Source organism: Thalassophryne amazonica, chromosome 20 (genome assembly GCF_902500255.1).
Source record: "Thalassophryne amazonica chromosome 20, fThaAma1.1, whole genome shotgun sequence".
In the NCBI taxonomy this organism is placed as follows: domain Eukaryota; kingdom Metazoa; phylum Chordata; class Actinopteri; order Batrachoidiformes; family Batrachoididae; genus Thalassophryne; species Thalassophryne amazonica.
Window position 1 is genome coordinate 46,589,988 of NC_047122.1, and position 117,231 is coordinate 46,707,218.

General features: G+C 41.1%; 5 protein-coding genes across 8 annotated transcripts in view; 2 read left to right on the forward strand and 3 right to left on the reverse strand.

Moving 5' to 3' along the window:
* Positions 1 to 6,256, forward strand: part of rab5aa (RAB5A, member RAS oncogene family, a) — a 15,459-nt gene extending 9,203 nt beyond the window's left edge. For all 3 annotated transcript variants that reach the window (XM_034161026.1, XM_034161025.1, XM_034161024.1), the window contains exon 6: positions 6,028 to 6,256. In XM_034161026.1, the coding sequence (XP_034016917.1) occupies positions 6,028 to 6,143 (116 nt within the window). In that variant the 3' untranslated portion in view covers positions 6,144 to 6,256. The remainder of the gene's footprint in view (positions 1 to 6,027) is intronic.
* A 10,365-nt stretch (positions 6,257 to 16,621) lies between these two features.
* Positions 16,622 to 33,267, forward strand: kat2b (K(lysine) acetyltransferase 2B). The gene is given in 19 exon segments (XM_034161021.1): positions 16,622 to 16,954; positions 18,975 to 19,101; positions 19,221 to 19,366; positions 21,030 to 21,116; positions 21,213 to 21,394; positions 26,647 to 26,838; positions 27,005 to 27,108; positions 27,191 to 27,255; positions 27,258 to 27,318; positions 28,432 to 28,565; positions 28,803 to 29,011; positions 29,084 to 29,210; positions 29,301 to 29,411; positions 29,547 to 29,690; positions 29,763 to 29,877; positions 29,972 to 30,002; positions 32,500 to 32,563; positions 32,636 to 32,720; positions 32,913 to 33,267. Coding segments are annotated over 19 exon segments (2,382 nt in total). The 5' UTR covers positions 16,622 to 16,750; the 3' UTR covers positions 33,107 to 33,267.
* Positions 33,268 to 34,229: 962 nt separating this feature from the next.
* Positions 34,230 to 41,590, reverse strand: sgo1 (shugoshin 1). Its single transcript, XM_034161022.1, has 9 exons — positions 41,054 to 41,590; positions 38,145 to 38,353; positions 37,805 to 37,854; positions 37,658 to 37,722; positions 36,561 to 37,457; positions 36,345 to 36,467; positions 35,259 to 35,414; positions 34,866 to 35,055; positions 34,230 to 34,747 (listed from the first exon to the last, which is right to left on the reverse strand). The coding sequence occupies exons 1-9, from the start codon at positions 41,196 to 41,198 to the stop codon at positions 34,588 to 34,590; spliced, it is 1,995 nt and encodes a 664-aa protein (XP_034016913.1). The 5' UTR covers positions 41,199 to 41,590; the 3' UTR covers positions 34,230 to 34,587.
* A 9,383-nt stretch (positions 41,591 to 50,973) lies between these two features.
* Positions 50,974 to 97,705, reverse strand: LOC117502235 (zinc finger protein 385D-like). The gene is made up of 8 exons (XM_034161280.1): positions 97,517 to 97,705; positions 93,559 to 93,674; positions 69,433 to 69,540; positions 66,177 to 66,345; positions 61,077 to 61,328; positions 57,850 to 58,031; positions 56,959 to 57,060; positions 50,974 to 51,221 (listed from the first exon to the last, which is right to left on the reverse strand). The coding sequence occupies exons 1-8, from the start codon at positions 97,524 to 97,526 to the stop codon at positions 50,979 to 50,981; spliced, it is 1,182 nt and encodes a 393-aa protein (XP_034017171.1). The 5' UTR covers positions 97,527 to 97,705; the 3' UTR covers positions 50,974 to 50,978.
* Positions 97,706 to 112,294: 14,589 nt separating this feature from the next.
* Positions 112,295 to 115,937, reverse strand: LOC117501545 (ras-related protein Rab-25-like). Of its 2 annotated transcripts, none has more exons than XM_034160436.1 (5): positions 115,602 to 115,937; positions 114,606 to 114,801; positions 113,149 to 113,342; positions 112,925 to 112,981; positions 112,295 to 112,834 (listed from the first exon to the last, which is right to left on the reverse strand). In XM_034160436.1, exons 1-5 carry the CDS (start codon positions 115,636 to 115,638, stop codon positions 112,707 to 112,709), a joined length of 612 nt encoding a protein of 203 aa, XP_034016327.1. In that variant the 5' UTR covers positions 115,639 to 115,937; the 3' UTR covers positions 112,295 to 112,706. The 2 variants fall into 2 exon arrangements, with proteins under 2 accessions (XP_034016327.1, XP_034016326.1); XM_034160435.1 differs by having other exon boundaries at positions 112,925 to 113,005; positions 115,602 to 115,931.
* Between the last annotated feature and the right edge of the window lie 1,294 nt (positions 115,938 to 117,231).

Genomic DNA, 117,231 nt, shown 5'->3' on the forward strand with positions numbered 1-117,231 from the left:
TAATCTTAAAAGTAGAGAGGGTGTCTGTCTCCCTGATCCGAATTGGGAGCTGGTTCCAGAGGAGAGGAGCCTGAAAGCTGAAGGCTCTGCCTCCCATTCTACTCTTACAAACCCTAGGAACTACAAGTAAGCCTGCAGTCTGAGAGCGAAGCACTCTATTGGGGTGATATGGTACTATGAGGTCCATAAGATAAGATGGGACCTGATTATTCAAAACCTTATAAGTAAGAAGAAGAATTTTAAATTCTATTCTAGAATTAACAGGAAGCCACTGAAGAGAGGCCAATATGGGTGAGATATGCTCTCTCCTTCTAGTCCCTGTCAGTACTCTAGCTGCAGCATTTTGAATTAACTGAAGGCTTTTCAGGGAACTTTTAGGACAACCTGATAATAATGAATTACAATAGTCCAGCCTAGAGGAAATAAATGCATGAATTAGTTTTTCAGCATCACTCTGAGACAAGACCTTTCTAATTTTAGAGATATTGCGCAAATGCAAAAAAGCAGTCCTACATATTTGTTTAATATGCGCATTGAATGACATATCCTGATCAAAAATTACTCCAAGATTTCTCACAGTATTACTAGAGGTCAGGGTAATGCCATCCAGAGTAAGGATCTGGTTAGACACCATGTTTCTAAGATTTGTGGGGCCAAGTACAATAACTTCAGTTTTATCTGAGTTTAAAAGCAGGAAATTAGAGGTCATCCATGTCTTTATGTCTGTAAGACAATCCTGCAGTTTAGCTAATTGGTGTGTGTCCTCTGGCTTCATGGATAGATAAAGCTGGGTATCATCTGCGTAACAATGAAAATTTAAGCAATGCTGTCTAATAATACTGCCTAAGGGAAACATGTATAAAGTGAATAAAATTGGTCCTAGCACAGAACCTTGTGGAACTCCATAATTAACCTTAGTCTGTGAAGAAGATTCCCCATTTACATGAACAAATTGTAATCTATTAGATAAATATGATTCAAACCACCGCCATGCAGTGCCTTTAATACCTATGGCATGCTCTAATCTCTGTAATAAAATTTTATGGTCAACAGTATCAAAAGCAGCACTGAGCTCTAACAGAACAAGCACAGAGATGAGTCCACTGTCTGAGACCATAAGAAGATCATTTGTAAACTTCACTAATGCTGTTTCTATACCAAGATGAATTCTAAAACCTGACTGAAACTCTTCAAATAGACCATTCCTCTGCAGATGATCAGTTAGCTGTTTTACAACTACCCTTTCAAGAATTTTTGAGAGAAAAGGAAGGTTGGAGATTGGCCTATAATTAGCTAAGATAGCTGGGTCAAGTGATGGCTTTTTAAGTAATGGTTTAATTACTGCCACCTTAAAAGCCTGTGGTACATAGCCAACTAATAAAGATAGATTGATCATATTTAAGATCGAAGCATTAATTAATGGTAGGGCTTCCTTGAGCAGCCTGGTAGGAATGGGGTCTAATAGACATGTTGATGGTTTGGAGGAAGTAACTAATGAAAATAACTCAGAACAATCAGAGAGAAAGAGTCTAACCAAATACCGGCATCACTGAAAGCAGCCAAAGATAACGATATGTCTTTGGGATGGTTATGAGTAATTTTTTCTCTAATAGTTAAAATTTTATTAGCAAAGAAAGTCATGAAGTCATTACTAGTTAAAGTTAAAGGAATACTCGGCTCAATAGAGCTCTGACTCTTTGTCAGCCTGGCTACAGTGCTGAAAAGAAACCTGGGGTTGTTCTTATTTTCTTCAATTAGTGATGAGTAGTAAGATGTCCTAGCTTTACGGAGGGCTTTTTTTTATAGAGCAACAGACTCTTTTTTCCAGGCTAAGTGAAGATCTTCTAAATTAGTGAGACGCCATTTCCTCTCCAACGTACGGGTTATCTGCTTTAAGCTGCGAGTTTGTGAGTTATACCACGGAGTCAGGCACTTCTGATTTAAGGCTCTCTTTTTCAGAGGAGCTACAGCATCCAAAGTTGTCTTCAGTGAGGATGTAAAACTATTGACGAGATACTCTATCTCACTCACAGAGTTTAGGTAGCTACTCTGCACTGTGTTGGTATATATGGCATTGGAGAATATAAAGAAGGAATCATATCCTTAAACCTAGTTACAGCGCTTTCTGAAAGACTTCTAGTGTAATGAAACTTATTCCCCACTGCTGGGTAGTCCATCAGAGTAAATGTAAATGTTATTAAGAAATGATCAGACAGAAGGGAGTTTTCAGGGAATACTGTTAAGTCTTCAATTTCCATACCATAAGTCAGAACAAGATCTAAGATATGATTAAAGTGGTGGGTGGACTCATTTACATTTTGAGTGAAGCCAATTGAGTCTAATAATAGATTAAATGCAGTGTTGAGGCTGTCATTCTCAGCATCTGTGTGGATGTTAAAATCACCCACTATAATTATCTTATCTGAGCTAAGCACTAAGTCAGACAAAAGGTCTGAAAATTCACAGAGAAACTCACAGTAACGACCAGGTGGACGATAGATAATAACAAATAAAACTGGTTTTTGGGACTTCCAATTTGGATGGAGAAGACTAAGAGTCAAGCTTTCAAATGAATTAAAGCTCTGTCTGGGTTTTGTATTAATTAATAAGCTGGAATGGAAGATTGCTGCTAATCCTCCACCTCGGCCCGTGCTACGAGCGTTCTGGCACTTAGTGTGACTCGGGGGTGTTGACTCATTTAAACTAACATAATTATCCTGCTGTAACCAGGTTTCTGTAAGGCAGAATAAATCAATATGTTGATCAATTATTATATCATTTACTAACAGGGACTTAGAAGAGAGAGACCTAATGTTTAATAGACCACATTTAACTGTTTTAGTCTGTGGTGCAGTTGAAGGTGCTATATTATTTTTTCCTTTTGAATTTTTATGCTTAAATAGATTTTTGCTGGTTATTGGTGGTCTGGGAGCAGGCACCGTCTCTACGGGGATGGGGTAATGAGGGGATGGCAGGGGGAGAGAAGCTGCAGAGAGGTGTGTAAGACTACAACTCTGCTTCCTGGTTCCAACCCTGGATAGTCACGGTTTGGAGGATTTAAGAAAATTGGCCAGATTTCTAGAAATGAGAGCTGCTCCATCCAAAGTGGGATGGATGCAGTCTCTCCTAACAAGACCAGGTTTTCCCCAGAAGCTTTGCCAATTATCTATTAAGCCCACCTCATTTTTTGGACACCACTCAGACAGCCAGCAATTCAAGGAGAACATGCGGCTAAACATGTCACTCCCGGTCCGATTGGGGAGGGGCCCAGAGAAAACTACAGAGTCCGACATTGTTTTTGCAAAGTTACACACCGATTCAATGTTAATTTTAGTGACCTCCGATTGGCGTAACCGGGTGTCATTGCTGCCGACGTGAATTACAATCTTACCAAATTTACGCTTAGCCTTAGCCAGCAGTTTCAAATTTCCTTCAATGTCGCCTGCTCTGGCCCCTGGAAGACAATTGACTATGGTTGCTGGTGTTGCTAACTTCACATTTCTCAAAACAGAGTCGCCAATAACCAGAGTTTGATCATCGCCGGGTGTGTCGCCGAGTGGGGAAAAATGGTTAGAAATGTGAACGGGGCTTTCCCGGCTGCTCGGGATCTGCTGGAAGGTAACTAACGGCGGCTAAGCTACCTTGGTCCGCACCGACTACAGGGGCCTGGCTAGCTGTAGAATTTTCCACGGTGCGGAGCCGAGTCTCCAATTCGCCCAGTCTGGCCTCCAAAGCTACGAATAAGCTACACTTATTACAAGTACCATTACTGCTAAAGGAGGCCGAGGAATAACTAAACATTTCACACCCAGAGCAGAAAAGTGTGGGAGAGACAGGAGAAGCCGCCATGCTAAACCGGCTAAGAGCTAGTAGCTGCGCTAAGCTAGCGGATTCCTAAAAACACACAAAGTGAATAATGTGTAAATAATTTAGAGGTGATTCAGCAGAGGGAGTGCTTTAGTTAAGGCACGTGAAGATTACACTGTGAAACAAATCGTTATCTAGTTATCTAGATCAATCTAACTGCGCAGATTAAACAGCTATCAGATAACAGCAAAACACTGCTGTGCTCCGGAACAGGAAGTGATACAATACCGCAGTGAGAGCCAACCACCAGTAGAGGCAAGCGAAATGCCTCTAAAGTTGGCTGGTAAGAAGGGCACATCACATGCACCAAATATGAGAAACAGATTTGGATCATATTTGAAGCAAAACAGAGCAAAGTATGTTTTTAAAATCCCGCTGCAATACTGACTACGAGAATAAATAACAGGCACTGGTTGATACAGTATTCCTGCTTCTGCACAGAGCTTATGAAACAGAGTGAGACTGGCATGTGCTGTTGATGATCTCTGCACATAAAATAGACTTGTTGCGTATTCAAAGCGAAGGAGAGTGCTGTAATAGTAATTTGGAAACCTGGCACCGCTTTTAAAACATGCACTGCAACTGTGTTGAAGCAATAGCATTGGCTGGTTGCTCGCTTTGAGTTTATCAAACGAGATGGGAGGAAATCCATATTCATATCGCTGGAGGAAATCTCTCCACATGATCTATCTAAATTGGTCAAGGCCACAAAACGCATTACTTGTCCTCTTGATCCTTTGCCTTGCTGGGTTATCAAGGAGTTTTGGCACATTCTGGGACCTTGTATTGTAACCATTTTTAAACTTATCACTCGGCACTGGAGTGTTCCCAGCCAGTTTTAAAATGGCTTTAGTCAAACTTTATCTTAAGAAACCTGGTTTAGATGCAGATACTGTGACAAACTGCAGGCCTGTCTCCAGTTTGACATTTTTTGTCACACTCCTGGAGAAAGTCAAATCAGTTCCTGGGACATTTGTCTTGGAATTATCTGTTTGAGTCATTGCAGTCAGCATTCAGACATCAGTTGACTGAAACAGCACTTACAAAAGCAGTAGATCATCTATTAATGAGTATTTATTTGGGTGTGGTGTCTGTTATTGCTGTCAGACTTCAGTGTTGCATTTGACACAGCTGATCACAGGATTCTGGTGAATAAACTCGAGAGCATCTTCTGTGTTTCTGGTAAGGTGCTTTCATGTCAGAGCTCCTGTTTATTGGGGCAGTCGCAATATGTTGTTTTTAATGTATCATGATACTCTGCTGTTAAGCATGGGGTTCCTCACAAGTCTGTTCTGGGCCTGCTTCTGTTTTCCTTGTGATTTAGTAGCCCTGGGAAAGTAATTTGTATTTTCTAGTTGAATTTGGTAGTGATTGCTGGTGGTGAGGTTATTAAATGTAGTGATGGACTAAGGAATCTTGGGATGACTTTTGATCAGTCTTTGTCTTTTGATACACACATTAGAGAAGTGACAAATAGGTTTTTTGTTTTTTCATCTTTACAAATATTGGGAAGATCAGGCCATTTGTGTCTTTGGTGAAGTTCTGGTTCATGCTTCTGTACCAGCTAGAATTGAGTACTCTGTTCAGTTTTCAAATGTTTGAGGTTTGCAGATGATTCAAAATGTTGCCACTCGAGCTCCGACTCAAACTCAAATGTTTGACCATATCACCTCAGTGTCGGCTTCTCTGCACTAGTTGCTTGTTTGGATGAAAGTGGATTTTAAAGTTCTCCTGATGAGGTGTAACATTATATGGCTGTGTTGGTTGAACCATATGTGCTGGCACGTACACTTCGATCACTGGGGGCTCGACTGCTTTCTGTCCCCACATTTTGCAAGAAAACAAGTTGTTAGAGGTTGTTTCCTGTGGAATGGCCTATGGTTGAGATTCGTCAAGTTTGATTGGGGTGTTTTAGAACAGACTCCAGACTCTTGTTCTCGACTGCCTACATTCACTAAGGGTGTGTCTGCTTGTGTCTTAATAATATTTCTTACTTCTATATACTGTTTTATTGTTTGTGTATTTTTAAGCACTTTGTAGTTGCATTGCGCTATACAAAAATTATTGTTAGTTTATGAATGTTTTGCCGACTTTTTTACCCTGCAAATAACAAGATGCAGCTTGGGTTATTCTTTTTTGTTTGTTTGTTTTGCTTTTCAGCAAAGCGATTGCCGAAGAGTGAGCCCCAGGCTCCTGGAACCAACAGCGGCCGCAGCCGAGGCGTGGACCTGACAGAACCCGCCCAGCCAGCCAAGGCGCCATGCTGCAGTAACTAACGTGAAGAACGCCTTCCTCTCGCCCAACCTGTATAGCAGTAATTAATGTGGCCGATGCCACTCCGGTTACTAAAACAATATGCTGTCTCCAAATCGCTGATCTACAAAACCAGAGAAGATGCCATGTGGCCTTTTTTGTTTGTTTGTTTAATAATGTCTGTGGCTCTGCCTCCTCTCTTCCATCATGTTTCTGCTGCACTCTGCTGAAGCATTTTCTATCTAATCTGTTCATCCATCTTTTTAACCCCCCCCCTTTTTTTTTTTGAAAAAAAAAAAAAAAAAGAGATCAGTGATATTGGAGATATTAATACCCCACATTTCCCATCATGTTCCTTCCAACTTTGTGGACATGAGTTGCACATATAGGCTTAGAGGAAGTGGTCACTTCTCTTTTCTTGGATAAACTTAAGACTTTACTACTGCATTTCTAATAACAGTCTTTGTTTTTCTTCATTTGTATTACTTATTGTTTGCTGTAATTTTGTCAAAGTTGTGTCTGCACCTACTTGTATACTTTTATGGCCTGAAATTGAGGGGAAGGGGTGAAAATGAGTTTACTTTTGTCTTTCGTAGCACAGAAACAATGTTAGAGGAGTTATCCTTGTAATACTGGCAAAGAAGGAAGGCTAAAGAGAGAGAAACCTTGAGGTCCACACGTCTTGTATTAGTGGGACCTTTTAGTCTTGTTGATTCCCTCTTTTATCCCACCAGTCTCCATGTCTGTTCCCCCGACTGAACCCAAAGTAGTGTGAGTGTAAATTTCATTTTGCCACAGTAAAGCCTCGTCCCTGGGCCACGCCTGCTTCTAACTGTCTCTAGTGGCACTGTGCAGTGTTTTGCACTGTTTTCTGTGTGACTTAGAACCAGTGCAGCCCAGCCTAAAAGCCCCCGCCCCCTCCCTGCTACCTGTTTTCCCCTCTGCAGGATGCAGGGGGCTTCTTGAGTTACACCTACGAGTGTTGCTGTCTCATGATGTGGCATTGCTTCATAAATCCCACGTACACTGTGACTTTGTGAATACACTCTTGCCGTTCAGCAGGTGGGCGTTTGGGTTAGCTGATGTTCATTTTCGGCCTGCTTACACAGACCCCCCCTTTCACTTTGCGTGTGTGTTGCCAGACAGCTTCTCAATTCCGCGTGGTGGGATACAATATGTAAAGTTTCTTTGTACTCACCTTTGATTGACAGTTGTGATACAGTCTTGATCAGGAAGTGCTTTAGACACAGTCATGGCATCAGTGTGTACAAACTGGGGCCCCGGCTGGCTGGATGATGACAGGTGACATCCAGAATACGCGTACGTGACCTTTCCTGTGTGTAGACGTTTGAACACACATTTGCACATAAACACACGCTTCCTCCAAACCTTGTCAGATGTTAAAAATTACAGTCTGTTACACCATGTGCGCAAACACACATTTATTTTCTGCCCTGCACCCTCAGTAAACATTGTTTTTAACACACACACCTGATCAATAACTGTTGACAGTTCTGTCTTAATCATGCCTTGCACTAATGATGCTAGTGAATATATCTTGTCATAATTACAGCCAGTGTGATATAAATACATATAAATATATAAATAATATACTGTAAATAGGGTGTTGCAGTGTAGTCTACCTTTTTCGATTTGCAAGTGGCAGGACTAATGCTTGCTAGGGAGGTGTCTAGATAATCATTAATTAAAAAAAAACTGTACACTTAGCATTTTAAAAAAGAAAAGCTACAATCTGGGTTTGGAGTTTTGTTGCTGTTCCTTTTTTTTCCCCCCACAAAAATGGTTAAATTATAATTAGTGGTGGTCTTTATACTTGTATGTAGTGTTATTAACCGAAAAAACAAAACCCCTTGCATTTATTTAGTGGTCTGTCTTGTACTTTTTCTCAAAAACATCCAAACACCCTGGTTTCTAATTTTTTAAAACATTTTCCTGCATTTCATGAATTGTTCTAAGTGATAATGATGCCCGTGCTACCTGTTAGTATGCCTGAACTTCCAGAGGAGAAAAGCAGATCTCCCCAGCCGTCTGCGCCTCTGTAACGTCTCAGTAATGTTGTGACAATATTGTTAACTATCAGCTGGCACATGATTCAAGAATAAACAAATTAACAAAATAGGGTGTAAATGATATGGTTTTGCCGTGAACACTTTTAATTGCAGCCGGAAACATTTAAATGCAACCATTTTACAGTACTGTTATGTAATGACCAAATAAATACTGAAATAAATTTGATCATTTATTATTGTAATCAGTGCGTGTGTGTGTGTGTGAGAGCGAACTGGATCATTTTTACTCGGCGGGGTTTGTTAATTATGTTGTGCATTTCTGGTTAAATGTGCTGTTGAGCAATCTTACGGCAATTTTTGTTTCAATATTTAAAAAAATATAGACTGGAAGCGTGCATCTGCTCCTGTTTCAAATTATTATATTCCACTAAATTGATAGCGTGCACGCTGGAGAAGCTAGATATTGTGATCAGTCCAAATAAATAAGGATGGATTTTCACCAAACTTGGTGGGAACATTACGTGGTCAGTTATGTTGGGATGATTGACCTTTGGGGAGGCTCAGACTGACTGTAAACATGGTGTTAAAAATAAAATCTACATTTTCTGTTGTACCTGCAATCAGTAGGACTAGAGAGATGATCTGAATGTTATATTGATCAGCAAAGCAATTGTGTTTGATTAGTGAAATGAACTATTGTGCATGAGTATATCCTAGTGTGCAGTGTTTGATGTGTTCAAGCCTGGCGGGCTGGAAACCCTATTGTTTTATTCTTTATTATTTTGTACCCCCGCTCAATGCAATACTGCAGCCTAGACCATACAAACTGGAGAGGGACCATTTTCATAACTGGTACAAACCACTGCATGTAATTAAAATACAAGAAATTGAAACAGATCCACCTATATGGGGTGCTATAGCAGCAGGTTTGCGGTTTGGGCATTAACTGGCTCGAGCTGAATCTCCTAGGTTAGGCCACGCCCATTTGTACCTGTATAGATTTTTCAGAAATTAGCAAAATATGCAAAACTGACTTTTTGAGCTGCAACTCAGGCCGTTGCTCTGATCAACACCAAACTTTGCACACAGAGTTCACTGGTCCTCACAAGCTTAAAGTATTAAAATGAGCTTGATGGGTGTTGGCGTACATGAGAAATTAAAGATGAACATGCTGTTAAAAACACATGACACAGGAAGTTGGACTCATCGTCCTATAATGGTAACTCTGATCTGGACAAAACTCACCTCTCATGCACAATGGTGCAGAGGGTGCCTGATTAAAATACTTTTGAGTGGACACTAGGGGGCACCATCAATCTCAAAAGTTTATACCTCAAAATTGGATAGAAATTGTACAAAATATCTAGGGGGAACTCTTACAGAGGTGGTGGCCAAGTGGTTAATGCACTTGGTTTCAGTTCAGAAGGCTCCGGGTTCAAATCCCACCCCTGCCATATTTCTCCATGTAATGTGGAGTTGCGTCAGGAAGGGCATCCGGCGTAAAACCTGTGCCAATTCAACATGCAGATCCACCTTGGATTTGCTGTGGCGACCCCAAGTGCAAACAAGGGAGCAGCCGAAGGGAATTACTTTACTATCTAGGGGAATTCTTACTTGAAATACGTAAGTTCATCATGATTGTTGAAAGGGGGGCTGGCCTGTTGGCTTTTAAAGTAGAAAAGTGGGTGTGTCTAACACCATTCAACTTATGAAGCTGACATTTTGAGGAATGATGTAGACCACTTCACATTAGTGGCATATTAAGTTTTACTTTTTTGTCTCCACGTGGTCCTATAATAAAGGAAAATGCATTTTTGACCAAAACTCCCAAGACCATGCATTGTACAATGAATAGTCATACATCCCCGGTTTCTTTGGAGTGTGGCAAATCTTGTGATATAGGCAGGGGTTTTGGCCCCATGAAGAGAAATCTTACTGGGCCACCCCACCCCCCATATTATTTTGTCAGTATTATAACTGTATTAGGGCTCTCTCTGGGCCCCCATCAATCATGGGCCCCTTAGAAGCCTTCTCCTTATTCTCCACTTTTTGGCATCCCTGGATATAGGCCACACCCATTTTGTTATTACGCAGTATTCCAATGTATAAAACCTTTAAAATCTATCTCACCTCAGGCCATCACTTTGATCAACACCAATTTTTGCAAGTCCAGTCAGTGGACTGTTTAGAGCTTAAGTTATTAAACGGAGCATAATAGCTCAAACGATGCCCACTTTATAAAGGAGAAGAGACCACAGGGAGCAGTCAAAACAGAAAGTGTTATATATATCTTTGCAGCAGTACCTCCTATGAACATGAAACTTACGACAAGAATACAGAGGAACAAGCAAAGGCTGTGTACCAAATATGGTAAATGTATGCCACTAAGGGGCACCACAAGTACAAAAGGAATAATTTGAAAAACATGCATGAAATTCACCTGGTATTCACCATTCACCATATTAAAATTAATATCTTTCCATATATTACTTCATTTCTTCAAGAAAGAGAATATTTCTGTCAAATTTAGTAGTATTTGATGTGTTTAATTTCTTTTTGCATTTGGTCCGTCTTTACCATTTCTTTTAATTTTCAAAGTAAGACATAGTATGAAAGGGGGCATGACCCACACTGTACAACTTTTCAAGCTAAAATGATTTTTTCTACAGGTCAGACCCACATTTTACAGCTGCAGTATTATGAGTCACATGGGCCTCACAGGGGCCCGCAAAGGGGGTTTGAACCCTGTGTATACCTGCTGGCAGGTCTAGTTATTGTTACATTTTCTCTGTCATAATGAAAGAGAAGTCAGACTTGATAAACTTGATTTAACATAATAGAGATGTTTAAACGCTACTTGGGAGACCAAATGTAGTGTGTTTTACTCAGCAAAGTTTTTTGTGAATATTTTGGAGCTGTTGCTGTTTTGTACAGAAGCGTATCGCATTCACTTGATAAATTTGTTTTTTGGTTTGTTTTTCGGAGTAATTATTTGTGTTTTTCTGAGTAATTTATGTTTGGTTTGTTTTTCGGAATAATTATTTTTGTTTTTCTGTTTTTCAGAGTAATTTATTTTTATGGTTGGTTTTTCAGAATAATTTTTTTCCTGATTTTCTGAATTTTTTTTTCTTCTGTTTTTCAGACAATTTTTTTCTGAGTTTAGAGCGCATTTGAAGATGCATTCATTCATTGAGAGCTTGATTTGGTAACAAACATGACATTGTTCAGTTTAATCAAGTTTTACTTTGATCTGGGTTTTAGACACTGGGAGATTGTCCTGTCTTTAAGTCATATAGATGATATTATTAGTTTGTCAACTCTACGCAGGCACCTGAGGACTTTCCGTCTGTTCAGAAGGAAAGCCCATTCAGATCTGATAGCCATAGCAGTTTTTCTCTAGGATCAGTTGGACAGATACGGTATGCTCCATGGATACAGGATGATGCATTTGAAGTGCATTCAGGCTAGCTACGTGGTGACTCAAGAAATAGTCAAAAAAACAAACAAGCAAACCTAAAAATATACTCAGAAAACAAACCAAAAAAATTACTCAAAAAAATAGAAATAATTTTTCTGAAAAACAGACAAAAAATAAATTAATCAGAAAAACAGAAATAATTATTCCAAAAAACAAACCAAAAAATAAATTACTCAGAAAAACAGAAATAATTATTCTGAAAAACAGACAAAAAATTAATTACTCAGAAAATAGAAATAATTATTCTGAAAAACAGACAAAAAATAAATTAATCAGAAAAACAGAAATAATTATTCCGAAAAACAAACCAAAAAATAAGTTACTCAGAAAAACAGAAATAATTATTCCGAAAAACAGACAAAAAATTAATTACTCAGAAAATAGAAATAATTATTCCGAAAAACAGCAAAAAATAAATCTGAAAAACACAAATAATTATTCCGAAAAAACAAACCAAAAAATAAATTACTCAGAAAAATAGAAATAATTATTCTGAAAAACAGACAAAAAAGAAATTACTCAGAAAAACACAAATAATTACTCCAAAAAACAAACCAAAAAATAAATTTATCAAGTGAATGCAATATGCTTCCGTAGTTTTGGCCTTAATGCTTCTGTTATTCACTGAGTTCAAATGTGGCTCCGTGTAGCACTCCTGAATTATTACCTCCGCCAAGGAGGTTATGTTCTCGGTCGCATTTGTTTGTTTGTCTGTCTGTCAGCAGGATAACTCAAAAGGTTTTGAATGGATTTTGATGACATTTTGTGGAGTGGTTGGAAATGACAAGAGGAACAAGTGATTAAATTTTAGTGGTGATCCGGCTCACGATCCGGATCCAGGAATTTTTTAAAGGATTCTTCACCATTGCGGGATAGGGGGAATTTTGACATTCTAGTTTCTAACTCGACAAAAACAAGACAGAAAGGCTTGAAAAAAAGTAGGGTGTAACATAGTCAAATGTTCTATCAAACAACAAAGTTTGGTGATGATCGGATCCGGATTCTGGATGTGGTGATCCAGAATATGCAAAAATATAGGGAAAATAGAAAATGTGTCAGTGTGAGGTGACAAATGAAGCTAGAGATGCACAACTAACACCAAATTGTAGCTGAATCTGTACTGATTCAGTAAGGTGTCATCAGATTTGATGTAGCTTCAAATGTTATGGAGCTAGATCCAGAAGAAAACCGCCATTACTGAAAAATTTTTTTTATACAGTAACTTTTGAACTAATAAAGACATAAAAGTGATTCCAAGTTCTAGTGGTATGTTTTCATGGTCAAGGATGTCAAATATAAAGGAAAGAAAAGTATATGTATCATAGTTTTGGTTGTAACTGATTTGTTGAATAGATCACTGTACCAAGGAGGGAATCTCTTTAGGGTCAGTGACCCTATGGCCTTGTTTAGAGAAGTGTTTCATAAATGTTAAAAAATTCATATATTTGCAGTTTAGTTGAATAATAAATACAATTTTGTCTATTTGTTTTTGTCTATAAGCACATAGATAAGATAAAAAAGGTCCTGCACACCGTCTTACTTGCTGTAGAAAAAAATGTATTCAGGACTATATCACCAACGTTTCGGCACTGTGGCCTTCATTAGGCAAATGAAGACTGAGCTCCAAGTAGCCATCATTTAAAGGGTGGGGCTAACACCCATGGATATAGTGATCAAACCACATATGTATACAGGATGCAGATAAATATAAAACTGAAATTTTGTCTCAATTGTCAGACACTCGATTCTACAAAAAACTGAATAATGACCCCACCGTGGACTTTCAAAAGAAGCTGTTGTCTTACCTTGAAGATGCAAAAATCAATAAATGGATATCTGATTCTGATTTTGACTTTCTTTATTCTAAACACCTGATGTGTCCTGTATTTTACACTCTTCCAAAAATTCATAAATCATTATCAAATCCCCCAGGTCGCCCTATTGTGGCTCAAACAAATTCTTTATGGTCACCTTTGTCATCCTTTGTGGACTTTTATATTAAGTCCTTTGTTCAGACTCTCCCAGCCTATATTAAAGACTCAACAGATTTTATTGAAAAGTGTTCTAATATTACAAACTTGATGGGGAACACACATTTACTCACTTTGGACATAACTAGTCTGTATACTAATATACCTCATGAGGGAGGTTTGGAGGCCTTAGGGTTCTATCTGCAGAACCGGAGTGATACCTCCTACCATCCTAATCAACTGGTGTTGGACTTTGCTGAATTTGTTATGAAATTTAACTACTTTGCATTTGACAATGACTTTTACCTTCAAGTTTCTGGGACTAGCATGGGCACTATTTGTGCACACAACTATGCCAATCTGTATGTGGGGTTTTTTGAAAATAAGTTTGTATTTAACCCTATCCATAATAAGTATCTGCCTAATATAATCAAATGGTTTAGGTACATTGATGATATTTTTTGTATTTTTCAGGGCAGTGTGGAGGAGCTGGACAGTTTTATTAAGTTGTTAAATAGTTTCAGCTCCAACCTCAAGTTTACAGCACAATACAGCCCTGACCAAGTACGTTTCTTGGATATGTGGGTTAAAAAAGATAAAGGTACAATTATCACCTCACTATATCACAAAGAAACATAAAAATACATTACTGCTTGCAACCAGTTTTCACCCCACTCCACTTAAGAAAGGCTTACCTATAAGTCAATTCTACCATCTCAGAAGAATCTGTCACTCCACTGATGTTTTTATTGAACAAGCCACTGACATGAGGGAGAGATTTCTGCAACGTGGATATCCAGTGTCTTGGGTTGATGATGCATATGAGCGGGCTCTACATAAGTCCCGTGTAGATTTATTAAAGAAAAGTACGAAGAAACATAAGAACTTTTCTGTAAACTGCATCACACAATATTCTACCCATGCACACACTATTAAATCAATTTTTTTAAAGCATTGGCACATTTTAAAATCTGACCCAGAAATCTCATTAGTCTTTAAGGACCCTCCACTCTTTGTTTATAAACGTGGAAAAAATCTTAAAGACTATTTGGTACGAGCCAATTATACAACCAAATCTAAAATGTCCTCTCAAACTTTGCTTCAGCCTCTTCCAAATGGAAATTACCGTTGTGGGAACTATGCTCAGTGTAACAATACTACCAAAATTGATCACTTTTTACATCCTCACACTGGAAAAAAGTTTCCAATTAAAAGTATAATTACATGTGCATCTACTCATGTTATTTATTTGTTTAGATGCCCTTGTGGCCTAGCTTATGTAGGCAAGACCACAAGAAAATTAAAACAAAGAATCAGTGAGCACAAGAGTTCCATCAGGTGGAATGACAGAAACTACCCTGTAGCGGTACACTTCAATGACCATAGGCATGATATAAGTGCCCTACGGTTCTGTGGCATTGAGCAGGTGCCCCCTCCACCTAGAGGAGGGGATCATGACCGACTGCTCAAACAGAGGGAGGCATTTTGGATTCACACCCTCCAAACCTTGACTCTGAAAGGCCTAAATGATGATTTCAATTTGAGTATTTTTCTGTAAATAATGTAATATATTAACTTTGACTTGATGTGATGTGCTGTTATTGAATGTTGTTTATATGGAGATATGTATATTTGTACACCATTTTCACTCTATAGCCTGGTAACTTATATACAGTATCATTATGTATCCAAACACTCTTCTTTTTATTTTTATAATTATGTCTGTACTTGTTCTGTATTTTGACTTTTTTTTATGGATATTTGTATTTAGGTGCACTGTGCATTTAACTGGCACCCTTGGGTGCTAGCCCCACCCTTTAAATGATGGCTACTTGGAGCTCAGTCTTCATTTGCCTGATGAAGGCCACAGTGCCGAAACGTTGGTGATACAGTCCTGAATAAGGTGATTCTTAGACTACGGGCACTTAATATGTCCTTTGATCATATTGTATGAAAAACAGAAAAAAGGGGAAATTTCACACTTTTATAGTTATCTTTACAATGAAAGGGTGTTAAGAAATTTGTTCTAGTAGTCTATGATGACTTTTTCACCTTTTTTCAGCATCATTATATGCAAATATTGCCGTTTTGTGCTTGTCCCACACCCAGACTTTTGATCTTCAATGATAAAAATGAATGGTAAAGAAACGTTATTTTCTAATGTTTTAAAATATCTCTGAATAAAATATCAGTAAAATAATCAAAACATAATTGGGGTATTCAATGTCATACAACTGTTGTGATTTTTTTAAACAAAATTTAGTTGTCCCACACTATTGCCGTAATTTCCACCACAACACTGTAATGTCCCTTTAAACAGTTTGTATGAAAGATTGTTTGGGTAGTTTCTATGGAGATAAACAGTGACATCAGAGCACATGTATATAGCGCCAAATCACAACAAACAGTTGCCCCAAGGCGCTTTATATTGTAAGGCAATGGTGTGGTGGAAATTACATTTACAAGGCCAATAGTGCCCGTAGTTAAAGAATCACCCATAAATTTTTTCTACAGCAAGTAAGACGGTGTGCGGGACATTTTTTATCTTATTTACGTTTAGCTGGGCTTGTCCCTTATCTCCTACGCACCCGTTTGAAGAGTCTGATGTGCGAAGTTTTCTTTTATGTTGTCTATAAGCACATGCAATATCAATATCAGTGCTCAGATGACAGTAGCTTCTGGGAAAGGTGCAAGTTGCAATAAACTGTGATGCCAAGCGCTAAGGATACATGCTATCCAGTCACAGCAGATGAAACTTTTTTTACTACTGCGAGCAAACATCATTGTTAGACTTTTTTAGGTTCAATGATTCCACGGTATGTAGATGTTATGGCGTCAGTGACCCCATGGCCTTGGCGGAGGTTTGCACTCTCCGAGTGCTTCTAGTTTTATTTAGCTTTTATTTATTTTTTTAAATGTTATGACTTTTGTGGTCTATTTGACCTTGAATTTTTGCTGCTTAAAATAAATAAATAAATAGATTTTTTTTAAAGGTAGTAGAATTGTGTCCCCTAGCGGAAGAAAATGGAGCTGCAGTGAGAAACCAAAAACGGGGATGAGCGCCATGTCTGATCCTCCGCTTGTGGAATAGAGCGGACACCAGGAGTGAGGACTTTCCGGCCCTCCTCTCCCGTCGTGCTTCGGTACGAAGCATGGCCGACAGCGCTGGGATTCAACAAGGTTCGCCGGCCGTCGGGGCCTCGGGCTCGGCCCCCGCCGCGCCCGGAGCCGGCGGCACGGAGAGCTCCGGCGCCGCTGGAGGATCATCGGCGCGGATCGCCGTCAAGAAGGCGCAACTGCGCTCCTCGCCTCGCCCCAAGAAACTGGAAAAACTCGGGGTGTACTCATCCTGCAAAGTACGAAGTGTTTTCTGATTGCGCACTCTTTGCACGCAGTGGTTTGCACTATATATAGATTTTAAGCGGTGTTTTCCAAGATTGGCTGTGGCGGTAGTTCACAAAATACAAGCGAAGCAAAGGCAGCCATTGCTGCATCTTTTTTCCCCTCTCTCTCCATTTTGCACATGAGAACCAATAAGTTGAGGGGGAAAAAAAAATAATAATAATGTAGTTAATTAGACGGTGTGACGGTGTGGGGGCGGCTGGCCCCTGTTGGCGGCCGCAGGGGGGTTGATGAACGTAAACACGGGCTTTGGCGCTGCTTTTTTTGCGCCGTGTGCAGCGGGACTGACGCCCACAGCACTGCGCCCACGCTGCCCACCGGCCTTTTCTCGCTCTTTCTTTGCCGTGTGTTTACGCACTGTGATAAACCGTGTGGACTTCGCCACGCTCGCCCCGCAGCGTGTCTCTGCAGACGGGGACAGGGTCTTTGTTTTGACAGGGTGACAGCTGCCGGAAGGGGCGGAGTTTGTTGTTGTTTGAACGCGCATGTGCAGTACGCTGGCCTTGTAGCAGAGGAACATTAATTTGAAATAAATGCGTGATTTATTTTTTTTTTAAGACGAGGGCTCAGTTGTAACACAATAAAAGTATGACTGTAATGTTAGCACTTTGTAGACACTGACGTCAGAAGTCCACAGAGAGCCCTGATTTGTGTCCTTGGACAAGACACTTTATCACATGGCTCCAGCCCACCCAGCTGTAAATGGGTGCAGACTTTGGCCACCCAGGGAAATAACCTGCGATAGACAAGCATCCAATCGCTTATCTGCTTCACATGACAGTTTCCGTGGAAAAGCACCACAGGGTCCAAAGGGCCTCAGGGCCTGTTTAGGAAATACTTCATACTTGGAGAACACATACCTCTGGCAAAGCACAACAGCCATGTTTCATTTATGCCCCAAACCAAATTATAACCCTGTCCACTCCAGTGGTCCACCCCTGTTATTTATTTTGTCCATCAGATATTAATCATCATTTTGATCTGGATCATAGTACATCTACGGACAGACAGTCATGAGATCTAAATATGCATCTTTGATCCGGACTGCTGAACTTTGATCTTGATTACTGTACTTTGAACCAGGCTGCTGACCTTTGATCTTGATTACTGTGATTTGATCCTGGTTGTTTTGAATCCTTGGTGAGTTTTTTCTGGCTTTTATCTTGTAACCAGAAAAAAAAAAGGAAACTGAATCAAGGGGGAGTTGCTGGAAATTTACCTTGATCACAAAATTAACCAAAAATTGTGATTACAAGATCAAAGGAACCGGCTCTGAAAGATCACAGAGAACATCAGAGGCAAAACCCACCCCTTTATCCACATCAGTCCCAAAAATTAAATGACTCCCTGAATAAAGTCCTACCTCTTCTCCAACATTCATTGATATTGGTCCATGTACTTCTGAGATATAAAACAAACAACAATGAAAATAATTGGGGGTGGGGGGGGGTGGTATTTAGGTGGAATTCATTATTTCCATCGGCACCCCTTCAGTATACACAGTGTATGATGTAATCAAAAAGGGCAGGGGTAGTGGCCAAGCAGTTAAATGCACTGATTTTCAGTGCATAAGGTTCCTGGTTGAAAACACACCCCTCCCAATAAAATCCTTAAATGTAATATGGAGTGGCGTCAGGATAGGACGAGTGCCAAATCGCCATGCAGATCCACCTCGGATCTGCTGTGAAAACAAGGGGACAGCTGAAGGGAGTTATACAATGAAGCCCAGTGAAATTTTGTGCACTTCTGCATGAGGATCCATATTACTTGCAGTTAAAAAGGCAGACAGGACTGGTGTTCCATAATTTGTCACAAAATGGCAACAAGCATTAATTTCCAAATCCCAACGCACAGATTGAGTATTACTCGTTCTTGATGGAGGTATGTTCTTGCTCAGGTCCCTTTGTGTCTCCTTTACATTGCATTGATTTCTCTTCAGCCTGCTTGTACACATCTTTACCATAATTCTTGTAGGCTGAGGGAGCCTGTAAGTGCAACGGTTGGAAGAGCCAGAACCCTCCTCCTACACCACCACGAACTGACCAGCAGTCCAACACTGTCAACCTGGAGGAGCCTTGCCGGAGCTGCTCTCACACTCTGGGTACGTCAGGGTGTCAGCAAAAGAAATGACATAATATGCAAGGTTGAGCTATTTGAAGTTCTACCGCTAGGTGGAAAAACCCTAGAATGTATAGGTGACTTGTCCTGCCTTTGTTATAGGTGATCACGTGACCCATCTAGAAAATGTTTCAGAGGAGGAAATGAACCGTCTTCTTGGTATTGTGCTGGATGTGGAGTATCTCTACACGTGTGTTCACAAAGAGGAGGATGCTGACACTAAACAGGTCTACTTTTCCCTTTTCAAGGTAAGAATTCGGCAAACAGATCCAGGATTTGGATCCACACCAAAGTGCAATGGGTTCTTTCTTGGCCCATGCCCCACACATCCACCAAATATCGCAACAGCCTTTAAAAATCAAGTCGGCCTCCAGATACAGTAGTGTTCAGAATAATAGTAGTGCTATGTGAGTAAAAAGATTAATCCAGGTTTTGAGTATATTTCTTATTGTTACATGGGAAACAAGGTACCAGTAGATTCAGTAGATTCTCACAAATCCAACAAGACCAAGCATTCACGATATGCACACTCTTAAGGCTATGAAATTGGGCTATTAGTAAAAAAAAAAGTAGAAAAGGGGGTGTTCACAATAATAGTGTGGCATTCAGTCAGTGAGTTTGTCAATTTTGTGGAACAAACAGGTGTGAATCAGGTGTCCCCTATGTAAGGATGAAGCCAGCACCTGTTGAACATGCTGTTCTCTTTGAAAGCCTGAGGAAAATGGGACGTTCAAGACATTGTTCAGAAGAACAGCGTAGTTTGATTAAAAAGTTGATTGGAGAGGGGAAAACTTATACGCAGGTGCAAAAAATTATAGGCTGTTCATCTACAATGATCTCCAGTGCTTTAAAATGGACAAAAAACCAGACGCGTGGAAGAAAACGGACAACAACCATCAAAATGGATAGAAGAATAACCAGAATGGCAAAGGCTCACCCATTGATCAGCTCCAGGATGATCAAAGACAGTCTGGAGTTACCTGTAAGTGCTGTGACAGTTAGAAGACGCCTGTGTGAAGCTAATTTATTTGCAAGAATCACCCGCAAAGTCCCTCTGTTAAATATAAGACGTGCAGAAGAGGTTACAATTTGCCAAAGAACATATCAACTGGCCTAAAGAGAAATGGAGGAATATTTTGTGAACTGATGAGAGTAAAATTGTTCTTTTTGGGTCCAAGGGCCGCAAACAGTTTGTGAGCCAACCCCCAAACTCTGAATTCAAGCCACAGTTCACAGTGAAGACAGTGAAGCATGGTGGTGCAAGCATCATGATATGGGCATGTTTCTCCTACTATGGTGTTGGGCCTATATATCACATACCAGGTTTCATGGATCAGTTTGGATATGTCAAAATACTTGAAGAGGTCATGTTGCCTTATGCTGAAGAGGACATGCCCTTGAAATAGGTGTTTCAACAAGACAATTACCCCAAGCACTAGTAACCAAGCAAAATCATGGTTCCAAACCAACAAAATGCCTCGCAGATGTGAAGAAATCATGAAAAACTGTGGTTATACAACTAAATACTAGTTTAGTGATTCACAGGATTGCTAAAAAAGCAGTTTGAACATAATAGTTTTGAGTTTGTAGCGTCAACAGCAGATGCTACTATTATTGTGAACACTCCCTTTTCTACTTTTTTTTTTTTTTACTAATAGCCCAATTTCATAGCCTTAAGAGTGTGCATATCATGAATGCTTGTTCTTGTTGGATTTGTGAGAATCTACTGGTACCTTGTTTCCCATGTAACAATAAGAAATATACTCAAAACCTGGATTAATTTTTTTAGTCACATAGCACTACTATTATTCTGAACACTACTGTAGATAAACATTGGTGAAAATAACGTAGCTGGATTTATTTGTGACTTGTAAGTTGTGTAGTGAAGAAAAACATACCTGTTTGTTTCAGCTGCTGAGGAAATCCATTCTACAAATGGGCAAACCAATGTTAGAAGCACAGGAGAGTCCTCCGTTTGAAAAACCCAGCATCGAGCAGGTAATCAAATGTATTACATGTGCATTAAAAGCAGGTCATATTAGTGCCTCGGTATATTTTCCATTATCTTCTTGCTGCTCTGTGTTTGCCAAATAGGGGGTGAACAATTTTGTCCAGTACAAATTCAGCCACCTGCCATCCAAGGAACGCCAAACCATCATGGAACTGGCCAAAATGTTTCTTAACCAGATCAACTACTGGCAGCTGGAGACACCCTCCCAAAGACGCCAAAGAATACCCAACGATGACGTGGCGGGATACAAGGCCAACTACACCAGGTAGCAGCACTGCCAGTGGAGTTGCCAGATCAACCTATAGCAACTCTATGCTTTTTTTGTGTGTGTGTATGTGAAGTTTCTTATAAAATTTGAGGGGTTTAGTGTGTGTGTGTGTGTGTGTGTGTGTTGGGTTCCCAAAATATAGTCACTTATGTTAACAAATCCTGGACTAGTTGAAAAATAATCACCACTCTTGCACAGTGGCTTAGTGGTTACCACGGGTGCCACACAATGAGAAGGTCCCAGGTTTGCGTCCAACCTGGTCCTTTCTGTGTTTGTATGATTTCTCTTCAGTCTATCTTTACCATAAGCTATGTTCATGTAGCTTCCTCCCACTTCCAAAGACATGAAGTGGTGACTCTAAATTGATCGTAGGCGTGACTGAGGTGGTCTTTGTGTGTTGGACATCCGATAGACTGGTGCCCTGTTTGGGGTGTACCCTGCCTCCTGCCCTGGGATGGGCTGCAGCCCCCGTGACTCTTAAATAAGTGGGTTTAGGAAATGAATTATGCACTGTATTAACACCACTGTTGATGGAAATACATTTTATTTAGCTGTCAGGACACTCCAGCTCATTGTACACATACACAACAAATTCTAAAAGGAACAGTGGCAGAATGTGTTTATATTTTAGTAATATAAATTTAGTTAATATAACTTTCATTCATTAATTTTTAAAAATGATACATTTAAGAGCCTTTGTTTCCAGGACAGAAGGTTCCTGGTTTAAGGCCACCCCTGTCCATTCTCCATGTAATGTGGAGTTGCATCAAGAAGAGCATTCGTCAAAAAACGTGTGCCAAATGTCAGTGCAGATCTGACTGTATCCGCTGTGGTGACCCTATTTAAAAAAAAGGGTATCAGCCAAATGGACAGCACAAAATTTATGGTATTTGAATTATAACGAAAGTGGTCACTTCAAATTCATCACTTTCTACACAAGATGAACATTCCTTTGGGAACTGTACAGTACAGATGCCTGCTACCGTTATTATTGTGTTTTGTTTGTTTAGTTATCAACCTCATTTCCAGTTTCCTGATGTGCAAAGCCACTTGTTTTTCCAGAAAAACCTGGCATCACAAATTGCCACACTTTCTGTTACTTGCATTAAATGAATGCAGTGACCACACGGTCAGCTGAGAACAGTCTGTGCATGTTTAACCCCTGCGTTGGTTGCCCCCTCTGGGTGCGAACTCACGATCCCCTGGATAGGAGGCAGGCACTCTAAGCACGGGCCTAAAACCCACGGGCTCTAGCGTCTGTCACTAAAGCGTCTTTTGGTGTTGGGGAGTGAGATCTAGCTGCCACCTTATCGTGGTGGGGGAGTTTGCGTACCCGGATGATCCTAGGGGCTATGTTGTCGGGGGCTTTGTGCCCCTTGTAGGGTCTCCCAAGGCAAACAGGTCCTAGGTGATGGGTCAGACTAAGGGCAGTTCAGAACTTCCATGACCAGTAAAAAAATCAAGGACCGAGACATCGCCCGGTATGGCGGAGCCGGGGCCCCACCCTGGAGCCAGGCCCGGGGTTGGGGCTCGCACGCGAGCGCCTGGTGGTCGGGCCTTAGCCCATGGGGCCCGGCCGGGCTCAGCCCAAAAGAGCGATGTGGGCTCGCCCTCCTGTGGGTTCACCACCTACAGAGAGGGCCATGGGGGTCAGGTGCAGAGAGAATTGGGTGGCGGTCAAGGGCGGGTGGCCCGGTTCATGCTCACAGCCCCTGGCTGTTGGGACGTGGAATGTCACCTCGCTGGGGGGGAAGGAGCCTGAGCTTGTGCAGGAGGTTGAGAGATACCGACTAGAGATAGTCGGGCTCACCTACACTCACAGCTTGGGCTCTGGTACCCAACTCCTGGAGAGGGGCTGGACGCTTCATTTTTCTGGCGTTGCCCACGGGGAGAGGCAGAGAGCTGGGGTCGCATTGCTTATTGCTCCCAAGCTCAGTCGCCATGTGTTGGAGTTCACTCCAGTGAACGAGAGGGTCGCGTCCCTACGCCTTCGGGTCGGGGACAGGTCTCTCACCGTTGTCTTGGCCTACGGGCCGAGCGGCAGTGCAGAGTACCCGACCTTCTTGGAGTCCCTGGGAGGGGTACTAGATAGCGCCCCGACTGGGGACTCCATTGTTCTCCTGGGGGATTTCAGTGCCTACGTGGGCGGCAACAGTGAGACCTGGAGGGGGGTGATTGGGAAGCACGGCCTCCCCGATCTGAACCCTAGTGGTGTTCAGTTGTTGGACTTTTGTGTTAGTCACAGTTTGTCCATCACGAACACCATGTTCGAGCACAAGGGTGTCCATAAGTGCACGTGGCACCAGGACACCCTGAGCCGGAGGTCGATGATCGACTTTGTAATCGTATCATCTGACCTTCGGCCACGTGTCTCGGACACTCGAGTGAAGAGAGGGGCAGAGCTGTCGACCGATCACCACCTGGTGGTGAGTTCGATCAGCTGGGAGGGGAGGAAGCCGGTCAGACCTGGCAGGCCCAAACGTATCGTGAGGGTCTGCTGGGAACGACTGGCGGAACCCTCTGTCAGCGCGGTCTTCAACTCCCACCTCCGGGAGAGCTTCTCCCAGATCCCGGGAGAGGTTGGAGACATGGAGTCCGAGTGGACCATGTTCTCCACCTCCATTGTCGATGTGGCTGCTCGTAGCTGTGGTCGCAAGGTCTCTGGTGCCTGTCGCGGCAGCAATCCCCGAACCCGGTGGTGGACACCGGAAGTAAGGGATGCTGTCAAGCTGAAGAAGGAGTCCTACTTATCTTTGTTGGTAGGTGGGACCCCGGAGGCAGCTGACAGGTACCGGCAGGCCAAGCATGCCACAGCCCGTGCGGTCACAGTGGCAAAACCTCGGGTCTGGGAGGAGTTCGGGGAGGCCATGGAGGAGGACTATCGGTCGGCCTCAAAGAGATTCTGGCAAACCGTCCGACACCTCGGGAGGCGGGAGCAGCTCTCCACCAGCACTGTTTAAGGTGCAGGTGGGGAGCTGTTGACCCTGACTGGGGATGTTGTCAGGCGGTGGAAGGAATGCTTCGAGGATCTCCTCAATCCCATCGTCACGTCTTCCGAAGAGGAAGCAGAGACTGGGGACTCAGAGGCGGACTCATCCATTACCCAGGCCGAAGTCACCGAGGTGGTTAGAAAGCTCCTCGGTGGCAAGGCTCCTGGGGTGGATGAAATCCGTCCCGTGTACCTTAAGTCTGGATGTTGTGGGACTGTCTTGGCTGACACGCTTCTGCAACATTGCGTGGTGATCGGGGACAGTGCCTCTGGATTGGCAGACCGGGGTGGTGGTCCCTCTGTTTAAGAAGGGGGACCGGAGGGTGTGTTCCAACTATAGGGGGATCACACTCCCCGGTAAGGTCTATTCCAGTGTACTGGAGAGGAGAATCTGACCGATGGTCGAACCTCGGGTTCAGGAGGAGCAGTGTGGTTTTCATCCTGGTCGTGGCACACTGGACCAGCTCTACACGCTCCATCGGGTGCTCGAGGGTTCATGGGAGTTCACCTAACCAGTCCACATGTATTTTGTGGATCTGGAGAAGGTGTTCGACCGTGTCCCTCGGGGCACCCTGTGGGGGGTGCTCCGGGAGTACGGGGTCCGGGGTCCTTTGCTAAGGGCTATCCGGTCTCTGTACGACCGCAGCAGGAGCTTCGTTCGCATTGCCAGTAGTAAGTCAAACCTGTTTCCAGTGCACGTTGGCCGATGCCAGGGCTGCCCTTTTTCACCGGTTCTGTTCATTATTTTTATGGACAGAATTTCTCGGCGCAGCCAGGGTGTAGAGGGGTCTGGTTTGGGAACCACAGAATCTCGTCTCTGCTGTTTGCGGACGATGTGGTTCTGTTGGCTTCGTCAAATCAGTACCTTCAGCGTGCACTGGGGCAGTTTGCAGCCGAGTATGAAGCGTCCGGGATGAAAATCAGCACCTCCAAATCCGAGGCCATGGTTCTCGACCGGAAAAAGGTGCTTTGCCCTCTTCAGGTTGGTGGAGTGTCCTTGCCTCAAGTGGAGGAGTTTAAGTATCTCGGGGTCTTGTTCACGAGTGAGGGACGGATGGAGAATGAGATCGATAGACGGATCGGTGCCGCATCTGCAGTGATGCGGTCGCCGTATCGGACCATCGTGGTGAAGAGAGAGCTGAGTAGGGGGGCAAAGCTCTCGATTTACCGATCGATGTACGTTCCGATCCTCACCTATGGTCATGAGATTTGGCTCATGACCGAAATAACGAGATCGCGAGTACAAGCGGCCGAGATGAGTTTCCTCCGCAGGGTGGGTGGGCGCTCCCTTAGAGATAGGGTGAGGAGCTCGGTCACTTGGGAGGAGCTCGGAGTCGAGCCGCTGCTCTTCCAAGTCGAAAGGAGTCAGTCAAGGTGGCTCGGGCATCTTTTCCGGACGCCCCCTGGATGCCTCGCTGGAGAGGTGTTCTGGGCACGTCCCATTGGGAGGAGGCCCCGGGGAAGACCCAGGCCCCCGCGACCTGACTCCGGATAAAGCGGAAGAAAATGGATGGATGGATGGATGGAGTGAGGTTTTCTGAATACATATGCACAGCACTCTGGTGTGACAGACTGAACGATCCGCCCCTAAAAATTGGTCCACCCTGCCTCCACTGCGCATGTGTCATTTCGGAGCTCAGCAGCTCATCTGAGATGGACTCTCTGCACCCAAAGCGATGAAATGATTAAATGGGATTATTAACCATCAAATGATAAAGGTAAAACCTCTTAAATCATTCTAAAGTCAGTTTTAAGCAGAAACGAAGCCATTTTAAGAAGAAATAAGGTGATGATCGGTGATGCTTTGAAATGACAGCGGCACCGTGATTGAAGCAGCTAGCAGCTCGTGCAGCTGCGGCGCTCTGGTCGCTTCTTCACTCTTTTCTGATGAAATAATGCTGAATTTATGTGGAAATGATTGTTGTACAAAAGCTTCATATATCTGTCGCTGAGATAGATGATGACTGGAGTGCAGTTTTAAGTAGAAACAACGTGATAATCAGTGATCCGCGGCTGATTACACATGCTCAGTGAAGGCAGGGCGGACTGATTTTTAAGCGGGACCGTTCGGTTGGTGACACCGGCTTGCCTCCATCACACATGTACATCTTTGGTTCCATTCAAAACATTTGACACATGGCTAGTTACTACAGCAACCATCTGTTCATTTCCATTTTACTAAAATCTAATCAAAGGTCATGAGCAGTTTTATTTCCATGCAGGTATTTGCAGTCATGTTTTTTTGTTGTACTCATTGCAGATGGCTCTGTTACTGTAACGTGCCTCAGTTCTGCGACAGCTTGCCCCGGTACGAGACCACGCAGATCTTTGGAAGGACACTTTTGCGCTCGGTGTTCACAGTGATGAGGAAACAGCTGCTGGAGCAGGCCAGACAGGAAAAGGACAAGCTGCCTCCTGAGAAATGCACGCTCATTCTCACTAATTTCCCCAAGTAAGAGCGACAAAAATAAAGTGTCAAGATGACAGATAGTCATGTACAAGTGGGTACACGGCTTCTTGTACTCAGTCTGTGCACTACATGTAGAACACATGCATACCTGATTTGCCTTGTTTACTGAAGTTTAGATGGTGTTATTTTGTTTTGTTTTTTGACTCAGGATTCTGTCCATGCTGGAGGAGGAGGTGTACAGCCACAGTTCTCCGATCTGGAGCCAAGATTTTTTGGCAGGAGCCTCAGGCGGGCAGATACCCGTCCACACAGGTGCAGCACACCCTCACAGACACAACAAGGTGCACCTTTACCTCTGGCGGCTCAGTGTATGACGACATTTCATTTTCTGCAGTTATTAGTGCGCCCCCTGTGGCCAGACCTTTGTACTACAGCACCAGCCCCCGTGCCGGTGGACCCCGTCGAGCTGCGGCAGCGCCAGTCCTGCCAAAAAAACAGCTTCTGTACTGGAGCCAAGCCCAGGTATTACAGACAGATCTTATTACTCATAACTTCACAGTGACACAGTTACGTGTAAGAAACCTGGGTGTGGTCCTTTCAAAACAATTGATCTAAAATATCCGAGTTCCTCACGCCAGTGGATGCTCTGTCACTCATGGTGTGCTGGGTTAGGCTCCACAACACCTGCAGGCCTCAACCAGCAAAGTGGGTGTACAAATGTTATCCCAGTCACTCCAAACTTTTTAACTGGAGGGGCACTCTGCAGAATGCATTCCTCTGCCAAGGTGCAACAGGCCTTTCAAACCACATCAACTCCCACAGCTCCACCTCTTAAAAGACAGTAAAACAGGTTCAGAAGTCAGTCAGTCACTTTGTTGAACCAAACACTAACATGTCAAACAGTGAGCACTTTTGCTGGTTCTGACATTGTTTAAAATATGCAGAATCTGTGCCAAAACGTAATGGTACCATTTTGACCCATACACTCCATCCTTCAAAGACCTTTTGTGAAAATGTGTTGAAAGTCTTCTGAAAAATCCTCCTGTCAGTCTAAACCAACAAGTAAAGAGGTGAAAATATACAGTTGGAGACATGTAAACATGCCTCCAAAAAAAAAAAATCATAAGCAATATGCATGTGAACTCAATTACAATGTCTACTTTATTTCCACATTATTTAAAAAGAGTGATACAAGCGACAGAAATGAGGTTGCTCTGTAGGGTATCAGGGTTTACATTCAGGCAGAGTGATGAGTTTGAATATTTCTGAGGGATAAACTCATTTTTTTTAAAACTTTATATTAGACAGCACTTTTTGGATCAAATGCAGTATGTGCGGTTGGAGAAAACTGAGTGTGACGTTTTTAACCAAGGTTTATGTAAACGTCTCTCCACAACAGTAACTTGAGCCTCTACTGGCTCATTTGGATTACATGCACCACTCAACCATCGGTTCTCTTCAACTTGTAAAAAGGAAATTAGTTGTTACAACAAACAAAAAGGGGGTATTTTTGTAAAAAGAGATGGAAACAATGACTCATAATGGTAAACTACTCCATTGCACCAGTATGCCCCAGTGTGGTGCTAACATTATCTTAGCATCGTGGATGTTGTCTGTGTACATGGTATATTACAGTTGGTGGTGAGAAGCGGAAACCCTCAGAAGCCCTCCCACATGAAGACAAGAAGCCCAGGGTGGTGGGTGACATCCCCATGGACCTCATCAGTGAAGTGATGGCAACAATTACTGACCCCGCTGCTATCCCTGAGGTAACTTGTTACAGGGCTAAAACAATCTAAGAAGTAACCTATACCTTAAACACTTAGCTTGGGGGATGAATTAACCATGATCAGCATATTGATTTTTTTTTTTCTGCTTTGATGTGTTAGGGAAATTTACTCTACAATTGGCAGTTTGAGGTTTTGCGTCCTGCTCAGTGGGAATTGAACCTACCAACTATTCAGTTACTGAACGTCTCACTCCATATTGCCTCTCTTCCTGTACAGACGAGTCTACTATCAGCCCACTCAGCCCGCGATGAAGCTGCCCGACTGGAGGAACGCAGGGGGGTGATTGAGTTCCACGTCATTGGTAACTCCCTAAATCAGAAACCCAACAAGAGGATCTTGATGTGGCTCGTTGGTCTTCAGAATGTGTTCTCCCACCAACTGCCACGCATGCCAAAGGAGTATATCACACGCCTTGTCTTTGATCCGTGAGTCTTTATCCACTGTATCTTCATATACGAGTATCAGGATATAGTGGTGAGTCATCTGCTTTTTGACAGGAAGCACAAGACTCTGTCTCTTATCAAGGATGGCCGTGTGATTGGAGGGATCTGCTTCAGGATGTTTCCATCGCAGGGCTTCACAGAGATTGTTTTTTGTGCCGTCACCTCCAATGAACAGGTCAAGGTGAGGACTCCCTGGCCCACAGGTTCTTAGTTTTCAAGAGTTCAAAATCAGTTGGTCAGGTTTGACATTTGCCTGTTTCGGTGTGTGTAGGGTTATGGTACCCATTTGATGAACCATCTCAAAGAATACCACATTAAGCACGAAATCCTCAACTTCCTCACATATGCTGATGAGTACGCCATTGGGTACTTCAAGAAACAGGTCAGTTCAAGTGGTTGAGACAAGTGAAGCTTGAACAAAGAAGAGAGTAGATAAATGCTAATAATTAATTGCTTTCTAGTGGTGGGTTTTTACTGTAGTTACATCAATGACAAGTGGGTATCTTCTGCTGACCAGGGTTTCTCAAAGGACATCAAGGTTCCCAAAGCCAAATATGTTGGCTACATCAAAGATTATGAGGGAGCCACTCTCATGGGTTGTGAACTTAACCCCAGCATTCCCTACACAGAGTTCTCAGTTATCATCAAGAAACAGAAGGAGGTATGTATAAGTTCAGAAGTTCCATTTCAAACAACTCTGTTGCGTGTTTTCATTCAGTCACATCTGTCTCAGATCATCAAGAAGCTGATTGAAAGGAAACAAGCTCAGATCAGAAAAGTCTACCCAGGACTTTCCTGTTTTAAGGAAGGTGTCCGGCAGATTCCCATTGAGAGCATTCCTGGCATACGTGCGTTAAACCACTTTTTTGTACAGTAAATGTAAAACAGAATCCCATCTATGGTTTTACAATACCATGTGAGACTAATGTCAGTTTCTTTCAGGTGAAACTGGCTGGAAGCCAATGGGAAAAGGGTAAGTTTTACCCCACACAGATTTGAAGTTTCCTTAGTGCCTTTGCATTGCTTCTTTCACTGAAGCAACATCTCTGGTCGCAGGGGCCTTTTCAGGTGTCTGCAATAATATTCATGGACTGATTCATAGGATGGATTGTTTCTGATATAAACTCTAAGTACAAAGTGTGCCTCAGAAGGATGAGGAAAGTCAGTCATGTCAGTCTCTTCAGATAATCTTTTTAATTCAGTAGTGGCTGTGAGATGTTGGGTGTTTGTTATCCTACTTGTAACTGGTACTCTGACTTCAGTTTTATCACCTTCTCTAAAAGTTATGCTGGTGTTCCATCTTTTGTATCCAGTATGTTATTTTAAGAATCCTAATCCTTACCTTGTTTCCTTATCTCACTTTAATGTTTCTGGTTAGTTGTCAGCATGTTGTAGGATCCAGTTATGTTCTACGGCCATTGGTCGTAGATCTCAGTAGGATTTCCTGTTACTCATCAGTTATTGCAGCTCATGAAATTCCTGGTCTGATTTACAGCACAGTGGTCAGTTGAGTGCATCTTCTTTGGTGGAACCAGAGTTACATATATGAAAGCTAGAATGAAGACTCACATCTGGCCGTGTGCCGGCAAGGAGTATGCTGTGCCATTGCCAAAGAGGGCAAACAGCTGTATCTGTTTTTTTTGTTGTTGTTGTTTTTATTTGTATTTCTGTTTTCTTTCCGGTTTTCTGGCCTCCACATTCATTCAACACACACACTGTATTGCACATCCGGGTACTTCGTGTCCTCTTTGGTAATGGCGGGCGTGCCCCCATGAAGGCACGGCCGTGTTACACTAACTGTATAGGAAGTCTTCACTGTAGCTTTCATATACAGTAGTGTTCAGAATAATAGTAGTGCTATGTGATTAAAAAGTTTAATCAAGGTTTTGAGTATATTTCTTATTGTTACATGGGAAACAAGGTACCAGTAGATTCTCACAAATCCAACAAGACCAAGCATTCATGATATGCACTCTTAAGGCTGTGAAATTGGGCTATTAGTAAAAAAAAGTAGAAAAGGGGGTGTTCACAATAATAGTAGTGTGGCATTCAGTCAGTGAGTTCGTCAATTTTGTGGAACAAACAGGTGTGAATCAGGTGTCCCCTATTTAAGGATGAAGCCAGCACCTGTTGAACATGCTTTTCTCTTTGAAAGCCTGAGGAAAATGGGACGTTCAAGACATTGTTCAGAAGAACAGCGTAGTTTGATTAAAAAGTTGATTGGAGAGGGGAAAACGTATATGCAGGTGCAAAAAATTATAGGTTGTTCATCTACAATGATCTCCAATAAAAAAATAAAAAAAAAAGAGACGCGTGGAAGAAAACGGAAAACAACCATCAAAATGGATAGAAGAATAACCAGAATGGAAAAGGCTCACCCATTGATCAGTTCCAGGATGATCAAAGACAATCTGGAGTTACTTGTAAGCGCTGTGACAGTTAGAAGATGCCTGTGTGAAGCTAATTTATTTGCAAGAATCACCCGCAAAGTCCCTCTGTTAAATAAAATAAATACAATTTGCCAAAGAACACATCAACTGGCCTAAAGAGAAATGGAGGAATATTTTGTGGACTGATGAGAGCAAAATTGTTCTTTTTGGGTCCAAGGGCCGCAGACAGTTTGTGAGACGACAGACTGTTTAGTCACATAGTACTACTATTATTCTGAACACTACTGTATGTTACTCTATGGGTGGAACACATCTTCAGTTGGATGATGGCCAAAGTTCATGCCAGTCTGCCACCCACTGTGGGGCAAGAGGATGTTTTGAATTTTAGGATGGAGCCCCATGTTCAGGACAAGCTAGCAGTAGTGCTAGTCATCACTGGTGCAGGCGGCAGTAAGGCCCCAAATAGAAAAGTAGAGACAACAGTCCACTCCTTGGGAGGTGGAAGTTATACAGACTACTTTGGAGCAGTTGTTTAAAAAAAAACAAACTGGGATTATTCTCATACCTGAAATTCAAGATCAAGGTTCTAATCACACCCTTACCACTGTAGGCAACAGTATGTGCAGCTCTGGATAAGAGCAGGGTTGGACAGTCTGCTCAGCAACAACCTGTTCTACCAGTGAGGTCCTGGAGACACTGCACTTGAAGTCCTGTCTTCACTTGACATTTTTGGCAAGCTGTAGTACTATTAGACAAACCCATAATTTATTGCACACTAGGATCCTGCTGTGGTTTGTGGCTTCAACAGGTCCAAAGGTCTGACTACTTGCTGGCTGTGGTTCGGTATACTACTTCTGGTTGTCTCATAGTCTTAAAAGGTATAGCCTACTTTTTGGTCCTAACACAAGGTGATAGGTAGCTTTCTTTTAAGGGCTTATGATACAGCAACTGGTCAAGAAACTTGTAGCAATTCTGACAGTCCCAAAGCAGTTTCTGGCTTTTAGCAAAACATGACGTCATTTTCAACCTGACAGTATCATCATCATCATCATATTGTTCTCTTACTTTCTGCTACTCTAGGAAGGAACTGAAGGATCCAGATCAGTTGTACAGCACACTGAAGACCATCCTCCAACATGTGAAGGTGAGACACAAATACATCGAGTCCAGCTGACTCAGACACTTCATGCTTATCAACCCGGTATTTGTGTCTCAGAGTCACCAGAATGCCTGGCCTTTCATGGAGCCTGTGAAGAAAACCGAGGCACCTGGTTACTACCAAGTCATTCGATTCCCCATGGGTATGTATGAGCATAACTGAAGGACAGTTGAGGATTTTAAAGTAGAAGAAATTCCTCACAATATTGTAAAATAAAACCCTTCGAGTTATTACTGAAGTTTCATGTATATTATAGTCAGAGGTTTGCATAGTGTAGTATTTTCAATGCATCATGATTGAAATTATTTACTGTAATTCTTTCCTCCCCTTGCAGATCTTAAGACGATGAGTGAGCGTCTAAAATGCAGGTACTACACAACACGCAAGCTGTTTATGGCCGACATGCAGCGCATCTTCACTAACTGCCGTGAATACAACCCCCCTGAGAGCGAGTACTACAAGTGTGCCAACTTACTGGAGAAATTCTTCTACACCAAGATTAAAGAAGCAGGACTCATTGAAAAGTAGAAAAGATGTCACCCTAGACAGATGCGATTGTCCTTGGACCACAAATGTTACAAAACAGGACAACTGAAGTTGTCCTGAAGTTACAAGAAACAATTCCGAAGTTGAAAGCAGGTCAGAAAAGAGCCTAGTTAGTGGAGTTTGATGCATGTTATTCCAGAGTCTAAACCAGTAGATTCTACCTGAAATAAAGCCCATAAGGGGGGGGTGCTTGAGGCTGGTGTTGACATGAAGTGTAGTCATTATATCCCAATGTCTCATGCAGAGAAAAGCACAGTGGAAAGTGTAACTGTAGAGCACCTAACCAGGCCACACTAGAAACACAAAACGTGATACGAGATTCACCATAAGCCTACTTTTGTCTTTCTCCATTTCAACCTTTGGCTCTCGTGTTGTCAGGTAGAGATGCCATAATCACAAAAAGAGTTTGTCAAGTATTATCTGTGAGGAATGTGACAGATCAGGTTTTTCTGTAACTGTCCTGTAAGCATGTCAGTCAATGAGGTTAAGTTTGCCCATGATGAGTTCATCCTGCCAAAAGAAAAAAAAAAAATACTTTAAATTTGTACAGATTTTCAATGACTTCAAAGCACTTATATTCAATGTATATATGACATATTTTGTTTTTGAACAAAAGAAAAACACTTTTCCCCTCCCAATATGCAGCAAAGGGCAGTTTGACTATCAAAATGCACTTTTATTTTTCCAAGTATTAGTTACACAAAAAATAAGAAAATCTTTTTACATATAAATTACTGCTGTTAACTGAGGACTAATTTATCTAGAGGTTATTCTTATTTATGTGCTGTAATTTAAAAAGGATTATGCTCAAGACAAGGTCTTAATTTATTTTTTATTTTAGTCCTGCAGCTGGAGATTGATAAATTTCTACTTTGGAGATAAATGAAAAAAATTGTGCAATACTGTGTAGTTTTAATGTTTTGTAAACTAAGGTGTTTGTATTTTTCACACTTTAGAAAAAAAAGCTTACATTTTGTAATGTGTCTGAAAATGATTTCAAGCTCTTTGTACTATTTGTTTTAATGACATAGTATTTGCTTATTTTATAGACTGAATAAAGCAGAAATGAACCAAATTTGATGTGATGTTGGTACAGCTCCCACTGACCCAGAGACACAATTCATTCTCTCACAAATAAGTATGAATTAACAGAGGAAATTAAATTTATTGTCAATCGTTTGTCGTAGAGGATTGCTAAAAGATGCAGCTGGAGAAACATTAAGCGACTACATGCAATTAAAATATGAAAGTCACAGTTTTCCAAGTAGAATACGTGACAGAATTAAAAAAAATAAAAAATTCTCGGCACATATTCAGTGATGATGAGGAATGACTAAAGCTACGTTTGTGGGGAAGTCTGAAAAGATTTAAGACAAAGAATTACAAAAATCCCTTCTCAAACTCATATTAATGTACATAATATCAGCCAATACTGAAGAGTTCAGAGGACAAAGCTTCTGCTTTCAGCAGCATCCAACAAATGACTCATTGAATTTCTCAAATGACTGCTGGCTTTTCATCGACTCTCTTGATTTCTGCGCTGACCTCCTGCCAGACTTTTGCTTGAAAATAGGAGAGCGGAGGAACTGCAAGTCTGTAAACTTGTCTCCTCGCCGAAGTTTCCTGTCATGATGGAAAAAAAACATTTTTTTTTTTTTAGCAAACTGAATATTGAACTGGTGCTGAAACTGTTCACGCAGCATGTACCAGGTACGGTAATGGCATCATCGTGGAAACTTACGCATTTAAAGAGGGCTCTTTGTAGTCCACCATCGTGGTGCAGCGCCGCTTGCGTGCAGGGATCGGGGTGGAACATCGGGCATCAGAGGGGCGTGACCCGGTGGAAGGAAACCGACGGTATGCTGCAGGGGACAGATTGGTCACATCACATAGACTCAAGCCCCGCCCTGCTGTCCTTACACCAAGCCCACCTGCAGAAACGTGAAGGAATATGTGATTCAAAAGAAGGAGGAGAGGGGAAAATCAAAAAAACTCAATTTAAACCCCCATCAGTGAACAGCTAAAACTGAAGACAGACCATTCAGGGACAGAACAGAAAAACTCACTCAAGAATGTGCTCTGGCCAAGTCTGGCAAGCAAACAGAGTTTTTGGAAGAGACAAATTAAGTCTTACGCTTGTTGCCCGTCTTGACCATGCAGGCTGTTTGTCTGGGCAAATGAGGTGGAGCGTTACTGGAGGAATTTTCAAAATTAGACAGGACGTTGTCTATTCGCATCATCTCAGCTTCAACTAGAGGACTGACGGGGAGCAAACCATCCATCGCCATTTCTTCAAACAGAAACAAACACACATAACCACATTCTGCTGATAGACAAGATTGAATAATAGGGTATGAAAAAAAAAAAGAAAAAAAAAAAAAGACTGACATGTGCCAAAGAAGTCCAAATCAGGACGCCTGCATTTGTTGTGTCTGACAACGAATGCAACTAAATGGACTGTATTTATTTAACGTTTTTCCATCTGCATCAGACACTAAAAGCGCTTTACAATAATGTCTCACATTCACCCCAATGTGAGGGTGCTGTCATACAAGGTACTCACTACACACTGGGAGCAACTAGGGGATTAAGGACCTTGCCCAAGGGCCCTTAGTGATTTTCTTGTCAGGCTGGTATTTGAACCAAGGATCCTCTGGGCTCAAGCCCAACGCTTAACCACGAGACCATCACCTCCCCCATTCATCTGCATCAATATCAACTTTATTATGCATACTGCTCAACACTCAGACACAACAGATACTCTGTCCTTCCCTTTCTGATATGAAAGGTTCAGATGGAAAACCCAGTTAAGGCCAAAAGCAACATGCACTTATTAAAGAATTTGAAGATATCATTTTCCTTTCATTTAGGAAAATCTGTGCATTTTCCTAAAAATTCCCATTTTAAAACTACATTTTTCTCCATTTCAAAAAAGGCATTTTAAAAATGTGATACCTGCAGTGTTACAGCTTGCAATTCTGGATTATGTTTCAGTTAAGAGACATTTATTTACTATTTATTACTACATAATGCCAGTCTTAATCTCTTCCACAAAAAAAAGGTACACTAGTTTCATAAGATGTTTGTTTAAAATCAACACAGTCTTTAAAAATGTTTTATATTGTCTCAGATAATTTCTATGAAGAAACAAATAATTTGACTCCCAAATATAATTGCTATTGCTAGAGGGGCCGACCCTTTAACTAGGCATCAAACTTACCATTATGATTTTCCTGTCCCAACCTGACTGGGTCAGGACTTTCAGCAACACAGTTAGTGGACTTCAGGACACGCACTTCTTTCTCAGGTTCTACACTCTTAGGGCTTGCCTCATCCCTAAAGACTACACACACAAACAGAAAGCATTCAATATCATTTTATTTCTTTAAATTATGCCTGTTAAACAGAATAGGATATGACAAACCTAAATGCTCACCAGTGATCTCCTGTTTTGAAGGGACATTTTCTTTCCTCCTGGTTACTGTAGACAGCCGGCTTCTACGAGTCGTGATCACTTTGGCTTTTTCAGGGGAACTTTGTCTTCTTCGAGCCCTCTGGGGAACATAAATGCTGCCCTCTGACTCAGAACTTGGTGAACACAGGCTGGAGTCATCCTCTTTGGAAAGGACAAGCTGAGGCTCTGTTGGGGTCGGGGATCTCTGTGGAGCCACTTCACAGACTGACTCGGCCGCCTGAGTTTCCTCAGCCTTGGCCCTGAAGGGTGTGAGGTGAACACTCTCTTCACAGTCGAAATCAAACGTGTCATTACATCCTACGGAAGTGTTGAGCTTATTACCCTGCAGCAGAGGGGCTGTTTTAGTCTGTGTGGCTGACTTGTTCCGTCTTTTAGAGCGGGCCCTGGGTTTGGGATTCTCCCAAGGTTTTTTTAGTGGTGCACGGTCTGGTTTGCGACCTCTCTCAGATTTCTGAACAGTCACTTCTGGTTTGGTATGAGGCTGCAGCTGAGTTTGTTTCCTGGAAGGCTGCTGTTTGACAGCTTTAGGTGGGACATGCTCTGGGGTAGAGTGCTGAAACTCGCCCGACCCGGTGGGATCTGTCAATTCTGATCCCCCTTCCTGCTGTGTTTGTTTGTGCTTTCTACTGTCACTGTAAATAGGACTTGCTGTTAAAGTTTCCAAGCCTGCAGGAACATCTGCAACAGCTTCCAAAGGTAAAACGGGCTCCACTTCACTCAACGACCTCCGTTCTCGGACATGCTCGGACCTCCTCCTGCTTTGTCTATCAGCATGCTGTCGCCTCACCCCCACGGTAGGAGGCAAGATAAACTGTTGTTCAAAGTCATGTTGTTCATATTTATTAGGGACCTGAGGATCTGTTAAGAAAAAAACCAAAGTCAACATTTCCCCTGTATTATTACAAAAGCTCAATATCTGCTTAAAACAACATCAAATAAGATCTGTACATCAATATGTAATGCCTGATATGCAACCAAGAAATAATGTGGCAAAGAAAATTGCAGTTAACTGTATGTTAACTGCAACTTTTGATCCTGAAGAATAGTATTGCGTATACCTTTATAGGCGGTTGACGTGTCATACGTCACAGCCTGTTCAAGTGCCTGGCTGATCCGTTTTTTCCTGCAAAATGTGAAGCAACACATTACATGACTGTCAAGATTAGGGGTGTGATAAATATTATGTTGTGAATTTTAAGGATTACCTTGGTGAATCTTGAAGGTTTTCTTGCACAAGGATGTTTGTAGGATTAGACTAGATCCAAAGACAAAAACAATACACTTATGTTTTATCCTTCAGCTGCAAAGAGTAAGTACATCCAAATAATTTCAGCTAGCTGTTATGTTAGGCTGAATTAGGACACCATAGATAGCAATAGATAAAAACAATGTCTTGGCAAATTCCCTGAAAAAACCTCCAGCAGTAGCATGCTTTTAGCTGCACATCACTGTGCATGCCCATGAGTAATGACACAGCAGCCCCAGTCTCACTTTCAAGAAATACTTCCAGATAAAATAATTAAAACACTTTTTGGAGATTCTTACATCTAAAGCATTTGCTTCCAGAGCTTCCTGTTCTTTGAGCTTCCTCTTGAGCAGCAGTAGATGAAGGAAAATGGCCTGTTGTTCCCTCTTCAGCTGCAGGATCACTGCATTAGCCTGTCGTACTTTCTCCTTCTCTGCTTGTAGGGCAATGGCCAAAGCCTTGTTGTTTGCCTGGACTCCTTTTAAGATGGTATATCTGTTGTTATCCCCTGGACGAAAGCAAGAGGCGGCTGTTATTTGCTTGTCTGAGATACATGTCCATTTTCAAACTGTATTTACCTTAAGTTTTTTTTTTAAGTAAAAAAGTTAGTCCCTTCGGCTGCTCCCTTGTTTTGCACTCGGGGTCACCACAGCAAATCCAAGGTGGATCTGCATGTTGAATTGGCACAACTTTTAAGCCGGATGCCCTTCCTGACACAACTCCACATTACATGGAGAAATGTGGCAGGGGTGGGGTTTGAACAGGGAACCTTCTGCACAGAAACAAAGCGCACTAACCACTTGGCCACCACCCCTGCCTAAGTTTTTTGAAAGTGCTTCTTCTATAAAATGTGTGTTGGTATCCAAACTAGATATAAATAGTATGTGGGACACAAAATGGCTAATTTTATTTAGCCATTGGTTAGCCACCTAGCAAAGTACACAAGGCGAGAACTTTGCTAGGTGAAGAATGCTGAAATCATATATTACGGAATGGAATTACAGTCCTCATTTCGTCATTTACCTGCTATAAGATAGTCATGGTGGGGGGGGGCATTGGTTGATCCAAATATCAATAGTACTGATACCAACATTTGTATCAATATTGATTGATACCGGTGTAATGAGACTGATACTTTAGTATCAGTTTTTCTCCTGTATGTACTGCTGCATTCAGAAAAGACAAAACGGGAGAATGTTTTTTTGTATTTTATTCCCTGAAAACACATTCTCCTTGAAATTCTATTTCTTTTATAACATTTGCTGTAGAGTGATAATTTTGTGCACTTTGTTTACTTAAGAAAAAAAATACAGAACAGAAGTGCAATCAAGGGAGAAATTTTATTTAATTTTAGTCTTTTAGTTTCTGAACAATTTAATTTGTATTTAAAGGATAATTTTGCACACTTACAAAAAATGGCAAAAATTGTTTACTTTTCTATTGTTTTTGAACAAAAACTTTTATTATGATAATAAAGTATCTATTTACCTATAAACTTTGCTCAAATTCTGTCCTGTGTTTTAACTAATTAATAATCCAAATGAAATAAAAACAAACACTTAAAGATCATGAAAATTCATTCAGAAAACTTGCAGGACAGGGGCTCTCCAGGAACAGAGTTGGTGACCCTTGTGCTAGAAGAATACAAAATACATATTTAAAGTACAGCACCAACCCTTTCCTGGAGAGCCCCTGTCCTGCAAGTTTTCCACGTCTACCTACTCAAGTCACACCTAATTTTTTAAAAGTGGCATTGGCATCTTCCAACTCTCGATGGACTGAGCACACCTAATAGAGTGGAACAGGGAAAGTTGGAAAACATGCAGGGCAGGGGCCCTCCAGGACCATAATTGAGCACAGCTGGTCTCGATAGAAAACACAGAATGAAGCAATCAGATAAGCCTTTTTGGGTGTGCTGCAGGAACAGAGGCACAGACAGACATTTTACACTCCCGTCCAGATGGTGGAGGTAATGCAGTTGTCTGGCTGGCAAGTGCCATAAAACTTCATAGAAGAAGCATTGTGGCTACTTAGCTTGCTAATACTTTGTCTGAGATGAGAGTACCTAATTCGATCTAGGGGCACGTGAAAACTAACCACCCTATATTACTCCAGCATCTACACAGACGACACAGGAAAAAAAATAAAAAATAAAAAATCACAGAGATCAGATGAGCCATTTTGACATGATGCAGGCTCAGATGGACAGACATTTGGTGAATTATAGAATAGATGTTGAAGAAGGTTCTCAATCTGGCTGTTGAATCTGCTGCGCAGTCTAAGTTGTGAATTGGATGTGCATCTGTCAGTGTTAGTTCAATTCAGATCCAGGCACTTGGCCCGAGATGCAAGTAAAATAAATAAATAAAAATCATTCAAAGCCATTTCATTGTGGTTTAATCTACCAAGTATCAACAATGTGGACTTTCAGTAATTAAATTTAAAATAATGAGAAACTGTCCTTCATGTCAAATCAGACTGAATTTGGGTTATTGCGGCCCTTCAGATCCCCCCACACACACACACCTTAAAAACAAGTTCCGTAAAAATACTGTCTGGATTTTATTCAGCATTAGTGTGTATTTTACGAGTATCCAATTTCGATCTTCTGCTGTATTTAACATCAAGCATCAATGCAGATATTTTCAAATCTATGGTAATTATGTTCAAAGTTAGCAAATTAGCACATTCTTGAAGTATGCTGTGTTACTTCCCATGTTGTAAGCATGTATGTGGGCATTAAAGTAATGTCCAAAGCTTATCAAAACAAGGCACTTCTACCATGTTACAAACACTGGGAAGCCAAATTCATGAAATTTGGTGTTGGTAACTGAAAACTTGGATTCTGTTGGTCACCTTTGAATGATTTAGTTCTACTGGGTAAAACGTTATCACCACCCCATTTTATCCTTGAATTTTTGCTTGTTGTTTGCCATATGTTATTTACATGTTTATTACCAGGCGTTTGTTTTAAGCTGAATGTGATTATTTCTTGTTTTTCCTCCCTTGTCTTAAATTTACAATACAAATATAAATACTGAACCTGCATTCACCAAACTTTTTTTTTTTAAAACAACTTTTGTAAAATTATTATTCCAAGTAACATTTTAGAACAAAATTTTAGAAAGTAACACCTCATACTGTGATTTTTTTAAAAAAATGTATTTTCCGAGATTTCATGGCGTAAATGGCCTGTCTGTTCTCTTACCAGTGGTTCTGCTGATCATTCTGGATCGTCCTCTGCTGGGGATTGAGACACTGGCCAGCCGTTTGGTCCTCTTTTCCTTCATCCTCTCTTTAATGTCCTCCAGGCTTTGCTGGAAGGACTTCTTTAGGACTCGTTCTCTCGCCATGGGCTTCTGAAGTTATCCCCCCGACTCAAAACAAACGGCTAAGCTAAAGATGAGCTTGCTAGTTAATTTAGCTCGCTAGTTAGCACCCATCGGGCTAACTTGAGTGTCTGTAGTCTGGCGGTATACTTAAAAGCAAACCACAGTTTGACCTACCGACATACTTTAATCTTCGCGAAGAGCTTTTTTTGTTTGTTTGCTCTGAAATTACCGTTTTAATTAAGCTCACTTCTTCCTCAATTGACGGTTTGAATTGTGAGCCGCGACAAGTGATTGGTGGAAAACCTCTTCTTCCCACGTTAAAGAGGTTTGACGTCTGACATTGAGATGTATTACCGCCACCTGTCGGAATAGAGTATTGCAAATTATATCACATTCGGCAAATTATCAACCAATAGATGGCGCTATAATCATGTATATTTCTTTAAGGATGAAAACTGATTTATATTCGCCTTCCGCGTGCATGTCTCTGTGACACACAGAACACCAAATATCTAATCATAACTCTAAACTTTTAGATCAGCTTATTGCATTTTACTTTCTGCTTCTTTACAAAACCAAAGAAAGTAACAATATGCACAAATTAACACACATTTTGAAATACAAACAAGAAAAACGCCACATGCATCATGGAAGACTCAAGAATCTGTGTCCAGCATACATTTTATATCTACAGTTTTGTAATGCAAACTATGAAAGCATTTTGTTTGTTGGTGTTTTCCAATAACTTTGGATGCTTTTAATGTGATTATGCACAGCTGATTAATTTACATATGTATAGGTGGTCAAACTATCATTAGACCAATTTAACAATGGGACACAATGCAACAATGGGTCCATTTCTCTCAAAGTCAGAAGAATTTGTTGACCAAATGTTGCGTAAATGTTGGGTTGAAATTAACATCTTGATATGATCATACAGTTGTATTCAAGAAGTTAGGGCACCCCTGATAATTTTCATGATTTTCTTTTTATAAATCATAGGTTTTCTGTTTCAGAAATTTCAGTTAAATATGTTATATAGCAGACGAACACACTGATATTTGAGAAGTGAAATGAAGTTTCTAGTATTTACAGAAAGTGTGCAATAATTATTTAAACAAAATTGCATAAATTGCATACATTTGTCATTTTATTGATTTGAATATATTTAGCACTAATTATTGGAACACAAAATTGCTTTGGTAAGCTCACTGACCCTTGACCTCCTTACACAGGTGAATCCAATCATGAGAAAGGGTATTTAAGGTGGCCATTTACAAATGTTTCCCCTCTTTGCATCTCTTCTAACGAGTGGCAACAGGGGAGCCTCTAAATAACTCTCAAATGACCTGAAAACAAAGACTGTTCAACATCATGGTTTAGGAGAAGGATACAAAAAGCTATTTCAGGGATTTCAGCTGTCAGTTTTCACTGTGAGGAACATAGTGAGGAAATGGAAGACCGCAGGCACAGTGCTAGTTAAGGCCCGAAGTGGCAGGCCAAGAAATATCTCAGATAAGCTGAAGCGAAGGCCTACAACATGATCTTGCTGCAGATAGTGTCTTTGTGCATCGTTCAGCTATACAGCACACTTTGCACAAAGAGATGCTGTATGATGCTGTCATGCAGAGGAAGCCTTTTCTGCATACACGCCACAGAGTCGCATGAGGTATGCTAAAGCACATTTGGAAAAGTCAGCTTCATTTTGGAATAAGGTGCTGTGGACTGATGAAACTAAAATTGAGTTATTTGGACATAACAAGGGGTGGTATGCATGACAGAAAAAGAACACAGCATTCCAAGAAAAACACTTGCTACCTACAGTAAAATTTGGAGGTGGTTCCATCATGCTGTGGAGCTGTGTGGCCAGTGCAGGTACTGGGAATCTTGTTAAAGTTGAGGGTCACATGGATTCCAGTCAATATCAGCAGAATCTTGAGAACAATGTTCCTGAATCAGTGACAAAGTTGAAGTTGCGCCGGGGCTGGATCTTTCAGCAAGACAACGACCCTAAACACTGCTCAAAATCTACTGAGGCATTCATGCAGAGGAACAAGTAGAACATTCTGGGATGGCCATCTCAGTCCCCAGACCTGAATATTATTGAAAATCTGTGGTGTAATTTTAAGCGGGCTGTCCATGCTCGGAAACCAACAAAACTGAGATGTTTTGTAAAGAAGAATGGTCCAAAATACCTTCAACCAGAATTCAGACTCTCATTGGAAGCTATAGAAAGCATTTAGAGGCTGTTATTTCTGCAAAAAGTGGATCCACTAAATATTGATGTATTTTTTTCTGTGTTGCCCAAATTTGTGCACCTGCCTAATTTTGTTTAAATAATTATTGCACACTTTCTGTAAATCCCAGAAACATCATTTCACTTCTCAAATTTCACTGTGTTTGTCTGCTATATGATATATTTATCTGAAATTGCTGACCCAAACAACAATTTATAAAGGAAAATCATGGAAATCATCGGGGTGCCCAAACTTTTACATACAACGGTACTTTACTTTCACATTATAATCCTGGTCAGAATCATTGGCAACCTGACATACAGAAAAGACCAAAAAGAGTTGAAATTTTAATATGTTGAAGCATAAACAAGGAGGTTCCAAACCAGCAAGCCATGATCAGGTGATGATGACCATTAAGTACAATGAACAAATTAAATTAAACAGTGGTTTACATTTACATTTACATTCAACATGCACTTTATTCACAGTATAGAATGTATTAATTGAATAATAAATGTTATGAAATAAAAATACACATGTATAATAACTTTATCTAATTGAAGCAGCAGGACCTTCGTGGCCAGGACGACAGTGGGGATCGAACCCACGCGGCTCGCACAAAAGACCGTTCCTCTACCAGGTCAGCCAAAGGGGAACTCCCCGTTAGTCAAGCTAGCGGGAACGTCTTTTCAACTGGGACCCGGGACTTTCATCCCGCTACACATCTCCCCACCATTTTTGTCTTTGTCCCGAAGTCACAGGTGCATGTTAGCATACTCTGTGATCCACATCCTGTTCGTGACGCCAGATTAAAGCAGCAGGACCTTCGTGGCTGGGACGACGGTGGGGATCGAACCCACGCGGCTCGCACAAAAGACCGTTCCTCTACCAGGTCAGCCAAAGGGGAACTCCCCGTTAGCCAAGCTAGCGGGAACGTCTTTTCAATTGGGACCCGGGACTTTCATCCCGCTACATAATTAATGCATTACCTTTTGCTTGACATGCTAGTCCTAGAGGTGATGCTTGATGCCATTGCATGATGTGTTCCAACAGGAACAAAAGTATGCTTTTAGGGTTTACAACCATTTCTGGCCATTAAACTTGATTTAAAAATGTTAACTAACTTAAAGTTAACATAACTAAATTTAGTGGAAGCTAATTCCACTAAGGTTTTTAAAAATTAGCTAAAACGCTAATCCGCTAAAGACAAATGCTGCTTTCAGAACTCTTGGAAGTTCGTAGATTCTGACCTCTAGTTTGGGAAAAAATTATTTGATCACTCTGTCGGGCCATAATTTCTGCTCAGAAAGTCGTTCGGAAATTGAGCAACCTGAGGTACCACAGTCAACGTTACAGCGACTGCTGAGAGAACGTTATGTTGAAAGTGCACCATTAAATTAATTTTTAACAAGAAATTACTGCTATATGTATTATGTATATTCACCTTCTATGTAACATTGGTTAAGGTACCAGCACCACACATCAGCAAAAATGTCTGCCAATTTTATTTGTTCCCAAAAGATAATGCTAGCCTAGCTCTACTGTAGTATGGGCTAAGTAGCTGATGGCTCAAATTACTGAGCTAATATCACAAATACACTTTTTTCAGAAGTAGGGTTTTATTTATGTCAGGTCTTTCTGAACTTCTGAGGCTTCTGAAGGCTGCAACAGACAGTTTAGTGAATTAGCTGTTAGCTGATTAGCTGAACTGTGCCCTCCACTGATTAAAACAGTATTTCTCTGTGACTTAGGGGACAAAGTAAGAGCAGGGTTGCTGAATGAGCAATAAAATACCCTCAGGAGTCTTGTTTTAATAATAAGAATGCCTCTAATTTTTCTAGAGGTGTGTTATTATTGTAATTGCTAAAATTTTGGAGCTGTTACCAGAGAGACAGATAAAAGGGACTCTACAGGTTTTCATTCTCGTTGCTTTAATAGGTGAACGAATCATCATGTCATTTTATGCTGCCCATCACTCTGCACCCTTCACATGCCCTCAGAGAAACGTATTATTACGGCTAAAGAAAAGAAGGACCTGAATCAAATAATAACAGAGGCAGAATTACAACAGCCAGAGAAATTAGAGCACATAAAAACAGCCCTCAGCGCAGGTGAAATGCCATTGCATTTTTAGTGCAGCAGTAGCTCGTATTGACGCAGACATCATTATTAAGGGATTGTAAAATTCAGTCAGATCTGGAACTCATGCGTCCCAGATAGCCTCACACAACCAAGTCTAGTTCATTAGCTGTACCAGATGAAAAGTATTAGCTATAATCTGTGGGCCAAAAATACACAACCCCCACTTTTTTAATATGGGAAAAGTGTGTGTGAAGTCATGCGCTCACAATTTATAATAATGAAATCATAACATGGACTGTGCAGTCAGCTACAAAGCAAATGTTGAGAGAAATGGCTGAGAAAATCAGATAAAGGCAATAAAAAGCTATGCAAGACAACACTTGTAGATTAAATATTTGTTTTGCTTTTTATGTCAAAATTGATCAACAAAAATTAACTGAAATTGATCAAATTATCAACAAACAAGAGCAATCCGAGATTTCTGACGTCCGCCAATCTGGATCTGGATCACCTCCAAAATTCAGTCGAGTCTTCCATACCCTAATATCTGTGGTGCAAATTTGGTGAGAATCTGGAAGGAGGTTTGATGTAATCCTTCAAAGCCTATAAAGTGAAATCTTGATCAAGAATCCAGATCTGGATCACCTCCAAAATTTAATGGAGTCTTCCATGGCCTAATGTCTATCTGTGGTGAAAATATCTACCAAATTCATCCAGTAGTTTTGACATAATCCTGCTAACAGACAGACAGGCAAATAAATAAAAGCAGATGATTTTATTACATTCTTGGCGGACGAAATAAGTATTCACAGCCTTTGCCATGAAGCTCAAAAATGAGCTCAGGCGCCCCGAGGGAAACACTGTGTTAAATAGATCCACATACAGAAAAAAGTATGACCTATGGTGCATCCGGAAAGTATTCACAGTGCTTCACTTTTTCCAAATTTTGTTATGTTACAGCCTTAATCCAAAATGGATGAAATTCAAAAGTTTTCTCAAAATTCTACACACAATACCCCATAATGACAATGTGAAAAAGCTTCTTTTTTTTTAGATTTTGGGAATTTATTTTTTTGAAAAAAACAACTAACAAATCAGATTTACATAAGTATTCACAACTTTTGCCATGAAGCTCAAAATTGAGCTCAGGTGCCTCCTGTTTCCACTGACCATCCTTGAGATGTTTCATAAGCCTGCTTTATGATACCACAAAGCCATACAGTGCATCAGGAAAGTATTCACAGCATTCCAAATGCACTGTACAGTTGATGGATGTAATGATGCTCAGTCAGTTTTAGCCTGGCAGAAGTATGTGCTCTCCAACTCCATCTTCTACTTCAGGAGGACAGAAGCTGACTAACACTATGCTTTTCTGCTGCAGATGGCAGCGACTGCAATGCTGACAATCCAAAGTCCACGAGTCTTCCTTTTCCCAACCATCTATTGAACATAAGTGACACATAATCGACTCTCTGCAGGATGCAGCTTGGTAATTATGCCTTGCAGCCTGCTCTTGAATGTCCCACTGAGCTGTTTGTTTCACAAGCAGCACTGCCTCTGTAAGGCCGGAAACCCTCCCAGGGACCCACCAAATCCTTTCTTTGCTGCAGAGCAATAGCAGCTGCACACTGGAGTACTGGAATTGGCGATTATTCCTGAACTCGTAACCTTTGCTTCCTGGACACCTGTTGAAACGCATAGACCCAAACAGATGCCACTTGTGCCATATCGTTCTTCTATGACTCCCTTGTCTCTTGCATCCATGTGGTAACCATAAGTTTGTTTCTTTTTTAATCCACTACTGCTGAATAAATTCAGCCCCCCGCAACCTCCTTGTGCCAAGCTTCCAACTGTTTATGACACGAGGTGTCATAAGAGGTCAAAACACCAGCAACTGTTTCCATTAAACAATATTACGTGAAATGAAAACCACACAAATGTACAATGTGCAGCTGCATTTGTATCCAAGGTTGAAACAATTAGGGTTGAGCTTGAACTTGTTGGTTCAAGTCATGCTCAAGGACGCTTTTGCACTTAGCAGTAATCAGGGATTAAACCCATCAACCCTTCAGTTACAGTGCATCCAGAAAGTATTGACAGCACTTCATTTTTTTTTCCACATTTTATGTTACAGCCTGATACCAAAATGGATAAAATTAATTTTATTTTATGACAATTCTACACACAATACCCCATAATGACAATGTGAAAAAGTTTTTTTTTTTTTTAGATTTTTGCAGATTTATTAAAAATTTAAACATCTAAAAAAAATCACATGTACATAAGTATTCACAGCCTTTGCTATGAACGTTAAAACTGAGCTCAGTTGCATCCTGTTTACACTGATCATCCTTGAGATGCTTCTACAGCTTAATTGGAGTCCACCTGGGGTAAATTCAGTTGGTTCGACATGATTTGGAAAGACACACACCTGACTACACATAAGGTCCCACAGTTGACAGTGCATGTCAGAGCACAAACCAAGCATGAAGTTAAGAGAATTGTCTGTAGACCTCTGAGACAGGATTGTTTTGGAGCACAAATCTGGAGAAGGGTATAGAAACATTTCAATTTACTCCATTTTGGAATAAGGCTGTAACATTAAAAAAAGTGGAAAAAGTGAAGCTCTGTGAATACTTTCTAGATACACTGTAGCAGAAGACCTGTTCTGCTGACTGATGTATAATCAACCACTTACAGTGAAGATAATTGCACCCTTGTAATAGTGTTGTTACAAGTTCTCATTTCTCCACTTGCCTTTTAATTTACTTGATAAGGTTTTTAATTATGTTTAGTTGTTACTTAGGAGATTATTTTGTGGTCCATGTTTCTTTGGAACTTGGTTGGTTGGTTGGTTGGGGCACAGGCCAAGAATAAGCTCACAAAATTTTGATATAGATCCACTGGTAGATGCCACATATGATAATGCATGGATCTCAGGGGGGGGGGGGGGACTAGAATTCGTGCTGATCTGGATAAGGTTCCACATCCGGTGGTTAAATTCAGGCAGCTATAGGTTTAGAGGCCAAAGGGTTGAGACCTAATACCACATCCAGACATCACCTGGGGTCACTGGTTTAGCTTCCAAGTCTCACAAGCAAATAGCAAGACAGGAAGCACCAAGACCCTAAAGATTTGGGCCTTCATTCTTCTCCATTGCCAAACACCCCTGTCCAAGAACCTCATGACTCTGTAAGCTCTACCCAAGAATCTTTCAACCTCAAAGGCAGAGGGCCCAGAAACATGAATGCCACTGCCAAAATAAGTGACTCTCTCTCTCTCTATGTTCAACACTTTCACCAGACACAGATACACTTCTGATGTTGGAATATGAAGAAGTAGAAGTCCTATATCGACCCCGAGGCCCGTTGGTGCTGGTGCTCATCTCCCTGGATTCCGTAGCATGAAATGGATGAGAGTCTCCAACTCCCCCTGGACAAGATGCCAGTTCAATGCAGCTTACTTCTCCAGCCAAAGACTGATACCCATTTATAGCTGGGTGGACTGAGTCAATGCAGATCTTGCCCAACGACACAGGCAGGTCGCATGAGCAGGAGTAGAACCCAGGCTTACAGATAGCAGGCCAGGTCCTTATCCACTGAGCTACCTGCTTTGCAAACATATTGGAATATAAATTGGGAGGGTGGTGGTGGGGAAGGGGAAGTGGGGGTGGCTTTAATGTTTGAAGGACCTATTGTTGGGGTATGAGGCCTACTGACTGCTTCTTTAGTATTTGAATACAGAACTTCATGCAGTTTTTGTCTAAAATAAATTATGGTTATAGAATTGACTGAAAGATATATAGATCACCCCTTGAATTAAGTTGTGTGCATAAGTCAAACTGGTGTATCTGCTTGTTTTTCTATGGGAACCAGTAAAGTTGCCCTCACATGGTGCGCATGGCTCTGCTTTGTGCATGTGTACTCTTTCTAGGTAGCAGATGATGAAACATTCCCCAGATATCAACTTGAATTTGTGCTCCAGGCATATTTGTATGCATGCGTGTGCGAGCGTGCATGTGCGCACGTTGAGTGTGCCTGTCATGACTTTGATAGAGTAGGAGACAGGAAATCGGTGGAGACAAAAATCCAAGAACATATTGTGAGATAACACAAGAAAGACGACAAAAAGAAAAGAAAAATTAGCAAAAGTTGGCTCCAGAATGAGTCCTGAATTCCAACAGTCTGTAGAGAATCGAGTATTACGCTGAGGGTCCACACACAGATGTTCACCACCCCCCATAAGTCATGTTTTCTATTTGTCTGCTGTGATAACTGGGGAATTCTGCCGTCTCCAGGTTTGGACAGTAGAATTATTTATTTTGGATTGGCTTGAGAAACATTCATATGTCTAAAAAATATATTTTTTGTTAATCCAGTTGATGTGAATTGGCTGAAGAAAGTGGCAGGGTAAAAGGTCATAGAAAGTTGAAAAGCAGTAAAAGGTCAAACTGATCATGATTTAGAATATATAAGAATATTAAGTTATTTTAACCTACATAGTCCAAGATACTGTACAAGTTCATGGGAAAAAAAAAATCCAAAAACCTGCTTGAGGTGTGTCTAATCTGCATGACTGTGCTCAGATCTGTACCAGGACTGCAGCATTGCACGCACGCATTTCTGAGTTTACTCTCAATTTTTATCAGCTTCTATAGTTAATATCCATCAAATAAACGCCTTTAAATAATGTGCACATCGCTAGAGGCTGCAGCACGGTCGAGCTCGTCAGGCATTAAAGTCACAGAGAACATTCCTCCTACAATTTATCTCCAAGAAAGAAGCTGGAGGGCTTTGCAGAGGTCAAATGTCTATCTGTACTCTAAGTAATAAATTGTACAAAAAGCCTTTCAAGTCTTCTGAAGCAAAACAAAGGACATGCATCCTTTTTTTGCTTTGATTTTTCAGAAAATACCAGAATGAAGGCCAGGGAGGCATTATTTTTGAGTGCTTCTTAGAAGCCAGGAAGGATGAGCCGATTTGGGAGGAGGTGACGCCTGACTGCTTCTGCCGGTGTCTGCATCCAAGTGAACACGTATGCAAGGAGCTGAAGAGAGTTTCCCAGCATATGTATTTTATGGAATGAAGCTGTTGGACTAAAGGTGTAGTAAAGAATAATGTGATTATTTATTGACTAAAATGCACACGTGAATAAGCATGTTCTGGTTTACATTCATGCCACCAAGAGGCAGAATACAGTCATCACAGACAATCTCCTAGCTTGCATTTTTCTTAGTGTCAATTGTGATGTCAATGTACACTTTAAGTGGCGTGTTACAGAATGTTAGGATTTATGTCATTTGTTAATGGAAGATCGTTCTTTTACAATAGCTCCATCCTTTTGCACCACCATCTGCCACCATATTAAATCCACCGCTCTTCGGTTCTTGAGGTCCGTACTATCTGTTGGTATGTGGAGTCCAGCGAAAACCGTCTTGTCATCACTTCTTGCTCAGGTCTGAGCTGATTGAGATGTCAGCTGGTCAATATGGAGAAAAGAGAACCGGGGTGTGTGTTGAACACATGGGACCAGGAGCTGGACGCAGCAGGGCCGGTGGGAGGGGCTGACTCTGGAACAAGGCGGGGCTTGAATTTGATGGTGCTCGAAGAGGGAAGGTGGGCAAAGTCGCAATGGTGGCACTGGCGGCCACGGAAAGTTGATGCTGGAGGAGACACGTGGCCAGAGGTTTGGGCAGGTCTTGCTTGTTCCTCAGAGCCACTCGAATCTGAGAACAAACAAACTCCAATCAATTTTTTTTTTTTGGTCTTCTTTCAAAGAATGCAAGGAACATGAAACACTAGCCAAAACATCGTATTCTCCAACGTGTATGTCACAAGGGTTATGTGACTTACATACCAAAAAATAGCACATTTGTTAATAATAATAATAACTTTATATTAGGGAGGGGTGTTATTTCAAAAATTTTTGAAATCTATAATTTTTTACATGGAATATGGAAATATACACGGAATAAACCATAACAGTATAATTTTTGGGTCATTTGGTTCCAAAAACCCATATGGACGGAGCGTTTGAAAATGTCAACGCATAGGCTTAAAACTTTCCTTTTTGCTAAAGCTTATAGTTAGGGCTGGATCAGGTGACCCTGAACCATCCCTTAGTTATGCTGCTATAGACGTAGACTGCTGGGGGGTTCCCATGATGCACTGTTTCTTTCTCTTTTTGCTCTGTATGCACCACTCTGCATTTAATCATTAGTGATCGATCTCTGCTCCCCTCCACAGCATGTCTTTTTCCTGGTTCTCTCCCTCAGCCCCAACCAGTCCCAGCAGAAGACTGCCCCTCCCTGAGCCTGGTTCTGCTGGAGGTTTCTTCCTGTTAAGAGGGAGTTTTTCCTTCCCACTGTAGCCAAGTGCTTGCTCACAGGGGGTCGTTTTGACCGTTGGGGTTTTACATCATTATTGTATGGCCTTGCCTTACAATATAAAGCGCCTTGGGGCAACTGTTTGTTGTGATTTGGCGCTATATAAAGAAGAAATTGATTGATTGAATTGATGTGTCATATATGTGCTGTTGACGTAGAAAACCACTCTGTTGCTTATAATTAGTTCATTGTGGCCATGTCATTCTTTACATGTGATGATTATATTAAACTGATGTTCCTATAATAAAAACTACATAGATTATGTTTGTTACAATTGATCTTAACATATGTATTGAAATTAGGTTTTTTGTCAATTACTCTTAAAAAACACCAGACAGGCTTATTGTTACTATAGACGTTGAATATAAACTTGGGGTCAAGTAACATTTGGAGCCAAATTTCAAGTCTCTAGGTGCAGCGGTTCTCAAGATATGTCCTTTTCGGCAATATTTTTGGCGATTTTTGAACCCGATATCTTCACTGGCTCCGTCCATATGGGGTTTTGGAACCAAATTACCCAAAATTTATCCTGCTATGGTTTATTCCATGTATATTTCCATATTCCATGCAAACATTTATAGATTTCCAAACTTTTTGAAATAACACCCCTCCCTATTGATATAGGGCTTTCCCAAAAATCAATGCAACAAACAAAAGAAACTCCAGTAATAAAAGTATACAGCAACAATGAACAAAAATCCCATATTAAAGCTCTGATCCAAAAAAAAAAAAAAAAAAAAAAAGTCAAATGGACCTAAATTTTATTGTAGTGTTTCTAACATTGCGGGTCAGCAGACTGTGTTCGCCTGCATCAGATAACATCCAATATGTTGTCCATTGCACGTTTATGCGTCAATCTGGTTTGTTTTTAGAATTTAAAAGTCCTTATATTAACTAACAGCACACACTGTAGTCTGCACATGTGCTACACTGTGCTCTTGTCTGTTGTTAAATTCACCCCCCAGGGAAACATTGTGTTAAATAGTTCCACATCCAGAAAAAGTATGCCCTACTGTGCATTCGGAAAGTATTCATAGCATTTCACTTTTTCCACATTTTGTTATGTTACAGCCTTCTTGCAAAATGGATGAAATTCATTTTTTCCCTCAAAATTCTACACACAATACCCCATTGCACCCTAATTGCACTCCTCCCACTGCACTGTTTTTTCTGTTTCTCTGTTTTTCTGTTGCACACAGCCTTTCATATTTCATATTTCTTTTTTTATCTTATATTTTATCTTATTTTGACACATATGTTATACACTCAACAAAAATATAAACGCAACACTTTTGGTTTTGCTCCCATTTTGTATGAGATGAACTCAAAGATCTAAAACTTTTTCCACATACACAATATCACCATTTCCCTCAAATATTGTTCACAAACCAGTCTAAATCTGTGATAGTGAGCACTTCTCCTTTGCTGAGATAATCCATCCCACCTCACAGGTGTGCCATACCAAGATGCTGATTAGACACCATGATTAGTGCACAGGTGTGCCTTAGACTGCCCACAATAAAAGGCCACTCTGAAAGTTGCAGTTTTATCACACAGCACAATGCCACAGATGTTGCAAGATTTGAGGGAGCGTGCAATTGGCATGCTGACAGCAGGAATGTCAACCAGAGCTGTTGCTCGTGTATTGAATGTTCATTTCTCTACCATAAGCCATCTCCAAAGGTGTTTCAGAGAATTTGGCAGTACATCCAACCAGCCTCACAACTGCAGACCACGTGTAACCACACCAGCCCAGGACCTCCACATCCAGCATGTTCACCTCCAAGATCGTCTGAGACCAGCCACTCGGACAGCTGCTGAAACAATCGGTTTGCATAACCAAAGAATTTCTGCACAAACTGTCAGAAACCGTCTCAGGGAAGCTCATCTGCATGCTCGTCGTCCTCATCGGGGTCTTGACCTGACTCCAGTTCATCGTCGTAACCGACTTGAGTGGGCAAATGCTCACATTCGCTGGCATTTGACACGTTGGAGAGGTGTTCTCTTCACGGATGATGCGAAGGAGATGTGTTGCACTGCATGAGGCAAATGGTGGTCACACCAGATACTAACTGGTATCCCCCCCCCAATAAAACAAAACTGCACCTTTCAGAGTGGCCTTTTATTGTGGGCAGTCTAAGGCACACCTGTGCACTAATCATGGTGTCTAATCAGCATCTTGATATGGCACATCTGTGAGGTGGGTTGGATTATCTCAGCAAAGGAGAAGTGCTCACTATCACAGATTTAGACTGATTTGTGAACAATATTTGAGGGAAATGGTGATATTGTGTATGTGGAAAAAGTTTTAGATCTTTGAGTTCATCTCATACAAAATGGGAGCAAAACCAAAAGTGTTGCGTTTATATTTTTGTTGAGTATATTTTATCTTAGCATTTTATCTCTTCTTAATGTTGCACCATTGTCTTCTTCTTTGTCTTTCGGCTGTTCCCGTTAGGGGTCGCCACAGCAGATCAATCGTTTCCATCTCACCCTGTCCTCTGTATCTTCCTCTGTCACACCAACCACCTGCATGTCCTCTCTCAGCACATCCATGAACCTCCTCTTTGGCCTCCCTCTTCTCCTCCTGCCTGGTGGCTCCATCCTCAGCATCCTTCTCTCTATATACCCTGGGTCCCTCCTCTGCACATGTCCAAACCATCTCAATCTCGCCTCTCTGACTTTGTCTCCAAACCGTCCCACCTGAGCTGTCCCTCTGATATGTTCATTCCTAATCTTGTCCATTCTTGTCACTCCCAAAGAGAATCTCAACATCTTCAGCTCTGCCACCTCCAGCTCTGCCTCCTGTCTTTTTGTTAGTGCCACTGTCTCTAAACCATACAACATAGCTGGTCTCACTACTGTTTTGTAAACTTTCCCCTTCACTCTTGCTGATATTCTTCGGTCACAAATCACTCCTGCCACCTTTCTCCACCCACTCCACCCTGCCTGCACTCTCTTCTTCACCTCTCTACCACACTCTCCATTATGTTGAACAGTTGACCCCAAATATTTAAACTCTACACTATTCCACTGGGCTCCCTCTCATTCACACACATGTACTCAGTCTTGCTTCTACTGACTTTCATTCCCCTTCTCTCCAAAGCATATCTCCACTTCTCCAGACTAGACTCAACTTGCTCTCTACTCTCACTACATTGTACCGAAGCAAATTCCTAGTCTGTGAATCCTGTTCACTGGCAATGGCAATAAACTTCTTCTGATTCTGATTCTGATAATGACAATCTTAAAAAAGTTTTTTCTTTTTGCTTTTACAAATTTATATATATATAAAAAAGAAAGAAATCACATGTACAGAAATATTCATAGCCTTTGCCGTGACACTCAAAATTGAGCTCAGCTGCATCCTGTTTCCACTAATTATCCTTGAGATGTTTCTACAGCTCAATCGGAGTCCACCTGGGGTAAATTTAGTTGATTGGACATGATTTGGAAAGGTACACACCTGTCAACATATAAGGTCCACAGTTGACAGTGCATGTCAGAGCACAAACGAAGCATGAAGTCAAAGGAATTGTCTGTAGATCGCCGAGACAGGATTTTCTTTAGGCACAAATCTGGGGAAGGGTACAGAAACATTTCTGCTGCTTTGAAGGTCCCAATGAGCACAGTCAGCTCCTTCATCCATAATAAAAGAAGTTTGGATCCACCAGGACTCTTTCTAGAGCTGCTCACCCATCTAAACTGAGTGATCAGGGGAGAAGGGCCTTAGTCAGGGAGATGACCAAGAACCTGTTGGTCACTATGTCAGAGTTCCAGCGTTCCTCTGTGGAGAGAGGAGAACCTTCCAGAAGGACAACCTTCTCTGCAGCAATCCACCAATCAGGTCTGTACAGTAAAGTGGCCAGATGGAAGCCACTCCTTAGTAAAAGGCACATGGCAGCAAACCTGGAATTTGCCAAAAGGCACCTGAAGGACTCTCAGACCATGAGAAACAAAATTATCTGGTCTGATGAGAAAAAGACTGAACTCTTTGGTGTGAATGTCAGACGTCATGTTTGGAGGAAACCAGGCACCATCCCTACAGTGAAGCATAATGGTGGCAGCATCATGCTGTGGGGTTGTTTTTCAGCGGCCGAAACTGGGAGACTAGTCAGGATTGAGGGATGTGCAGAGACATCCTGGATGAAAACCTGCTCCAGAGCACACTTGACCTCAGACTGGGGCGACAGTTCATCTTTCAGCAGGACAATGACCCTAAACACACAGCCAAGAAATCAAAGGAGTGGCTTCAGGACAACTCTGTGAATGTCCTTGAGTGGCCCAGCCAGAGCCCAGACCTGAATCTGATTAAACATCTCTGGAGAGATCTGAAAATGGCTGTGCACCGACGCTCCCCATCCAACCTGATGGAGCTTGAGAGGTGCTGCAAAGAGGAATGGACAAAACTGCCCAAAGATAGGTGCACCGAGCTTGTGGCATCATATTCAAGAAGACTTGAGGCTGTAATTGCTGCCAAAGGTGCATCAACAAAGTATTGAGCAAAAGGTTTGAATACTTATGTACAGGTGATTTCTTTGTTTTTTTCCATTTTTAATAAATTTGCTCTAATGTCCAAAAAGAACCTTTTTTTCATGTTGTCATTATGGGGTGTTGTGTGTAGAATTGTGAGGGGGGAAAAGGAATTTACTCCATTTTGTAATAAGGCTGTAACATAAAAAAATGTGGAAAAAGTGAAGCCGTGTGAATACTTTCCGGATGCATTGTTTGCTCCGGTATTAATTATATGTTTGTATTTTTCTCTCTTCAAGAGACATAATGATTTGGGTTTTTTTGTTTGTGTGTTCGATTTTTAGAGATGCGACTCATATTCCAGTGTGACTGTGACTTATACAGTTAGTACACACTGTTCTAGCTGTTGGCAAAGATTCTTAACAACCATTTCTCCGCACATCATTTTAACAGATATCTGTCCTCCTTCCCCACATGTAATCTTAGTTTGTGTCCAGCCTGTGGTGATGATTTGTCACATTGAAAGTGAAGAGAAAAGCTGCCTGGAAGAAACTCTTGACAAACACTCTTTGATGCAGTTCGAAAGTAAATCAAGGGTACTCACTGCCTGGAAACTTTGGTGGCGCTGCGCGGGAGCGTAGGGGGTGAATTTCGGCTTGGCTGGTTTACCTGCTGCTCTGTCCTTGTGTCTCCTGCTGCTTATATGCTGCAGAGGTGCAACGATGGGAAAGAAAGACACACTTTTGAGCTCAAATGTGAATCACGAGTGAAGTGGAAATTAAAGTTCTCATTTTTGAGAATTCAGGTGAGATGCTGATATTTTGCTGCTGCTTTGCTTTTGAGATATTCATGAGGGGCGGGTTTGAAAATCCTTTTGATTTTGACGGACAAACAGATGGCTGTGGCTGCAGCGGCACACAATCACCAGTAAACTGATAAATATTCATGAGCACCTGGCCAGAGTTCACTTTTAAACAGTGGATTATGAAAACAGGCACTATATGTATTCGCCTCACAAACTCAGACACAGTCACCCAACTTGGATGCTTGATGCAAAAGGCAAATCCTCCTACCACTGTCCTCACTGCACTGAGAGATCTGCGATTTCAGCTCACCCGGACTGTCAGGTGTGACATGATCACATTCCGAGAGGGTATAAACTATGCATCGTGCTAAATTTGTCTGTCTGCAACACATGAACGATAAAGTGATGATGTTTCTGTTGATGTTTTCCAGCTGCTCAGCTCACAAGAGGCAAATCTGTGTGACAGCTGACCTTTTTATACAGTAGATACACATGCAAAGGAGGAATTACTGGGCGGGGCAGAGTGACAAAGGTGTTGTGGTGTTAACCTTCAAAGGCACCCAGGCGTGCTCACATTGTGTGGTGGGTTTGTGTGTTGTTACAGTTTGTCATACAGACATAAATGAACACCGACAAAGTAAATATGACTCTTATCCGGTTTTTGTAACTGGATATTTTTCAGCCACTGACCTGTTTGAGCTGGGTGTCAGAGTTGATGTGCACGTCGCAGATCTCACAGTGAAACGTTTTGTTCTGGAGGCCAGTTGATGATTCAGATGGTGCAGTGAACTTGGTCTTGACTCCTGCTCTGGGGAAGGACTTGATGGCCCCTTCTCCACTTCGGGCCTCCAGCATTGTTTTGTGCTTTGTACCTGAACAGATACAAGGTCAAATGGACTGTCTTTTCTTTTTTGGCAGGGGAGGGGGGGGGCACTCCCAAACAGTGTGTTGGGTATGAAATAAATCATGAAGTTTTATCAAGGTGGCATGAACTTGAGAAAAATATTTTTTAAAATTAATAATTAAATAAAATACATGGCTACATCCAAATTAGTGTCATAAAATTGTGGAAATTATTGAAGTTGGAAACTTTCCATAGAAATTAACAGGAATTTTGCAAAATTGCACGTTGACCTGTAAGAATAAGATCAACTTTATTTATCCCAAAGGAAATTATTTTGCCAGAATACCGAAACAGTGACAGTAAACAGTGAATAATGCTTTGTTTTTTAAGACATTTGCACAAGATGTTCGATAATACTGCACATAATTCTGAGTAACTGACTGTTATGTATTCATCCTGCAGGGGGGTGGAGGGGGGTTATACAGTCTAATTGCCACAGGTAGGAAAGACCGTCTGCGGCGTTGTGTGGTGCACCTCGCTGGTCTCCGTCTGTGTCTGAAGGTGCTCTGACAGGTCGTCAGTGTGGCGTGCAGTGGGTGGGAGATGCTGTCCAGGATGCTGAGCAGTTTCCTCAACATCCTCCTCTCTGGCACCTCCACCACACTATAATAGGGAACTTAACTATAGTTGCGGAAAAAAATACATAACAGCATAATCTTGGTTAAAAAGATCAGCGTTAATTCAAATTCAGTTGAATTCCTCAACCACATGCACAGAGCACATTGCTTAGTGTGGGGTAAATGAGGCCACACCCCATGCATGCACTGTGCATTATACTGTGCACAGATAATTTCTAGAATCCTGCACACTATGGCAAGACTATTGAAACCATGCAGTTGGATTTGAGTCCAAAGACTACATTATGTCAAGTAGGTTTTGGTGATATTATTGGGGTAAATATGTTTGGTCTGTAGTATTAAAGTTTAACTAGCAAATACGAAATCAAAATATATTTATTGAGTAGCTAGCTATCCGGTGAATCAGATAAAGAATCAATTAAAGTTCTACTAACAAATCAGTCAAAATATAATTTTTCAAAGATCTGTATTAAAAATGTTGGCAGGTATGTCTGTGTAGCAGCTTGTACTCTCTCTCTTGTCTGCGTTGTGTTTTTGACTCCTCCCACTCGCTCCCTCGCAACACTTTTGGTTTTGCTCCCATTTTGTATGAGATGAACTCAAAGATCTAAAACTTTTTCCACATACACAATATCACCATTTCCCTCAAATATTGTTCACAAACCAGTCTAAATCTGTGATAGTGAGCACTTCTCCTTTGCTGAAATAATCCATCCCACCTCACAGGTGTGCCATATCAAGATGCTGATTAGACACCATGATTAGTGCACAGGTGTGCCTTAGACTGCCCACAATAAAAGGCCACTCTGAAAGGTGCAGTTTTATCACACAGCACAATGCCACAGATGTCGCAAGATTTGAGGGAGCGTGCAGTTGGCATGCTGACAGCAGGAATGTCAACCAGAGCTGTTGCTCGTGTATTGAATGTTCATTTCTCTACCATAAGCCGTCTCCAAAGGCGTTTCAGAGAATTTGGCAGTACATCCAACCAGCCTCACAACCGCAGACCACTGTGTAACCACACCAGCCCAGGACCTCCACATCCAGCATGTTCACCTCCAAGATCGTCTGAGACCAGCCACTCGGACAGCTGCTGAAACAACTGGTTTGCATAACCAAAGAATTTCTGCACAAACTGTCAGAAACCGTCTCAGGGAAGCTCGTCTGCATGCTCGTCGTCCTCATCGGGGTCTCGACCTGACTCCAGTTCGTCGTCGTAACCGACTTGAGTGGGCAAATGCTCACATTCGCTGGCGTTTGGCACGCTGGAGAGGTGTTCTCTTCACGGATGAATCCCGGTTCACACTGTTCAGGGCAGATGGCAGACAGCGTGTGTGACGCCGTGTGGGTGAGCAGTTTTCTGATGTCAATGTTGTGGATCGAGTGGCCCATGGTGGAGGTGGAGTTATGGTATGGGCAGGCGTCTGTTATGGATGAAGAACACAGGTGCATTTTATTGATGGCATTTTGAATGCACAGAGATACCGTGACGAGATCCTGAGGCCCATTGTTGTGCCATACATCCAAGAACATCACCTCATGTTGCAGCAGGATAATGCACAGCCCCATGTTGCAAGGATCTGTACACAATTCTTGGAAGCTGAAAATGTCCCAGTTCTTGCATGGCCGGCATACTCACAAGACATGTCACCCATTGAGCATGTTTGGGATGCTCTGGACCGGCGTATACGACAGCGTGTACCAGTTCCTGCCAATATCCAGCAACTTCGCACAGCCATTGAAGAGGAGTGGACCAACATTCCACAGGCCACAATTGACAACCTGATCAACTCTATGCGAAGGAGATGTGTTGCACTGCATGAGGCAAATGGTGGTCACACCAGATACTGACTGGTATCCCCCCCCAGTAAAACAAAACTACACCTTTCAGAGTGGCCTTTTATTGTGGGCAGTCTAAGGCACACCTGTGCACTAATCATGGTGTCTAATCAGCATCTTGATATGGCACACCTGTGAGGTGGGATGGATTATCTCAGCAAAGGAGAAGTGCTCACTATCACAGATTTAGACTGGTTTGTGAACAATATTTGAGGGAAATGGTGATATTGTGTATGTGGAAAAAGTTTTAGATCTTTGAGTTCATCTCATACAAAATGGGAGCAAAACCAAAAGTGTTGCATTTATATTTTTGTTGAGTGTACTTTGAAAAGTAGAAATTTTCACAGCATATGTGGCTAAACGTGTATGTGTCATCTGTAATCTGGGTTGAAGGACAAGTAATATGGTAGCGTAGTATGTCCAAATTGTGTCCCTACTACTTGCTTGCATACTTCTAGTACACGCTGCAGTAATGGTTGGGTAGGATATACGAAAGTATTCGAATGCAAAGCATGTTTCCAGTGTACAGTATAAAATAACCACATGAGGACCTCCCATCATCATGATCATCATGATTTTAGCATGAAGAGTCTCACCACTGTTGTGGGCCTGGAGCTGTGATGCAGAATTGACGGCCACCTTGCAGAGGGCGCAGTAGAGGAGGCGTCTAGCTTTCTCTTCTTCTGTCTCCTCCTCTGGTCGCATCTCCACCTCACTGTCCCTTTGTGAAACTTTCTCTGATGTCCTGAGGCAAGGCGAGAGGGAGGTCTCTGCTGGCGTTTTCAGAGTTTCAGTGGGGCTGCTGCTCGGCTTCACCACCTCTGAGGTAGGCTTCGGGGCTGAGGGTTCTGAAAGGAAGCAGGAAGATGAGAAGAATCTGTGTGCACTGCACAAAGACATTGACAGAGAAAAACAGGTGGCTTCAAGAGAGCAACTTAAAAAGTCACCAGGCTACACATGATTAGGAGCTACATCAACTAGAGTCTTAGTAATAGTCAATAATTTTCCCAAGGACCTGACTTCAAGCACTTAAATGAGTTAGAGATTATCACTGTGTTTTATCTTTTCTAAAACTGGCTTGTGGAAGTTGCTGATGCTGATTTAAGGACTCACTGTCTGCTAATAATGATTAACTGAGTGGGTGTCGGGTGTATTTATTTTTTTAATATTAGCATTGATTCATCACTCTTCAAGGTCAGTGAGGCTGTTTGCTGAAGCACTCCTGCTATGTCTCATCAACCCCCATGGATTTATTGCCATACTGGAAATAATCCCTCTTCTTCCAAACTATCTCACATACTGGCTCCATAGACAAATGGCCCAACTTAACCCTTTATGACCTATGGGCCTTTTTGTTGACTTTTCTTATAAATGAGATGCCAAATTTCAAGAAACTATTCACAGTCCTGGTCAAGCAGGGGTGGTGGCCAAGTGGTTAATGCGCTTGGTTTCAGTTCAGAAGGTTCTGGGTTCAAATCCCACCCCTGCCACATTTCTCCATGTAATGTGGAGTTGCGTCAGGAAGGGCATCCAGCGTAAAACTTGTGCCAATTCAACATGCAGATCCACCTTGGATTTGCTGTGGTGACCCCAAGTGCAAACAAGGGAGCAGCCGAAGGGACTTACTTATTCACAGTCCTGGTCAAAATTATCCCCACCCCCACCCTATCATTTTAAAGTACACAGTCAGAATACCTTCAAATATAAACACAAAAGAACCAGTAGAATGAATGAATGAATGAATGAATGAATGTGAATATTTAAATGACAAAGCAGGTAGCTCAGTGGGATGAAGACTTGAATGTAGAACTAGGCTTGAGCACTGGTAACATTACCTGTCTGTCTGTGTTCTTGGATAAAACACTTCACCTGCATTTTCCAGTCCACCCATCTTTAAACTGGTTCCCAGTCCACCCATTTGTAAATTGGTTCTTAGTCCACCCATCTTTAAATTGGTTCTTAGTTAAACCAACTCTAAATTGGTTCCCAGTCCACCCATCTGTAAATTGATTCCCAGTCCACCCAGTTGTAAATTGGTTCTTAGTCCACCGAACTGTAAATTGGTTATTAGTTCACCCAACTGTAAATTGGTTCTTAGTGCACCCAGTTGTAAATTGGTTCCCAGTCCACCCAGTTGTAAATCGGTTCTTAGTCCACCGAACTGTAAATTGGTTATTAGTTCACCCAACTGTAAATTGGTTCTTAGTGCACCCAGTTGTAAATTGGTTCCCAGTCCACCCAGTTGTAAATCGGTTCTTAGTCCACCCAACTCTAAATTGGTTTTTAGTCCACCCAGTTGTAAATTCATTCTTAGTCCACCCATCTGTAAATTGGTTCTTAGTCCACCCGACTCTAAATTTGTTCTTACTCAACCCAACTCTAAATTGGTTCCCAGTCCACCCATCTGTAAATTGGTTCTTAGTGCACTCAATTGTAAATTGGTTCTTAGTCCACCCAACTCTAAATTGGTTCCCACTCCACCCAGCTGTACATGGTACCAGCCCTGGATGGGGAAGTAATCTGCAGTGGACTTGCATCCCATTCAGGGGTATCTTAGACTCTCATCTTCTTCATAGTATGGTATGAAGGGATGAGCATGGGTACCATTACAGTTTAGGATCTGTGTAAGACTTACTTCTTCTGAAAAGTCCTGTTAAATTTCATGATAAGTTTCTGAAAATTTCTGGTAAATATCCTTGGAATGATTCTGAAAATTTCCTGTGAAACCTCATGGAACGTTTCTGAAAATTTGAATCGTGGTGTGCTTTTTGATCTTCACCCATGGAATCCTACTTGGTTTAGTGTGTTGCGTATCCTACTGGCCAAAACCAGTATTTCAAATGCATCAGGTCTGGTTGGAGTTATTTAGATGTCTTGCATGGTTTACCCACCCAAAACCACACCCGCCTTTGCAGACTTCCCTCACTGAATTCCTTCCAAGTGCAACATGCTGGAAGCATCTTATTACTTCAAACATCTTGATAATATTCTGAACTGTTGAAACAGGGATTTGAATATATTCGGCAATTGCCTTGTAGCCTTTTTGACAATAGCATTAAATGGGCTTCAAAAACTGTGCCCAACATACATGTGATGTCTATTTTTGTAACACCCTATAAAAAAGCATTGTTTTGTAATTATATACTTGACAAGCAGGGCTGCTCAGAATTTTAACAAGAGCTGTACTTTGTATAGACAAACAGAAAGCCTTTTCAGAGTTGGCTTCAGGTTTAGACATTGCCAAAGAGACGAATGATGACAAATGGCAGTTGGCATCATTAATGTCCCCATTTTGGCACAAGGACTTGGTGCCTGTTTTGTGATGAAAATGACCTGCATCAATGCCATCATTTCACGTATATTGTGTACACCAGAAATTAAGCTTGATGGGATGGATTGACAAAAGCTGACAGGGTGAAGACCTGTCAATCAAATCCTCTGCTAGTCAATTCATCCATCCATCCATTTTCTTCCTCTTTATCCAGAGTCGGGTTGCGGGGGCAGTAGCTCAAGCAAAGCCGCCCAGACCTCCTGATCCACACACACCTCCCCCAGCTCCTCCGGGGGAACCCCAAGGTGTTCCCAAGCCAGCCGAGAGACGTAGTCCCTCCAGCGTGTCCTGGGTCTTCTCCGGGGCCTCCTCCCAATGGGACATGCCCGGAACACCTCTCCAGCGAGGCGTCCAGGGGGCATCCGGAAAAGATACCCAAGCCACCTCAACTGGCTCCTTTCGACGTGGAGGAGCAGCGGCTCGACTCCGAGCTCCTCCCGAGTGACCAAGCTCCTCACCCTATCTCTAAGGGAGCACCCAGCCACCCTGCGGAGGAAACTCATCTCGGCCGCTTGTACTCGCGATCTTGTTCTTTTCGGTCATGAGCCAAATCTCATGACCATAGGTGAGGATCGGAACGTAGATTGATTGGTAAATCGAGAGCTAGTCAATTCAATTCAGTTTATTTATATAGTACCAAATCACCACACAAATTCCCGAGGCACTTCACATAGGTATGGTCTATCCTGTCCACCCCTAAGAGTAAGCACATTGGCAACAGTGGTAAGAGAAAAACTCCCTCAAGTGTTTTTTTTGTTGTTGTTGTTGACTGTTGGAAGAAACCTCCAGCAGACCAGACTCAGCGGGTGATCATCTGCTCTGGCCATAATACAGATAACAACTTGACAAACAAAACAACGAACTGACAAACATGCAAGACAGAGAAGCTGCAGTGAAGCATCCAGTTACTCATAGAGTGCAGTGCTTGTATTAGTCAAGTTTCGATATAGTCAAACAGTAAAGAACATGGACCCGTGAGATGGAACACAACTGTGATAGTCCATCCGATGACAGCTCTGACTCCCAGGATCTTCCCTCCTGGGCTTCACCAGTCTCCACTGAAGGCCAGTCTACTGTCAATGTACAGAGAAGGACTTTAAAATTCAAAGCTTTCACTGAGGTTGCATTATTGAGAAATGGTAAAGCTATGCATTAGCCTGGTGGTTATCTTATAATGTACTTGTATTTCTCCTAGGCTAATTTTGTTCAGAAGTAGGTAATGTTCATAATCCTGAAAGCAAAAGTATCTGCTGAAACCAGAACAACACTGTAGGGGATTTCCTGCCTTTGAATCCCCTCCCGGTAATTTTATGTGGTGAGCGAACTCAAAGACTCAGAGACTAAGAGGACATGGACTTCAAAAACCAGATGTTGTATTGAAAAGATGCCTTCACTGAATAAAAGAGTCAACTAAGACAGTGCTGGAGTCTTGAAGCAAGCGTCCCGTGCAATGTTACAAACAAGAGCCCCGTCATTAAGCCTGCACTTGCCGACCCCCAGGTAGGCGGGCTTTGTCCTGCTGCGTGGATCCGTGCAGTTATATGATTGGAGGAAGAGTGCTGCATTTGACATTGTACGCGGGTGACATGCTCGCATTGTTGTATCTGAGTGGTATGTGTTATATCAAAATGTTGTGCTGTATCTGTCTGTGTCAGCGTGACGAGCAAAGAACTGAATATTTCATGGTGCCTGCTGTCCCAGACAGAGATACAAAGACCTTAGTTTTATCAATTTAGACTGTATGCAAATTATGAGATTTCTCGGGTAGGTACACAACACATTCAGGTCAAATCCAGTCTGTGTCATTAAGTAGTCTGAGGACATGCGTCATGGAACATTCCATCCAACAACACCAGTACATCAAAACCAAGTATAAAATCTGTATATCTCTGTATGGGAAGCACATTCAGCAATACAATATAAGGCATCATCTAGAAACTGACTTTGACAAAGACATTTTACTCCAAAGCAATAATATTCCATGTGGATCACGTAAATCGTGCCAATACCCAAAATGGTCAGTATTTGACGCACCTACACGGTACTGCTGGCACACATCCAAAGTACCCATATGGTGTACATACGCGTACATACTCTACATATCACATTCAAAGCATTTTCAATGTGTTTTTGATTTCCGGAGGTTAGAATGAGGTCAGCAAATGCAGACACGGAGAAGCAGCGTATGTTACTGTTCAACCTTTAATCCGTGTGAAACCCAAAGCAGCAGGAGGTTCATCACATCAAAGAGTGGTGAGTGGGGGAAAAAAAAGGTCAGAGCTGTACAGACGCAGAACACCGTCATACTGCACACGATGACTGCATCCAGCGCAGACACGCTCTGCACACCCCCAGTGATACATACCTGCTGATGTGCTGTTGTGGCTGGGGGGCTGCGAGCAGGGTGACGGGAGGATCTGCGATGGGGTTTCCCTCGTCGCTGGTTCACACGGCAAAATCTGACAATCTGGGCCATCCAGAGCTTTGAGGCTCTTGGCGTGTTTGCTGCTGCTAAATCGAGAAGAAGCTTGTGCCTGCATGCACAAAAAAAGCAAGAAGGCAGACACAAATTATTTCATTGGCTGAAATGTAATCAACATTTTTACAGCCGTCTAATCACTAAAACAGTGACTGGCATGAGTGATGTTTTATTGTTGTTTTGAAAATCCTGGAATTGGATCTTCCTGTATTTTGCTTTACTAAGAGGGACCGTTAACAGATACTGCAAATGTTTCACATTAAGTACTGTGTTTTAGGCCCTCTAGAAGTGTCACAAACTGCAATATCTGATTTAATATTGGTCTTGATTTGAATATTTGATTTGATATTTCCCCCCTTCTCCTGTGTGTCAAAAAAAAAAACATTTGAACCAGAAGAGTACTAAGGGAGCCCGTACTTGTGCCAAGGTCCCACAACCCAAATTTCAATCCTTAGTGCACTTTAATGGACCCCCCCGCCGCTGCCACCTCCACCATCCCAGTCTGAAATACATTTTTATCTCCACCCAATCTGGATTATTATATTGATTGGAACCAAAGTACAGCTCTGGATAGACAGAGTGAGCACCCATCTTTGATCCTGATTATGGCCTTAATCCTGATAGCTCACCTTTATTTCTGATTGCTGAGCTGTGATCCTGATCGCTAATCCTGGTCACTCATATTTGATCCTGACCTTTGTTCCCACTGGTTGAGCTTGGATCCTGACAGCTGATTTTGACCGTTAAACCTGGTGTTTGATCCTGCTCACCAAGCTTTGATCTCAATTGTCAAACTTCAATTCTGAATTTAAATCAAATCAAATCAAATCAATTTTATTTATATAGCGCCAAATCACAACAAACAGTTGCCCCAAGGTGCTTTATATTGTAAGGCAAAAGCCATACAATAATTACGGAAAAACCCCAACGGTCAAAACGACCCCCTGTGAGCAAGCACTTGGCAACAGTGGTAAGGAAAAACTCCCTTTTAACAGGAAGAAACCTCCAGCAGAACCAGGCTCAGGGAGGGGCAGTCTTCTGCTGGGACTGGTTGGGGCTGAGGGAGAGAACAAGGAAAAAGACATGCTGTGGAGGGGAGCAGAGATCAATCACTAATGATTAAATGCAGAGTGGTGCATACAGAGCAAAAAGAGAAAGAAACACTCAGTGCATCATGGGAACCCCTCAGCAGTCTAAGTCTATAGCAGCATAACTAAGGGATGGTTCAGGGTCACCTGATCCAGCCCTAACTATAAGCTTTAGCAAAAAGGAAAGTTTTAAGCCTAATCTTAAAAGTAGAGAGGGTGTCTGTCTCCCTGATCCGAATTGGGAGCTGGTTCCACAGGAGAGGAGCCTGAAAGCTGAAGGCTCTGCCTCCCATTCTACTCTTACAAACCCTAGGAACTACAAGTAAGCCTGCAGTCTGAGAGCGAAGCGCTCTATTGGGGTGATATGGTACTATGAGGTCCCTAAGATAAGATGGGACCTGATTATTCAAAACCTTATAAGTAATTCTATTCTAGAATTAACAGGAAGCCAATGAAGAGAAGCCAATATGGGTGAAATATGCTCTCTCCTTCTAGTCCCTGTCAGTACTCTAGCTGCAGCATTTTTGAATTAACTGAAGGCTTTTCAGGGAACTTTTAGGACAACCTGATAATAATGAATTACAATAGTCCAGCCTAGAGGAAATAAATGCATGAATTAGTTTTTCAGCATCACTCTGAGACAAGACCTTTCTAATTTTAGAGATATTGCGCAAATGCAAAAAAGCAGTCCTACATATTTGTTTAATATACGCATTGAAGGACATATCCTGATCAAAAATGACTCCAAGATTTCTCACAGTATTACTAGAGGTCAGGGTAATGCCATCCAGAGTAAGGATCTGGTTAGACACCATGTTTCTAAGATTTGTGGGGCCAAGTACAATAACTTCAGTTTTATCTGTTTAAAAGCAGGAAATTAGAGGTCATCCATTTCTTTATGTCTGTAAGACAATCCTGCAGTTTAGCTAATTGGTGTGTGTCCTCTGGCTTCATGGATAGATAAAGCTGGGTATCATCTGTGTAACAATGAAAATTTAAGCAATGCCGTCTAATAATACTGCCTAAGGGAAGCATGTATAAAGTGAATAAAATTGGTCCTAGCACAGAACCTTGTGGAACTCCATAATTAACCTTAGTCTGTGAAGAAGATTCCCCATTTACATGAACAAATTGTAATCTATTAGATAAATATGATTCAAACCACCGCAGCGCAGTGCCTTTAATACCTATGGCATGCTCTAATCTCTGTAATAAAATTTTATGGTCAACAGTATCAAAAGTAGCCCTGAGGTCTAACAGAACAAGCACAGAGATGAGTCCACTGTCTGAGGCCATAAGAAGATCATTTGTAACCTTCACTAATGCTGTTTCTGTACTATGATGGATTCTAAAACCTGACTGAAACTCTTCAAATAGACCATTCCTCTGCAGATGATCAGTTAGCTGTTTGAGAGAAAAAGATTAGATCATGATCGCTCTCATTTGAGGTTGATTTTTAATCCAGATCACCAAGCTTTGATCCTGATTACAGACCTTTGATCCTGATTGCCACACTTAGATTCTGATCACTCATATTTGATCCCGACTTTTGTTGCCATTGGTTGAGGTTGGATCCTGGTCACTAAACCTTGATCTTTGAACCTGATCTTTGGTCCTGATCACCAAACGTGGATCCCAAATGCTAAAATCAAATTCTGAATTTGGATTGTGATCACTGTCCTTTGTGGCACATTATTGATGTTAATCACTAAACTTTGATCCTGATTACAGAACTTTGATCCTGATTGCTGATTCCTGATTTTATTTTTTCAGATTTTTTTTTCTCTCACAGTTGAAGTGTACCTACGATAAAAATTACAGACCTCTCCATTCTTTGTAGCTGGGAAAACTTCAAACTGCAAAATCGACAGTGGATTAAACACTTATTTGACTCACTGTATATTATATGAAACGTGTCATCTGAGAACAAGTCGATCAGCCTGTGGGCAGATTCCTCAGCCAGTCATTTGCATTATAAGGGTGTGTATGAGCAACAGGAACAACCTCAAATGAAAAACAATACATCGTAAATGTTTCCATGTGACGACGCCCACCTCAGAGTTGAACCTCTGTCGACAGACTCCACAGGAATTTGACTTTCTTTTCAGCGGTGAGGTTAGTCCAAAGCTTGGCCTCATTAGAGCTTTATGTACGTGGCCCACCTGCAACAACGGAAGGGTACATCTGACATTTTACATGGCTGAATAGTAAAAGTGATCACACATAAACTGATGTGCTTGTTTCTTACAACAGCTCAGGTCTGTGATGAAACAAGGGGAGTGGAAGCCAAAAGTGATAATCCACAAAAAATCTTTAGACCGTGAAACAGCCTCCAGAGGAAAACCTGAAAAGTGGTTGTAAAACGGTTTGTCTCATCGCACAGAACAAAGGCTGGCACTTTTATTTAATGGCAAATAAGTGCTGAAAGTCCAACGAAACTTCTCAAAACCTGCCCTCGGCACACTCCACTTTTACTCACACGCTCCATATGCACAGCATATGTTTTACACACTCAGACTTTTACAGTGCTACTAATTATTTTCCTGATTTCTCAGTGAGTCTTGTCAGGTGTAAAACCCTTCTGCTTTTCCATTGTTGGTGACCACTCTGTCTGACCTCCCTCACAGCAGAACAGAACATAAAGCAGCAGGGGTGATTTAAAGAGCTTTGTTCTGCAGTGTTCTTCTGCTGTGAAAATGCGGTGTTATTTCAGTGCAGCGTGACCACTATGAATCTAAGGTGACGCTCACGTGGTGTGATGGAGAAACCATTTCACTGCTACTTTTCCAACTCATGGGCAACGTGTATGGAAGTACATCTGTGCCATCAGAGTTTGAATTTGAATTTTTAAGATTGAATTTTTTTTAGCATCAAAATCAGAGTTTGATGTTGAATTTCTAAGGTTGAATTTGTTCAGCATCAAAATATTCAGCTTTAAAAACGTAACCTAAAAAAATAAATAAAATTCAACCTTAAAAAATTCAACCTCAAATAAAGTTCAAACTCAAAAAAAAAAAAAAAAAAAAAAAAAATCAACCTCAAAAAATAGAATAGGGAGAAGCAATCAATCCCTGTCCCAATCATCCAATGCTCAGCTCACGTTTTACGCCATTGGTCATGTGACACCAAGACCAAAATGAAAGAAGAAGACGTAATACATTCAGCCGATCATGTTTTGCTCCATTGGTCATGTGACACAGAGACCAAATCAAAGGAAGAAGAAAACGTGATAAATTGCTGAGCGTTGCATGACTGAGACAGGGATCGATTGCTTCTCCCTGCTTTTCTATTTTTTGAGGTTGAATTGTTGAGGTTGAAAATATTTTTGAGGTTGAATTTTTCAGGCGGAATATTTTGATGCTAAACAAATGCAACCTCAGAAATTCAACTTCAAAGTCTGATTTTGATGATAAAAAAAAAAAAAATCAACCTTACTTCCATAAGTGCGTGTTTTATAGCAAAAAATCTTTTTTTCCCAGATGACTTCACAAGGCTGGTCAGGTTGATTAGCAGAGAATGAGGACGGGGATTTGAAACATTTAGTAAATTATAAAGATTGCCTTTCTCAAAGGTGGTAAATCATTCATTGTGTTGCCTGCAATATGAGTGTACAAAAGGCAACAACTAATGATGACATTATGCACCTTTCATTCCCTCATGTTTCTTTATTAGCATAATAAACAAACAGTAAAGCTGCTGAGGTTTCTCTGTGTGTGTACATGTTTTAATGATACCACAGGTTGACAACACTGGGCACCTCTGGACGTTACCTACTGGAAGGCTTAATGAGGCCATATACTTGGTGCAGTAAAACCCAAGTGGCTTTTGTGGAGCAAAACAAGCCTGTTACCTGTGTGGAAATGTATGGAGCCATATATCCAACCCCGTAGGATTACTGAAAGCCAGAAAGAGGTGATGTAAAAATGAAATGTGTGCATTTTGGGTCAGCCAATTAGTACGCCACAGAATATATCTGGATCACACTATGCTGGATTATTACCTCCACCAAGGGGTTAGTGTCTGCAACCGCTTTGTTGGACTGTCACTGTCAGCAGGATGTCTCAAAACACATGTACAGTAGTGTTCAGAATAATAGTAGTGCTATGTGACTAAAAAGATTAATCCAGGTTTTGAGTATATTTCTTATTGTTACATGGCAAACAAGGTACCAGTAGATTCAGTAGATTCTCACAAATCCAACAAGACCAAGCATTCATGATACGCACACTCTTAAGGCTATGAAATTGGGCTATTAGTAAAAAAAAAGTAGAAAAGGGGGTGTTTACAATAATAGGAGCATCTGCTGTTGACGCTACAAACTCAAAACTATTATGTTCAAACTGCTTTTTTAGCAATCCTGTGAATCACTAAACTAGTATTTAGTTGTATAACCACAGTTTTTCATGATTTCTTCACATCTGCGAGGCATTAATTTTGTTGGTTTGGAACCAAGATTTTGCTCATTTTCTAGTGTGGTTGGGGTCATTGTCTTGTTGAAACACCTATTTCAAGGGCATGTCCTCTTTAGCATAAGGCAACATGACCTCTTCAAGTATTCTGACATATCCAAACTGATCCATGATACCTGGTATGCGATATATAGGCCCAACACCATAGTAGGAGAAACATGCCCATATCATGATGCTTGCACCACCATGCTTCACTGTCTTCACTGTGAACTGTGGCTTGAATTCAGAGTTTGGGGGTCATCTCACAAACTGTCTGCGGCCCTTGGACCCAAAAAGAACAATTTTACTCTCATCAGTCCACAAAATATTCCTCCATTTCTCTTTAGGCCAGTTGATATGTTCTTTGGCAAATTGTAACCTCTTATGCACGTCTTTTATTTAACAGAGGGATTTTGCGGGTGATTCTTGCAAATAAATAGCTTCACACAGGCGTCTTCTAACTGTCACAGCACTTACAGGTAACTAAAGAACTGTCTTTCATCATCCTGGAGCTGATCAGTGGGTGAGCCTTTGCCATTCTGGTTATTCTTCTATCCATTTTGATGGTTGTTTTCCGTTTTCTTCCACGCATCTCTGTTTTTTTTTTTTGTGTCCATTTTAAAGCATTGGCGATCATTGTAGATGAACAGCCTACAATTTTTTGCACCTGCGTATAAGTTTTCCCCTCTCCAATCAACTTTTTAATCAAACTACACTGTTCTTCTGAACAATGTCTTGAACGTCCCATTTTCCTCAGGCTTTCAAAGAGAAAAGCATGTTCAACAGGTGCTGGCTTCATCCTTAAATAGGGGACACCTGATTAACACCTGTTTGTTCCACAAAATTGACGAACTCACTGACTGAATGCCACACTACTATTATTGTGAACACCCCCTTTTCTACTTTTTTTACTAATAGCCCAATTTCATAGCCTTAAGAGTGTGCATATCATGAATGCTTGGTCTTGTTGGATTTGTGAGAATCTACTGAATCTACTGGTACCTTGTTTCCCATGTAACAATAAGAAATATACTCAAAACCTGGATTAATCTTTTTAGTCACATAGCACTACTATTATTCTGAACACTAGTGTATGTAATGCACACTTACACATTTGGGTCAAAGAAGAGTCAATTAGGTTGTAAACCAGATGCAGAGCCAGGATCATTTTTATAATATATCGCAGTGATTTCTAATCAGACAGGAGTATCCATGAACTACAGTGTTTGTGGATGACACGGTGCTGTGCAATGAGTCCTGTCTTTCACAAGAGCCTACTGACATTTCTCTTCCTCAGGATTTTAGACCAATTTAAAAATTGCCTTTTATCTCCAAAATTTTTGAAAAAGTGGTGGCCGAAGAGCTTAAAGAGGTTTTAGCTGATCACAATATTCTTGTCAAATTTCAATCCTGGTTCCGACACTTGCCCTCTACTGAAACAGCTCTTCTTAGAGTTTCAAATGATATTTTAATGTGCAGAATATGAATATTCGGTACTTGTACTTTTGGATCTGTCTGCAGCTTTTGACACAGTTGATCATGGTGTTTTAATTGAGAGACTAAGGTCATGGGTGGGCATCTCTGGGTCAGCCCTAAATTGGTTTTTATCCCATCTCTCAAACAGGAGTTTCTCAGTTGCTGCAGGTAAATATATGTCCTCTTCTGCCATTCTGTCTTGTGGTGTGCCCCAAGGTTCCGTTCTGGGATCTGTTTTATTTGCATTGTATCTTGGACTTTTTGGAGACAAAGTGAGGTTGAGATGGTTTGGTCAGGTGCAGAGAAGGGATGAAGAGTATATCAGGAGAAGCAGGCAGAGGATGGAACTGCCAGGTAGCAGGAGAAGAGAAAGATGAAAGAAGAAGTTTATGAAAGTGGTGAAATGGAACATAAACATGGTTGGTTTGACAGAGGAAGACGCAGGAGATGGGGTGAAATGGAGACAGGTCGTCTACTGTGGTGACATGTGACCGGAGCAGCCAAAAGAAGACGAACAAAAACAAGAGCCCACTGATTTCCATGGCATTTGTACTTAGTCAAATCAGCCCGTCACCCCACCCAACCTGGTTAAAATGTCCAAGGTTACTAAAGACAAGAAAATGCCAAACTTGCATAATAATGAAATAATGTAAACACAAAATGTACACCAAAAGGGCTTTTCAATATTAAATTCAAATGTCCACAAAAATCCACAATCTGTATCAGATTTGGATCAAACTTTGTCATATGATAGTGAGTGCCAGTCTGCACCTCACTGTCAAATATGAGAGTAATTGGGGCATGTTTGATTAAGATATAATGTAAAATATACGTTAAATGGGCTTTTCAATGTTAAATTTAAATGGCCACAAAATCTGTAATCTGGATCAGACGCAGCTCAAACTTTGTCAGTCGATAAAGGATACCATCGTACATAATGCCCTCAAACATGAAAAAAGTGATCTTTTTTTTTGACAGAGTTAAGAATTTTTGAAAATTTGTTCAATGTTAAAGGACAGGGATTTATCCCATTGTCCAAGATTTTTCCTGACTTTGACCTTTGCCTTATGAAGAGGGGTGGTGACCAAGTGGTTATTGTGCTTGGTTTCAGTGTAGAAGGTTCCTAGTTCAAATCCCACCCCTGCCATATTTCTCCATGTAATGTGGAGTTGCATCAGGAAGGGCATCCGGTGTAAAACCTGTGCCACTTCAACATGCAGATCCACCTTGGATTTGCTGTGGTGACCCCAAGTGAAAACAAGGGAGCAGCTGAAGGGACTTACTTTAACCTTTGCCCTATGATTTTGAATATTGAATCAGCTCTTGCCTAACAGGATATGAATCCTCTGTAAAAATTTCATAATGATAAATGAAAAATTGTGGGTTACAGGCTGTTCACAAACAGACAAGCAAACAAACAGGGGTGAAAACATTACCTCTGCCCAACTTTGTTGGCAGAGGTACTGAAGAAACCTTAAAATTAGAAGTGTAGACATCATAAACAGGAGCAGGGTAACATTTTCATTAAAACGCAATAACATTGAACACTTTAGCTCAGGTGAACGCCTCCTTTTTCATCCCGAAGGGTCCTACATCAACATCTGACCTGCCATCAAAAATTCCACACACTTCACCTCTCCATCTGTTCCCCTCTGAACTCTACGTCTCTTCTCCTTTCTGTCTAATCAAACTCATCTTACCGCCTCCCAGCCAAGCAGAAAGGTGATCTATTACTCTTCACTCTCATGTTCCTGGAATAGACCTAACACCTGTGCCAAAGTCATTTTGCCCTTCTTCTTTCCCGTATCACCTTCTGACACTGTAGAATCACAGAGTGAAATGTATTTACGGAAATCTCTCTAGACATTAAAATACGTATATACGAGGTGACGTGGAAACATGATGCATTGTGAAATATTGGACAATGACAAAAATACCCACACCTCAGCAAGGAATGAGCTAGGATCTACTACAGTAACTATGCCATTCTCTGACTCACTTATGGGTTAGTCATGAGCCAGACTCAGGCACCGCCAACACGGTAACATGTTCTGTCAGTTGTGTTTGTGTGTTTGTCTTGTGTAGAATGGCCGTAGTAGATGGTCACCTCACTGAGATTGGTCTGCTTTTAGTTTCTTCCTGTAGGGAACTGGGTACATGTGGAGACCTTTCTTGTATATAAGTCTTTGATGTTGGGAGATTGGTACTGTATAAACAAGCTGAATTGAATTTATATATTTATAGGTTTCTTAGAAATCTGATTTTTCTCCCTTTTTTGTACACCCCCCCCCCCCCAAAAAAAAAAACCCAATAAATTCTGCATTAGCTTGCTGAAAAGGGGCATATTATAACCAGTAGTAAGCACAGTTTAGCTAATCAACTAACAGCTAATTGGTTTGTTCTCAAATTAGCTTTTTGGCTAACTTTGAAAACCATTAGCAGACATAGTAGCTTCAGCTAAATTTACTTCTGCTAACTTACTAACTGCTAACTAGGAGAGGTGATGGTCTAGCGGTTGAGCGCTGGGCTTGAGACAAAAGGATCAGTGATTGCACTTGTAATGACAATAAAATCTATCTATCTATCTATTGATTGAAATCCCAGCCTGAATGGAAAATCACTAAGGGCCCTTGGGCAAGGTCCTTAATCCCCTGGTTGCTCCCGGTGTGTTGTGTGCACCTTGTATGGCACCACCCTGACATTAGGATGAATGTGAGGCATTATTGTAAAGCACTTTGAGCGTCTCATGCAGATGGAAAAGTGCTGTATAAATGCAGTCCATTTAACTTTAAGTCAGCTAACATTTAAAAACATAATAATAAAACTTAATGATTGAAAATGTTTGTAAAGCCTAAAATCATACATTTATTACCTCCGCCAAGGAGGTTATGTTTTCGGTCACGTTTGTTTGTCTGTCTGTCAGCAGGATAACTCAAAATGTTTTGAATGGATTTTGATGAAATTTTGTGGAGTGGTTGGAAATGACAAGAGGAACAAGTGATTAAACTTTAGTGGAGATCCGGATCACGATCCAGATCCAGGAATTTTTTAAAGGATTCTTCACCATTGCGGGATAGGGGGAATTTTGACATTCTAGTTTCTAACTCTACAAAAACAAAGGCAGAAATGCTTGAAAAAAATTAAGATGTAACATAGTCAAATGTTCTATCAAACAACAAAGTTTGGTGATGATCGGATCTGGATTCCAGATCTGGTGATCCAGAATATGCAAAAATATAGGGAAATAGAAAATGTGTCAGTGTGAGGTGACAAATGAAGCTAGAGATGCACAACTAACACCAAATTGTAGCTGAATCTGTACTGATTCAGTAAGGTGTCATCAGATTTGATGTAGCTTCAAATGTTATGGAGCTAGATCCAGAAGAAAACCGCCATTACTGAAAAATCGTTTTTATACAGTAACTTTTCAACTAATAAAGACATAAAAGTGATTCCAAGTTCTAGTGCTATGTTTTCATGGTCAAGGATGTCAAATATACAGGGAAGAAAAGTGTATGTATCATAGTTTTGGTTGTAACACTGAATTGTTGAATAGATCACTGTGCCAAGGAGGGAATCTCTTTAGGGTCAGTGACCATATGGCCTTGGCAGAGGTTTGCACTCTCTGAGTGCTTCTAGTTCCTGTATGAGCTTATATTGTAATGCAGTAAGTGAAACTGACATATTGTGAGAAGACAGCAATCATCACTTTGAGGAAACGGAGGAGAACGAGGTCAAATCAGAGCGAGCTCATTATTATATTGATTAAAAAGATTCCATGTGTATTTTTATTTTTTTCTTATATTTGTTATTAGTTTAATGCGTCCTGTACAATGTATAAACTATGTTGACTGTAAACTGTTGAATTTCATGTGTACATTTAATTATGGACATCTTGATTATCATCTGTTCTTGGCATGCTGAACCTCCATGTTTATGCTAAAAGCATTAAAATTTCAGCTCTTTTGGTTGATTTTTTGAGGGTTTTTAGAGGCCAAAAATACAAACCAAAGTTCAATACATATGAGTATAATAAAAGTTAGCCATTATTGGTAGGTTCGGGTGAATGCTTTTGTGATTTGTGGGTTTAGGGTTAATATCAGAGTTAGCATTTCGGTTAGCAGATTAGCGATTCATAAAGCTACCTTTTGGGCTAGTCATACCCATTATTGACTACGACTCGCTTAGGACCTAGGATGTCACGTTAGAACAATGTGATACAAGTATATTTATGATAGTGTGCTGTGAAGTGGAATGACCAGATGTCTTTGGACCACAGCTCATGCAGGTGTCCATCAGACATGTCAGCAGGCTGCACACGGCTCAATGGATCCTGAATCCCTCCGCTGTACTCAAACAGATGGATCTAAGTATTCAGCTTGGTGAAGCATCTTGGAAAACCAGTATCAGAAAAGACACGCTGTGCACAGTTGAAGCTGTTTCTCACAGCTGTCAGGTGATGCTGTTTAGATCATTCACCATGGAAACCACAACATGGGGGAAGCTAAGAAGGAGAGAAACTCATCTGTTTTTGCACATGGGTCCAGTAACAGGTGGATTAATTCGCTGACCCAGCAGCTTCTTTCAGCAACCAGCATGGTGCAAAGGTCTGTTTCACCACTGCATCATGGGATGTGTGTGAAGTGTGACGTATGTTCAGAAACAGCGGATGTGTCCCAGTTCAAGGTCGGCATAAAGGGCTTCTGCAAAGGCCAGAATAAAGTAGCTTTAAAGTTAAAATTCAGTGATCTGGGGACTTCACCATTTGCCACTGGAGGTTTCTGCACAGCAAAGCTCCGTTACTGAATCCTCTTATATTTACATCCGCCAAGGATGTAATAAAATCATCTGCGTTTATTTATTTGTCTGTCTGTCTGTTAGCAGGATTACATCAAAACTACGACACCGATTTTGACAAACTTTTCACAACAGATAGATATTAGGCCATGCAAGATTCCATTAAATTTTGGAGGTGATCTGGATCCGGATTCTGGATCAAGATTCACTTTATATAGGCTTTGAAGGATTACGGTTAGCAAGATTACATCAAAACTACTCCACAGATTTTGACCAAATTTTCACAACAGATATACAGTATATCAGGTCATGGGAGACTCCATTAAATTTTGAAAGTGATCGGGATTCGGATTCTGGATCAAGTTTCACTTTATATAGGCTCTGAAGGATTACGGTTAGCAAGATTACATCAAAACTACTCCACAGATTTTGACCAAATTTTCACAACAGATATACAGTATATCAGGTCATGGGAGACTCCATTAAATTTTGAAAGTGATCGGGATTCAGATTCTGGATCAAGTTTCACTTTATATAGGCTCTGAAGGATTACGGTTAGCAAGATTACATCAAAACTGCTCCACAGATTTTGACCAAATTTTCACCACAGATATACAGTATATTAGGTCATGGGAGACTCCATTAAATTTTGAAAGTGATCGGGATTCGGATCCAGTCTCTGGATCAAGATTTCACTTTATATAGGCTTTGAAGGATTACGGTTAGCAAGATTACGTCAAAATTACTCCACAGATTTTGACCAAATTTTCACAACAGATGCATATTAGGTCATGGGAGACTCCATTAAATAGTAAGTAAGTAGCTTTAAAGTTAAAATTCAGTGATCTGGGGAGTTCACCATTTGCCACTGGAGGTTTCTGCACAGCAAAGCTCCGTTACTGAATCCTCTTATATTTACATCCGCCAAGGATGTAATAAAATCATCTGCGTTTATTTATTTGTCTGTCTGTCTGTTAGCAGGATTACGTCAAAACTACGACACCGATTTTGACAAACTTTTCACAACAGATAGATATTAGGCCATGCAAGATTCCATTAAATTTTGGAGGTGATCTGGATCCGGATTCTGGATCAAGTTTCACTTTATATAGGCTTTGAAGGATTATGGTTAGCAAGATTACATCAAAACTACTCCACAGATTTTGACCAAATTTTCACAACAGATATACAGTATATTAGGTCATGGGAGACTCCATTAAATTTTGAAAGTGATCGGGATTCGGATTCTGGATCAAGTTTCACTTTATATAGGCTCTGAAGGATTACGGTTAGCAAGATTACATCAAAACTACTCCACAGATTTTGACCAAATTTTCACAACAGATATACAGTATATTAGGTCATGGGAGACCCATTAAATTTTGAAAGTGATCGGGATTCGGATCCAGTTTCTGGATCAAGATTTCACTTTATATAGGCTTTGAAGGATTATGGTTAGCAAGATTACATCAAAACTACTCCACAGATTTTGACCAAATCTTCACAACAGATATACAGTATATCAGGTCATGGGAGACTCCATTAAATTTTGGAAGTGATCTGGATCCGGATTCTGGATCAAGTTTCACTTTATATAGGCTCTGAAGGATTATGGTTAGCAAGATTACATCAAAACTGCTCCACAGATTTTGACCAAATTTTCACAACAGATATACAGTATATTAGGTCATGGGAGACTCCATTAAATTTTGAAAGTGATCGGGATTCGGATTCTGGATCAAGTTTCACTTTATATAGGCTCTGAAGGATTACGGTTAGCAAGATTACATCAAAACTACTCCACAGATTTTGACCAAATTTTCACAACAGATATACAGTATATTAGGTCATGGGAGACTCCATTAAATTTTGAAAGTGATCGGGATTCGGATCCAGTTTCTGGATCAAGATTTCACTTTATATAGGCTTTGAAGGATTATGGTTAGCAAGATTACATCAAAACTACTCCACAGATTTTGACCAAATCTTCACAACAGATATACAGTATATCAGGTCATGGGAGACTCCATTAAATTTTGGAAGTGATCTGGATCCGGATTCTGGATCAAGTTTCACTTTATATAGGCTCTGAAGGATTACGGTTAGCAAGATTACATCAAAACTGCTCCACAGATTTTGACCAAATTTTCACAACAGATATACAGTATATTAGGTCATGGGAGACTCCATTACATTTTGAAAGTGATCGGGATTCGGATTCTGGATCAAGTTTCACTTTATATAGGCTCTGAAGGATTACGGTTAGCAAGATTACATCAAAACTACTCCACAGATTTTGACCAAATTTTCACAACAGATATACAGTATATTAGGTCATGGGAGACTCCATTAAATTTTGAAAGTGATCGGGATTCGGATTCTGGATCAAGTTTCACTTTATATAGGCTCTGAAGGATTACGGTTAGCAAGATTACATCAAAACTACTCCACAGATTTTGACCAAATTTTCACAACAGATATACAGTATATCAGGTCATGGGAGACTCCATTAAATTTTGAAAGTGATCGGGATTCAGATTCTGGATCAAGTTTCACTTTATATAGGCTCTGAAGGATTACGGTTAGCAAGATTACATCAAAACTGCTCCACAGATTTTGACCAAATTTTCACAACAGATATACAGTATATTAGGTCATGGGAGACTCCATTAAATTTTGAAAGTGATCGGGATTCGGATCCAGTTTCTGGATCAAGATTTCACTTTATATAGGCTTTGAAGGATTACGGTTAGCAAGATTACATCAAAACTACTCCACAGATTTTGACCAAATTTTCACAACAGATATACAGTATATTAGGTCATGGGAGACTCCATTAAATTTTGAAAGTGATCGGGATTCGGATTCTGGATCAAGTTTCACTTTATATAGGGTCTGAAGGATTACGGTTAGCAAGATTACATCAAAACTACTCCACAGATTTTGACCAAATTTTCACAACAGATATACAGTATATTAGGTCATGGGAGACTCCATTAAATTTTGAAAGTGATCGGGATTCGGATCCAGTTTCTGGATCAAGATTTCACTTTATATAGGCTTTGAAGGATTACGGTTAGCAAGATTACGTCAAAACTACTCCACAGATTTTGACCAAATTTTCACAACAGATGCATATTAGGTCATGGGAGACTCCATTAAATTTTGGAAGTGATCCAGTTTCTGGATCAAGATTTCACTTTATATAGGCTTTGAAGGATTACTTCAAAACTACTTTGCAGATTTTCCCCAAAGTTGCACCACAGATAGATATTAGGGCATGGAAGACTCCACTGTATTTTGGAGGTGATATGGATCCAGATTGGCGGACGTCAGAAATCTCTGATTGCTCTTGTTAGTTGTGCTTCCACGGTGGAGTAGATGCGGTGATGCGTGGTACCAGTACATCCACTCAGAACTGACCTGACATGACCTTAATGTGTCTTAGTAAGTCATCCCCAAGATAAAGTAAATATGTCACATATGATACATATGTCACAGAGGTCTAAAGTGAAATGTTTTAGGGTTAAATGTTACCTACACCAATGCAGTTTCTACACACATAGCGATACAACTGTGACACAATGAGGATGTTTAACATGAAACACTGTAAAAACCAAATAAAAACTGATTTAATGCAATATTAATGGTAATATTTCGCCTTTAAAACTAAATGTGGCGGATTCTGGAAGAAAACTTTTTTTTTTAACTTGGATCTGGAATCAAGTGTGATGACTCTCTTTGCTGGGACAGAGAATCTTCCAGATTAACTATCTATCTTATCCCATCTTCTTTACACTCACATGTGCACTGAAAGGTCGAAAGGTCAAAAGGCCAGGCTCAGCCTAGGGAAACAGAAAAATCCTCACTGCTAACTCTAGCATTAGCATGTGCACATATTGTGACATTTCATCATAAATGTGGCATCCAAAGCATTGATTGTACTCAGTGTGTTCTTTCGTGAAAACTCCTCACCCGCACAGCGGCAGTGGCATGTCAGATGTCTTCAGCTCCAGTGAATGACTGAAGGCTCAAACAAATAGCCAAGTGAAGTAAAGTGGACTGCTACTTGGAGCACACTCAAGAGCCTCAGTAATGATTAAAATGAATATTCTTGGATTTGCATTGTGTACTGAGGCTTGGCAGCTGAGTGTGAGCAAGACATCGAGCACCAAAGAGGAGCGGTTACGATGAATGAGTCGCTGAGTTGAATTGTTACCGTTTGCTTGGACTTTGTTATATCTCTCTGGTTCTACCAAAATAGCCAGTGAAGCGTTGGCAAGAAGAACTGGATTGCTGGAAGCATGTGAGCATCACTCACATGCATCTTAATAACCTTGGCAACCCACATGTGGGCATTAAACAAAGTCGTGCTGATAGCGAGGCAGAAACATGACGCAATGCATAATGTGAACATGAATGTGCCCCCCCCCCCCACACACACACAAATAGACACATTCTGGGAGAGAACATCGGCAGCCTGAGCTCATATCTGAGCCCACTTACACCCACAAGTTCATATCAGAAAAAAAAAAGAGAAGATTCCCTTCACACTGAAATCCACAACACAAAGTGCACACTTTATAAGACAACAATGCAACAGGTTTTTTCTCATATACGTGCTTTTTTTTTAACTCTGGAGTCTCAGATGTTGGTTTTTTAAATATATTGGAATAAAGAGGCAGGAGATTTGTAATCTGAGGTGATCTTCAGATGCTGTTGTGCTTTTGTCTTGTGTTTTGCAGGATAACTCAAAAAGCACTGGGTGAATTTTTACTTTTTTTTTTTTTTTCATTGTAAGATCTCCCAGCAGGAGAACAGGACTTAAACTAGATCAAAGCAGAAGGGCATTCAGTGGCACCTCTGTGGTGGAGGTAGACACTGGATGGAGACTCAGTCCAGGAGCTCTTTATCTACTGTTGACTCTTTCCTTCTTAGTGATTTTTATCACTAACCTGCTGATCTCTGAACCTCACCAAGGAGGCAATGTTTTTGTCTTGCTTTGATCCTGTGAACGTGATTAAAGGAACTGCAATCAAGCGGCAGTTCCTGACCTTTAATCCTGATTGCTAAACGAACAACAATCCTGATTACAGGATTTAAGCCATAAGGATCAATGATCAAACATGAAAGGCAGAATCAGAATCAAAGGAAATAGGATCAAAGATCAAGACTCAAGCATCAACAGTAAAAGGCATGTTCCCATCCTATGATCATTCTTACAGGAAACAGTACTAAAGATCAAAGACAGGATCAGAAAACAAAGGAATCAAGATCAAAGAATAAAGGCAAGATCTACCCTTCAGCCCAGATCCTTAACCCAAGGTCTACCTCTCCAACAGTTCCTGTTGTTTGAGATAATATGTTGACAAACTGCAATGAAAACACTCCCTGTTCTGAGGAATTAATAAGATGTGATGTGTTAATGTTTCATATTTAAAGGAGGAACAGAGAAAAAGTGAGAGTTGTTGATGAAGAGGTGGAACTGAAAACTGCACGACAGAGTCTGTGCTGGGACAGATGACACAAAGGAGATGAGGCGTAAAACACATATGAAGAGATGGGCGAAGTGACGAAACGGCGATGGAGCAATAAGAGCAACGCAACAAAGTGAAAGAGAGAGATGAGAAGGAGAGCAGAGAGCAGAGTGAAATGGAGTGAGAGAAAGGTCAAGACCAAAAAGCAATCGGACAAAGAGAGAGTAGTTACACGACACACTTTCTGCACTCTCCACCAATATATAAACCCCCTGTGCCAAACCCTCTATTTGTCCGAGTCTGTCTTCAAAACTCACATCGGGTTTTAGAGAGGAGAGGACAAGAGAAAATGTGTCAATTTTGCTTCAGCCAGACTCGCTGATGGGTCTGTGAGCGGCTTTTCAGACTACTTTAAGTTTGGGTGTTGGGTTACTTTGAAAACTGCGTATAATAATTTACCTACCTGAGAGAACGTGCTGTAGGATGCAGAGAAGTCAACACTCACTCAAATGACTAATCATATTAGATGGATCTTTAATTCGGTTATATGACTGTGATGCGTATCTGCGTCGAATGACTCCAGAGCGTTAAATAAAATAACCTAAAATAATGCTAATGCACAGACAAGGTCACAGTATTTCACAACCAATGCAACAGCCCAACAAATTAAATTAAATTAAAATGAATAATAATAATAAGAAGAAAAAATATTCTGACCATCCCTCTATGGAAGCATCTGCAGATGTTACATTGTATCCAATGAACCACTGGTTATACAATCCTAATTTTAGTGTCAATTTATTTGCAAGATTCAAGATTTTTTAAGCTCTAACGGAGCATTGTTGTGCACTGAAAAAAATGTGGAGTGAAATTTACTTTAAAGCTACACTGTGTATGATTTACTGTCATCTAGTGGTGAGGTTGCAGATTGCATTATGCAATAGTAACCAGTAGAAAGTGCATAGATGAGCAACCCCTGATTTCTCTTTTTTTTTTCAGTCTTCCAGCTGCTCTGCAAAATGTAAACGGTGAAGTAAGTGTGTCCCTTGTGAGCTACTGTATCAACATGATGGTGCAACATGGCAGTCTCCATGAGAGGCCCACTCCCACGTAGATATGAAGGGTTCATTTTAAGCTCATGAAAACACACTGATCAGTTGTTGCAGGGTTTTAAAAACTAATGAACAGATGGTTACGAATGCTATATTCCATTCCTGCTACCAAACAACCCTAAAATGCAGCATACCATAACATTTTTTTGGCCCTGCGATAGACTGGTATCCTGTCCAGGGTGTATCCCGCCTCTCGCCCAGTGACTGCTGGAATTGACCCTTAACTGGAATAAGCAGGTATAGAAAATAAATGAATGAATGTAGCATTTTAAAAGCTACCACTCAGAAATTTGCAAAATGTTGCAAATTTGTTGCAAAAAATATTTGTTGAAACCAGTTCTATTAAAAAAAAAAATGAAGTTGCATTCACTAATTTTTTTTTTTGGATAAAGGAACTTTTTTAATTGAGTAACTTACAAAAAATTAGTTGGTGTCAGTTACTGTTTATATGTGATCAGTTTCAACAATGTATTTATTTTTGTTAAATTAAGTTTCTTGTTTTTCACTGATAAGCTCTTGTTTTGTTTTCTTTTTAATCAGTAAATTTACTGAATTTTTATGAGCAAATTCTGTTTCAAAGCTGTGTCAATCCAATAAAATAAAGTTTTTAAAGTGCCTAACTACTCACCCCAAAAGGAGGATGAACTAATGACAAATGAGTAACATTTACTAAGAAAAATAAGAGAAAATACCTCATTAAATGTACTCAGAAATTCTGTGTGGAAAGTGTGACCAAGATTTATTTATTTTTTTACAAAATGTAACCGCACTTTTTCTTTCAGTTCTCTAATGCCAAACACAACATAACTCAGCCACTATTTATATCTCAGTAACCACTGAGGCCAGAGAAAAGATTTGAGGCACAAATCACTCAGAGACCAAGTTTCTATTTGTTCCTTTTGCACATTTTTGCCAGCGGTGAGCTTTATGTGAGTCTCATAAGGCGAGCCGCTAACGTTAGCCTCGTGTTGGGCTGCAGAACGTAAAGTAGAACTCCACATTAGACCGGAAACACAAGACCTCCAAGAACCGTTATCATCAAATCAAAATCAAATCAATTTTATTTATATAGCGCCAAATCACAACAAACAGTTGCCCCAAGGTGCTTTATATTGTAAGGCAAAGCCATACAATAATTACGGAAAAACCCCAACGGTCAAAACGACCCCCTGTGAGCAAGCACTTGGCGACAGTGGGAAGGAAAACCTCCCTTTTAACAGGAAGAAACCTCCAGCAGAACCAGGCTCAGGGAGGGGCAGTCTTCTGCTGGGACTGGTTGGGGCTGAGGGAGAGAACCAGGAAAAAGACATGCTGTGGAGGGGAGCAGAGATCAATCACTAATGATTAAATGCAGAGTGGTGCATACAGAGCAAAAAGAGAAAGAAACACTCAGTGCATCATGGGAACCCCCCAGCAGTCTAAGTCTATAGCAGCATAACTAAGGGATGGTTCAGGGTCACCTGATCCAGCCCTAACTATAAGCTTTAGCAAAAAGGAAAGTTTTAATCCTAATCTTAAAAGTAGAGAGGGTGTCTGTCTCCCTGATCCGAATTGAGAGCTGGTTCCAGAGGAGAGGAGTCTGAAAGCTGAAGGCTCTGCCTCCCATTCTACTCTTACAAACCCTAGGAACTACAAGTAAGCCTGATTATTCAAAACCTTATAAGTAAGAAGAAGAATTTTAAATTCTATTCTAGAATTAACAGGAAGCCAATGAAGAGAAGCCAATATGGGTGAAATATGCTCTCTCCTTCTAGTCCCCGTCAGTACTCTAGCTGCAGCATTTTGAATTAACTGAAGGCTTTTCAGGGAACTTTAAGGCCAACCTGATAATAATGAATTACAATAGTCCAGCCTAGAGGAAATAAATGCATGAATTAGTTTTTCAGCATCACTCTGAGACAAGACCTTTCTAATTTTATAGATATTGTGCAAATGCAAAAAAGCAGTCCTACATATTTGTTTAATATGCGCATTGAATGACATATCCTGATCAAAAATGACTCCAAGATTTCTCACAGTATTACTAGAGGTCAGGGTAATGCCATCCAGAGTAAGGATCTGGTTAGACACCATGTTTCTAAGATTTGTGGGGCCAAGTACAATAACGTCAGTTTTATCTGAGTTTAACAGCAGGACATTAGAGGTCATCCATGTCTTTATGTCTGTAAGACAGTCCTGCAGTTTAGCTAATTGGTGTGTGTCCTCTGGCTTCATGGATAGATAAAGCTGGGTATCATCTGTGTAACAATGAAAATTTAAGCAATGCTGTCTAAGATAGCTGGGTCAAGTGATGGCTTTTTAAGTAATGGTTTAATTACTGTCACCTTAAAAGCCTGTGGTACATAGCCAACTAATAAAGATAGATTGATCATATTTAAGATCGAAGCATTAATTAATGGTAGGGCTTCCTTGAGCAGCCTGGTAGGAATCGGGTCTAATAGACATGTTGATGGTTTGGAGGAAGTAACTAATGAAAATAACTCAGACAGAACAATCGGAGAGAAAGAGTCTAACCAAATACCGGCATCACTGAAAGCAGCCAAAGAGAACGATATGTCTTTGGGATGGTTATGAGTAATTTTTTCTCTAATAGTTAAAATTTTATTAGCAAAGAAAGTCATGAAGTCATTACTAGTTAAAGTTAAAGGAATACTCGGCTCAATAGAGCTCTGACTCTTTGTCAGCCTGGCTACAGTGCTGAAAAGAAACCTGGGGTTGTTCTTATTTTCTTCAATTAGTGATGAGCAGTAAGATGTCCTAGCTTTACGGAGGGCTTTTTTTTATAGAGCAACAGACTCTTTTTCCAGGTTAAGTGAAGATCTTCTAAATTAGTGAGACACCATTTCCTCTCCAACGTATGGGTTATCTGCTTCAAGCTATGAGTTTGTGAGTTATACCACGGAGTCAGGCACTTCTGATTTAAAGCTCTCTTTTTCAGAGGAGCTACAGCATCCAAAGTTGTCCTCAATGAGGATATAAAACTATTGACGAGATAATCTATCTCACTCACAGAGTTTAGGTAGCTTCTCTGCCCTGTGTTGGTATATGGCATTGGAGAACATAAAGAAGGAATCATATCCATAAACCTAGTTACAGCGCTTTCTGAAAGACTTCTACTGTAATGAAACTTATTCCCCACTGCTGGGTAGTCCATCAGAGTAAATGTAAATGTTATTAAGAAATGTTCAGACAGAAGGGGGTTTTCAGGGAATACTGTTAAGTCTTCAATTTCCATACCATAAGTCAGAACAAGATCTAAGGTATGATTAAAGTGGTGGGTGGACTCATTTACATTTTGAGCAAAGCCAATTGAGGCTGTCATTCTCAGCATCTGTGTGGATGTTAAAATCGCCCACTATAATTATTATTAATAACGACCAGGTGGACTACAGATAACAACAAATAAAAGTGGTTTTTGGGACTTCCAATTTGGATGGACAAGACTAAGAGTCAAGCTTTCAAATGAATTAAAGCTCTGTCTGGGTTTTTGTTTAATTAATAAGCTTTAATATTGAATTAATAAGAGTGGAAGATTGCTGCTAATCCTCCGCCTCGGCCCGTGCTAGGAGCGTTCTGGCAGTTAGTGTGACTCGGGGGTGTTGACTCATTTAAACTAACATATTCATCCTGCTGTAACCAGGTTTCTGTAAGGCAGAATAAATCAATATGTTGATCATAATTTACTAACAGGGACTCAGAAGAGAGAGACCTAATGTTTAATAGACCACATTTAACTGTTTTAGTCTGTGGTGCAGTTGAAGGTGCTATATTATTTTTTCTTTTTGAATTTTTATACTTAAATAGATTTTTGCTGGTTATTGGTAGTCTGGGAGCAGGCACCGTCTCTACGGGGATGGGGTAATGAGGGGATGGCAGGGGGAGAGAAGCTGCAGAGAGGTGTGTAAGACTACAACTCTGCTTCCTGGTCCCAACCCTGGATAGTCACGGTTTGGAGGATTTAATAAAATTGGCCAGATTTCTAGAAATGAGAGCTGCTCCATCCAAAGTGGGATGGATGCCGTCTCTCCTAACAAGACCAGGTTTTCCCCAGAAGCTTTGCCAATTATCTATGAAGCCCACCTCATTTTTTGGACACCACTCAGACAGCCAGCAATTCAAGGAGAACATGCGGCTAAACATGTCACTCTCGGTCCGATTGGGGAGGGGCCCAGAGAAAACTACAGAGTCCGACATTGTTTTTGCAAAGTTACACACCGACTCAATATTAATTTTAGTGACCTCCAATTGGCGTAACCGGGTGTCATTACTGCCGACATGAATTACAATCTTACCAAATTTACGCTTAGCCTTAGCCAGCAGTTTCAAATTTCCTTCAATGTTGCCTGCTCTGGCCCCCGGAAGACAATTGACTATGGTTGCTGGTGTCGCTAACTTCACATTTCTCAAAACAGAGTCGCCAATAACCAGAGTTTGTTCCTCGGTGGGTGTGTCGCCGAGTGGGGAAAAATGGTTAGAAATGTGAATGGGTTGGCGGTGTACACGGGGCTTCTGTTTAGGACTACGCTTCCTCCTCACAGTCACCCAGTCAGCCTGCTTTCCCGGCTGCTCGGGATCCGCTGGAGGGTAACTAACAGCGGCTAAGCTACCTTGGTCCGCACCGACTACAGGGGCCTGGCTAGCTGTAGGATTTTCCAAGGTGCAGAGCGGAGTCTCCAATTCGCCCAGCCTGGCCTCCAAAGCTACGAATAAGCTACACTTATTACAAGTACCATTACTGCTAAAGGAGGCCAAGGAATAACTAAACATTTCACACCCAGAGCAGAAAAGTGCGGAAGAGACAGGAGAAGCCGCCATGCTAAACCAGCTAAGAGCTAGTAGCTGCGCTAAGCTAGCGGATTCCTAAAAACACACAAAGTGAATAATGTGTAAATAATTTAGAGGTGATTCAGCAGAGGGAGTGCTTTAGTTAAGGCACGTTAAGATTACACTGTGAAGCAAATTGTTATCTAGTTAACTAGATCAATCTAACTGCACAGATTAAACAGCTAACAGATACAGCAAAACACCGCTGTGCTCCGGAACAGGAAGTGATACAATACCGCAGTGAGAGCCAACCACCAGTTATCATAACCCCAATCCCCTCAACTCACCCTGAATCCCTTCCAAAGGTGACAGACAAAACAAACGGGTGACATACATGTCATTTCTGCTGTGACCTTCAGAGGTGTTGCGTCAACAAAAGTTTTAAGCACTTGAGTTGTTGTTGAGTCTTGATTTATCAATGGTCAAAATTAATTTTCTCCTCCAACGTTGCTCTTCCAGTACGGCAACTTGGTCAAGGTGATGACATACGAGCTCCCTCAGCCAATCAACACCCAGCTGTTGATCAGATTTAGACCAAAATGCTGACCTAACCACGTCACGTGTGGATCCAAACCTTCTTTTTAATTAAAAAAGAGGGGCTGGACCCTCCAGACTATCCTTAACCCTAACCCAAATAATCACTGACATTTAAAAAAAAAGACCTTTACTATGTACATGTCCACTGCCCATTGGACATACAGTACAGTAGGGACTCAAGAGTACAGCCACTGCTTCCTCGCATTAACAGGAGTCAACTGAGGTGGTTCGGGCATCTGGTGAGGATGACCAGTCATCTCCCAATAGGGAGATCTTCCATGCACGTCCAACTGGGATAAAACCCCCAGGAAGACCCAGGAGACAGTGGAGGGATTATATTTCCCAACTGGTTTGGGAACCCTGCGGGATCCCACAGGAAGAATTAGAGGACTTGACCGAGATTAGGGAAGTGTAGGATGAGCTGCTTCATCTACTCTCACTGCAATAGACCTGGATAAGTGGCAGAAAAATGAATGAATGACCTTTGATATGGCTTTGAGTGTAGCACAAGTGAGGGAATGTGTGTGCGGAGAATAATTATTGCAAACGCTTTTTCTGAAAATGACCAGAAACATATCTTTTGACATAGTAGAGAAGCTTGAATCTTCAACTGGACTGGGTTGCTTGACGCGAGGACGTTTCGCTTCAAATCGCAGAAGCTTCCTCAGCTAAAATTCTTACTCTGGAAGTCTGACTTCTGTCTGACTCTTGTAGAGAAGAATAAAACAGAAGCCAACAAAAGCTGGAGTTTTAAACCTAACCAGACCCCTCCTACTGAGAGGCAGACTGCTATAGGCTAGTGACTAAACAATAGCTCTAATTAACAACTATTGTGCTGTAGTTAGCACACCTAATGGCAGGACAGCTGTCCCTCTAATGATGGGATGGATGCCTTTCTGATGGCTCCCTTGATGACGTGAATGACTCATTACCATGAACAAAAGACTGAAACTCCTTTGACCTGAGTACCCCATTGTAAACAGGGGATAAAGCATGTCTCAGACCCCCTCCCCGGTTAAGGCTGGGTTTCAAACGTTTCACAAAGAATGCCTCCTTGACCCCTCTCTCAAACCATTTCTTCTCTCTGGCTAATATTTTAACTTCCTTGTCCTCAAACGTGTGGTTAGTGTCTTTAAGGTGGAGGTGAACCGCAGACTGAGGTCCACTGGCGACCTCTCTGCGGTGCTGGTATAGCCTCTTGTTTAAAGGTTGCTTAGTCTCCCCTATGTAGTGTTTGTTACAGTTTTCCTGACATCTGATAGAATACACTACATTGCTCTGTTTGTAACTAGGGATCCTGTCCTTAGGGTGAACTAATTTCTGTCTCAAGGTGTTAACCGGTTTAAAGTAAACTGGGATTTTGTGCTGTCTGAAGATCCTCTGTAGTTTTTCCCCTACTCCTGCTAAATAAGGGAGAGACACTCTCTTCTTCTTGTCTCTGTCTCCTGTCTTTCTGGTCTCTTAGTTCTCTGGGACCTCTGCAGTTTGTCCAGGGACCATCGTGGGTACCCACATACTGTGAGGGCTTTCCGGACAAGTTGTTGTTCTTTAGCCCTTCCCTCTGCAGTTGTGGGCACCTGTAGGTCTCTGTGCTGAAGCGTCCTGATCACCCCGAGCTTGTGTTCAAGGGGGTGGTTTGAGCCAAAGAGCAGATATTGGTCAGTGTGAGTGGGTTTTCTGTAAACCTCTGTCTGGAGCTGCCTGTTCTCTCCAATCGTAACATCACAGTCCAAGAAGGCTAAATGGTTGTTTCTGGCATCCTCACGTGTGAACTTGATATTGGCGTCCACCGAGTTGATGTGTTCTGTAAAGTCCTCAACTTGCTGTTGCTTGATTTTGACCCATGTGTCATCAACATATCTGAACCAGTGACTGGGAGAGATGCCTGTGAAAGACGTCAAGGCTGTCTTCTCCACTCGCTCCATGTACAGATTGGCCACAATGGGGGATACCGGAGACCCCATTGCACAACCATGAATCTGCCTTTAGTAATTCCCCCTAAACAGGAAATACGTGGTGTTGAGACAGATCTCCAAGAGTTGGCAGATGTGGTCTGGTGTGAGTTTGGTCCTTTAAGTAGAGACACATCCTCCAGCAGTCTCTGCCTCTCTGCCTGTTTTGTGAAACGTTTGAAACCCAGCCTTAACCGGGGAGGGGGTCTGAGACACACTTTATCCCCTGTTTACAATGGGGTACTCAGGTCAAAGGAGTTTCAGTCTTTTGTTCATGGTAATGAGTCATTCATGTCATCAAGGGAGCCATCAGAAAGGCATCCATCCCATCATTAGAGGGACAACTGTCCTGCCATTAGGTGTGCTAACTACAGCACAATAGTTGTTAATTAGAGCTATTGTTTAGTCACTAGCCTATAGCAGTCTGCCTCTCAGTAGGAGGGGTCTGGTTAGGTTTAAAACTCCAGCTTTTGTTGGCTTCTGTTTTATTCTCTACAAGAGTCAGACAGAAGTCAGACTTCCAGAGTAAGAATTTTAGCTGAGGAAGCTTCTGCGATTTGAAGTGAAACGTCCTCGCGTCAAGCAACCCAGTCCAGTCGAAGATTCAAGCTTCTCTACTATGGAAACCACCTGGACAACTGAGAGCCTACACAGAAACATCTTTTGACCTTTAGCCTCTCTGAAATGACCCCTCAGTAACAAAGTAACCATAGAGAACAGATTTTGCCCTGAAATTGCTCTTCAGAGAACTGAAGTTTCTTTTTGATCAAACTAAAAAAAAAAAAAAAAATTATCTTTTAATGGCCCCACCCCCCAACAAAGCCAAAATCCTATTGTCACCTTTGACCCTGGCAACATGTTTCCCCATCTCTCCTGCTATATATTTCAGTAGCAGTAACAGTAACGTTGGGAATAATTCAAGAAGAAAATTCAAGAGCAAACAACAAGTTGCAAAATCTGCCTGTGGGTTGACCTGTGACTGAGCCACTCATGAGCTACAGGACAATGTTTTTCTGGCTTCCGTCCCTTCTGAGCTCTTTAGTAAAATTTATGTTCAAAACTGAGTGCTTTTGGATGACACTCAGAAGGAGTTGTGCACAAACAATATGCAAGACTTTATGATGCGCCAGGCGTTGTTGGAGTAAATCGCTGCACCCACGAGAAACACAACGAAAATCTCAGCACGGGCGTCTTACGACAGCTGGACACAAGGACTTGACGTATTTTGTAAGTCAGTCTATTAAGACGTGAAGCCCGACTCCCCTGTTCACCAGACTCCAGCCTTCAGTCAAACAGCGAGGCAGGCAGCTCGCACAAAAGCTCCACATGACGAATACCAAAGAACGGGCTTGTGTGGTAATGTCAGCTTTCTCTGCATCAGAGGTGATATATTCAGAAAGGTGAAGGCAGCACGTCCACACATCTGTGCACGGGGAATAACTACGCACGGGAGGTGTAGTGCACCGAATCATCTCCTTCACTAATAGAAGATCTGAAGGGTTTTTGATAAGACGACAGAGGATTACAGCGGGGGAGAGAGAGAGAGGTGAGACTCACGTCACTGAATCCCAGCAACAGGTGAAAGGGGAGGAGGGGCTTCAGATCCGGCGAGGCCTGGGTCCGGCCCAGTGCGGGACGGGCCAGTGGAGGCAGGACACTGTGACACATGTTACCTGTGGGAGGGAGAAGGGAAGTATAGGTTGTTAAATTTCAAACTCACAAAAAAAGAACTCCCCCTTCCCCCCTACAGGTCTGGGGGGGGGCACACACACCATGGGGTCCTGGCTGAACTCAATATATTTCAATATACTTGCAATTGTTCATTTTAGGGATTTAAGTAATAATGTTTCATTTGATTTAATTAATTTCAACAAAAAATACTGTTTTACACTTAATTGACAGTGTTATGTGGAAAAAGTTACCTTAACTTTATTAATTAAATTCAGCGTTTTATTTCTTAGAGTACAGTCCCTTCTAACATTTGTTAAAATTTATAGCCTTTTTACTGCATTCTACGGCAATCTGTAAAGCTATAAATATAGACTCTTCGGTCTGTTTTAAATGCACAATTTTTCATTTTAAATACTGGAAAATGTCATTCTGCATGCAGCAGCGTTTGTCAATCATAATTATTTATGCAATTCCCTTTACATATATGATTAAACCTTTTAGTCCATGGGCCAAGCAGGTTTTTGGTACCACTTAAGGGGACCAAACGACACTTAGAATCCAGCCTCAGTGTATCATGGCCTACACAAAAATATATGATAACCAGCACAGGGTGGCAGCTGCCAGGTAGAGGTCAATGAAAACTTACACAGAGGTTAAAATTTACAAATGCTCCAATCATGTTGAAAACTATATCACATTATTTCTCTGATCATAATGATTCCAAAAAGGTATAGTTTGGACTATCTATGGCTGAATGTTCTGGAGTTATGGGTAAAACAGCAAAAATGGTGACAAAGGTCAGTTTCAGTTTGTACAGGGGTCAAAAGTTAAAGTTGCTCCAATTTCAGTAAAACAATTATGCAAATTATTTTTGGGGTTAATAGGGTTCTAATAAGGGATAGTTTGCACATCTGTCATGCTTAGTTATCACGTTACAGAGTAACATTACGTCACGTCATTGAATCCAATGGACGTTGACTTTGTTTGACCTTTATTTTGGAAACAGTCAAAACTATTCCATTTAATAATCCTTTTATGAAATTCCAGGTGAAACTGCTACTTCAAATTATTTACATGCCAGCACCAATTAACACACCATGATATTAATCAGATTAAAATCCCTCTCAAAGCGCAGTGATGCATATAAAGAAGCGCTGACTTGCAGCCTGATGTGCACACACTTGGCTGTGGTTGAATGAGCTTGGAAGTAACCCTTGTGCGCGTGTGATAATCACGTTGTTTGTGTTGTTCAGGTCTGATTACAGAGGGCTGTTTTGCCATTTGAATTTTCTTAGACTTTGATTAGAGTTTGATTCAGGACCAGCCCGCATGTGTAATCATCATAATCACAATCACAGCACAGCCATCCGCTCTGACATTAGTCTGATTGCTTTTAATCACCTAAGTTTGTGCATTCACATGAGGGTGCGTGCACACATTTGAGTTTGACGTGACTGGTTGTTTTTTTTTTGTCGAAAATGAATTTTGAAAGTTATATAAGAAATGTCTTTAATCCCAGAAACACTTTTCAGACACAAAGACAGATTTTATTTTTTTTTTACCTCCACCAACGAAGTTGGAGGAGGTTATGTTTTCACTCTTGTTTCTTTGTGAACAGCCTGGAGCCCACAATTTTTCATTCACAATTCCTATCTTTGAACAAATTTGAAAAAAAAAGCAAAACTCTGTCAAAAAAGGATCAAATTTCTTTCATATTTGAAAGAGTTATGCAGGATGGTATCCCTTTATTGACTGACAAAGTTCGATCCAGATCTGATCCAGATTACACATTTTGTGGCCATTTAAATTTAACATTGAAAACCCCATTTAATGTATATTTTACATTATATCTTAATCAAATGTACCCCAATCACTCTCATATTTGAAAGCGGGGTGCAGACTGACACTCACTATCACATGACAAAGTTTGATCCAGATCTGATCCAGACTACACATTTTGTGGCCATTTAAATTTAACATTGAAAACCCCATTTAATGTATATTTTACATTATATCTTAATCAAACGTACCCCAATCACTCTCATATTTGAAAGTGAGGTGCAGACTGACACTTACTATCACATGACAAAGTTTGATCCAGATCTGATCTGGATTGTGGATTTTGTGGACATTTGAATTTAATATTGAAAGCATATTTGGTGTACATTTTTGCATTATACTTCAATCAAAAGTGCCTCGATCACTTTCATTTTTCTGTTATTGATTTACCTACACCACCAAAATTGGATGGAGGTTCTAATTTTATGCCTGTTTATCTTCCAGTTATCAGTCGGAAACAAAGTGCCAAAAAGCAAAGAAATATTGTTTATAGCAAAGATAACCAATGTTCTGTGAAAATTACGTGAAAAAAGAATTCAGAAACTGATGAAGTTAAAAAAAAAAAAAAACCTGACAACACCACAAAAAAAAACTTAGATTCAAGTGCATGAACTAAATATATCCTCCTGACATTTGATCACATCTAATTTATCTTATGAAAAGACTTTGACCCTGAAATTTTTATCCAAGGTAAAAATTTTGTGGAATTGGAAACTAGTGTTGGCAGAGGTTTGTGCTCTACAAGCACAGTGCTCTAGTTTAATGATGTGTCAAGTCCCAATTTAAAAAATGCTGTAACAATTTTATATTCATAAAATATGTTTACTTTTTTAAACAGTCATATTGGAAATATGAACAAATGAAAAATGAGCAAGAAATTTGTGTTTAATGATGTGTCAAGTCCCAATTTAAAAAAAATGCTGTAACAATTTTACATACATAAAATATGTTTAGTTTTTTAAATAGTCATATTGGAAATATGAACAAATGAAAAATGAGCAAGAAATTTGTGTTTTTTAACAGAATCTTGATGCAGAATTCAAAGATTTGGACTTGTATTAACTGCAAATAAAAAACAAATTGTGGAAAAATGCTTAGCTTCATATTAAGTGATAACTTATGAATCTTGGAGAATGCACTACTGCTGTGCATCGCAACACACACACACACAGGAGAGAACTGCCTTGCATACTGGAAAGCAACCACCCAGGCAGACAACCAGTCACTCCCTTTCTCTCAAAAGTGACGATGTATCTCCCTCAGCCAGGTGCAATGTGGGAGTCATCAACACAGAGGCACCTGCATGAATCATGTGCAGAGGAAAGCACCACATGGTCAAAATGTCATATTTGGCAAGTGATACTCCTCATCTGAGCCCCCAGATCCAGTCATCACCTTGGGTAACTTGTAGTCGTCAAGTCTCACAACCACACAGCAAAACAGTAAGCACCAGAACCCTCAAGACTTGGACCTTCGTTGTCCTGCAAAGATTTCGGCGTCACCAAACACCCTCTTCCAGCAACCTTATGAGTCCATGAGCTCTTCTCAGGCATCTCTCAATCTCAAGGTCAGATGACCCAGAGATATGAAAACATCAATTCTGCGATAGAATGTTTAATCGCTTCTAAATTATTCCAGATGTTATCCACTTGGCTCTGTTTTTATGATGTCATACGGTGAGAGTTGATTTCTTAATCAAATCATTTCGATAATATATAGAATTAAACTCCAGTTGAATTTTATCCTATAGCCTCCAAAATCAAACTTATATAATTTTCCCCTTAATGGCATAGTAGCCTCTGGTGTGTCTGATTTGCACATTTAAGAAAAGTAAATTATCACGATCACACAGTCTGCATTAAAACATGCAGAATATAAACTACTGTCAAAGCATCTGTCTGTTAGTCTGCTGAAGCAAATGCACGCCCATTTAAACACAGCAACAAGTGACTGCTGCACATGAAAAACTTCAGATCAGAAGCATCATCATGCGTCGTTTACGTACCAAAATACATGACGACACCAACTGAAAATCCCTTTCAGCGTAACATAAAAGTGTCTTTCATCTCCAGGCAGAGATGAACGTGTGTCCTCTCCTCCTCGCTTGCGTTCTTCTCTCTCCTGCTGCACCAATGCTGCTCCTTCCTCTCTGGATTCCCTCCTCCTGGGCTTCCCGCCGCCTCCTCCTCCTCCCCCTCCTCCTCCTCCTCCTCCTCCTCCTCACAGACCGTGTTCGAGTCTGCTCCTGTATCTGCATCGCACAAAAATCTGTTTTTCATTCAGCCGAAATGTGAAAATGATCCTAATGAGTGCATTTTACCACCTGATTAGTGCAACCCTTCATGCCAACACACACAGAACAAAATGCATATTTAAGACTGAGCACAGAGCTCAAATACCACAAAATGAGATGTACGGAATTTCAGAGAGGATTTCCAAAAGTATCATGGGAATTCCTTCCTGCTTATGTGATTCCATCCCCGTAGGTCACAGTGTGACTTGTGCCTGCAGGCTTCCCTCTCACACTGCAGGCTTTTGGAAGAATCCCCGTGTTCTTGTTCCTCTGGCTGTAAGGTTTCCCACCCTCACTTGTTTCCTCTCATTTTTAGATGCAGCATTCACTTCACAGAAGAAACTATACAGAAAAAATACACACAGATTGCCTAAAAACATACCGTCTGTCACAAATGCATCTACATTGCAATTTCATGCATATGCATATTAATATGTATATTCATGTGTCAAGATCACTTAAAACATCTGAAATGCTGCATGTTCACTTCTTTATATCTTGAATGCTTGCTGGCACATGCACGTGCATGCTCAACCTTAAACTGTCAAAATGTGTTGTATGTTTTGGAAATCTGACCTCAGTTCAACTTTCTTGTCATCAAGCCCAGCCGTGATCCTCCTGTGTCAGGAAACTGGACAGCAGCATGTGTTTTCCCACAGTCCGTCAACCCCAGGGAGCTTTAGCTCAAATGGGCTGTCAGCTCAACAATTGTGCAGGCAGTGATCGTGCATGCTCGTGCAACTGAATTAATGTGCATTTTAATTTGTTCTGCATGAGGAAATGAATCATATGTGTGCTTAAAGAGGAAAACACAGTCAAAACGCTGATATTATATATATATATATATATATATATATATATATATATATATATATATATATATATATATGTGTGTGTGTGTGTGTGTGTGTGCAGGCACACTCACGCAGGGCTCCAGGTGTCTTAAAAATGGTTATATCACTTTATATTCAAGTATTCCCTACAGCCAATGAGGTTATACAGCTATAAATGACACAGTATCTCCCAGCCCACAGCAAATATTAATAGTGTACAAAACTACCCTTAACCTTTTTAAAAACTCTTCCAATCAAAAAATCAATAAGATTCTTGGAGTCTGTCTACATACAGTAACATGTATACTAAAGCGGCTAACAATCAGATAGGTAACAATCAGGGTGTTTTTGTGAATTGTTTTATAATTTATGTCTGTAGCATGGCCCAAGCAGAGGGTCACCCCTTTGCGTCTGGTCTGCTTGAGGTTTCTTCCTCAGACAGAGTTTTTTTCTTACCCCTGTCATATGTGTTCTTGCAATGGGGGTTGGTAAGATTAGACTTTACTTGTGTGAAGCGCCTTGAGGCAACTTTGTTGTGATTTAGTGCTATATAAATGAAAATAAATTGAAATAGGTACAGCAGATGCTATGCTCATAAGCAATTTGTGGTCAAAAAAAAAATTCTAATAAATTTAACCTTTGACCTCCTGACCCCAGTATGAATAGGGTTATTGGAGTCGGGCTACCAAACAGACCTAGTTAGGTTGCTAACAATTAGATATGTACAGCATAAGGTATGGTACTTACAAGCACATTTTAGATTAAAAAATAAAACATTTCAGTGGTCTTGACTGCCCCAAAGGGCCAGGCTGCCAACCATTGGTGAACTAGCAGAACAGCGCTGCTTGTCCAGGACAGGAAGGATAATCTGGGACACTTCACATCCCTTTCACAATCTGTTTTCCCTCCTGCCCTCAGGTAGACAGCATCGTCGCCTGGGTTGCAAAATATGCAGATTCAGGGTCAGCTTTTACCCAACCACCGTAAGACAGTTAAATGCAAATCGATAGAAAGACCTGTGCAATATAGAATGTAGGATATAGAATACACTGTAGCATCTGGTAGAAACTTTATCCTTGTAGCACCTTCATATGTGCAGTATCCTGTGTCCTTTATTTATTTATTGTATGTTGCGTAAACACAGATACAGAGACAGTTATTGACAATTTTTAAACCTATTTTTCACTATCACACACCTTGGACTGGAAGTATTCTGTGCTTTATTCTGTTTTTATCTATTCGAGCAGTGCATCAATATTTTGTTCTGTTACAGCATCTGTGATGTTTTTTACTTAATGACAATAAAAATGAGTCTAAGTCGAAGTCTAAGTCAAAAATAATTCTTGGAGTCGGGTTGTTTGATATACATGCCATGTTTGGTAACAATCAAGTATGTGCAGCAGATGTTATTGTGCTCACAAGAGCCTTTTTGTTTAAAAAAAAATGCTAGTGACCTTGAACTTTGATCTTCTGACCTCAAAATCAACAGGCTTGACCATTAACCTTACTGTTTTAGAAGGGTTTCATAAAATACTTTGCAAATCTGGTAACAATCAAGGACAGAAGGCTTCAATGTTAACTGTGAGCCAAACATATCCAGAAAAAATGTGGAGTTGATCTGTGAATCTGTTTAACAGCAAACATGTAAAAAAAAAAAAAAAACAGACAGATGGACAGAGGGCAATACTGAGAGGCAGATTCCAAATGTGATGGAACCACTCTGACAGTGTTGGTGGGTCAGGGTGAAAAATCAACCTGTTCTTGTGGCCGTCGCATTAAATGCGAATGAGCTGCTGCTCAAGAGAAAGAGAAAGGGGTGTCAGTCCATCTCACACCCAAAGAGAGGAGAAAATATTTTGTTGATCAGTAAAAAGAAATTTCCATCTTGGTGGACAATAAAGATTTATTCTATTCTATTCTTTTAAGATCATCCACCAACGCGTCTTGGTTGTTGTGATTTACAAAAAAGCTGGGAGTTTTGGACCCTGTTTTCCCTGACCTTTGATCAAACTACAACAACGTCTAATCACCTGTAAGATACCTACACTGAAAAAAGAGCCAACTGAAAAAAGTGGTTCAATTGGTAACATCTAAATGAATTAAGTTGTTTGAACTTAATTTAATCATTTATATCAGCACTAACTTACAAACTTAAGTTCAAACAGCTTAATTCATTTAGATGTTACCAATTGAAACAATTCATTTAAGTTGGTTCAACTAATCTCTTTTTTTAATGTATCCAAGTACAATTAATGCATCAAAAAAAGCATAAAAAAATTATGCAAACCTGATAAATATTTATAAATAAATGAAATGTGTGATGAATTTAAACATTAATGATCATCCATATGAAAATTTGGTTCTATTTACGTGTGACTTTTCAATATATAAGTCACATCAGAGTATAAGTCGCAGGGCCTCAAAAACTGTTTTAGGAAAACGCAAGTTAAAGTATGAGTAATTGTGTTTTATAATCATTTTAATGTTGCACGATTCATTTGCAACTGTGTTTGTGTGGTATTCTACTGGCCACTAAATGTATGAAGAAATTATTATTAATATTATTATTTGCATAAAAAAATATAGCTCACATATTCACTTGTGTTGCAACTGATTTTGTGTTGACACACCAATAAAAACAGGAGTATGGGGAGGGGCATCAAACACTACTTTTATTATAACTTACTTATAACTTTATTATAATCTTTTGCACAGTACTGTACAAAAAAATAAGGTGTTTTTCCAGACCATGCCTTCCTTGACCTTTGACCAAACTGCACCAAATTCTAATTACCTCTCGATATCTATCCAAGTAATATTCTCTCCAGGTTTGTTCCATCTAGGCCTCTTGGTTGTTGAGATATACAACAACAACAATAAATTGGACCTTCTTTACTTAACCTTTGTTCAAACTTTTACAAAATCTAATTACCTCTCGGCATCCATCCAAGTAATATTCTCTCCAGGTTTGATGCATCTAGGCCTCTTGGTTGTCGAGATATACAACAACAGCAACAACAAAATTGAACCTTCTTTACTTAACCTTTGTTCAAACTTTTACAAAATCTAATTACCTCTCGATATCTATCCAAATAATATTGTCTCCAGGTTTAATGTGTCTAGGTCTCTTGGTTGTTGAGATATACAACACCACAACGACAAAGATGGACCTTCTTTACTTAACCTTTGTTCAAACTTTACAAAATCTAATTACCTCTCAATATCAATCCAAGTAATATTCTGTCCAGGTTTGATGCATCTCGGCCTCTTGGTTGTTGAGATATACAACAACAACAAAAATGGGCCTTCTTTACCTTTGTTCAAACTTACAAAATCGAATTACCTCTTGGCTTCCATCCAAGTAATATTCTCTACAGGTTTGATGCATCTAGGCCTCTTGGTTGTTGAGATATACAACAACAACAAAAATTGGACCTTCTTTACTTAACCTTTGTTCAAACTTTTACAAAATCTATTTACCTCTCGATATCTATCCAAATAATATTGTCTCCAGGTTTAATGCATCTAGGCCTCTTGGTTGTTGAGATATGCAACAACAACAACAAAAATTGGACCTTCTTTACTTAACCTTTGTTCAAACTTTTACAAAATCTAATCACCTCTAGATATCTATGCAAGTAATATTCCCACCAAGTTTCAAGTAAACCCTTTCAGCTGTTTTTGAGTTATCTAGTCCACAAACATGCAGACACATACACATGCACATGTATGACATTGAAAACATCCCCCTGGTATCGCTCCTTCCCCAGTGTGCAGAGTAATGAAAACAGAACTGGGATAAACACATGCCGTCCTACATTGAAGAGAGTCTACGATATAAAGTTCTTTCATGCATGTGGCGCTTTCTCCAGGGGAAGTCACTTCATTTTTGGACCGTACCTCCATCCACGAGCTCCATGGAACAAAAGCGCAAACGAAGAATAACACACACATGGAAACATCTACTCATGAAGTCAGTTTAACGCTTGCTTTTGTTGCCTGCTGTACAGCACGATGTGTTGTACTCCTCTGACAAAGAGCAGAGCACTTTCTGGGTTTGGGTGGTATTACTTTTTCCCCTCCTTTTGGATGTAGCAGCTGAAAAACCGACTATTGCCTTGGAGCAAAAACTTAGTCTCACGATCAAGTTGGGAAACATAGCGTATATTTCATATTTATTTTCAGCCAGGTGTATTCTTTCCTTGAGTGTCAGCGCTGCGGTGTGAAACATTGGGTCTGAACCCGCCAACTATCTGAAACATCTGGAGCAGTCGATTTCTGGATGATGCAACTTGGTGGTAGTGGGGGGGAAATTGAGCTTCATGAGCAAAAACTCTCCACTAAACTCGTACGACAGCACAAGTTGTGCAACGTGATCTACTTTTGCTGAACTTGCCAATCACACAGAGCTTCCTAATCTCCAGATGTCATGGATTAAACTCACTGGGAACATCATCGGGAACATTGTCTGTTGACAACATGGATCTGCTCTCACGTGTTCGCTGAAAGCAGCGCTCAAATAACAGCGGGTCACTTTATACCTGCACCCGTTTAGCATCACATACAAACACCGGCTGCCATGGCAACTGAGGTATGTAACCGCGGCTCTCGGCTCAATTTGTTACTGGCAACCTGTTTAATTGCACATCTGAAAGGCATTTCATCACCTCAGCTGGACGGCCAGAAAATAAAATAAATAAAGCATTGAGGCAGTAATCTACCTCTCAGCTCTCATGCTGCTACGTATTTTGTGGGTTTAGTGGAGCTGAACCTGGACACACAGCCGTCCATCAGCTCACCTCTCCATTTGATTGGTCGCCATAACAACATCACCATGGTGATCAGCCTGCATCCGATCTGATTCAGTGTCGTATGTGATGATGTCAGCCGAAGAGACAGTGTCAAACCTGTGTCCTATGCTCACGCACGTGCTTGTGCACGGCCCATCACCCCTGTGGTGACTTTTAAAGTATGTGCACATACAGGAGAAAGGAATATAAAACCTGGTTTTGGTACTAAAATGTGAAAAAGCATGCCAAATCAGAAATGTTGTGGGGAACAAATACAGAAAAAGAAGAGCAACCAGAGATTGGAGACATTTGATGAGCTCTCTGTTTCTTCAACAACTGGAATAAAAATGAGAAAAGAACTATCACACAACTTTCTAACTTTAGGACTGTGGTAGGAAATGTCAAAAGTGGTCCTGTTTTTCAAATAAAAGAAGATGAAGTAAGTTCTAAGAGGCTCATGCTCAGGGGCGGATCTAGAGGAGATTTGAATGGGGGGGGATGCTGGGCATGTCCCAGGAAATTTTAAAATTAAGGGTGGATTTTCCTACAATGTCAGGCAATTCAACCATGTATTTTGGACATTTGGAACAGGTAATTGCTATAATTTTATTAACAAGTTGAGATGGATGATACATAAAAAAAAATAATTCAGCTAGCATCAAATGTCACAGTATTGTTTTATACTGTGCATAATGGTCAGGTTCAACACTAACAACCAGACATGCAAGTAGAAAGTTGGAAATAGCACATCATTATTTGGAGATACTGTTGATACATACATTTGTACATACGTTGTTGAAATTTATAATTTATATTTGCATTCTAAGTTATAAAAATGGTTTGTTAAACATGTTTGTGTTTTTCAAACTAAAAAAAAAGTTTTCTATTTGGATTTTATGTTTTTGTGTGAATTTAGGTTCACTGTGTTAATCTAGTATGTCAGAATTAAAGAAAAACTAAAGTCACACAGGTGAGGTTGTGCTGAAAAAAAATGACACCAACAAAGGCAAAATGAACAGTTTTTTAAAGGTAAATTATGAAGCTAAAACCAAAAGTAGTCAAAAACGGCCAATTATACCGTGGACCCTAGAGGGTTAAGCTTTTGGCTGGCATGTTGGAACATAGCCATTTAATTTTTGGCACAGTTTGGGGAGGGTTAACCTCCTTAGATCCGCCAGTTGTGATTACCAGTAGCATTAAGCAGATGAGAGTCTACAACCCCCCAGGATACCCATTTACAGCTGGATGGACTGGGACAATGTAGATGAAGGGTCTAGTCCAAGGACACAAACAAGTACCATGACCGGGAAGTGAACCCATCTCTATATATTAGCTGGCCAACTCCTTATCCCACTGAGCCATCTATGTATAATAAAGCATTAAAAATTTAATAAATCATGACTTTGGCTTATCTAATCTTTAAAGCGCTGAGGCATACACCATCAAAACAGTGTTGTTTCATCATCCAGTTGGTGGTTCTGACATTAAAACATTATTATATATGCCTTTATGCTGACTCCTTTTCAGTAAAAGTAATACAGCTCACAACTTAGGCATCTTAAAAACAAATGCTAAATTTGGCAGCCAAACATACCCAAATGCATCCTTAAGCAAACAAACAATAATAAGAATTAGGGTTTAGTTTTACTTTGCAGCATGAAAAGACAATTATGGGATGATCAAACAATGCAGACATTTTGATGTATCTAGTCCAACTCTCAATAACAAATACAAAGACGTTGACTGGTTGAATTCAGCAGCACAGTCAGGTGACAGACTTGAACGGCAACTCAGCTGCTCATGCTATGCAACCAAAGTGAAAAAAATACATCTATTTTGTTGTAACAGCCTAAGATGTAGCCCCTGACGAGACAATACCCAGGGTTAAAGTGGCCTAGTTGGGTAGTATACCCAGGGTCCATTTTGGGTTAGTCTAGTTTATACAGTACTTCAGGGTATTTCATACTCAGTAGGACAGATTATGTACTCTCTGCAAACACTCAGATACATGAAGTAATCAAGAATTTAGATTTTAGAGTAGTTTGGTCAAAGGTCAAGAAAAACATGGTCCGAAAAACACCTTTTTGTGTATATCTCAGGAACCAAGAAGCCTAGATGGATCACAGTTGGTGGGAATATTCCTTGGATATATATCTAAAGAGCATGAGATTATGGAGTAGCTTGGTCAAAGGTCACGGAAACCATGGCCCAAACATATATATATATATATATATATATATATATATATATATATATATATATATATAAACAACCCAAAAGCCAAAATGGATGATCTAAACAATATACTGATCAGCAAAATATTTGTGATTAATCGGTGTGAATGACTTCATAATGAAGTCACACAGAAGAATTAAGATGAAGTCATACATTATCAAAAACACCATTACAGGCATTTGTATAGTTCTTTGTCCATTTATATTGTGGTGTGTGTAGAGCGTGCAGGGTATGCATCAGCCCCCTGATGTCTTTCATTAAAAACAGATTCCAAAGACGCTGAGACTTTGCTCCATGAAGGTCCTAAGCGCTGAGAATACGATCCTGAAACTGTAAATTCTTGGATGTCATGGGTCCCGGCAGGGATAAGGAGAAAGGCACTGTTTCAGAGAAACAAATAGCTCAGTGGTGAAGGAGCCATGCACCTATTATATCATACAAGTCCTGCTGGTTTGAGACACTTTTTTACAAGTTGCACATGTAAAGAAGCCTGTGGCTAATTGTCACCACATGTACCTGTTAAATCCACACTTTGCAGTCACTCCGAGGCCTTTACCTCTGAGGATGATCTGACGGTAATCCAAGCGTAAAGCCGAGAGGAATTTACAAGAATCTGTGAAATGGTGGTTGTGAATCTCATGTCACTGCTCAGTCTTGACTCATTTTATTTCTTGATTTTTTGGCAAATGTAGTCTTAATATCTGTGGGTGGGGTGTGCAAGACAGATATTGATTTGCAGATTTCATGAGCAACTTGTGCAGCCTGCAGGATTCTTACACCAAAAGCTGTTATTGTGCAGACATGTTCAGATCATATTTTGATAAGAAAAGCTTTTACCACCAGTTCTAGGTAGCTCAAACCACTTCCAGGAGTGAAATCTTGCTTGGGGGCATCTCTCACACACACACACACACACACACACACAACACCAACATAAAGACTCCACGTGCACATCTGTGAGCCACAGATAGTGCTCTGTCTGACCAGAATGTGACTAATGTTCACTAATGCAGATTTATATTCTCTCAGCAATGTCCTATGAGCCTGTTCAATTACATCCAGTGTGCAGACATGAAGCACAACTGCGCGCCAAACCATCTCATCTGTAAATTAATTTGCTTTACGCAGAAAAATATACAAATGAAATGAATGAATGAGCGCGTTAGAGGTTGCTACCATGGCGACAACACTACAGGCAGCCACCACATTGGGTTCATAATCATAATAATTAATGGATTCAAGAGTAAGGAATTTTGCAGTATGAGGCTGGAAATACATGCAAAACACTGCCATCTACAGGCCAAAGAGGCACACAACACTTTCGTCACAGAAAGGAAAAGTATGCAATAATTAATTCATATTCTTGCATGTTGATCATTTTTTATGTTTTGTTTTTTTTTTTTTTTATTATATTATATATATATATATATTATACAGCGACAGTGAGACCTGGAGGGGGGTGATCGGGAAGCACGGCCTCCCCGATCTGAACCCGAGTGGTGTTCAGTTGTTGGACTACTGTGCTAGTCACAGTTTGTCCATCACAAACACCATGTTCGAGCACAAGGGTGTCCATAAGTGCACGTGGCACCAGGAAACCCTGAGCCGGAGGTCGATGATCGACTTTGTAGTCGTATCATCTGACCTTTGGCCATGTGTCTCGGACACTCGAGTGAAGAGAGGGGCAGAGCTGTCGACTGATCACCACCTGGTGGTGAGATGGATCCGCTGGGAGGGTAGGAAGCCGGTAAGACCTGGCAGGCCCAAACGTATTGTGAGGGTCTGCTGGGAACGACAGGCGGAACCCTCTGTCAGCGAGGTCTTCAACTCCCACCTCCGGGAGAGCTTCTCCCAGATCCCGGGGGAGATTGGAGACATGGAGTCCGAGTGGACCATGTTCTCCACCTCCATTGTCGATGCGGCTGCTCGTAGCTGTGGTCGCAAGGTCTCTGGTGCCTGTCGTGGTGGCAATCCCCAAACCCGGTGGTGGACACCGGAAGTAAGGGATGCCATCAAGCTGAAGAAGGAGTCCTACTTAACTTTGTTGGTAGGTGGGACCCCAGAGGCAGCTGACAGGTACCGGCAGGCCAAGCGTGCTGCAGCCCGTGCGGTCGCAGAGGCAAAAACTGGGGTCTGGGAGGAGTTCGGAGAGGCTATGGAGGAGGACTATCGGTCGGCCTCGAAGCGATTCTGGCAAACCGTCCGATGCCTCAGGAGGCAGAAGCAGCTCTCCACCAGCACTGTTTACGGTGCGGGTGGGGAGCTGTTGACCCTGACTGGGGATGTTGTCGGGCGGTGGAAGGAGTACTTCGAGGATCTCCTCAATCCCATCGTCACGTCTTCCGAAGAGGAAGCAGAGACTGGGGACTCGGAGGCGGACTCATCCATTACCCAGGCCGAAGTCACCGAGGTGGTTAGAAAGCTCCTCGGTGGCAAGGCTCCTGGGGTGGATGAAATCCGTCCTGAGTACCTTAAGTCTCTGGCTGTTGTGGGGCTGTCTTGGTTGACACGCCTCTGCAACATCACGTGGCGATCGGGGACAGTGCCTCTGGATTGGCAGACCGAGGTGGTGGTCCCTCTGTTTAAGAAGGGGGACCGGAGGGTGTGTTCCAACTATAGGGGGATCACACTCCTCAGCCTCCCCGGTAAGGTCTATTCCAGAGTACTGGAGAGGAGAATTCGACAGATGGTTGAACCTCGGATTCAGGAAGGAGCAGTGTGGTTTTCGTCCTGGTCGCAGCACACTGGACCAGCTCTACACGCTCCATCGGGTGCTCGAGGGTACATGGGAGTTTGCCCAACCAGTCCACATGTGTTTTGTGGATCTGGAGAAGGCATTCGACCGTGTCCCTCGGCGCACCCTGTGGGGAGTGCTCCGGGAGTACGGGGTCCTTTGCTAAGGGCTATCCGGTCCCTGTACGACCACAGGAGGAGCTTGGTTCGCATTGCCAGTAGTAAGTCAAACCTGTTTCCAGTGCACGTTGGCCTGCGCCAGGGCTGCCCTTTGTCACCGGTTCTGTTCATTATTTTTATGGACAGAATTTCTAGGCACAGCCAGGGTGTAGAGGGGGTCTGGTTTGGGAACCACAGAATCTCGTCTCTGCTGTTTGTGGACGATGTGGTTCTGTTGGCTTCGTCAAATCAGGACCTTCAGCATGCACTGGGGTGGTTTGCAGCCGAGTGTGAAGCGTCCGGGATGAAAATCAGCACCTCCAAATCCAAGGCCATGGTTCTCGGCCGGAAAAAGGTGCTTTGCCCTCTTCAGGTCGGTGGAGTGTCTTTGCCTCAAGTGGAGGAGTTTAAGTATCTCTGGGTCTTGTTCACGAGTGAGGGACGGATTGAACGTGAGATCGATAGACGGATCGGTGCAGCGTCTGCAGTGATGCGGTCGCTGTATCGGACCGTCGTGGTGAAGAGAGGGCTGAGTAGGGGGGCAAAGCTCTCGATTTACCGATCGATCTACGTTCCGATCCTCACCTATGGTCATGAGATTTGGCTCCTGACCGAAAGAACGAGATCGCAAGTACAACCGGCCGAGATGAGTTTCCTCCGCAGGATGGCTGGGCACTCCCTTAGAGATAGGGTGAGGAGCTCGGTCACTCAAGAGGAGCTCAGAGTTGAGCCGCTGCTCCTCCACGTCGAAAGGAGTCAATTGAGGCGGCTCAGGCATCTTTTCCGGATGCCCCCTGGACGCCTCGCTGGAGAGGTGTTCCGGGCACATCCCACTGGGAGGAGGCCCCGGGGAAGACCCAGGACACGCTGGAGGGATTACATCTCTCGGCTGGCTTGGGAACGCCTTGGGGTTCCCCCGGAGGAGCTGGAGGAGGTGTGTGTGGATCGGGAGGTCTGGGCGGCTTTGCTTGAGCTGCTGCCCCCGCGACCCGACTCCGGATAAAGCAGAAGAAAATGGATGGATGGATATATTATATTTATATTTTTATTAGGTTATATTTTATTACTTTTATTGTTTATACAAAATATATATATTGAGCTACACTCTGTGAATTAAAAATTGTAAAATGTAAAGTGCTCAATAAAATTGAGAATTTCCAAATCTCTTTCGAGTTTTCAAATATTTCTGGTAGAATTTAATTGGTATAGAAATACTTTGGAGCTAACACATAATAAGAAAAGTTAATATACACTACAATACCTTGGTGACTTTTCACTATTAGACCTTGGGTGAGTTTGTTCCCCTTTTTTTACTGACACGGTTTGATATATGTTACATTGATGTTTAAGTGTTCTGTTTTGTATCAATTGTCTGCATTTATATACTTGTTCATTTTTGTATCTCGAAATGCCAAATAAATATTTTGGAAGAAAAAAAATCATTTATATTTATTAATTAAATATACAATAAGGCCCCTAAATTGGACTTTAAAAAAAACTTTATTTTAAACTTTCTGCGACTGAATTGCAACACTTTTTGAATGTGCCCATTCCTTTTATATCCAAGTGAGCAAATAAAGAGTTAATTAAAATTTTTGTTTGAGGTGTTGCATTTGTATTGTGCTGCTGTTAGTCATTAGCATGTAAAAGAGCTGTCAGTGATGCAATTAAATGTAGTGAGATTAAAAAAAAATAATCTTTTGTTAAATCAACAATTTGGTTTGTTCAAAAGAAAGAACACACCAGAGAGTTCAGGAACACAAAGACCAGAAGAACAAAGATTTTTTTTAAAAAGTGTGTGGTGGCAGTGAACATACAAATTTACGACGGCGTTTTAGAGCCACATAGAATTTTTTTTATTTTTTTTAGATTTCGAGAATAAAGTCGTAATATTATGAGAATACAGTCGTAATTTTAAGATTTCAAGAATAAAGTCATAATATTACGAAAATAAAGTCGTAATTTTAGGAGAATAATATTACGACTTTTTTCTCATAAAATTACGACTTTATTCTCATATTATGATTTTTTTCTTGCAATATTACGATTTTATTCTCGAAGTCCCCCCCCCCAAAAAAATCAATGTGGCCCTAAAACTCCGTCGTACATATTGATCTTTTATGATCAGAACTTTTTTTTTATCATAAACAACTGATGATTTATTTTCAGCTGGAGAAGAATGATGCAGGTGCTGTCAGATCCTGAGTACAACTAAATGTTTTTAACAGATGAAAAAAATCCTCCCACAAACAAGTTGATATCACTTTATACACCCTTAGTCCCCCCCCACCCAAACATGGCTGACTAGTAGAGTTTGGACAAGCTACACATTCTTCATGCTAGCACTGACGTATCCCAAATTATTCAGAATTTCTCCTAAATCATTCAGTTAGAAGCTGCTTCATGCTGCATTTTCATACTGGCAGTCAGAAAAATGCAGACTGTCCACATTTTTTTAACTGCTGTTGGTCACAGTGGCACGTTCTTAGAGCATGTGTGCGTGTTAGCATGCTGAGCTACAACATCATCATCCTGTGACAGAAAATTAATTAAATAGAACATTTAGCTAACTGCCTTCTCTATCCCAAACATGTTGTCCTTTGTGTTCTCTGAAACATTCCGTTTTCTCGATACAGCGTGCAACTGCACACAATGTACGAGGTATTTGGCAGCCATTTTTATGGTGACTTTTGTTATCAGTGGGAAAGGTTTAGCAACTTTTGCTGCTGAGTGTACATAATGGTAACCCATCAGCAGTGACTGCTTTTACACTAACGTAAATGGAAGTACTTACTGGTTTCTGACTGCGCTAGCATACTTAAAGACAGTTTTAGCCTAAAATAGGTTTGTCAGTGAACTGACACCATTCGTTGTTGGTTGACCATTATCACCCCGGGGGAAGTGTGTACTCCAAATGCCTCTACCCTCTGACAAAAGTAGCAAAATGAAGTCCAAAGTGTTAAAGGCAAATTTTTCTTTTCATTTTCAGACTAATCTAAACTAGTTTTCTGGCCTGAATTCAGACAAAATTAGACTTGGTTTGAAGGGAAAACACCATGCAAACAAGCAGGAAGTGAACCAGTTGCTGTAGAAGCTTGGTAGGACATTACCAAGAAAGACTCAAAGACCTCAAGCTGTCACTAAGTCTCGAGGTTTTTCAAGTAAGTATTAAGACAATTTGACATTCTATTTTATAATTGTAAGTTCTTTCTGGGCTTCAGTAAAAGCCTGGGCATGTACCTTGCAAAATACATAGTAAATAGTTTGTCTCCTCCAGGTTAACGTGAAAACGCAAAATAATAAGTACTATGCTCTTTTATGTCAATAAAATTAAAAGAGCACGTAATGAGGGCAAAGTGATTAAATTACGTCAATGGTGAAGCACCACATCAATACTAAAAGCAAGTACTGTCTGCCCTCTGTTGAACATGTTGCAGAGAATAATCTCATCACATACATGAGGGAAATTAAGAGCAGGTGTAGGTTTTCACATTAGATGTAGCTTGAAATGAGCATCTATGCCCGATTCTTTGATCTCCAAAGCCTAGGTCTGGTGGCCACCAGGACTACTGACCCACTTAAAAAAAAATGCTGTAATTCCTACACCGTACACTTACTTTGGATGCAAATACTATCAAATCTGAAGCTGAAAGTTCCCACATTAACCTTGTATTCAACTGCAATATGCCACGCTAGAGTAATCCGAGTGTATACCCACAGGAACGTGATTGATTAGTTCATTTCAGTTTCTCATTTTCTTTATATGAATAAAGAAAAAAAACAAGTTCTTATAATTCCATGCACAAATATTCATTCAGATATAATTCCACTGCATTTCTTCATAAACCTCAGTACAATTCTGTAACTCGTCTTCAAAACATTAGATGATACAATAAAATGCACAGCTAATAATGCCTGTTACCCACCTAACCTACACACAAAACAGTTGATTTTTATTCAATATCCGTAAATTTGTCCGACATCGTGATCCACATGAAGTACAGCTTTTGCGTTTGAAACATTTTTACATTGGCGGTCAGAACAGTACCTTCCTCGTCAGACTGCATGTGAAATATGCTTAAGACTGAAAGACATTCAACCTGACTGCTTCCAGGATGTGACACGAGCAGATCTGAACGAGGCAGCAATGGGTTAGGCAGAACTGCAGCAGCTTTTGCGCTCTTTCCTCGAGCCGCCGTTGGGTCCATTGGGACTGGTTATGGTCACGGCGCTGATGGAGCCACGGGTCACCTGTTTGCTGGCCACTTTCATATGTATCGCTATGGGTAATAGGCACATATAATAAATAGGTCATTCAATACACCTACAGAACCACCTAGAACAAAGTATGTTGATTTGGACGCCAGTACCTGAGAGGACGTCATTAAAAGCAGCTTCCACATTGGTGGAGTCCAGCGCGGATGTCTCTGTAAACATAAGGTTGTGTTTGTCTGCAGTGGGAACAACAGAAATCAGCACTGATGGACGCGTGCACCCACCCACTGATCACAACACCAAAGCTTGTGTGTACTGCACTGCTACAGAAGACATAATGACCCAATATCCTTCAGAATGAATGAAGTTGTTAAGCCACCTGCAAAGAGCCTGGCCTCCTCCATGGGCACGGTCCTGAGGCTCTCCAGATCCCTTTTGTTGCCCACCAGCATGACCACGATATGCGGATCGGCATGGTCATACAGCTCTTTCAGCCATCGCTCCGCGCTCTCATAGGTCAGGTGCTTGCTGATGTCATAGACCAACAAGGCTCCAACAGCTCCCCTGTAATACCTGAGGTCACCAGGTGAGGAAGATCAAACACTAGAAACACTGAATCTCAATAACAATAAGGTCACCGATATTACTGCCAGGAAGTTTGTGTGTCTGTTTGTTTACTAGCAGCATTATCTTCAAACTAACTTACCGATTTAGTCTCCAAAAGAACAATCCATTAAATTTAGGTGAAGATCTGAATCAAGAGGTGGACCCAGAAAATTTCCATCTTTCATTTACTTTGAAATGAGATGCATTTTGGGGTGTTTTGATTGACCTTTGATCCTGATCACTCCTCTTTCATCCTAACGCTGACCTTATGTCTGACATTGTCCCAGTTACTCAATTTTGAGCCTAAAAATCTAAATGCTCATGTTAGATCTCATTTGTGACCTCTGATCCTGATTGTGACCTATAATAGTGATCACCAATTGTCATTCTGCTGAATCTGGATCATTTATGTTGAGCTTTTATCCTCATCCCAGCCTGTGACACTGACTCCTGATCCTTCATCTTCGATTTTGACTTGATAAAATTTACAACTAATTGCTCATCTTTCATCCCGATTACTTAACTTTGATCCTAATCACTCATCTTTGACACTCTTCTAGATCACGATCACAGACTGTTACTCTACTGATCTTGGATAGTTTGTACTGAGCTTTGATTTTCATCTCAACATTTGGGCTGATCATTGAACTTCCATGATTTTGATTGCTGAACTTTCAGGCTAATTGCTTTTTGTCATTGTTTGATTCTGCTCAATGAAATGTAAAACCAATTTCTAATTTTTAATGTTGATAATTAACTTTGATCTTGAGCACTCATCTTTGACACGCTTTCCGGTCTTTCATCCTGATGACAGAGCTTTGATTCGGATCATATAACACCTACACAACAGCCAATAATGCTGACCTTTCATTGTCATCACTGCACTTTGATCCTGATCACTCATGTTTGACCCTCTCATAATCTTTCACCCTGATCACTGAACTTTGAAAATGAACACCACCGATCATGAGCACTCCACCTTCATGATAATGTTTACCTTTCTTTATGACTGCTACACATCCAATGTAAAATCTGCACTTTGAGGCTAACCCTGGAGTCTGACCACTTTGATCTTGACAAATCAACTCTGAACATGATCACTGATGAAAGTGGAGTGTGGGACCTGGGCGGAGAAATGTGCTTCTACTTGCTAATAAATCACCCACACACCCCAGGTACCGACACTAATAATTCTCACTTTGATGTGTGTGTGTTTGTGAGTGTACCCACGCTGAAGTGATGGCTCTGTAGCGCTCCAGGCCTGCTGTGTCCCAGATCTGAGCCTTGATGGTGTAGTTACCCAGCTGAACGGTCCGTGTGCTGAACTCCACGCCGATTGTGGTGCGACTGTCGTGATTGAACTCATTCTTGGTGAAGCGAGACAGAAGGTTGCTCTTTCCTACGCCTGACTCACCAATCAAAACCACTGGAAAAACATAGAGAAAGGAGTATAAATACATTCACAACAAAGACTTGTTCAGTCCAGAATGTAGGAATAGCCTCAGAGTTACACTATCAAATGAATCAGATTTGTCTACTGACGTGGAGATGTATGTTACCACATGTCACCAGTTGAACTGTGGCAAATGAAGTCCACATACCCGAGATTTCTTTGGAATGCTTGGTATGAAAGATGTTAGGATAATAGGGTTAAGCTCAGAACAAGATCATTCTGAGATTTCTGATGCCTGCCAATCCAGATCACCTTCAAAATTCAGTGGGGGCTTCCATACCCTGATATCCATCTGTGATACAAATTTGGTGGGAATCCATGAAGTTTTTTTTTTTTTTTTTTTGACGTAATCCTTCAGTGCCTATATAAAGTGAAATCTTGATCCAGAATCTGGATCACCTCCAAAATTGAATGGAGTCTTCCGTGGCCTAGTATGCATCTGTGGTAAAATTTTTGTCAAAATTTGTGCAGTAGTTTTGACATAATCCTGCTGACAGACAAATAAACACTGATGATTTCATTACATCCATGTTGGATGTAAAAAAAAACTACAAATCACTCAGTCAAAAGTTGGGGAGGGGGGTAGCTTTCCCCAAACAGGTCAAAGGTCAAATGGTTTACAGCCAGATGGACAGGAAACAATCACTTCCTCCTTTTTGCCCTCATCTGAAACTTTAACCAGACTAGATCAGACCTCCACCTGCCGGGTTTTTCCCTCCACAGATGTGAAACGGTTTTAAGAAACAATCATATCTTAAGTAAACATGACTTACCTTTGAAGACAAAGTTGTACGCATCATCAGACCCCATATTGCGCTCAGCAGTGGTGGCGTCTGCTTTGCCGAATCAATATCTCGGAGCAACAAGATCCCAAGAAACGAGAAACCATACAAACACTTCTCTTACTCTCTCTCCACAGTGGAGAGAGAGAGCAAAGGTGAAAATACAGGAGTTAAAATGAAAGGAACAAAAAATTAGCAGCAACCACTCGCTTCCTTCTTTTCTCGGTGGACAGGGAGAAGCTCCTGACTGAGGACGTACAGGTGAACCGGAGCGCTGTGGCCTGTCGATCCCTCACTGGCCGACACCTGAGGGAGGGCTGGGAGTCGAGGAGGACAGCAGGTGGAACAGGTAGAACTACTAGCAGGAGTCCCCGCCCTCTATTATTTTCTTCTGCTGTTCGTTTGTCTGATCATGACTCTGACCTAACAAGTGACTCTGTCCACAAAAATAGGTCACATTATAGCATTTGTCTGAGATGTCTACAAATAGTTCATTTAAGCCTGTTTACCCTTTTTTTTTTCCTTTTTTGCGACATACCAGGTTGTCCCGAGTAAACATTTTTAAACCCTTTTGAAAAACCAGATCTACACAAATTCAGGTTGAACCTGAAAATCTCTACATTCTTATGGTAATTCTACTCAGCAGTTTTTACTTTCAAGATCCAAGTTTTTAACCAGGTTGACACAGAGCCAGGCTAATAAGGATTTTTTTTTTTTTTTTTTGAGCCAATACAATACTGACTGAGTTTAAAAAAATTGTTATATATATATATATATATATATATATATACACACATACATACACACACCCTGATAAAGAAATAATTGAGGCTTGATGTTTTAAAGTTTAAACATGAACTTTATTATATAACCAACACCCAACCGACGTACATCACCTTGTCATCATGATGCCTTCATGTCGACTGTCAGTCAAGTTGCATCACTCAGCATTAACATAAAATAGACTTCTGTTTTGGCCCCGCCCAGCAGGCAGCATAACAACCACTTGTCCCTTGTAGCTGTTAACAATCACTCTGATTGAAAATGAATGGCAGCTGCTCACTTTGCTAGTCTCTGAGCTAAAACCCCTGGCAAAAATTATGGAATCACCGGCCTCGGAGGATGTTCATTCAGTTGTTTAATTTTGTAGAAAAAAAGCAGATCACAGACATGACACAAAACTAAAGTCATTTCAAATGGCAACTTTCTGGCTTTAAGAAACACTATAAGAAATCAGGAAAAAAATTGTGGCAGTCAGTAACGGTTACTTTTTTAGACCAAGCAGAGGGAAAAAAATATGCAATCACTCAATTGAGGAAAAAATTATGGAATCATGAAAAACAAAAGAACGCTCCAACACATCACTAGTATTTTGTTGCACCACCTCTGGCTTTTATAACAGCTTGCAGTCTCTGAGGCATGGACTTAATGAGTGACAAACAGCACTCTACATCAATCTGGCTTCAACTTTCTCTGATTGCTGTTGCCAGATCAGCTTTGCAGGTTGGAGCCTTGTCATGGACCATTTTCTTCAACTTCCACTAAAGATTTTCAATTGGATTAAGATCCGGACTATTTGCAGGCCATGACATTGACCCTATGTGTCTTTTTGCAAGGAATG

Excerpts from the sequence above, each read along its gene's own strand:
- LOC117502235 (XM_034161280.1), bottom strand. Across the intron at positions 61,329-66,176 it reads CCACAACAGCACATCAGCAG|AACCCTCAGCCCCGAAGCCT; the intron begins GTATGTATCACT and ends GCTTCCTTTCAG. Across the intron at positions 58,032-61,076 it reads GCTCCAGGCCCACAACAGTG|GTACAAAGCACAAAACAATG; the intron begins GTGAGACTCTTC and ends GTATCTGTTCAG.
- LOC117501545 (XM_034160435.1), bottom strand. The coding sequence starts at position 115,638 with ATGGGGTCTGATGATGCGTACAACTTTGTCTTCAAAG. Across the intron at positions 113,006-113,148 it reads GGAGGCCAGGCTCTTTGCAG|ACAAACACAACCTTATGTTT; the intron begins GTGGCTTAACAA and ends TTCCCACTGCAG. Across the intron at positions 112,835-112,924 it reads TTTTAATGACGTCCTCTCAG|CGATACATATGAAAGTGGCC; the intron begins GTACTGGCGTCC and ends TATTACCCATAG.
- sgo1 (XM_034161022.1), bottom strand. The coding sequence starts at position 41,198 with ATGGCGAGAGAACGAGTCCTAAAGAAGTCCTTCCAGCAAAGCCTGGAG. Across the intron at positions 37,855-38,144 it reads TGGAAGCAAATGCTTTAGAT|TCTAATCCTACAAACATCCT; the intron begins GTAAGAATCTCC and ends CTTTGGATCTAG. Across the intron at positions 35,415-36,344 it reads GGGACAGGAAAATCATAATG|AAATGGCGATGGATGGTTTG; the intron begins GTAAGTTTGATG and ends TTCTGTTTGAAG.